The sequence below is a fragment of the Panicum hallii genome, chromosome 9 (genome assembly GCF_002211085.1).
Source record: "Panicum hallii strain FIL2 chromosome 9, PHallii_v3.1, whole genome shotgun sequence".
Lineage (NCBI taxonomy): Eukaryota > Viridiplantae > Streptophyta > Magnoliopsida > Poales > Poaceae > Panicum > Panicum hallii.
The window spans coordinates 73,719,967-73,833,952 of NC_038050.1; the positions used below are offsets into that span (position 1 = coordinate 73,719,967).

General features: G+C 45.7%; 23 protein-coding genes and 2 long non-coding RNA genes across 47 annotated transcripts; 10 read left to right on the forward strand and 15 right to left on the reverse strand.

Annotated features, from left to right (window-relative positions):
• Positions 1 to 2,290: 2,290 nt before the first annotated feature.
• Positions 2,291 to 4,880, forward strand: LOC112874938. Its single transcript, XM_025938550.1, has 3 exons — positions 2,291 to 2,795; positions 3,745 to 4,142; positions 4,230 to 4,880. Exons 1-3 carry the CDS (start codon positions 2,585 to 2,587, stop codon positions 4,299 to 4,301), a joined length of 681 nt encoding a protein of 226 aa, XP_025794335.1. The 5' UTR covers positions 2,291 to 2,584; the 3' UTR covers positions 4,302 to 4,880.
• Positions 4,881 to 5,738: 858 nt separating this feature from the next.
• LOC112874941 (putative glycine-rich cell wall structural protein 1) lies at positions 5,739 to 6,713 on the reverse strand. Its single transcript, XM_025938553.1, has one exon. It carries the CDS (start codon positions 6,679 to 6,681, stop codon positions 6,136 to 6,138), a length of 546 nt encoding a protein of 181 aa, XP_025794338.1. The 5' UTR covers positions 6,682 to 6,713; the 3' UTR covers positions 5,739 to 6,135.
• A 4,643-nt stretch (positions 6,714 to 11,356) lies between these two features.
• LOC112874923 (protein NRT1/ PTR FAMILY 6.3-like) lies at positions 11,357 to 15,975 on the reverse strand. The gene is made up of 3 exons (XM_025938523.1): positions 15,518 to 15,975; positions 14,888 to 15,441; positions 11,357 to 12,372 (listed from the first exon to the last, which is right to left on the reverse strand). The coding sequence occupies exons 1-3, from the start codon at positions 15,917 to 15,919 to the stop codon at positions 11,514 to 11,516; spliced, it is 1,815 nt and encodes a 604-aa protein (XP_025794308.1). The 5' UTR covers positions 15,920 to 15,975; the 3' UTR covers positions 11,357 to 11,513.
• Positions 15,976 to 20,241: 4,266 nt separating this feature from the next.
• LOC112874934 (expansin-B7-like) lies at positions 20,242 to 22,093 on the reverse strand. Its single transcript, XM_025938544.1, has 2 exons — positions 21,429 to 22,093; positions 20,242 to 20,899 (listed from the first exon to the last, which is right to left on the reverse strand). Exons 1-2 carry the CDS (start codon positions 21,989 to 21,991, stop codon positions 20,557 to 20,559), a joined length of 906 nt encoding a protein of 301 aa, XP_025794329.1. The 5' UTR covers positions 21,992 to 22,093; the 3' UTR covers positions 20,242 to 20,556.
• Positions 22,094 to 24,292: 2,199 nt separating this feature from the next.
• LOC112874935 (expansin-B8-like) lies at positions 24,293 to 25,597 on the forward strand. Its single transcript, XM_025938546.1, has 2 exons — positions 24,293 to 24,646; positions 24,797 to 25,597. Exons 1-2 carry the CDS (start codon positions 24,448 to 24,450, stop codon positions 25,417 to 25,419), a joined length of 822 nt encoding a protein of 273 aa, XP_025794331.1. The 5' UTR covers positions 24,293 to 24,447; the 3' UTR covers positions 25,420 to 25,597.
• A 614-nt stretch (positions 25,598 to 26,211) lies between these two features.
• Positions 26,212 to 31,415, forward strand: LOC112874928. Of its 2 annotated transcripts, none has more exons than XM_025938531.1 (14): positions 26,212 to 26,580; positions 26,703 to 26,776; positions 26,965 to 26,998; positions 27,090 to 27,148; positions 27,346 to 27,460; positions 27,560 to 27,597; positions 27,741 to 27,838; positions 27,986 to 28,041; positions 28,864 to 29,173; positions 29,467 to 29,582; positions 29,875 to 29,931; positions 30,406 to 30,471; positions 30,594 to 30,668; positions 31,051 to 31,415. In XM_025938531.1, exons 1-14 carry the CDS (start codon positions 26,341 to 26,343, stop codon positions 31,108 to 31,110), a joined length of 1,398 nt encoding a protein of 465 aa, XP_025794316.1. In that variant the 5' UTR covers positions 26,212 to 26,340; the 3' UTR covers positions 31,111 to 31,415. The 2 variants fall into 2 exon arrangements, with proteins under 2 accessions (XP_025794316.1, XP_025794317.1); XM_025938532.1 differs by having other exon boundaries at positions 26,257 to 26,580; positions 28,864 to 29,080; positions 31,051 to 31,340.
• On the reverse strand, positions 31,328 to 32,975 carry LOC112874930 (S-norcoclaurine synthase 1-like). 3 transcript variants are annotated; one of them, XM_025938536.1, is made up of 5 exons: positions 32,834 to 32,975; positions 32,488 to 32,746; positions 32,022 to 32,405; positions 31,821 to 31,916; positions 31,328 to 31,721 (listed from the first exon to the last, which is right to left on the reverse strand). In XM_025938536.1, exons 1-5 carry the CDS (start codon positions 32,920 to 32,922, stop codon positions 31,458 to 31,460), a joined length of 1,092 nt encoding a protein of 363 aa, XP_025794321.1. In that variant the 5' UTR covers positions 32,923 to 32,975; the 3' UTR covers positions 31,328 to 31,457. The 3 variants fall into 3 exon arrangements, with proteins under 3 accessions (XP_025794321.1, XP_025794320.1, XP_025794322.1); XM_025938535.1 differs by having other exon boundaries at positions 31,821 to 32,405; XM_025938537.1 differs by lacking the exon at positions 32,834 to 32,975 and having other exon boundaries at positions 31,821 to 32,405; positions 32,488 to 32,760.
• Positions 32,892 to 36,457, reverse strand: LOC112874927 (formyltetrahydrofolate deformylase 2, mitochondrial-like). Of its 4 annotated transcripts, XM_025938526.1 has the most exons (10): positions 36,053 to 36,207; positions 35,862 to 35,974; positions 35,631 to 35,789; positions 35,414 to 35,487; positions 35,157 to 35,316; positions 34,777 to 34,875; positions 34,608 to 34,694; positions 34,196 to 34,292; positions 33,477 to 33,579; positions 32,892 to 33,028 (listed from the first exon to the last, which is right to left on the reverse strand). In XM_025938526.1, exons 1-10 carry the CDS (start codon positions 36,186 to 36,188, stop codon positions 32,968 to 32,970), a joined length of 1,089 nt encoding a protein of 362 aa, XP_025794311.1. In that variant the 5' UTR covers positions 36,189 to 36,207; the 3' UTR covers positions 32,892 to 32,967. The 4 variants fall into 4 exon arrangements, with proteins under 4 accessions (XP_025794311.1, XP_025794313.1, XP_025794315.1 ...); XM_025938528.1 differs by lacking the exons at positions 32,892 to 33,028; positions 33,477 to 33,579 and having other exon boundaries at positions 34,033 to 34,292; positions 36,053 to 36,451; XM_025938530.1 differs by lacking the exons at positions 32,892 to 33,028; positions 33,477 to 33,579 and having other exon boundaries at positions 34,033 to 34,292; positions 35,631 to 35,781; positions 36,053 to 36,448.
• A 129-nt stretch (positions 36,458 to 36,586) lies between these two features.
• LOC112874926 (phosphatidylserine decarboxylase proenzyme 1, mitochondrial) lies at positions 36,587 to 40,111 on the reverse strand. The gene is made up of 12 exons (XM_025938525.1): positions 39,812 to 40,111; positions 39,553 to 39,647; positions 39,251 to 39,304; positions 39,098 to 39,163; positions 38,962 to 39,022; positions 38,609 to 38,718; positions 38,263 to 38,513; positions 37,594 to 37,700; positions 37,457 to 37,524; positions 37,266 to 37,343; positions 37,065 to 37,187; positions 36,587 to 36,989 (listed from the first exon to the last, which is right to left on the reverse strand). Exons 1-12 carry the CDS (start codon positions 39,999 to 40,001, stop codon positions 36,810 to 36,812), a joined length of 1,383 nt encoding a protein of 460 aa, XP_025794310.1. The 5' UTR covers positions 40,002 to 40,111; the 3' UTR covers positions 36,587 to 36,809.
• A 113-nt stretch (positions 40,112 to 40,224) lies between these two features.
• LOC112874937 (cell number regulator 6) lies at positions 40,225 to 42,221 on the reverse strand. 2 transcript variants are annotated; one of them, XM_025938548.1, is made up of 4 exons: positions 42,052 to 42,221; positions 41,866 to 41,980; positions 40,824 to 41,089; positions 40,225 to 40,683 (listed from the first exon to the last, which is right to left on the reverse strand). In XM_025938548.1, the coding sequence occupies exons 1-4, from the start codon at positions 42,169 to 42,171 to the stop codon at positions 40,432 to 40,434; spliced, it is 753 nt and encodes a 250-aa protein (XP_025794333.1). In that variant the 5' UTR covers positions 42,172 to 42,221; the 3' UTR covers positions 40,225 to 40,431. The 2 variants fall into 2 exon arrangements, with proteins under 2 accessions (XP_025794333.1, XP_025794334.1); XM_025938549.1 differs by lacking the exon at positions 42,052 to 42,221 and adding an exon at positions 41,595 to 41,770 and having other exon boundaries at positions 41,866 to 41,903.
• A 278-nt stretch (positions 42,222 to 42,499) lies between these two features.
• On the reverse strand, positions 42,500 to 52,450 carry LOC112874921 (probable helicase CHR10). Of its 5 annotated transcripts, none has more exons than XM_025938517.1 (20): positions 52,200 to 52,449; positions 52,115 to 52,122; positions 51,834 to 51,912; positions 51,566 to 51,732; positions 51,337 to 51,462; positions 50,313 to 50,493; positions 49,655 to 49,790; positions 49,447 to 49,564; positions 48,772 to 48,861; positions 48,118 to 48,225; positions 47,813 to 48,013; positions 47,178 to 47,303; positions 46,397 to 47,082; positions 45,828 to 45,973; positions 45,050 to 45,208; positions 44,585 to 44,699; positions 44,097 to 44,495; positions 43,948 to 43,992; positions 43,653 to 43,784; positions 42,500 to 43,563 (listed from the first exon to the last, which is right to left on the reverse strand). In XM_025938517.1, the coding sequence occupies exons 1-17, from the start codon at positions 52,378 to 52,380 to the stop codon at positions 44,450 to 44,452; spliced, it is 2,673 nt and encodes an 890-aa protein (XP_025794302.1). In that variant the 5' UTR covers positions 52,381 to 52,449; the 3' UTR covers positions 42,500 to 43,563; positions 43,653 to 43,784; positions 43,948 to 43,992; positions 44,097 to 44,449. The 5 variants fall into 5 exon arrangements, with proteins under 5 accessions (XP_025794302.1, XP_025794303.1, XP_025794304.1 ...); XM_025938518.1 differs by having other exon boundaries at positions 44,071 to 44,495; XM_025938519.1 differs by lacking the exon at positions 44,585 to 44,699 and having other exon boundaries at positions 43,948 to 44,495; positions 52,200 to 52,450.
• Positions 42,860 to 43,885, forward strand: LOC112873458 (acidic endochitinase-like). The gene has a single exon (XM_025936404.1). The coding sequence runs from the start codon at positions 42,860 to 42,862 to the stop codon at positions 43,781 to 43,783; it is 924 nt and encodes a 307-aa protein (XP_025792189.1). The 3' UTR covers positions 43,784 to 43,885.
• A 236-nt stretch (positions 52,451 to 52,686) lies between the features above and the next one.
• On the forward strand, positions 52,687 to 57,271 carry LOC112874922 (sphingomyelin phosphodiesterase 4). Its single transcript, XM_025938522.1, has 4 exons — positions 52,687 to 54,178; positions 55,020 to 55,163; positions 55,287 to 55,403; positions 56,324 to 57,271. The coding sequence occupies exons 1-4, from the start codon at positions 52,799 to 52,801 to the stop codon at positions 56,942 to 56,944; spliced, it is 2,262 nt and encodes a 753-aa protein (XP_025794307.1). The 5' UTR covers positions 52,687 to 52,798; the 3' UTR covers positions 56,945 to 57,271.
• Positions 57,272 to 57,560: 289 nt separating this feature from the next.
• Positions 57,561 to 59,136, forward strand: LOC112874929 (quinone oxidoreductase-like). Its single transcript, XM_025938534.1, has 4 exons — positions 57,561 to 58,062; positions 58,141 to 58,367; positions 58,426 to 58,683; positions 58,794 to 59,136. The coding sequence occupies exons 1-4, from the start codon at positions 57,576 to 57,578 to the stop codon at positions 59,109 to 59,111; spliced, it is 1,290 nt and encodes a 429-aa protein (XP_025794319.1). The 5' UTR covers positions 57,561 to 57,575; the 3' UTR covers positions 59,112 to 59,136.
• Positions 59,137 to 59,968: 832 nt separating this feature from the next.
• Positions 59,969 to 61,722, forward strand: LOC112874936. Its single transcript, XM_025938547.1, has 4 exons — positions 59,969 to 60,349; positions 60,592 to 60,759; positions 60,836 to 60,944; positions 61,029 to 61,722. The coding sequence occupies exons 1-4, from the start codon at positions 60,032 to 60,034 to the stop codon at positions 61,241 to 61,243; spliced, it is 810 nt and encodes a 269-aa protein (XP_025794332.1). The 5' UTR covers positions 59,969 to 60,031; the 3' UTR covers positions 61,244 to 61,722.
• Positions 61,723 to 62,455: 733 nt separating this feature from the next.
• On the forward strand, positions 62,456 to 65,721 carry LOC112874925 (hexose carrier protein HEX6-like). Its single transcript, XM_025938524.1, has 3 exons — positions 62,456 to 62,615; positions 63,190 to 63,512; positions 64,489 to 65,721. The coding sequence occupies exons 1-3, from the start codon at positions 62,483 to 62,485 to the stop codon at positions 65,581 to 65,583; spliced, it is 1,551 nt and encodes a 516-aa protein (XP_025794309.1). The 5' UTR covers positions 62,456 to 62,482; the 3' UTR covers positions 65,584 to 65,721.
• Positions 63,338 to 64,814, reverse strand: LOC112874943. Of its 2 annotated transcripts, XR_003225072.1 has the most exons (4): positions 64,504 to 64,814; positions 64,312 to 64,413; positions 63,717 to 63,859; positions 63,338 to 63,479 (listed from the first exon to the last, which is right to left on the reverse strand). It is a non-coding gene; the product is annotated as an uncharacterized LOC112874943 (long non-coding RNA). The 2 variants fall into 2 exon arrangements; XR_003225071.1 differs by lacking the exon at positions 63,338 to 63,479 and having other exon boundaries at positions 63,611 to 63,859.
• A 1,103-nt stretch (positions 65,722 to 66,824) lies between the features above and the next one.
• On the reverse strand, positions 66,825 to 70,795 carry LOC112874932 (palmitoyl-protein thioesterase 1-like). 2 transcript variants are annotated; one of them, XM_025938541.1, is made up of 12 exons: positions 70,599 to 70,795; positions 70,386 to 70,470; positions 70,230 to 70,281; positions 70,083 to 70,103; positions 69,942 to 69,995; positions 69,465 to 69,515; positions 69,211 to 69,273; positions 68,885 to 68,950; positions 68,746 to 68,784; positions 67,736 to 67,858; positions 67,430 to 67,522; positions 66,825 to 67,360 (listed from the first exon to the last, which is right to left on the reverse strand). In XM_025938541.1, the coding sequence occupies exons 1-12, from the start codon at positions 70,696 to 70,698 to the stop codon at positions 67,094 to 67,096; spliced, it is 1,014 nt and encodes a 337-aa protein (XP_025794326.1). In that variant the 5' UTR covers positions 70,699 to 70,795; the 3' UTR covers positions 66,825 to 67,093. The 2 variants fall into 2 exon arrangements, with proteins under 2 accessions (XP_025794326.1, XP_025794327.1); XM_025938542.1 differs by lacking the exon at positions 70,599 to 70,795 and having other exon boundaries at positions 70,083 to 70,138; positions 70,386 to 70,450.
• An 844-nt stretch (positions 70,796 to 71,639) lies between these two features.
• LOC112874931 (deSI-like protein At4g17486) lies at positions 71,640 to 73,958 on the reverse strand. 2 transcript variants are annotated; one of them, XM_025938539.1, is made up of 4 exons: positions 73,410 to 73,854; positions 72,854 to 73,141; positions 72,692 to 72,772; positions 71,640 to 72,255 (listed from the first exon to the last, which is right to left on the reverse strand). In XM_025938539.1, exons 1-4 carry the CDS (start codon positions 73,600 to 73,602, stop codon positions 72,119 to 72,121), a joined length of 699 nt encoding a protein of 232 aa, XP_025794324.1. In that variant the 5' UTR covers positions 73,603 to 73,854; the 3' UTR covers positions 71,640 to 72,118. The 2 variants fall into 2 exon arrangements, with proteins under 2 accessions (XP_025794324.1, XP_025794325.1); XM_025938540.1 differs by lacking the exons at positions 72,692 to 72,772; positions 72,854 to 73,141 and having other exon boundaries at positions 73,410 to 73,958.
• A 35-nt stretch (positions 73,959 to 73,993) lies between these two features.
• LOC112874920 (plasma membrane ATPase 1-like) lies at positions 73,994 to 79,933 on the reverse strand. The gene is made up of 18 exons (XM_025938516.1): positions 79,798 to 79,933; positions 79,605 to 79,724; positions 79,383 to 79,499; positions 79,167 to 79,304; positions 78,928 to 79,062; positions 78,606 to 78,785; positions 78,171 to 78,377; positions 77,967 to 78,086; positions 77,322 to 77,441; positions 76,690 to 76,812; positions 76,340 to 76,444; positions 76,126 to 76,270; positions 75,739 to 75,900; positions 75,439 to 75,677; positions 75,333 to 75,365; positions 75,163 to 75,244; positions 74,889 to 75,049; positions 73,994 to 74,771 (listed from the first exon to the last, which is right to left on the reverse strand). The coding sequence occupies exons 1-18, from the start codon at positions 79,843 to 79,845 to the stop codon at positions 74,082 to 74,084; spliced, it is 2,925 nt and encodes a 974-aa protein (XP_025794301.1). The 5' UTR covers positions 79,846 to 79,933; the 3' UTR covers positions 73,994 to 74,081.
• LOC112874944 lies at positions 74,800 to 79,280 on the forward strand. Of its 4 annotated transcripts, XR_003225074.1 has the most exons (6): positions 74,800 to 74,945; positions 75,510 to 75,596; positions 76,098 to 76,263; positions 76,734 to 76,840; positions 78,718 to 78,774; positions 78,872 to 79,280. It is a non-coding gene; the product is annotated as an uncharacterized LOC112874944 (long non-coding RNA). The 4 variants fall into 4 exon arrangements; XR_003225076.1 differs by lacking the exon at positions 76,734 to 76,840 and having other exon boundaries at positions 78,869 to 79,280; XR_003225073.1 differs by lacking the exon at positions 76,734 to 76,840.
• A 217-nt stretch (positions 79,934 to 80,150) lies between the features above and the next one.
• Positions 80,151 to 81,650, forward strand: LOC112874942 (oleosin 16 kDa-like). Its single transcript, XM_025938554.1, has 2 exons — positions 80,151 to 80,283; positions 80,958 to 81,650. Exon 2 carries the CDS (start codon positions 81,237 to 81,239, stop codon positions 81,612 to 81,614), a length of 378 nt encoding a protein of 125 aa, XP_025794339.1. The 5' UTR covers positions 80,151 to 80,283; positions 80,958 to 81,236; the 3' UTR covers positions 81,615 to 81,650.
• Positions 81,651 to 81,712: 62 nt separating this feature from the next.
• LOC112874917 lies at positions 81,713 to 94,181 on the reverse strand. Its single transcript, XM_025938508.1, has 34 exons — positions 94,002 to 94,181; positions 93,815 to 93,911; positions 93,634 to 93,728; positions 93,072 to 93,550; positions 92,780 to 92,987; positions 92,336 to 92,662; positions 92,035 to 92,185; positions 91,813 to 91,950; positions 91,136 to 91,217; positions 90,422 to 90,690; positions 90,228 to 90,341; positions 89,865 to 90,106; positions 89,472 to 89,705; positions 89,248 to 89,400; positions 87,731 to 87,868; positions 87,383 to 87,613; positions 87,155 to 87,282; positions 86,579 to 86,699; positions 86,217 to 86,381; positions 85,434 to 85,581; positions 85,187 to 85,287; positions 84,841 to 84,990; positions 84,487 to 84,534; positions 84,287 to 84,394; positions 84,091 to 84,165; positions 83,937 to 83,987; positions 83,727 to 83,873; positions 83,523 to 83,653; positions 83,290 to 83,377; positions 83,093 to 83,152; positions 82,795 to 83,026; positions 82,553 to 82,704; positions 82,388 to 82,458; positions 81,713 to 82,297 (listed from the first exon to the last, which is right to left on the reverse strand). Exons 1-34 carry the CDS (start codon positions 94,164 to 94,166, stop codon positions 81,970 to 81,972), a joined length of 5,427 nt encoding a protein of 1,808 aa, XP_025794293.1. The 5' UTR covers positions 94,167 to 94,181; the 3' UTR covers positions 81,713 to 81,969.
• Positions 94,182 to 94,478: 297 nt separating this feature from the next.
• LOC112874918 (DNA repair endonuclease UVH1) lies at positions 94,479 to 99,156 on the reverse strand. Of its 6 annotated transcripts, none has more exons than XM_025938509.1 (9): positions 98,252 to 99,143; positions 97,909 to 98,150; positions 97,701 to 97,810; positions 97,159 to 97,308; positions 96,183 to 96,989; positions 95,816 to 95,926; positions 95,465 to 95,725; positions 95,163 to 95,386; positions 94,479 to 95,047 (listed from the first exon to the last, which is right to left on the reverse strand). In XM_025938509.1, exons 1-9 carry the CDS (start codon positions 99,121 to 99,123, stop codon positions 94,837 to 94,839), a joined length of 2,988 nt encoding a protein of 995 aa, XP_025794294.1. In that variant the 5' UTR covers positions 99,124 to 99,143; the 3' UTR covers positions 94,479 to 94,836. The 6 variants fall into 6 exon arrangements, with proteins under 6 accessions (XP_025794294.1, XP_025794295.1, XP_025794296.1 ...); XM_025938510.1 differs by having other exon boundaries at positions 97,909 to 98,138; positions 98,252 to 99,142; XM_025938511.1 differs by having other exon boundaries at positions 97,927 to 98,150; positions 98,252 to 99,142.
• A 242-nt stretch (positions 99,157 to 99,398) lies between these two features.
• Positions 99,399 to 112,087, reverse strand: LOC112874933. The gene is made up of 5 exons (XM_025938543.1): positions 111,565 to 112,087; positions 111,192 to 111,290; positions 110,739 to 110,783; positions 100,016 to 100,153; positions 99,399 to 99,942 (listed from the first exon to the last, which is right to left on the reverse strand). The coding sequence occupies exons 1-5, from the start codon at positions 111,946 to 111,948 to the stop codon at positions 99,604 to 99,606; spliced, it is 1,005 nt and encodes a 334-aa protein (XP_025794328.1). The 5' UTR covers positions 111,949 to 112,087; the 3' UTR covers positions 99,399 to 99,603.
• Positions 112,088 to 113,986: the final 1,899 nt, after the last annotated feature.

The window sequence follows — 113,986 nt, forward strand, 5'->3', positions numbered from 1 at the left end:
CTACAACAAAAACTTTATACTAAAGAATATCATAGTATAGATCTACTCATGTGGAGTCCAACAAAATTAGATTTTTAATTTTATAATTTTTCAAAATTTCAACGGAAATAAATAAAAAAGAAAGCCGCGCCACTGTAGCAAAACCACCGTCCAAAACCACTTAGGGGGTTATTGATCAGTTTTAAAAAATTTAAGAGGTAGAATATCTGGTTTTAGATTTTATAATTTGGGAGGTAAACTAGTCCACCATGAATAGTTGGGAGAGGTAAAGTAGTCCGATAGTTGGAGCTTTGTGCAGACTTTTTCCTTCAAACAAATTAAATGCTTGTGGAGGCCCATATAATACTGTCCTACCGGCCCACCCGATCGGTTGGGCTGTCTCACCGTGAAGGAATGAATGGGTGGGCCGGGGCTGTGATTTTTCATATTATGAGTCGGCTGTTATAGTAATAATAATTGTTGTGTGTGTTTGTATATACATGCATATTCAGATCCGTAAACTTACTAATTGTGTCACGTAAATAATTGTATCACGTAAAGTTTAAATTATGTAAGTTACGAAGCGTAAGTATTTATGCTGATGTGGAACTTATACGTGGGTTAAATTCTATTTTTGAATTTTACGCTCAACTCTTATTTTTTAAAAAATTGCTTCAAAATTTAGTGTCCGAGTATTTTTTTTTCCAAATGTTTCTCCAAAATTTATTATTTTTATTTTATATTTATTTTTACAAATTTGTCATATGAGTTTTATTTTTCTACAAACATTTTGTATTTGAATATATTTGTACAAGTAAATTTTATTTTAATTTTTTGCATGTATATATTTTGTATATAATTTAATATTTAAATAAATAATGTAACTTTCGATTTAGGTTAACCAACTGTGATTGATACTATTAGCAAGTTGAAAAATCTAAATAGGCATTTTGAAAGTTCGAGCATCTAAACAACACCTTGAGTCAAGCCAAATTTAAGGTCCCACGCCACGCATGCACAGTACTATATGCTGTCTCATCTGTCACATCACAGGCAATTGCAAGTACCTACCTGATGATGACCTTTCCTTACCAGCTGAACTGAGAGTGAGAGCTCATCATCAGATATACAGATATAAAGCTGTGCGCCATGGCCATATACGCAAAACGCATGACCATGCCCTTGAGATTATTACAGATAGATAGTTCGAGGACGCACAACGTACACAATTAGTCGTCGTATATATAGTAGTGCCCGCAGCATGCAGCAGGTCGATCAGATAGTACGTACACGTACTGTAGATATTTTTATGCATGAGATATCTTTAGAGGCACCGAGTCACGTGTAGAAATTAGCTAGGTTACAATTCATCTATCCCAACAATCAACGCGGCGCTGCCATGCCCAACCCAGCCGCTGTACATAGACAAGACCATCATGCATCATCGGCAAGCTAAGGTGGGTGCCCACGGACTGGTGCTAGCTGCTACTAGCTGGAAGGCCTCGCGAACAGAAATTCAGAATGTTTTGTTTGTTACAGAAACACGGCCGGGGAGCTAGCGAGCGACAAGAAATACAGCCTGGAGCAGTAGTCCATAGAGATCGATCGATCATGCACAGCAGGAGCAGTAAGCTAGCTAGTAGCAGGTGCAGCATCCATCGCTATCGTCTCTCCCTGCTGCATGCCAGCCAGCGGCATTGAGATTTTATTTGGCACGGCGTACGGCTGCCTGCTGCTTCAGCCTCGGCGTCGGCGTCGTCATGTGCGTGGCCGGCCGGGGATCGGAAGCCAACAAAAGCTAGCCTATCTATCTAGCTAGCTAGGGTTCACGGGCGGCCTTCGATCGCGTACCTCCAAACAAAATAAGCGTCTCGATAGACCGTCTCCTTTCGATCGATCCATAGCATGATCATGGATCCAGGGCAGCAGGTAGCTAGCTATGGCCTATAGCAGCACAGTACACGGGCACGGCAATCCATCCATCCATCAGCTCCTCGATCGCTAGGCGGCTTTATGCATCGTCACACAGAGAATCGATGAAGTTAGTACCTAGCCGGCCTTATTATTAGCTAGCCGCCATAGCTCCAAAGGCTAGCTAAAATAGATTTACTCGGTAAAATTAGAAAAGTGTCGATAAAATGGGCTTCTAACAGTAACAGTATTTACTCGGTAGAATTAGAAAAGTATCGGTAAAATGGGCTTCTAACAGTAACAGTATCGCTTTTTACCTCGCTTCTTCATCCTGATCGCTATTCCCCATCGGCTAGCCAAGTTTCCCGAATGGATTCGCCTCGCCATCTACCCGTCCCGCGCGCTCCTTTCCGATTTGGCGCGATTCGCCGCTCCCGCGCGCTCTCCCGCCCTCGCACCCTCTTCTTCTCCCGCGCGGAGCCGCCGTGTGTCGCTGCCCCAATCCTATGCGTAGCCACCGTGGCTCACTACCCCAATCCTGCGTGCAGCCGCCGTCGCGCCCTGGTCCGCACGCACTCCCTACTGTCATCGCGCCCTTGCTCCGTTCGCCCTCTGCCGCTCCTGCGCCGAGCCGCCATCACCTCGCCATGTTTAGGCCGCCGCGTCCCCGTTGTTGGGGAAGGCGGCGTGTGGGATGGATCCGAGAGGAGTGTTCCCCTATCCCAGTTTGTGGCAGGAAGGGGGGATCCGGAGGGAGATGGCGCACAGCGTTGGATCGGTGCGCCGTCGTGTGGTACCACCCGCAGGCTTCCATGGCCGGCTGCCAGAGGACCTCCTGGATGCTCACCAATTCCACTTGGAGGAGGCGTGCACTGGTGACAGCTTCCAAACTCACACGAGCTATGGTAAATTCAGAATGTTTTGCACGACCTCATCTGGCATGTACAGCTGCATTAATGGGTTTAATTCAGAATGTTGTACTGAAACTGGATGTTGAGATAGTGATCTTTACTCATGTTTTGCATATGTTGAAACTGGTGGTCATGGGGCAATTTAGTGTTTAACAATTATCTGCTTCAGTTAGGGCATTTAGTTTTTTGCAATTTCATATTTGGTCATGTGTCTTATTTACTTCAGTTAGGGCAAAATGCTTGATTAATCTTTGGGAAAATCTGTTGATTAATCAATAGGCCAAGAGCTTTTTATTATGTACTTCAGCTCTGCTTGTTGGATTCTTGTGCATATGTTGTTTAGGTGATCTATCTTGACTGCTGTCATACCCAACACTAACCACAAACTACTCTGGTTAGCTGTACTGCTAGTGCTAGCTGTTTTCTTTTTAGAGTTTTTGGGCTTCTTGTCTCTTGCTTGCATTCTACCAATCCAATTGCCTGCCTTATTTAGGAGTAGGTGTAGTTTTTAGCCTGCAAAGAGGACATATTGTGGTAGTACAGTTTGGGTTGTCAAGGGCTTTCTGACTGTTCTTTTTTAGGAGTGGAAGGTGCCCAGTAGCAGGTGTCGTATCGTGGTCATGTGTCTTATTTACTTCAGTTAGGGCAAAATGTGTTTGTGTGTATGATCCAGATACCCACTGATGTTGTTGTAGTGGAACTCTCTTTACTCATGTTTTGCATATGGTCATGCTGATTAGCAGTCTCTGGTGTAGCTGATAGGTCTCTGTTGGCAAAATAAATCTGAACTCAATATTTGTTTACACAGATTCTATTTTTCATGGTCATAAACTGAATAGCAGTCTCTGTTATAGCAAATCTGATTACACAGATTTTATGTTTGATGGTTACAAACTGATATATAAATTGCAAAACTGATATATAATTTTTTCTGTTACTGGAGATACAGATACAGGGTATTTCACTGACCTCCTAGTGAATGATGTTGAAGAATCTCAGCATCCAACACCTCCTACTGGTCCAACCATCCATCATGCTCCTGCATCAGCCAAGAGTTCTCAGGGAAGAAGCAAAAATTTTAGAGATGAGGAGGCCATACTTCCTGTGTTAGCTTGGCTAAATGTGGGCATGGATCCTATTCTAGGAGTTGATCAATCACAGGGCACATATTGGAGAAGGATACATGAAAATTTCCATGGAAACAAGAAGTTTGAGTCAAATCGCACAGAAGGTTCTTTAATGAACCATTGGTCCGGTATACAACATGATGTGAATGTGTTTTGTGGATGTGTGTCCAAGATCGAAACTAGGAACCGCAGTGGATGGTCTGTTGATGACAAGGTACTTAATTTACTGCAAACATATTATTTGTTAGATGTGCTCATTTGTCAGTTCTCCATTGTCATTTTTTTTGTTTCAAATGTGCAGACTGCAAATGCATGTACACTATTCAAGGCTGAAGACAAGAAGCAGAGGAAGTTTGCGTACTTGCATTGCTAGAAAATCCTAAAGGATAAGCCTAAGTGGTTGGATAGGAGGAAAGAAATTAGAAGTGCAAATAAAACAAGCAATAAGAAACAAAAGATAGTGGCAAATTTATCTCCTGTATCAGTTGCACCTGCTGCTCCTGGTGCTGGTGGTGATGATGCTGAACCGTCAGGAAGACCTGACGGAAAGAAGGAAAGAAGGAGAAGGAGAAGCTACGGCAAGTTCGACCAACAAAGCAGTGGACTATCTAATGGCAAAGAAAAAAGCTCACATTGAAAGAGACTTGAAGAAACATGAGAGGTGCAACAAAGCCTTTGCACTGCAGGATCCAAGCATACCAGAAAATCCTCTGCTTGCTCCAATTGCAAGGAACCTAGCGGTATCCTGTTCATTAGGCAATCTCATGTACTCCGGTCCAAAATCCTCCACAACAGCCACTACAAACTTTCTCAAGGCTTCTAGAGCAGTACTCTCACCAATACGAATGTACTCATCCAAAGCATCAGCTGGTACTCCATGAGCTAACATATGGAAAGTTGCGAGAACCTTCTGCAGACAAGATAGTCCTAGCACACCGCCTGCATTCCTCTTTTGCACAAAATAGTCATCATGTTCCTCAACGATGTTTATTATGCGAAGAAATACAAGTCGTCTCATCCAAAACCTATGTTACGATGCAATTAAAAAATTAGCAATACTATAATAGATGTCACAAAAATTTTGATAAAAATATTGCAAATATGCTAACCTGCGTCCAAAAGTCTTTTCTCGGAACGTAGGATTATCTAACAACTAGTCTTTGTAAAGAAGACCATGCCAGAATAGTCTTTCACCATCGACTACATGATGACTCTCGACAGAACCAACTCGATTCGGATGATTAACCGAATCCTCAATGATAATGTGCGCGGCACCAAAAAATAGATCATTATCGTCATCCGAAGAGCAGGAATCAATCAATTTATTCGTTACAAACTGAAATCATCACTCTGACTCCATACGTCGAGGCCGAGGGTTAGCAGCGTCCTCGCGCCCTCGCGTCCAGGCGCGACGTCCTCGCGGAGTCGTCCAGGTCACGGGCACACGGCGGCGTCAGCAAGGTCACGGCCTCGCGGCGGCGTCAGCCAGGGCACGGTCACACCTGTGCGGCGGCAGCCAGGACCCTGTGCGGCAGCGTCGAGCAAAAGGACGGGAAAAAAATTGATTGCAAGGTGGTCCGACGTGGACGTTTATTTGAACACGGAGAGTCTGATTCGAAGAGCCCGTTGATTTCTCCACCGTTTAAATAGTTTTGTATCTTTTTAAAGTTCTCCTAAAACTCTAAATTTAGCTAGGATTATATTTAGACTCTCGAACCTTCCAACCGTGACTAGCTAGTCTGCTATATCTCGTATCAGAATTATATCGACCAACTAGCATGGACGCAGCAGGCATGCAGCCAAGATCGAGTAGGAGTGGCTGTGGCCACCAAAATAATCTATTATTTTATTATTATTATTATTATTATTTCATCGCTAGCCAGCCAGCTAACTAGCATGGATAGATAATAATAATAATATTGCATTGGTGATCACACACAAAGCAAAGACGACGTACTGCATACATACATGTGATGATATGGTTGTCATGCAAGCAAGCATGCATGATGCATGGATAAATAAAGTAAACACTCACTCGCAAATTACATTAGCTATATATATATATATATATATATATATATGTTGGATTATTGAACACACACACACACACATGCATGCATGGTAGTATATATGTAGGAGTTTCAGCTAATAGGCTTGGGATCTGCAGGCAGGCAGGCAGGCAGGCAGGGATCGATAGATGAGCTAGGCTAGGCGCACTGGAATCCCGATGGGACGCGCCTGCCGCAGTAGTTGACGAGGAGGCTGAGGTTGACAGGCAGGTTGAGGGTGATGCCCAGCACGTTGGCCCGCAGCGCCGTGCACAGGCACACCGCCGCCTCCAGGTCCGCCAGCCCCTGGATCAGCGTGCAGCACGGCGTCCGCGGCGGCGTCCCCAGGGTCACGTTGATCAGACCGCTCAGCACGTTCGCGCACACGCCAAGCTTCAGAGCGTCGATGGGGCAACGACCGCGTCCGCCGGTGCCTCCGCCGCCGCCGCCTCCTCCTCCGCCGCCGCCGCCGCTGCCTCCCCCTCCGCCTCCGCCGCCGCTTCCACCCCCGCCGCTGCCGCCTCCACTGCTGCCTCCGCCGCCGCCGCTGCCGCCAGATCCACCACCCCCCCCACTGCCTCCTCCCCCGCCACCGCCTGGACTAGGGCAGGCGCCGCACTTGCAGCCGCAGGCGTCGGCGAAGGCGAAGAAGAGGAGGTTGAGGGCCAGGAGCGTAGCGACCACGGCGGCTTTCTTCTTCGCCATGGCTAGCTAATAAGCTAGTAGTGCGCACTGCTGCTGCGGCTGTGCTGCTGGATGTGGAGCTAGCAGCTATTTATAGGCCGGCCGGGTCGGGGAGCAAGGCCGGCTGCAAGGGCAACGCAAATTGTATAATTTACTAGTTGAAAGCAAGGCCGGGCACGAATGAATGAGGATTAATTAATTATTAGGTTAGGTGGATGAGTGGATCCAATAATCCATGTAGGCTCGGCTCGATGGGGACGAGTCATCTGGCGGGGGGGGGGGGGGGGTGGCGGGGCGATCGATCAAGACACGGCGGATAACTAGCCAGCTAGGGTAGCTGATAGGACTGTCGTTAGTTGAAAAGAAAGAAAGAAAGCAAGCAAGCTACTACTGTAGGATCGGAGGGATTGTCGTCGCCTCGTCGGGTTGGGCATCGATAGGTCATCCATGGCGTGACTCACTTGACCTCTACTACCAAGCAAGCGACGCAAGCAGGCAAAAGTAATAATAAAGGGTAGTTGCATGCGGTGCTGGCGAGAGGAAGGAGACAATGGGTAGTGAATAGTGATTTCGAAAGGCATGCGTACTGCATGCATGCTAGCATCATTATTCTTTATTTCGTGCCCTCCGATAGATGTAGATCCCATCCCATTCGATCTTCAATCTTCACCACACCACCAATAGACACCTTTCTTCGATTCAACAAATTAACAGTAGACAAACCAGCATTGTTTTGCATTCTATCTCCAGGTAGATAGAATATGGGTGCAAAATCCATCACAATATGATATGATATTCCCTAAATGATCTTATAATTTAGAACATTTAGTACAGATGGAGAAGCTAGGTAGGGAAATCGCGAAGCACGACGCTGCACGTAACGCAGGCAGCTAGCCTAGCTAGGTGTCTGCATATACTGCTGCTGCGGCCGCCCCTCGCTCCTCGAGCAGAGCAGCCTGCATGCTGGTATGGGCTCGCCTTGCATGATGCAGAGCGAATTGCAGAGGGAGATGCATGCATGCATCTGCACTACTGTACTGTTCCTAGGGAAACAGCAACGCTAGTTTACATGCACGCACGTACCTGCAAATTCAAATATTATTCTCGCACGCACAACTACACAAGATCTCATCTCTTCGTTCCGTCCCAAATACCAATACAGTTAGATGTAGTATAGTAGTAGTATCTTTGTAATCTTCTTTTGTTTGGACTATATATGCAATCCCTTATTGTTTCTACAAAACACAGGAATAGGAATATAAACATTTCCCTAGCTAGTTGGTGGCCAAAGGCCCACATCCACTAAGGCTCTTGAGCAACAACAAAAACTTCTGACCCGACTCCCGAGATAACTTGGGTAAAATAAGATCAGTGGAGGACAAAACTTGCTTATATTTTGTAATGAACCTGAATCTCTTAACCATATCTTCTTTGAGTGCTGTGTGGCAAAGGAGGCCTGGACCTGTTTTGCTGATAGTCTGAACATTCAAATATATAGAATCCGAATTTGTGTCCATTGCTAAGTGGTAGATGAGTAGGAAAAAAACATGCTTTGCGCAATATGTGTACCTCGGCTATTCTTTGGAGTATATGGAAAATAAGAAACAATATGTGCTTTCAGGGTCAGGTGTGGATGGACGTCAGGACGGTGATTCGCAATGCGACAGGGATGCTGAGGAGGTGGAAAAATGCTTATGCAAGGACCAGAAGGACTGCAGCTAGAAGAGTGCGTGCGAAAACTGGAAAGAAAGGCAAGCCACGCCCTGCAGATCGGCTGGATCACGCCGGCTTCGCTGGGTGCGCTGGACCGAAGCTGGGAGGCGATGAAGCTTTGGCGTGCAGTAGCTTCTGAGCTGCCTGTTAATCAGGCGTTTACAGACTCCTGTGCACTCTATTGATAGCGGGCACGCTTATAATACGCATATCGCTTAAACTGATGTAGAAGTCTGCAACATTTGCTTCCTCTGGAAGTAAACGGGGGACCCCCTTTTCTCTAAAGGTCCATTTAGATGTTAATATTGCAGAGCTTGGTATTGAATTGGGTTCAATACCAGATCAGACTAGCTTTGGAAATAGGTTCAGTACCAAAACTATTGTTTTAGATGTAGATGAAATTGCCGGATAGAATTTGTTTGGGAAGCCAATACCGATTCGCGTTTGGATGGTCAAACCGTTAAAATTAGAATTGGCGACCCATATTCATCTCCTCCCCACCGCTTTCCTGCAGGCGCATGAGGCCTCCGGGGCGGCGCTGCCGCGCTATCCTCTCCTCACGCAGAGGGGAGGGCGGCGCGGCGTCCAGCGCAATAGTGTAGGGGCTAGCGCTGCGGCGAAGCGGTGCATGGGGCGGCGCTGCGGAGGAAGGGAGGGGGAAGGAGCGTCCGGCATGGGAGAACAAGAGGTGGCGCAGCACATGAGGACCGCGGCCAGCATGGAAGGAAGAGGAGGGGGTGTGGCCGCGGCCGGCAAGGAAGAGGAGGAGCGGGCCGCAGCCGTGAGGAAGAGCGGGACTGGGCGCCGGCCACGAGCCGCGCCGGCAAGGAAGGAGGAGGAGCGGCACAAGTCCAAGGGTGCGGTGGAGCGAGGGATGCGGTAGAGCAGAGTGGAGGAGGGAGGGGTGCGACGGAGCCAGCAGCGCGGGTAGCAGAGCGGTGGAGGAGGGAGGGGCGCGGCGGAGCAAGTGACGCGAGAGAGTAGAGGGGCGGCACAGGTGTCCATGAAGAAGAAGAAGGGGCGTTGGTGGTTCCGAGGAAGGAGAAGAGAGGTATGGGCTTTTTTTTCGAGGGGAAGGTGAATACAACGCAAAATAGAGGGGGGGGGGCGCTCGGCATTGAAGGCGAGGGAGCGTGGGAGGGATGAATACCGGTTGGTATTGAGGTTCATTTCTAATTCCGAATTCTAGAATATTCAAACAGCCGATATTCGGAACTACCGGCCAATTTCAAATTCCTGGCCTCAGTAACTGCATCCAAACGCAGTATAAAGAAAAAGGTCCAAACCCACGCCACCACTTTTTTTACACATAGGCGGCTGGCCCAGAGTTCTTTTTGTTGAAAATGCAGGCCCATGAGCTGAGTACAAACAAGAAAAGAGGAGGCAGTCACGGGCCGCCCACCATGGTTCAACAATGGATTGATTTATAGCCATCCAACATGTTACATAGGTGTTTTTAACTTTCTGATATATTGAATTACTCCACTAGCTCTCGCTACAATTTCTGCCCCTCATATGATCATTTTCAGGTAAGTGAATGAGGTAACAATATTGGGAAGTAACGCACAGTATCAAATTTTAGCGAAAATACATACTTTTACAAGTTGATTCCTAATTAATAATTGTCTTGAGGTTGTTCCCTGGCTGGCTACCTCCAAGGTGGCGCGACAACGTCGCGCCCAGGAATTTCTAGTAAGCACTAGTTCCAGACTCTCGACAATAACTATTGCTGTCCTGGTATCCCACGCAAAATAATAATAATAATAATAATAAAGAAATAAAAAGGGAGAGGTTCCTCCCTCGGGCTTAGCTGAGAAATATGATTGCTATGACCCAAGATACTTACAGTCTGCTAGGAAGTGATCTGAGAGTCCTAGTACAAATCCAATGTACGATGTGCGTATAGCGAGAAATGAGAATGCCTCAACAATAGGGTGCATGCAAGCCAGAAGGCATGTTGAAATTAGTTTTAGTTTTCTAGAGAACTGTAAGGACAAGTTAAAAAATACTTACCCCTACTATTCCATTACTTGATCTAAGTAGTTGTAATGGATCAGAAACATTGCAATGGCTGGAAGTGTTGTTCGGGGTATGGCAGTACCCCCGCTATGATAGCTGTTCTGCGAAACCCCAAAAGGACATATATGCTTATCTGACCATATGATATAGTACAGTCAATTTAGCAGATATTCAAGATGTTTAATTGGTTGAAAAATTGTTGTGCTGTATGCATAGCTCTGTTGTTGCAAGGCTGACAGTATTGGTAACGCCTTTAACTGGCACAAATAACATATTTTTTACTTAAGTATTATCGTTTATGTACAAAGTTGTCCACATCAGAAGTCTTACCGTACTTTTGACAGGTCTCCCTCCAAATTTGTACAGAGAACAGGAACTACATTATTCTGTTAGGACAAATTCTGTTCGGACGTTGAATACTACGTAATAATGAGTCGCTCCTCCTAATCTGGTATTGATTACTGTAATCATCGGCTCGTCACGCTCGGCTCCCTCGCAGGGTGGAAGGTAACGTGTGGATCCTGCTGGTGGCCAATCCTGGTGTATTCTATAGCCGGCCATAGAGTATACTCCCCACACACACACACACACACACACACATAGTTTTGTTATAATGCATCCGGGTGTATTTTTATAGAGAATGTACCCACCCTTTTAGTTGCAACTGTGACAGTTCTAGTTGTAACTGGATTGTGTCCAGTTGCAACCGGTTTGCGTTCAGTTGCAACCGGGTCGGTCTGGGCTGCAACCACTTCGCATCCAGTTGCAACCGGGTCGGTCTGAGTTGCAACTGGATCGTGTAGTGTACAGTTGCAATTGGTTCGCACCCAGTTACAATTAATTCCGTCCAGTTGCAATTGGTCTACTCTTGCAGTTGCAATCGGTGTTGTCTCTTGGTTGCAACTGCAGGGTGGATGCATTTTGTATGGAAAATGCAACTTGTTGCATTTTAGCCTTATGTGTGTATGTGTATGTATGTATATGCGCTAGTATATATGGATCGTTCCCCATCTTCATTTTATTTTAATTTTAATTCGGAGTGTGCCTAGCTACATACTGCTAGCTACTGCAAGTCTGAGGCAACTGCCATGCATGCTTATGTATGCAAGGAATGGCATCTATCATGCATGGACAGCGACGTCATCGTCACCGACGAGCTGCTGCTGCTGCTGCTGCTGGATGCCGGCGTCCGCAAGCTGGCGCTTCTCCTTGTAGACGTAGCCCCTGGCCACCGCCACAAACGCCACCAGGTTGGCTGCGCTGATCGCGGCCAGCAGCCAGTAGAAGCTATGGAGGCTGCCCTGGTCACGATCGTCGGCGAGCCACGGCCGCCGGCCGCCGGAGGTGGTGACCGCGTGCACCACGCTGACGATGGCGGTGCTGAAGAAGCAGCCGAGCGAGAGCGTGCTGAGGAAGAGCCCCGTGCTCATGGTCTTCATGCCCCTGGGGCACTCGCGCAGGAAGAAGTCGAGCTGGCCGATGTAGGTGAAGGCCTCGCCGGCGCCGACGAGGAAGAACTGCGGCACGAGCAGGAAGACGGATGGCGTGGCGCCGGCGAGGGAGGCGTCCTGGCGGTGGCTTTCGGTGAGCGCGGCGGCGACCATGGCGAGGGTGGAGAGGAGGAGGCCGACGGAGATGCGCTGGAGCGGGGAGAGGCCCTGCGGGTTGGCGGTGAAGCGGCGGGCGAGGGGCACGACGAGGCGGTCGTAGACGGGGACGGAGACGAGGATGGAGCCAACGAGGAAGACGGTGAGGGAGCCGGCGGGGATCTGGAAGGAGGCCGAGGCGCCGAGGCGGCGGTCCATGGCCTGGGCCTGGGAGACGGAGAAGGTGGTCATCTGCGCGTACACCATCCAGAAGGGGATGGTGGTGGCCCAGGTGGGAAGCATGCGCAGCACCTGCTTCACCTCCTCCACGTCCGTCAGCGTGCACGGCGCCGGCGACGGCCACGGCTCCACGATCGCCGCCCGCTCAAGGAACCTGCATGCGGCATTATATTATATTGATTGCATGCATGCCCCATCGATCATATCATCAGCGGGAATATATGTAGATATATAATAATAGTTCTCATTGCTGTCATGAAGTTCTGGGAACCAAATAGGAAATTTTAGTACCTAATTTTTAGACATCTAAAGTTTAGTACTTTAGTTCTAGGTGACCTAAATAGGGTCCGACTTGGTCAGATATATATGGCTCTGCATTGCAGAAATGATCAATAAAATCTCTGAAACGCGAGTGCTGCAAATTGGTCTCAACAAGAGTTAGTAGAGTCTCTATTTCAAAAAAAAAAGCGTTAATAGAGTCCACCACGCATGACGACATTTCGCAACTCGCAGAACGTACAGGCAGTCCAAACATGCATGATGGGCATGCATATGCAGAGCAGGCCAGGTCTGAATTTTTCCCCTTTTTTTTAAAAAAAAAGCAGCAGGTCTGAACATCTATCGGTATAGAGTATAGATGGCTAAACAGACACCGTTAAATGGGCCGCACGGGGCACGACACAAAAACACAGCTCGACAAGGCCTATATCGTGCTCTTGCCAGCCCAGCATGGCTACTGTATCATGCATGGGCTGAAACACCGGCCCATACTGCCGGCACGGGCATGACACAGCTAACAGACCGGTATGGGCCTGGCACAATCCCGGCCTGCTAACGGCCCACCCCGGGGAGCCGGCTTATATAAGTCTTGCCCGTCGCCGGCGCCCTTCCAAACCCTAACCCTAATCCACTCCTCTCCCCCGCCTGGCCGACACCCCGGACCGTTGCCTCCCTACCTCTCACCTCTACCGACTCCGGTCGCCAGATCTCCGCCGCCAGCCGCCGATGGTCATCATCCTGTGCTCCACCCTTGCCCAGGCACCTCTCCTCTTTGACTCCCCTGTCTCCTCTAGTCCTCTTCCTCGGGTGACCGATCTAGATCGGCTCCGCGGTCCGGTCGGCGAACCTGCGCCGCGCCGCCACCATCGGCCTGCACCCCGGCACGGCACTACCATATGACTTCTTCCTCTCCTAGTCTCATCCACCTTTCCCATCTCCGGCCTCCTCGAATCCGTCCTAAACCCTAACCCTAACCCTAGCCTGGTGCGTTGTCGTCTACCTCGCCAGCGAATCTGGTGTGTCGTCGTCTACCTCGCCAGATCTTAGGGTAAGCGTCATCGTCTACCTCACCGGTGTTACTCGTTCTTCTTTTCTTCTTTCTTTCTTTCTTTCTGTCTTATTGATCTAATCTTTTTCCTCTATTTCTCATGTCCGTGAGGAACCGGAGGCTGGTGATGGAGGATGAGGACAACGTCGGGCACTCCATCAACGAGGAGATTCGGATGGGGGGGTGTCGGGGATGACGAAGAGGACTTGCTTGTGGGGCAGGAAGATTTCTTTAGCCGCTCTGCACCAGCTCAAATTTGGGAAATTTGTGTCTATCTATTTTCGCTTGTGCTGATGTATTGTATCTATTCTATTTATCATTCTGTTGTGAAAAAATTATGTTTGAATGAAAAATTTGAAGTATTCTTTCTATTCTGGGATATTTGAGCCTATTTTTACTTGTAGTGCTTGGGCCAGCACTATCACGACGTGCTGCACGTGCTGCCAGGCTGGCACGGCACGACTAAATGCATATAGTGTTGTGCCTGGGCCAGATGACCGGCACGAAATGCCAGTACGGCATGGTACGACTAAGTCTTAATGCCTAGTGGTGTAGTGCTAGATAGTGCGTTGCCTGGGCCGTGCCCGTGCCGTGTGACATCTATAGTACAGAGCACACGTGAAGCTCTTGACTTTCCCAGGTAGAACTTAACGAAGCCCTTAACAAACAGACGGTAGCAGGACAAGTAGAACTAGATTCCGAGGCAGCAAATGGTTGAGGAATCGAGTCCGTAACATGCCCATGCCCGGCCTGCATATTATTGTACGGCATGCAACAATCAAAGTTATGGCCTGGCCACATCACGTACGGCGTATGTATCTGGGATAAACTCCAAACAACTTTTTGCTGCACACCGCTGGGGCTGCCTGCAGTACCTACCAGTGCATGCACGCTAAAGCTGATCAAAGCTGACATGCATGCATGTGATTGGGCATGCAATGCATTTCACCGACTCTGGTACCCCAAAGCTAGCGAAGCAAATGTCGCATGCAGTATATAAAATTATCGTTATTTTTTAAATATATTATAATTAGATCTTAGTACTAAGTATGATCATATACATAATATATATATTATCATAAATATTCTAGTATGATCATATAGTTTACTTTTTGTTAGAGATACGGAAGTAAAATAGATTTTTATATATACTGACTCCTCGGTGTATACGTATGTAGCGCTGCCTGGCTGCTAGCGGGTGCGCGGCCGGAGAGCACGATGATCGATATATATAAAAATATCTATATATATATATATATGCGAAGTACATATAGGCAAGATATATATCCGCATCCAGGTATGTATATGCATCTATCTAGGAGTATATATTAATAATAATTACCTGCATTGCTTTGTGTGCGGCATCTTGTCCTCTCCGGCGTCGTAGAGCTCGGCGGGGTCAGCCGGCAGCGGCAGCGCGCGCTTCCTCCACGCCGCCGCCGTGACTGCGGCGATCTGCGTCAGCGGGCTCCCCACCAGCTTCTTGAAGCGGTAGCTCCTGGTGCCGGCGAGGAACACCAGCAGGCCCACCAGGATTGCGGCGACGCAGGCGCCGTAGCCCCAGCGCCGCCCCAGGTGGTCCTGCACGTACACCAGCACGGTCACGGCCAACAGCGAGCCGATGCTGATGAAGAAGAAGAACCAGCTGAAGAAGCGCGCCATGCGGGTGCGCTCGGCGGGGTCGGACTCGTCGAACTGGTCGGAGCCGAAGCCGGAGACGCTGGACTTGAGGCCGCCGGTGCCCAGCGCCGTGAGGTAGAGGCCCAGGTACAGGACGCCCAGCTGCGTGCCGTTGGGGGGCACGCAGCTGGCGCTGGCCCTGGCGCCCGTGGGGTCGGAGCACGGCGGCGGGCGCAGACCCGGAGCCGCCGTGGAGATGGTCAGGATGCCCATGCCCTTTATTTGTAGAATACAAATAATTAATCAAATATATATATATATATACACTGTATATGATTACTAGCTAGCTTACTGCTGCTTGGACGGCTGTGAAGATGGCAATGGTGAGGTATCTTCCGAGGTATGTGTCCGCGACGAATCCTCCGAGGAGGCAGAGCATGAAGGATGCGCCGAGGAAGTTGGTGACGGCGTTGGCGGAGGCGGCGCTGCCGAGGTGCATGGTGGCGGTGAGGTAGGTGACGAGGTTGACGGCGATGCCGAGCGTGGTGAGGCGCTCGTTGAGCTCGACGATGAGGATCCTGGCGGCGGAGAACCAGCCACCGGAGGAGGCACGGACGGCGGGGCGGCCCTTGTAGTCCCAGCAGGCGTCCACCATGGTCATGGTCACCGTCTTGGTGGGCTGCTGATGCGGAAGCTCCGCCATTGGATTATATATAATATTATTCGACATCGATAGATGATCTGCGTCGCGCATGCAGCTCCATCTCTCAGTATGTATAATGAAATGAAACCTCCTCAGATCATCTCCTGATCGATGATGGTGAGCGAGCTGAGCTTTTTTATAGAGCCGCCTGCCCTGCCCAGTAGCTAGCTGGCCATATATATAACTCCGTGCGTCGCTACTGAGGTCCCGTTTAGATCGCTTCCAAATGTTATAATTTTTACGCTCTCTCTCCATCACATTAATTTTAGGACACATGCATGGAGCAGTAAATGTATGTAAAAAAATAACTAATTGCACAGTTTAATTGTACATCACGAGACGAATCTTTTAAGCCTAGTTAGACCATGATTAGATAAAATTTGTCAAATACAAACGAAAACGCTACAGTAGCAAAAAGTTCCAAATGTTATACAAATTTGCAATCTAAACGTGGCCTGATAATAAAAATATTCGCAACAATGCATATATAATAGGCAAAAAAATTATCAAATCTATTGATATCAACATGTAAGCAAATTAATCAACAACGCCAAAATACGTACAATTAAGTGTATATCCTCATTCTGGAAGAAGATCGGTAGCCTGACCTTGCTGGACCTTAATTATTCATCAGCTGCCCCTTAGCTATCTATGTGACAGCGTAAAAGTTCAGAATACATGCCTTTATCCGTACAGATCAGATTCCAATCAAATGCCAAAATGAAGACAACTAAGTGTATGTTTATTTTTTTTCCTGAATTAAAGTCGCAAACTTAATTTGGATCCACACCCACATTATGCACAAATTTGTTTAGACTACACTAATCTCTAGAAATTAGTAATTTTCATTATGTTTCTGTATTATTGGGACAGGACATTGGTTTTCAAAAGTAAGATAATTATTGTTTTCTAGATAGTAGGAATTGTGAGAATCTGAATTGCAGCTTCATATATCTTAAGAAATAATTCATGTGAAAATCCTCATCAAGATCAATCGAGCAAATTAAAAAAAATATCCTCATCCAGTACTCGTACTTGGGAAGATGATTGATTGAAATGGTATCTTATAAAAAGATAAGCTTCTAATGTGCATGGATGGGACTCCCACATGAGACAGGACCAGCCAGCTCTACAATTCATTGCTCGATCATACACACTGCATTGGTGTCACAAGAATGGTGAACACATGGATACATGTCAGTTGTCAGACAAATACTGCAGGCATAAATGTTTATATCAGTTTTCACCATAGAGCAAGTTCACAATAAGAAAAACAAAGGACGAGTTAAAATAAAACCTTATATTTGTACCATATGCATACATGCCACTCTTGCTGAAAGAACTTCAAGTTATGCTAGTACTACTAACAGCTTCAAATTATGCTATTACTACTCCGATCCCAACGCTATGCAAAGACATGTTATAGGTGACCATGGCTCTAGTTAATCAAAATGAATCATTTCTCGCTATTAGGAACTGCCGCAATTATTACGAGTGCAGCATGTCTAAAACATAATCGAAAGCAACCTTAAACTAAATTAGAGAAGGGAAAGGGAATTACATGGGAGTTCAATTCTCCTCTGTTCTTATTTCCACCAAGCAGCACCAACCTGTACTCCAGTAGCTCTTCCTTCTTGTGGCACCAAAGGGATGGGAACAATGCACCTGCAACTTTTGTCACAAAAGAATTTATCCTTAGCATTCAAAATCACTGTCGAGCAGAAGTTCCTAAAGACAGCTGATTATTGAACTATTCTGCTCAATGTCCAGGCTTAGGTCAAAATAACCTGTCATCTTTATCACTCACAGTTACAGATCTCAGACAACTTGCTTCATTAGCTAATATTCCCTGCAGAAAAAATAAAGAATAATAGGTTTATCTCCAAAAGGCTGTGAGAAAAGCAGAACTGTTCATGCATATACCCTTGTCACGCACGCAAAAGCTCGTTGGCAGTTGGCACAAAGAAATTAAATCTCACCTGGAAGCATTTATTGGCCCATATAGCAGCTATTTTTTTTTTGTGAATTCTTTTCAATCGAAAGATTCTGCTGATACTCTATTGCAGCATTATGTCCCTTCTCTAGACTGTCAACGAGCTCATTCAGTAAAAAATCCAGAAACTTGTGAGCATCCTGTATAGCACAGTAGTGTTGAGTTCAGTATATACAAAAAGGTTACACAAACATTATTAAAAAAGCATATAAATGGCATGACTTTGGAAGTGAACTAAATCATTTACATTTGAAATAATGAAACTACATATATATTCCACATGTTTTTTTTAGAAAAAGAAGAGGGCATATTTTTATAGATAAGTGTCGGTGTTTAACCGGCTGCCCACCGAGGAATATGCCCAAGGTGGTAAGTTTTGGGTGAGGGAACGCCGAGATCAAGAACTCGAAGGTGCAAGGAACACAAAACTTAGACAGGTTCGGACCGCAAGATGCGTAATACCCTACGTTCTGTATGGTGATTTGTATTGCCTTTGGTGTAGAATGATCTGGAGATCGTGTTTTGAGAGGGTCCCTGCCCTCCCTTATATATCCGGGAGGTCAGGGTTACATGAATCCTAACCGATATCAGCCAAGGAATCGTACCAGAATATATCTCGGATAGATTCCTTCCGTATCGGTTAGTTTTATCTCTTATCTAAACCGGATAAATAAAAGATAAACAAGGTGAATAAAAGATAAGACGGACTTATTCTCTTAAATCTCTTTAAACTACGTTATGTACACAGCTCCGTGGCCCCGGGTCTGACAGAAGTGATCTACAATTTGTTTTGACAGCTAGCAAAAGTAGAGATAGCCTTTATCAATGCGGAACCGCTTCTAAAGTATATAAGATCTGCCATACATAAAACCTAGTGAGAATTATCTCTACATTCTATCAAGCAATCCATATGGAGCAAAAGGTGGCCAGGAAGGGTAAGATACAGATAGGTTGGATCATTGAAGTGCTCCCATTTATTGATATTGCAAGGAGTTGAATATAGAAACCTTGAACTCAGTGTGGCATAATTTCACATGGAAACTTCTGGAAAAAAGACACCTTGAGAAAACTACAACAACAATTCATGCAAAAACCGCATGTATGTTTAATAGCCTGTATCAGGGCCAGTGCACCATCATTCAAAAGATGATTAGCACAACATAATTTGACAGTGTTCTTCCTTAAAGCTATGGGATACATATTGAAAGATGCCACTGGGTAAATGTCAGGTTTCTTCTTATGATTACTGATCTGTAAGAACAAGGGAAAGAATAACTATGCTGTTGCAATAGATCATCGATTCCTTCTTCAGTTCATTCCAACAGTCACTTGTATCAAATCATAGTAGCTCATACTAATAACAAAGTTTCCATATAAAAGGAATTGCCCAAAATAGTATAGAGATATCAGAGTTGCGGATAGTGGAAAATAACAATACAATTGAGGAGCATTATGTTCCTTCTCTAAAAGGAGTAGGAAAACATGATATCCCTGAAATCATCATTAGCATACGCCCTTCAACGCAACTGCAATCTATTTTGCACGGATGACATGAGAGAGAAACACATAGCATGGTTGTAATGGCTATGCATATTCAGGCACTGAAAAAAAATGTTGAGATCATGGTCTAAAGCTGGTAAACTAATCAATTATAGGGACGGAGTAGCTATCGTAAAGTCAGTCAGCGATACCATATGGATTCCAGAGGCTGTCGCTGACGGAAATATCGTCTAAAAGTACAACACCATTAAATTCTAGAAAATTCAGGACTGTATCTCGTAACCACCAGGGTACAGCACGCTTTCGCTGCTATAATGCTAGCTAGCTATTACCGGAAGAGAGAGAGAGAGAGATCTAAAGCGAGATCCAGCAGGCCTAATGCAATGGCGACCCAGCCAGCAGCCCGTGTACGTAGTAGGTAGCTAGGAAGCAGGCCGAGGCCTTCCAACCAGGCCCACCGCGGCAACTGCTTGTTGTGCTGGGCCTCGCCAAGGCCGACGTCGGGCTGTCCAAGCAGGCAACGGTTCGTACATATATACTATATACGTGCAGTTTCTTTCAAAAGCAAACGAACGAACAAACAAATACTGTAGTAAGGAGGAAAGGCTGCTGGCCTGCTGGAGTGGTAAGTAGGAGTGGGCAACGGCCCGGCCGGGCGGGCAAAACGGAACAAAAGCCCGTGAGCACTGTACGTACTGGTGCAAGCGAGCGAGCGAGCGATCGAATTGAATGTACCCATCGATCAGCCGTCCAACGCATGCAAAAGACCAAATTGATCGAATGGAGCAAGGCACGGGCTGCCTCTGCCTCAAGGCAAAAGAAAAAAAGAGCTAGCTACCCATCACGCACGCAGATAAAGGCTTGTGTAGTGTACTGTATGTACGTAGAAAATAATAACTAACATATACATAGAAGCTAGCACACACGTGACAAATTAAAGTCGCAAAGCAGCAATTAACATTATATTCATCGCAATGCACGCGCTAGGACATGCATGCATGGTCGACCACCATCAGCGAATGGTCGATCGGACGGACGGACGTCACAGGCGACGTCTCACGCACGCACCTGCACAGTATGTATGTATGTATATGTGTATGTATATATATATAATCAGCATGCATACTACGTTGCGATGACGATGAAGATGATGACGATGATAAATCTCTAGCTAATCGATCGATCGATCCATCCATCAATCAAACTGGACGATGGAGCTGTAGACACTGTCCGGCTGCCAGTCTGCTGGGATGACCTGGTCCGCCACCAGCGTCTTGCCGGACTCGTTGGTGACGCGCAGCGAGAAGGGCCCCTGCAGCGGCCGCCGGGTGTCCATCCGCCAGATGGAACCCCAGGACTCGCGCATCGGCTCCCACACCCCCGTCGGCTCGCCGTCCTCCGCCCGCGACTCCATCAGATCCACCTGCACCACGTCGCCGTCGCCGTTGGAGTACTCCACCAGCACCGCCAGGTAGTTGGGGTTGGAGCCGCGCTCGATGTGGAAGGTCACAGTCAGACCAGGGTACTGGCAAGCAACCCTGCATTATTATATTCTTGCTCATGTTATTACGTCCATGCATCATGCTACTTAGGAGCTAGTTACTCGCTCCGTTTCAAATTATTACACACACGCATATGTGGCAAAATCTACGTCCGTAGAAAACGCCAAAAACAACTAATAATTAGATTTTCTTGCATTGGGCCCGTTCATTAGTCAGTTAGTTGTAGACTGGAGTATGTTATACGTATATGGCTGTATGCCCTGGACCCACCCCATGGCATGCCTAGCTAGCTAGCTACTTTTAGTAGGAGTACTTGGCTTATTGCGCGCGGCCGTTACAAGATTATTAAAATGGTTGAATGCTAAAGCGGATAGCTCATGAAAGAAAAGGTAGCTAGTATAGTCCAACAATCGAATGGCATGTTGCGATGCAAAAGGAAAGGATCGAGCATGCGCGCGCAAAGAAAGTAAGCGCGCGCCCCACTGCACTGCACTGCACTGCCACAACTAACTGATGCCTAGCTGCAGACTGCACATGCAGATGCAGAGGAATATAATGTACCAACCTCTTGAACTGGATGTCGATGATGCCGGCGTGCCTGAGCTCGTCGTTGCGGCCGTCCTTGGCCATGGCGCCGAAGGCTGTTCCGCTGAGGTCCAAGTGGTAGGGCGCCACCGGGTAGTAATTCATGTCTGTGATGATGACCGTCTCCGGGATGCCGGAGCAAGCAGGGTGGGCAAGGCAGCGGATCTGGTAGCAGGAGCCACATCCTTTGCCGTCCTTGAAGAGTGGCTCGTTCCCGCAGGACGTCATGGCGGAGAAGGGCGGCAGGTTGACACCCTTGAAGCCGCAGGCGCCACCGTTGTCGTCCGGGCCGGCGCCGTTGGGGGCGCCGTACCACGTCGCCCGGGCGTTGAGCCAGCCATCGCCGGCGTTGGAACTGGAACTGGAATTCGATGTGGACGATGGTGGCGGAGGAGTCGTAGCAGCAGGAGGTGTGCCCGGCGGCGGCGTCGTCGGTGCGGCGTGGGCCTTGTGTCCGGTCTTGTGCTGCTTGGAGCAGCTGGTGCCATGAGCCACGAGCAGGCAGAGCAGCGCAGCGGCGACGGCGCGGGAGGACAGGGACATGATGCGTGTCGTGGCCTGGCCCTGGCCCTGGCCCTTGTTGGCTGCCGTGTGTTTGGATGATGGATGGATGGAGATTACTTGCAAGCTACTGGTGTGGTCGCGGGGTATGTCGTCGATCGATGATGCTAGCTAGCCATGTGTTTATATATATAGCAAAGGCCGGGATCAAATAATTATATTGCTTGGTGGGAAGGAATGACGAGCGACGGGTGGAAAGAAGCTAAGGGAGATCGGCCCGGGCACGGGAGGCGTCTCATGCGGCTGGGTTGGTTCACATGCGCCTGGCTGCTTCTGCTTCAGCTTTGGTTGCTTGCCTCGCATTCTCGGGGGGCTTGGGTTCACGAGCGAGCCCGCTGCTGTACTTGCTAGTTACCAGCCAGCACTCGTGATGCTAGCTAGCTGCTAGCTTCACCATCATCCGCCTGCCCTCTCCCTCCCTCGCTGCTGGCTGACACCTTCCTTCTCATCGACCAATCTATATCTTAATAATTTAATCTCCCATCCATGCTGTATACGTACGTATCTCACGGCTGCCGGCCGGCCGGCCCGCCCGTGAAGATCCGCCGCCCGTCGTCGTTTGCGCTCGATCTAGACGAGCAAAACCAAGCAAGCAGGTGGTGGTTACTACCTGCCTGTCCTGCCCGTGAACAATCATGCAAATCACATAAATCCTGCCTGGCCTCTTACTTTTGTTTTTGGGTACGTTAGCCTAGCTAGCATAGCTACTTGTGAGTTTTGGGCCACCGCAGCCTATTACTGAAACAGGCCCATGAAGGATGGTTGCCCCACCTCTCTCTCTCTCTCTCTTCCTGGGCTGCTGACTTCTTGTTGCGGCCGACGGCCCAGCTGCTTCGTCCTCTACTTGTAGTAGATAGTATTGTTATTTTACAGCACTACCATGCACAAGACAGGTTACTCTTATTGATCCGCTCAGCGCACATAGCCACGTAGATAAAAGGTGGTGCCAAATTTAGGTCGAGTGGTACGTAAGGATCCGGATGACAACTACTGGCCGCTTCCATTCGATCAGAGAGAGTGAAGGTGTTTGCTGTTTGCATTGGGAGGTCGTCCGATCCAGCAAGCAAAGGCGATGCAGCCCCGGCATGAGCACAGCACCCGATCCGTTTATTTGTTCTTCCATCTTCTTAATTAACCTAACTGGATGCGATTATTTCTGCGGGATCGGTGATGCACTTAACTTAATTAGGTACCTAATTAGCACATGGCGCCCTACTCCATCCACATGTATATATATATATATAGCTAAGCAGCAAAACCCATGTCGTCCAAACATCGAATCCAGAAGACCAGAACTCAACGCACACACATCTCGACCGATGCGATCCCATGCATCATGTGCCTCGATTACTCTGAACTCACTCCATTCTGAAATACAAGACTTTGAAACGTTTAAAATTTATACTCTAGTATAAAATATTTAATATAAGACACCTTAGCTCTTAGCTGCATACGTGTCTTTTCTATCATGCCTCCCCTACTTAATTTTAGAAACAACTTTAATTATAGCTGGTAAATAAATACTTAGTTTTTAGAAACAACTTTAATTATGGCCGGTAAATAAAGAGATCTTAGAGGTTACGTACGTCTTTTGTTATCTCTCTTAACCTGTCTTGGAATTCCAACTCAGCTACGTTACCATGCAAGCAAAAGGCCTGAGGTGGCGAGAGAGAAGAAGAAACATGGAAAAACCGAAAACCATGCATGTCTACGCGAAAGAAGAAGGGACAGGGTGGAGAAAAGAAAGAGAAGAAATATGATTGGATAGCAATTTATTTCGAAGAAACAATGCGTTAGGGATGTAGTTTCTATGTGCGTGCGTGTGCGTGCTTATGCACCTCCAATTTTAATATAATGAATTTCCTGCGGCAGGATCGGAGCTGAGCTGAGCTGCTACATGCTCGTGGATCCCCTTTAATTTGTTTGTTAAGCAGGAAAAGACGGATCGGTCGGACTCGATCGGAGAGAGAGCATGCTGCTGCATGCATGCTTTTCCGGTACGGAGAAAAGCCGGTACATTTTTATCATTACTAATAGAATAATGCAAAGCAAGTTAAGCCCATGCTAGCTCATGCATGCAACCGATGGATGGATGGATCGATGCATGCTAGGCTAGGCTAGCCATGTGCGCCCCAGGCCACTGCACTGCCTACTGATCAGCCAAACTCTTACTTCTCGATCTTGCTGCTGCTGCTGCTGCTGCTATCTGCTTTTTTTATTGTATATGATTATATATATGCAAATAAATAGCCCTCCGATCCATCCATCCATCCATCCATCACCGGCTCCAACACACAGGTCGGTAGACTCCGATCGATCCTCTCCTCCCTCCCTCTCCTATCCGGCCGGCCGGCCGCTAGATCCATCCATCCATCCGTCGTCTCTGCGCGCGGCCTAGCTAGCTGCTGGAAACGATCGAATTGAAGCAGATCATCACAATGAGCTCTGGCGGCGGCGGTGTGCCGCTGACGACGACGACGATGGCGGTGGCCGTCTCTTCCCTGCTGCTGCTCCTGGGCGCCGGCTCCGCGGCCGTGAGCTACAACGACTCATCCTTGATGCGGATGCCGATGCAGTGGGGAAGCGCCAGGGCCACCTGGTACGGCCAGCCCAACGGCGCAGGCCCATACGACAACGGTACGTGTGTATATACAAAAGTAGAGATTGCATTCTTCTTCTTCTTCCTTGATTGCATTGGATGCATGATCCATGAATTGATTCTACTAGCTAGCTACCTAATAATATAAGTAGCTAGATAATTTCTAAGCTAGTATGCTTAAAATGCAGGCGGCGCTTGCGGCTTCAAGAATGTGAACCAGTACCCCTTCCTGTCCATGACCTCCTGCGGCAACCAGCCGCTGTTCCGCGACGGCAAGGGCTGCGGCTCCTGCTACAAGATCAGGTGCTCCAAGCACCCCGCCTGCTCCGGCCGCACCCAGACGGTCGTCATCACCGACATGAACTACTACCCCGTCGCGCCCTACCACTTCGACCTCAGCGGCACCGCCTTCGGCAAGCTCGCCAAGCCCGGCCGCAACGACGACCTCCGCCGCGCCGGCATCATCGACGTCCAGTTCGCCAGGGTGCCCTGCGAGTTCCCCGGCCTCAAGGTCGGCTTCCACGTCGAGGACGGCTCCAGCCAGGTCTACTTCGCCGTGCTCGTCGAGTACGAGAACGGCGACGGCGACGTGGCGCAGGTGGACCTCAGGGAGGCCCGGAGCCGCCGCTGGACGCCCATGCGCCAGTCCTGGGGATCCGTCTGGCGCCTCGACTCCAACCACCGCCTGCAGCCGCCCTTCTCCATCCGCCTGCGCAGCGACTCCGGCAAGACGCTGGTGGCACCAGACGTCATCCCCGTCAACTGGAGGCCCAACACATTCTACAGATCATTCGTCCAGTACTCCTCCTAGCTAGCTAGCTCTAGTGGTTGTTGATTCAATTCGAGAGCATCGTCGACCTATCTGTCGTCCGATCGACGATCCTCATTCAATTCATCAGATCAATATATATGTACTGCCGCATGTATCTACAATACTACTGCGCATGCCTAATGGAGGTCAAACTGGGCCCCGGCCCCTGCTTGCTTTAGAAAATTTCTAAAAAGATAATGCTAGCATTTGGCCACCAATACTAAAACTTTAATTTAACTTAACTATTGCCTCTCAATTAGTTTTGCCTTGTGTACTACGAACAAGCATAAGAACACTGTCCACTGCATACGTATATATACTGTATCAATCGATCGATCTGCATGACGATCGATGAGGAATCAATCCATCTATCATGTCATGTCGTCTTTTTCTCAAAGTAAAAGTAAAATACGATTTATTTTTTTGAAACAATAATAAGTTTGATCATCAATTCAAGAAGGCACCTCGATCCTGCACGAGTCTCTGTCGGGGTCGTGGATGCCATGTGCCCTCTGCAACTCTCTGTCTGTCTTGGAACCTAGCAGACTAGCAACAGCAATGCAAGCAGGGAAGAATCTTCTTTCCTTTTTGCATTTCTGAATTCTGATCTGCGTCGCTGGAAAATTTTATCTGAAACGTAGAAAGGTTTATTATTTTTTGACAATAAAAACTGTAAGGATTATTATCATAAATCCCTCCTTACAAATTGATTAGGCCCAGCCCACTACGCGCACAAGAGGTCGGGGCCCAGCCCATCTGCTGGGGCCCGCCCACTGCGCCAGGTGGTTCGGTTCCAGCGGGCGGCAAAGAAAGAACGGCGGCAGAGCAAAGGGCACACACAGACAGATTCTTCCTCCCTCTTCTTCTCCGATCCACCACATCGCATCGATCCACCCCATTCTCCGATCCCAACCCCGCGCCATGCTGCAGCAGCAGCTGGAGCTGGGCCAAACACCATCACCATCACCCGCACTCGCCGATCCCGACCCGCCGCCCGACCGCGGTGATGCCGCCACTTCCTCCGCCACGCAGGCGCCCCCCTCCCGCAACGCCTCCTCCAAGTACGACTTCGTCAAGGTCAAGGTCTGGCTCGGGGAGAACGCCGACCACTACTACGTCCTCTCCAGGTTCCTCCTAAGCAGGATGCTCACCGTCACAAAGGTCCAATCTTTCCTCCCCCCACCCCCCCCCCCCCCCCCCCCCCCAGCTCTTTCTATCAATCAATCCATCGCCCCCCTTTGTTTGTTTGTTTTAACATAACATAGTACTTGTTACACATGTAGATTCCTAATCATGTCGCCATCAAGATCGCCCTTGAGCTCAAGAAGCTGCTTGTCGACAACAGCCTGCTTGATGTGTATGGACTACCACTATATCTTGTTTTTCATCACCTTTATGCCCTTCTCATTCTGCTGCGCTCTCAAGGCTATGCTATGCATGTTGCCTCTCCCCACCATCTATCCTGTTTTCATGCTACCCTTCGAATAATCTTGTCGAATGATCTCTATACTACCCTTTCAACTGCTGGATTTCATCATTTTGCAGTTCCCAGAGTGATCTAGAGGCTAATCTATTCAAGGTTAGGCCCCTTCCTGCTTCCGGGGGATGAATACCTGCTGCATGCTAGTTTCTCAACTGATAACCCCAACTTCTCTTCCCTTCTTCCACAGCTTATGGAGAAACGTGGATACGGGGAGGACTATATAAATCGCTATAAAATGATGACAAGGTATTCTGCTTGGAAAAGACACACACACCTTCTGTTTCTCTATAGCAGAGTAGCAATTGATAATTAACATAATGCTTATGCTTATGGTATATTCGTGCTATGCCTAGTACTTTAAGCAAACTCTTCTTCTCTCTTACTTCAGCGGCATTCAAATAACATGTTTCTGCTGCGCTTATCCCTGACCTGACTGCATGCAGGTTCCATCATCAAAGAGTACCACTAGTAATATTGGTGTGTGGAACTGCCTGTACTGGAAAATCAACAATCGCTACGCAACTTGCTCAGAGGCTCAATTTGCCTAATGTTTTACAGGTTTAGTTATCTTCGCCACTTCATCACTCATGTCTCATATGCTTTGCTTCGCTACCCTCGTTCATCTTGACTACCATTTTTACTGACCATAACATGCAGACAGACATGGTGTATGAGCTGCTGCGGACATCAACGGAGTAAGTTGCATCTTCTTTTTTCGGTCGTTTCAGAAAAAAAAATACCATTATCTAATTTCTGCACTGCCCTTGGTTCCTCCTCTTTCCAAAGATTTGTGGATCACTCGTGATTTGAATTTTGACATATAAATTAACACATGCAGTGCACCACTTACTTCGGTTCCTGTTTGGGCTCGTGATTTTAATTCTCCCGAAGAGCTTATCACTGAATTCTGCAGAGAATGCAGAGTTGTACGCAAAGGTATGCAGTGTTTTATGACAGAAAAGGTACTCTGTTCTGCAAATGTCATCGACATTTTATCTGGACAAAACTAGCGATAATCACTCCATTGATTTCTCTTGGTTACCTTATAACTTTGGCCCCGTACTTCGTACTACCTTTTGCTAGGTTTGGCTGGCGATTTGAAGAAGGCCATGAAAGATGGGAAGCCAATTATTATTGAGGTTCGTGGCCTTGTGTCAGGATAAATTTCAATATTGCACTCATGTGTTTCTCCAAGCCCTACCACGCAAAATACCACCCTACCATACTATGATCTCCCGTACCTTTCTCCTTGATCTTTGTTGTCGTCAGCATTTCATGGATGCAAGCATGGATGGATAGAGGACGCAAGACACACACAGACTATCTTGCCTTTTTTTTTTCCTGAAAAGAAATTTTCTTTTGACATGGTTATGCGTTAAAAAATATGTGTACATGAGAGCATGATTACCCAGAAATAATATCTAGAAAAGGGAATTATGTATGTCTATATCAGTATGGAGGCTTAGATACATGGTTGTGCTAGGTAGATTAAAGCATAGTCCTCCATATGTCTTGTTCTATGAGGGAATTCTCCTGTGCATATGATTATTTGTACAACATGGCAGTCACATTTAATTCCTTGTAGCGATGGCAGGACCATGTTGCCACCTAAATTTGTTTCTTTTGGATGGAGCCATGGAGGTAAATCCATTAAACCAGACACCTCCAAGCACTTGATGTGCTTAATGCATTTACAAAGTCTGGTGGGATGTTTGTGCTGCATAGGTCCTTTGTACATACTAATATTTTGTCTTTTACGACCTAGTGTTTCTATTTGTTTGGCAGCAGGTATTGCCTGTCTAGTAAATTGTAAATTTAATTTCTAAAAAGCATTTCCTTTTTTTAATTCATGTTTTGGGGTTCAAAGGTAGCGATATGATTGATTTACAATATACACCTGTTAATACGGTGCCATATGTATAGATAAATCATATCTTATGTTAGATTATATCTCACTGCAGGGAATACATTTGGATCCAAGCATTTATCTTATGGATGAGGAAAAGAGAGATGATAATTCCAGGACGGGGAAAACGATACCGGATTCTGAAAATTCAGGCATCTCTGTAGAAAGGAAGACAGAACATCAATCCAAAAATGGACTGGCCGAGAACAGAATAAGTCCCACAAAGGAAAATGAAAATTTTGTCAAAAGCAAGGAATGCACACTGGAGGAAGGTAGAATCAGTGAAGGGCTATCTTATGCTGAGAGCCACGAAACTGTTACTCATGATTCTGCACATTCTCAAGAAAAATATCCCAAAAATGAAAGTAAGTGAAAAGGAAACTTGTATTAATTTGTTATTAGTATGTGGTCAATATGTCTTTACTTGCAACAAGTTTGAAGCACACTTGAGTGCTCAAGTATCCATATTTACCAGACTAGCATAAGGCGAGCATAATCTTTCTTTGAAGTTTGGGCGCATGCCCAATAGGACAATTGAAATAAGGAAGCAAAGAACAAAATCTTCAGTACCTCCCAAGTTTTTAGAGTACTGTACTAGGTGACTTTGTGAATTTTGCTGTTGCACTCAGAAGAAAACACTGTTATCTATGCCCTGTAGGTGATGGGCACAAAGATTTGGGCCAACCGAAGAATAACACCGCCAAGAAAGACAAACCTGCCGCTGAACCGATAGTTGTTCCAATTGTGCTGAGGATGTCTGATTTTGATCACAAGGTCTGTTCTCTCACTGGTTTAACATGCTTTTAGTTTTTACTGTCTTTGAAATACCAGTTGTATTGAATACATAAGAGGATTAAGAACCACCCATGTAAATGATTAAAGTTTATTGTTACTGACCTCCTTTGGAAACCACCAATGCAAAAGCTCACTGGCTAGACACACCTTTTGAGTGAGAGCTGCTGATTTGTTGGCCACATTTGCCATGGATCACTTCTACACTCTCGTTACATGGATTATTGATTCATGTTTTATCTCCCGTTCTAATTTGCTTTGTTGCTGTGTTCAGGCATTGTTAGAGGAATGGATAGCCACTAGAGCTTTCAGAGATAATTGCCTTCCTCAGGTATCTATGCCTCTGTGGAAGCTTTGGTATACATACAATTGACAGACTGTTATTTCTTTGAATTTTTTGTGCAGCCTGTATGCTGAAAAGAAATTGTACTTGACATAAAATGATAGTTGTTTTTCATGGGAGGAAATGTTGCATGGTGAATGGTGATACCTGCCTGACAGCTAATATCATACAGCTATGCTGACACTGGTTATTTATTTGCAATGCTTGTATGAAGTCTCAGTCACCTAGCTTAGTCATAGAGGGGTACTCCATGGAACATACTCCACTATGGGTGTCCACCTGTCTCACAAGGTTGCACCTTGAAGTTGTATGGGTCCTCCTATGGGGATAACTGTATACGGCAATAGGTTGATGCGTGATACAATTATTCCTAATAAGTGGTGAATTTGTTGACCTACCTTCAAGTTTGTTACCCCATGCTAGTAGTATCTGACTGTTATGCTCTTTTCTGATGTTACTCAGGATCATCGAAAACTTATAAACAACCTTAAGCTTATTCAGGACTACCTTTGTTCTTTTGAGTCACAGGTAAGTTTTCCTTGATCAACAGGGTAGTATATTTTCGATTGTTGTGTTATCATCCGATGTATTTTGTCCGATGTCAGAGTGTGTATTTCTGAGCTTTTTTATATAAAAAAAATCTTGCTCAGGGATTGACCATTGTTGACATCTCAGCAAATTCTTTTCCTCAAACGTTGGATTGGCTTCACAGTTACCTTCTTCAGGTACCTAAATGTTTCTGGGTGAAAGTCCAGCTCCTTCATATTTGTGTAATGCAGCATACTCCCCCCAGTCACAACTTTGAGTCTTTGACTACTATTATGAAATCATTTTCCGATACAAATCCACTCATGCCATTTTTAAATATCAGAACTCAAACACACAGGAAGTCTTTATAATTTAAGTTTAGAATTGTTGACTTCGGATAACCAAAGAACATCACTTATCTGTGAGACTGGACTGGATGGGTATCTTGCTAGAAATATTCCGTTCTTATCAAGTTGTCAAATGAAAAATGATGTATCTTAGGATTTGCATATACAAAATAAGTTGATGTATAGTGGTGAGTCATTATTTTTCTTTTTGGCACCTGATTTCCATTGGCAGTGTATCGAGCGAGGTCTTTTGGCTGCATGTTCAGAAAGCTGCAATCAAGGGGGAAAATGATCGACATGGGAGTGCCTGAGATATAGGCGCCTGTTTCCTGAGGCATTTTATTCAAACTTAATCTATTGTGCTGCCAAGGACGAATCATTGCAGTGGCAATGCGTGATGCACTGGTATCCAATCCACATTTGTGTTCATATTAGACAATATATAAAATTCGAAACTTGGTGACTGTTATTCATGCTCCCGCCCTGCAAGGGGTATACATAATTACGAGTTGAGATGTCTTAGCTTGTTGTGCACAGCATGTAAATTGTAATGTTGACGACAGAGACAGACCCAATGCAATGACGGCATGTGTTTAATTTGTAGCAAGCAATGCAACAGAGAAGAAAATGCGGCAGTACTCAGTTGGTGGTGGTGGTGCTAGCTGTGTCTAGATTGAGCTTCATCCGTTGCAAAAAGCTCTTGCCCTCCAGCTTGGCGGAGAAGAAGAGCCTCATGAAGCTCTGGTGGTCCACCGTCTTGTACATGGGCTCCTGGTCTGTCAGAAGAGGGCCAATCGTGGCATGGATGCTGGGCGAGTGGAATGCTGCAACGGACAGGCGGGCTCTCTCCGCGTTGATCACGGCACGGTGCTCTACGCTCCGGTACCTTCCGTTGGTGAAGATCTGCTTGCATTGCATACATTCGCATCAGTAAATCCAGCATCATCGATCCATCAACATTCAGCAGATTGAGATACCTGAAGGGAGAATGCAGTGCAATACCTGAAGAATGTCTCCAACGTTGACAACAAAAGCGCCCTCCAGAGGCCGCACGGGAACCCAGCTGCCATCTTGGCGCTTTACCTGCAGACCTTGGACCTGGTTCACTTGCAGGACGAGGGTGAGGAGATCAGCGTCCGAGTGTGGCGAGAAGCCCAGAACCTTGCCCGCCTCGGCGCAGGGAGGATAGTAGTTCATCCTCACCGACTGTATTCCGCCGCCGCCGCCGCCGCATTTGCTAGCAATCACCTCCGGTGGCAGCCCAAGGCTGATGGACATGATACCCAGAAGGCGATCCGCTACAGTCTTCACGGCAGCCGAATACGCGTCCAGTGCCGACCTCAAGGTATCGGGCTTGTCAGGCCAGAATCTCATGTTCCGGTGCTCCGGCGGCTGCGTATTCAGGTAGAGGATGTCAGCCCAGTCCAGCTTCTGATCCTCCGACACCACGAACAGCTGACCGTAACCCTCCAGCTGGCCTCGTTCCTGAGCAAACTGCTGCTTCGTCTCTGCAGGCAACCCAAAGAATGCTTCAATGTTCGCCTTCATCCCCTCGATTACGTCATCCGGAACTCCGTGGTTTATGAGCTGCATCCATCTTGCTGCTCAGGTCTTGAGGAAAGAAAAGAGATGCAACTAGCAGTACCCGCAGCAGGCAGAGCGATCAGACCTGGAAGAAGCCCCACTCCTGGCAGGCCGCATGGAGGCGTGCAGATTCACCGCGACAAGCCTCCTCCTCCTCCGGGTGATGAAGCAGCAGCCTCTCAAAGTCAATGATGGGTATCGCGGCCTCGCCGTCGCTAGCCACAGCATCTGCGGCCACCTCTGGCCGGAGATACCTTGGCGGCACATGGGCTCCACCGGTGGCCGCCACCATTGCCTGAACGCTCGGCACAGGGAGAGACTCCATGCGTCCCTCACTAGCCGCCCTGAGAAGCCAACTCGTGATCTCGATCCTTGGCTTAAAGGCAGCTTACTTGGTGTATATAGAATAGAAAACACTGTACTGTATGTACCTAGCCGTATGGAGCTCCGAGCGAGTACCATATATCTTATGAGTGGAGTGCCACTTGTTTCCATCATCGAGTGCAGAGCGGCTATCCATAGAAAAATTTAAGCATGGTTGGGCGGGCTGATCATTCTCACATTTTCAACAGGAAACTACTCCAGCATCAAGACTTGGAAATATATGCAAGATGTATGGCCACAGCCTGCAGCACACGAAGAAGAGCCCGCAATGGATTCAGAACCATCATCGATGAAAACTAATCTAGCTAGGTTGTGGATGCCACATATATCATAACTCAAGACAGAGCGAAAAATTGTTGCTGCAAACAGGACAAACGTAGCAGTATCAATCACGATCGATATGAGCCTGCCTTCTTTTTTGATTATTCAGAAGAGGACAAGTGCGGGGCAGCTACAACAGATTAAACTGCTGGTGTGCAGTGACTAATTAATAGAGAGCAAGCATAACGACTGCTTTGATGCCTCTTCCTTTTAATAATTCTTTGCTAACATCTGCTTGGCTAGTGCCCCCCCTCCAAACCCTAGAATTTTGAGGAAGGGCAACTGGTATCTCTAACAGCAGTGCCAGTAATCAAGAGGTTGGGGTACCAAAGAAGGGAGAAACAAACAAATTTAATGAACAAGACTTACCAGGTGGTCGCAGTCGCAGTTGTGGCATGCAAAGAGGATAGTGCCTGTCCCTCTCCTCCTTGGCATGGTGTCCATCCATGGCCTGAATGACTTGCTGCCGTCTCTGCATCCACAGCCACAATAGCTTTACCTTGAGATGCAGGGAATTTACATAAGAAATGAGTGTCGCCATACATTAACAAGATGTCAGTGAATCCACATACAGGATACGCTCTGCTTACTACATGTACACTGTCATATATTTAGATATATTAACATCAGCTCTAGGTAATTCCAGGTCATACTGAATCAATGTAGCCGATCATCTACGGTACAACCTCCTCCAACAAGTTGATGTAGCTGATCAGCTAGGTGCCTAGGGCCAATCATTTAAACTCACTTGATGAAGTTAGTATGTCAACAAAAGATTTGCAGGAGAGAAGCTGTTGCCTTGCCTTATAGGTGTATGCAGTAACTATAAACTGTTTTCTTGTCATGCACTTTTATAATACCTGGAATTAATAGTATGTTGATATTGCTCAAGTATGCTCATCGTATCAAACCAGAATAATACATGCACAACCACAAAGCGATAGGGAGAGATTGTGGAAATATATAAAAATGAATCATTTATTGCTTGTTTTGGGAAAATTAATACACATCACACCAATACATAAGAAAATTTTTAGATCAGAATACAACAGTCTTCTTCAGTTCATATGGTAGGACACGAAGCTCACTGTATGACTTAATAGCCTCTGCTAGGCACTGCTTCTCAAGGTTCTCAGACTTCACAATAAAACTCTGTAGCGTATCTCTGTGAGAAACTCGCTCAACCTGCATAAGAGCGAAAACAAGAAAGAGAGAGACTTAATTTCCAACCGCCCGCTGGAAATTGTCAAGATTAAAAGCACATTGGTTAGTATAATATCACGTGTGTGGATCTTCACTACACAACAAATGGTGCACAGTTCTGATGTGAAAGTGGTCAAGCATGATATTCAATGAAGGCCAGTGCAAATTAATCGTCCGTTTGCACACTAACATAGACAAAGGCTGCTGGCATGTATCACGTAGTTTGCCACCAATTTCAATTGCTGTAATCCATCAACTCGGTACTTGTGGTTTATTGTTATGTGAAGAGTAGAATACCATCTGTTCAATGATTGGCCCAGCATCAAGTTCGGGAGTGACGAAATGGCTAGTTGCTCCAATCAACTTCACCCCAGCATTGAAGGCCTGAAAGACGATACTTATCCGTATTTTTTTAAAAGAGAGAGTTCAGATTAGGCTCACAAATCAAATCTGATAACTTTGGCACCTGTCTGGAAGGATGCCCTCCCTTAAATGAGGGAAGAAGGCCATGATGAATATTAATAATATCTTTACCATATGCTTTTAAAAAGCTTTCCGACAGTATCTGCGAGGAATAATGGCATGTCACAGATATATAGATGACAGAAGTCCGTATTAAATGTTAATGCTAACGTTATAGACCATTTTCAGTGATATAGATGACAGATATATAGATCATCACACAGCCGATAGAGATGAAAAGAACAGTGATACTTTCTTAGAATATGCATAGCTTATTATCAGTGATACAATCTAACACCTGCATTCCTTTTCCACATTTTCAGCATCATATTCTTGAGAAGAGAAAAAGAAAAAGAAGATGGTGAGAATAAACCATAATTTTACCTGCATATATCTTGCCAGCACAACAAAATCTGTGCTTTGAATCAATTCTAGTATCCCTTGCTCGCTTTTGTCCCCAGAAGTGGTGGGTAAGTAGTGATATGGAATTCCATGCCTCTGAAGAAAGCGTCTTACATGATTATCTTGTGGTCTGTCATGGTTGCTGCAGGGGGGGAATAGAAGCATGCATATAGTATATGTGACTGAGAGGAGCGGCGTTTTTCTGATAGGAACAAATTAACAAAATGCACTGCCTTCACCTTATAACACAATCAATATCAACTGGAAGCCTGCCTTCTTGCCATCTATACAGCAAATCAAACAAGCAGTGGTCCTAGAATAGAAGAAGAAGAAGAAGTATGGTATCGAAGCCTGATGATTTTGTTTCTCACTACTTGTGAGCAGAAGCTACTAGTGTATATGTACAGTGCCAAAGGCAATATATATAGGAGTAACAGTGATGTGAAATTGGCAAACCTGCTTTGAAGCGAGGATTGAGATCTTGTATTTGGGGTCAAGATCAGGTACCCGTACGGTGGACCTTTGTGCACTGAAGCAGTGTGCCACATTGAGGAAATCCTTGTGCAGCTCATCACGCGGCCAGAGCCTCGGGTTGTAGGTGAATTCACTGGAAAGCTACATGTACATGCTGCAGGCACTTTGGCATGGTGTGCAGAATCTGACTGATGAAAAGAGAGGAGAGGAGACCTGCGGGAGTAGAAGACGGGCCTGTCGTCGGGGACGAAGACGTCGACGCTGTGGATGTTGCCGCCGCGGGAGGCGATGCACTCGGACAGCTTGGCGACGATGCCGACGGCGTCCTGCAGGACGTAGAGTTCATTGGTTGGAGGAACGAGAGGCCATGACCAAATGGAAATCAAGGAGAAGAGACGTCGTACGGGGCACTGGAAGAGATGAATGCCGAGGAGGTTGCCCGCGGCCACGGCGGCGGAGAGCGGCCGGCGCGCCAAAGGCGACAGCATCTGCCTGTCTTTCTATCCGCCGGTGATGGGACAATCCCAATCCCAATCCCATCGGCTGATGAGATGAGATGAGATGCGGCTGGTGGAATCGGCCGTGGACCGCACCTCGCCGCCTCCTTGCTTTCTTTTTGGCTCCTTCCTTCCTTCCTTCCTTCTTCCTTCCTTCATCACTTCCAAGTAGATTTTTTTTTTTGAAACACGTCCAGACGCAGACTTCCAAGTAGATTTTTGGCAGCCTGCCTATGTTTGTGTTCACTTTAAGTATCTTTTTTTTTGAGCAAGCATGGCAGGTGCTCTGCCTTTCAATAATAGTAGAAAGCAAATGTTTATGTGTACAAGAAACCTGCAGGTACAAATTTGGCATTTCTTCATCCTATGTAATCAAAACTTGTAGTCGTAGCCAGTTGCTCATGGGGCAGTACCTTAACCTGTTGCAGTCAGCACTGAATCTTTAATGAAAACGGCTAGATTGCCTGCCTCAATGTCTGATGATCAATCAAAAGTTGCATTGCATTTCTGCAGAGACAGTTTACAACAGGACACGAAGCTCCTTTGGTAACGAGCATGATTTTACCTCCTTGTACTAAAATAAAAAGCTCTGCACCCATTTGCCACTAAGAAGAAGACAGCATGTGCCCCTCCCAAAAAACAGAGCGCCAAATGCTTTCCACTGCTACGACTCATCACTCCACCGCCCAATGGTTTCTCCCGCCCTGACCTTGTCGCCAGCCCTGACACAGAAGCCAAAGTCTCCTGAAGCTGATGAGAACGTGCCATCCTCCCTTGCCTTCCACTTCCACGCTGGGGCTTCAAACACCACCACAACGGTTGACCCCATCTTAAATCCTGCTATCTGCGACACAAACAAGTATCACCATCGCTCTTCCATTTACCATAAGCATGTGCAGCCGCAGCTTAAACAAGGTACCTCCTCTCCCTTCTTAACCAGCATGCCAGTGCCTTCAGGTTCATAGACACGCTCCTCAGGAGGCAGGGAATGGACCATCCTTGACACCGCCCTGTTTGTCCTCAGCTCTGGTTCAAGATTCACCTGCACAAAACATCATTCCTCAAACCCTAACAAATTCATTTGCCAACCATCATTCATTTTGATACCATGACAAGTTACCCTGATAGATCCGATATTAGTGGCACCAATTGCTGCGATTGCTACAAAGCCTTCTTTCCATCGCCCTTCAAGTACCACCTGCCATTCACATCAACAGATTCACAAAGGCAGTGCCACGGCCAAATTCTATTTTAGGCTCACCAACTAGCCTACATTTCTCAAATGAAGCTAAAACAATTAAGAGTAATTACCCTTTCATTCTCAACATACAGGTTCCTGACGGTCCGTATAGCACGTTCATTCTGGGGGAAAAGATGGCCTGCGAATACACGACATTTGTATAACTCATGTATTGAGTTAACACATAGCTCAGTAGGTATGGACAAACCTGAGAAATGCCGACGTTTTAAAATATTCCAATCAACAGGAGAATGGACTCGATGATAGTCACCAGGGTGCAAATAGATGACACAATAAAAGATACCTTTCTTTGGGCTGCCAAGGAGAAATAAAATTAATACCACCAGATTGTCCAACCATAGGTTTTTTTATGAATATGCTGAGAGGCATTATACAGTCATTGCAACTTGAAAAGGAATAGAGCCACGCAAAACAAGTGCAAAATGTCCATGATAGAAAGAAAAACTCAAATCTGCGGAGAAAGATAGTTTTCATGATAGAATCTAAGCAGTGATAGAAAAGTTTCTCTAGGTTGTAGTCACTTCCAAGGGAAGGAAAAGAAAATTGCTGGTCTCAAATCAAATATCTCAACTCATGGTATTGTACAAAGTGAACTTTTATAATATGAATGCAGAAAACAAATTGCTCATTAATGTCACAGTTTAGAGCAGCATACTGTAAATATGCGCAATTGCTGTTCCAAACGTTCAGATGAGAGGCCAATTCAACAAGCACAAAACCGTTGCATGAAAAAAGGTTAATTGCAAGTGGAAATGTGTTATTTGAGTGCAGTTGCATGATATGAGATCATAAATTAATCGATGTGAACTTGGCAACTAACTTATGTAGTTGTCTCAGATTTCGTAATTCTAAATACCTCAACACCGTTTGATCCCGTAGTTTAGGTGAAGCAACTGATACTCGCCACCATGATTTTGCATTTGAATTCTCAGGCATACTTTGCTCTATGTGCTCCCTAGAAAGTTCTTCCTCTGCAGCATCGTGAAGGGATGAACTCGTACCAAGAAGAGAAGAAACAGAATAAGAAAAGCCTTTCACTTCTTCAATCATGGTTCCTGGACCTCTTAGCTTTCCAAGCCTCAAAACTTTACCATCCACAGGACTCACCTAATGGTACAATTGAACACACATACAGATAAGTCTTCACCCATCACCATCACAGACTAATGGCTACACAGAATCATTATCCTGTTACCAGTTACCAGACAGTTTGGATCTGGGTCGATGGGCCTTGCTCCTTCTTTGAGACTGCGTACGAAGAATGCCTGTAAAGAAGGATATTCTTCTAGAGGTAGAGCAACTTCTTGCAAATCTACAATAATCAGGAATCAACATTTCAATTCAAATCATGACCAAAGTTCTTGAAAGAAGTGATAACAACTATATATCAAGTTTTCACGAGTACAGAAAAGATGAAAATATGTATAAGTAAGCAATGGTTTGTTTCAACAACAGACCTCTAAGAACCAGTAAATTATCACAGAGACCATTGGAGCAGTAAGCATTTACATGGCTATATGTTGTACACTGTGATGCACGAAAGGCGTAGACATACCAGAGTGGAATGCTCTAGCCCATGCTTTGTAGATGGTGGGGCGCATGAAAACTGGGATATCCTACAAGGAATGAAACTATGGAAGAGTAAACAGGAAAAAGGACATGGCAGATTGTTTGGATTGAAGAATACGAACCACTTCCATCAAGGATCCCCAGAAACGTGACATGGAACGCAATGGTAGAAGCCTAATAAGCGAAGCCTGTATTGAAAATGACACCATTGTGCAGTCAGAAGGCAATGTATGTACATGGATGACAGGTCGTTGTGCTAACTAGGGTAGGGCTACCTTGAAATCGGGCGAAAATTCTGGTTCAATTCCTTTCTCCTTCCTTTGGACAACCTTGCGTGAACACAAATCGCAGATATGAGAACAAGGTGCCAGTATAACAGTAGTGAATTTCTTATTCTAGGTGCTAGAAGACATGAAAACCCAAGAAACAATGTAAAATGGAAATGCTTACAGAGTAGCCATATGCTGGTAGTTTTTGTTTACGAATTGTAGCGCAGCAGTTAATTTAGATATTGCCAGAGCATTGTGATTAGCAGTAATAATTGTAGGAAAAGTGAAACCTGCGATGCATGACTTACTTTCTTGTCATCGTACATGCGCCTAGCATGTAGAGCGCCCAGCATGACAAGAACTGCCGCGGTTGCACCAGGCAGAAGGAATTTGCCTTTGCCAGCTGGAAAACAAAACATTGCTGAGTTGAGATACTTGTCGGATGAGTGGCGAGGAACAAACAGGGAGCTAGGTAGTGGCACGGAAGCGAGGAAAGCGCATGAATCGGCAAGAGCTACTAGCATGCGTTCCAGGTCCAGCTGCGATGCGAGGGCAGCAAATAGAAACCTTGGGAGTCGCCGGAGTTGGCGGCGTGGATGCGGCGGGAGGGAGGGCGGTGGCCGTGGCGGGCTGAGGCGAGGAGATGGAGCGGCGGCGGTGGCGGCCATGGAGATGGAGGGCGAACCCTAAACCTCATGTCGCTCTTCCCCCAACCCAAATGAAATCGATCCTCTTTCTCGAGCGCGGGGGTTGCCATTTGCCGAGGTGAATCAGTCAGTGAATGGATGTGATCGAGGAGCCGCACGGCCGCACCGCAGCAGGCAGCAGGAAGCCAAGGGCCAGCCCAGCTACAACCTGATATTACAAGTTGCATAACAGACAGGCAGACAGAGAGATGGTAAACTGAGAGACACCCACAGAGACGATCGAGGCAATCAAAGGAAACACATGCTTTTCCTGTTAAATAAAATGTTAGGACGTTCCAAGTAAAACTTACGCACGAGCAGCACAGGTAGCTAGCTCTTCGATTAACCTATGCACGAGCAGGTCCTCAAAGTGTAAAACTAGCCCGTCCAGTATACATCAAAGAGAATACAACACCGACAGCTGGATCGACTCCTCTGTCGTCATCAACATCCTTCGGTCCTCACATTCATAAGAAATTAACGCTACCCGTCCTAGCATTTCTATAGAGGAATGACCTCAACGTCATCGTGCTCGCCCTTTGCTGCTTCATGCTCGGTATTGGCTGCTCCATTCTCCGGGGCCACAGGACCACGGTTCTCTGACATGCTCATCTCTTGCACTGGAGGTGGGTTCACAACTGTCATGGGCACCGCGCTGTTCTCTGCAAGCCGACCCCTCCTCTCGCGATGCTCCTGGCAGTTTGCACACCAGTGCAAGCAGCAGTGGACCATGCATGGGTCACACGGAGAGTTCTGGAACAAACACAACAACAATCGTCAGCCAAGTACTACTACTACTACTACTACTACTTCGCACATCTTATACAAGTGCACGACCAGGTACAACATGTGATGTGCACATCTTAACAAAGGAAGCAGTGAACAAATTGCACCTTAAGATGGTATTTCCTCTGAAGTTCTTGACGGAAAATGCCAGTATAGGTAGCACATAACCACCAACTAAACACCAAACCTTCTCCGATCAGAAACGATGTCCTTGGATCCACACCATGAAATATTGCTGTCAGAATTGCCAGCGTGATCCCTCCTTCAACAAACACAGCATGGCAGACGCAAGGAGTTGTCCAGGGGATGTCCTCTCTAAGTGCCTCGACGTTGCGTCCAAACAGCACGCAAGGACAAAACAGTCCAGTTCGGCCTAGTGTCACAATAAAGCAGACAATTTAACAGTTAAATACTGCTTCACCACCTACCTTCCCTTCAAACAGGCATTCCAGACATAGCACCCATATACATGGGCGTAGAGAGAAATGAAGGGCAAAGCCACAAATCATATGTTGACCTTTGACTGCTCAGTTATCCAAATCCGAGCACTCAATTGATGGTGTATTTCACACGGACTGACAGACAGAGAAAATATCCACTGAAGAATAAGTAGAGTGGCAAAGGAAGAGAAGTTTAACCTAGGTAAAGCTTCCTGAAAGAAAATATATAAAGGAATTAAAAAGAAGCACGGGAGCTAGATAATGCTTCTCTAGTCATAAACTCTATGAGATTGCATCCATCAAAAGCAACATGCATGAGCCGAGAAGGTCAACACCAACAAGTCAATCAAGCAAGTTATAAACATGAATGTAGGAACCAGACATTTCGGACTGGCAGTTGTGAGTATTTTGCAAACAGGAATGTCCAATGACGCGTGCCTGGTGCTACTCCATGAGTAGAATTTCCCACATGTAACGAAATGGAGCGCAAGGAAGCAAGGCAGGAAAGTGGTTCCTCCCCTTGAGCTTGAAGTAACAATTCATCGAATGCCGCCAAGTATCGACACGACAGACAGCACATGATGATAGCTGTGCAACGGTGCTGGGACTGGAATCTGGCAGATGAGCCCGATGTGATGCACCCCTTGTGAAGAAGAACTTAGGACGCAATGCAACAGATGAGATAGACATAGAGAAACTAATAAATTACAGGTTTCGGGGTCGTCGGTGCATCCGAAGATTCCGGTAGTCCAGGGCTCGTCGGCGGGCGGCTCGTAGCTCTCGGGCAGGACCTGGCCGCACTCGCTGCACCTCCGGCCTTCGAGCTGGTCGAGGGATGGAGAGGGGGATCAGATTCAGATCGGAGGAAGAAGAAATCGTGAACGGGCGGACGGACCTGCGGGACGTGGACTGGTTGGTTGAGCTCGCCGGGGAGGATGTCCTCTGCGGGGGCGTCCTGGTCCTTGGTGAGCTTGACGTAGCGAGACGGGTGGCTGCTGGTGGCGTCCTCCGCCATGGCCACCGCCCGAGGACGAGATCGAGGCGGAGGCGGCGACGACGACGCGAACGCAGGCCACAGTCAGATCAGATGGAATGGAATGGGATCTGCCTTCCTTCCCGAGAGGAGGAAGAGGAAGGAAGGCCTCTGGGCCTCCTCCTTTCCTATGGGCCTCTGCTGGGCCTGCGGATCTCCTCCTTTCCTATGGGCCTCTGCTGGGCCTGCGGGTCTCCTCCTTTCCTCTGGGCCACAGGCATTTTCTTAAGCTATAGATGATCGCATAATTGTATTGTAGTATGCACTCAAAATTTTTTTTAATTGTATTGTATTGCAGTATCAGTGTAGATTAGTTTATGCAACATTTTTCCGCCTGATAGATTATCCATGTACAGTAACATATTAGAAAACATGATGAGAGAGGGAACGGAAACCAAGCAGCGACGTACCGTGGTAGCAAGAAGCAAAGGAAACAGACGAGATGGCCAAACTGCGTAGGCGTAGAGTCGAGGGTGTGTTCATGTTATTACTACTACTACTTATAATAAAATAATAAAGGTTTATTACCGGCCCCCAAGGCACGTTTCCATCCATGTCTGCACCACTCTCTCTGGTCTCTGCTGTCTGTCTCTATATAACCAACCATACCAGATCCCAATCCCATATTCGTCTCGCCTCCAACAAGCTAATAAGAAAGAGCTAGCGAGCCATGGCAACTTACGGTTGTTATTCCTCCAGCTCCAAAGTAAAACTTGCCTGCCTCCTGATGGTCGTCTTGCTCGTATCATCCCACAGCAAGAGCCATGGCGGCGGCAGCATTGCCGTCTACTGGGGCCAGAACGGCAACGAGGGCACCCTGGCCCAGACCTGCGCCACCGGCAACTACGCCTTTGTCAACATCGCCTTCCTCTGCAGCTTCGGCTCGGGGCAGACGACCCCGCAGCTCAACCTCGCAGGCCACTGCGACCCCTACTCCAACGCCTGCACCAACCTCACCGCCGACATCACATTCTGCCAGTCCAAGGGTGTCAAGGTCTTGCTCTCCATCGGCGGCGGCGCAGGAGGCTACTCCCTCGACTCCCAGCAAGACGCCTTCCAGCTCGCCCAGTACATCTGGAACAACTTCCTCGGCGGCCACTCCGACAAGAGGCCCCTTGGCGACGCCGTGCTCGACGGCGTCGACTTCGACATTGAGGGAGGAAACCCAGACCACTACGGAGAACTTGCCGCGTACCTCAAGTCCTACGGCGCCAGCAAGCAGGTGTACCTGTCGGCAGCGCCCCAGTGTCCATTCCCGGACCAGTGGGTAGGCAAGGCCCTTCAGACAGGGCTCTTCGACCACGTCTGGGTCCAGTTCTACAACAACCCGCCTTGCCAGTACACGCCGGGGAGCACCGCCAACCTCATCAACTCCTGGAACCAGTGGACAACAGCGATCAATGCCACATACATCTTCCTCGGCCTGCCGGCTGCACCGGATGCTGCAGGAAGCGGATTCATACCAGTGGAGAGCCTCAAGTCGCAGGTGCTTCCGGCGCTCAAGAACTCCACCAAGTACGGTGGAGTCATGCTGTGGTCCAAGTTCTACGATGACCAGGACGGTTACAGCTCCGCCATCAAGAACTCCGTCTGATCTGCACGGTTTCATTCTGGATGTGAGAATTCATACATGCATGTGTGCGCATCGACTTGTCACGAAAATATTCTACTGAAATAAAGACCGATATTTCTACCACCCATTGGGCCATCATCCTATGTTCTGCTGAGTTTCAGTCAAGCTGAATGAGAACCAAGTACCTCCTTATCTTGTGCTCGGGGTCCATTGAGATGATCTTGTCGCGCCTAAAACAGATGGCCCACTGATCAGATTTGCAGAAAAGAAAAGAAAAGAAAAGAAAAAGGTACGCAGAGAGGGTTTACTTGAATATTGAGTTCACAGAGATCACCTTTCAAAATTCTTCATCAATTAAAGAAACAAACTCACATGTTGCAGCTTGATTGCACACCTAATCTGGTAACATTTCACAAGGAATAAAAATGCCAAAGAAACAAAAGGGGCAGTACATGCAAACTGTTTTCCTTATATCATAGTACAGATACCTCTTAGCTAAAGGAGGCAAACACCCTAAAACATAATTCATTTGGCTTATCTATTCATAAGTTACTAAACTATTAAAAAGGGGCAAAGAAAAGATTTGCAGCTAGCTAATATTCCCTGATTCTTCTAGTGGGTTACAGAAACATCCCTAGTTTCCCTACACCTAGCTTGGGTTTCTTCCAGCAGAAGCGTCGGCATGAGCTAGATAGAATATGTCTGTTGCCTGGATGAACGCTGAAAGTAGTACCTGTTAAAGGAAAACGGTAGCAGTTATTCATTAGCAGCAAGTACATCAACAGATAACTCAAAAAAAAAAAATGAAGTGGCATCGCATACACGAAAATGTCAATTCCATGGAGAGATGAGTATTTCCTGAGCAGGCGTTCTATGGTATACCATTCTGATCGTTGGGAGCCACCTTGGTAACCAATTCGGGGCATGTGGATAATCGCTTCAGACAAAAGAAATGGAAACGAACAACTGAGCCTGATAGTAGCTAAAGGGATAAATCATATTGGGTTCAATGCAAAAGAAAAAAAAGGGGGAAATAGCTTCAAAGGAGTGGAAGTGATTATAGCAGTTATACAAACATGTTTTGATGATTTAAAATTTAAAGAAACTACCTATGGTTACGGACATTTAGGTCAAACTGGATGTTTAGCATGTAGATATTACTTGAACTAATAAGCGTATTGACAACTGGCATAAATTGGGAAGAGTTGGGATGGTGTTTGGATAGTTCAAAAATATGCTCTAGATTTCTCAACAATTTGATACCGAGGAACCAAAAGGGAACACTACCAGAATGCTGAGCAGCTGAGAAGGCTGCTTTTGATAAACAGAGCTCCAAATCAGGCATGGAGATTTCACTTCTTGGAAATTTACGGCTCGGATTGTAAGACTGAACGATAGCTAGTGCCACCCATAAAGGTGCATCCAAACTCCGGGTGCAGTTGGCTTCTGCAGTAGGGATACAAATGAAATGAAGACATAGGCCTGATCATACTGAAAAATAAATCTACAAAATAATAGAGGGCGGATGTTTAGTAGATTTAGTAAATATAAGCTGGAGAATTTGATGCAGCCATAGTGTTTGATGGGCCTTTTGACACAACACACCGACATGGAAAAAGCTTCTATTGCATATGAATGGATAGGGAGTAACAGTAACACCCTGCAGCCAAAATCCACACTATACTACTCAGCCTGATGTAGGGCTGGACAAATCATGCACAGTTTCCGTCCCCTTTATGTAGAAGGGTTAATTGGAGGTGCTATGTTCGGAATGCATGTGTTTATATGCTCCATCAGCCTGTCTCAATTCTCAACTCTACATGTGGGACTGATCCTCCCACCATGCTACTTCTCCTGGGCCACATGGGCATAGCTACTGAAGTGCTTTGAGCAACGTCAGCATAGTGCCGATGATAGTTTCAGCCTTATATTTAACAGTTAAGTATGGTAAGAGAATTTCATGCATGTAAATATATGACACTTAATTCATCAGAGTGGTACTGAAATGATATGCAGTGCACAAAAAGTAATCAAAATTAGTCGAGCTAGTGCTAAAAAAACTAACCATCAAGCTGAATAAAGTGAAGATCCCCCATGTGGAGGTCATCAAACTCAGAAGCACGGTGATAAGCATCTGGAATGCATGTTGAGAGACTAGTCAAAGCATCAAACACTCCTCCATGCCCCCATGTCCCTGAATTATCTATGCAACTGCGACAGCATTGCAAGTTATTTAGATTTGGTTCACAAGAAAATTGGCAAATGTTGAAGGATATAAAAGATACTGAACATCTCTCATTTTCCTATTGCTTATGGTAAAATACTGAACTACTTAAAATAAGTAGTTGAAAACTTGATATAGGAGAGGCTTAGTCTTTTCAACAAATAGTACTATACTAGCAGTAACTTCTATTCAGAGCTCACTGCCTGGAATAACAAATATACAGAAGAACTATTTTCTAAAAGAACGGGGAAAAAGAAAACATCCTAATCCCTGCATCCAATGGTGCACACAGCCATACAGAGAAATTATGGTACATCATATAGTAATTATTAATTAGTTAAAGATTTCTAGGAAGAAGTAGTAGCCTCCCATAAATAATGTAATCATGTTATCTTCCTGGAAATTAGCACCTGAATATGATTGCAGGCTTTGCAGGGCAAAGTTTTGAAGGATTGGTACAATCTCCATACACAAGTTGGACGGACCCTGAGTCTGAAATATTCTGGCTTGCTGTGATATCAGGTTCCTTAACCGCTAGTGTCTTGTAACCCAAAGTTTCCCATTTGGCCAACCTCTTTTCTTCTACTTTTTTCTTGTTAACTTCACGTTTCAGGAACTTTTCTTCTGGCGCTGCTCTGTGCCTTCCAAGTTCAGCTGTGGCATCTTCAATTGAATGCGAAGCCTCTTTGAACTTCTTGACCCAGGATAGGTATGCAGCTTCATTAAGCCCAGGATCAACACTAATAGAATCAGAAGCCCTTCTAATTACAGTTCCATTGCCACCAGCAAAATTTGGGTTGATTTCAAATGCCCGTTCATCCTTTTCTGAAGGTTCATGGCTACGCATCATTACAACCTTTTCAGACATTGTTTTCAACTTTGCCAGTTTCTCCACATTAATTGTCTCAGAAGTTGTGTCCTCATTGATTGTCTCTGTGGTTGTATCAGCAGGATCGAACAGGTGCAAGCCAAAGATAATTGATCTCATGTCACTAGCTTCATTTCCCAGATCTCCACCCTTCACATCAGTTCTATCATCTTCTCCAATAATATTGTGGCTAAGCTTAAGTTTTCTCTCGGCTCTTCGCATTATGACCTGATGTCAATTAAAAAAGGATAAGAAACTCAGAACTTCAGAAGCAAATTAATCAATAAAGCATTAGGCTTCCACTAGTAAGCCACACTCTTTACCTCTTCAATTGTACGCTGTGACACCAAATTTATTGACAGCACATGATTTAACTGTCCAATGCGGTGAGCGCGCTGTAGGGCCTGTTTGTCAGCTTGAGGATTCCAATCTTGTTCATAAAAGATAACCTACAACCAATCATCTCAATGACCATGGATAACATAATCAGAAAGGTTGTATGGTCATCATTAGCGGTGGCATGCTCCCCCTCCTCCTCCTCCACCGCCGCACCACCACCGAACGCCGCCCGCTCGCCGTCGGGGCCGCTGCCCAGGCTGGCCATGGCGCAGGAGAGAGAGATGGAGAGGGAGAGAGAGGGGGTGGAAAATACAGGGAAGAGCAAATGGGAGAAGATGAGACTAAGGGTATTTTTGCATATGTTCGCCAACGAGGCGTGACATGGCATGCCACATCGGCGCCAGGAGCTCGCATGGCGCGTTTGGGATCTGAGATGGACCCTTTAAACAGTTTGGGGACCCAAATATGCATTTTGAGAGTTTGGGGACTTAATTGATACAGCGGGACAAGTTTAGGGACCTGGGGTGCATTTTACTCTTATTCATAATAAATAAATGCTACTATATTTAGTTGGTAAAACCATAAGATTAGCTATGTAATCAAGTTCAATTAGACTCACAGTATCGGCACCAATGAGATTAAGCCCCACACCCCCTGCTCTAGTTGATATCATGAAAACAAAAGCTCCATTCTGATTATCATCTCTCATAAGGCCTTTGGTAGATTGAGAGCTGAAATTTCTTATTGCTGCGAACCGCTCCTCAGCACGTACTGAACCATCCAGGCGCTCATAAGTGTAATTGCGCAGCTCCAGGAAATCCTATTGAAGTCATAATACAAAATATAAGTTACAATGAAATGTGTGCACGAGTATTAAGAAAAATAAGTTACTAATCGTATTAGCATGATTGGGAAAAAGAAAACCTGAAGAATGTCCAGTGTTTGGGTCATCTGAGCAAATAGCAAAACACGATGTCCTAACTCATGGAGCATCTTCAGAATAAGATCCAGCACAATGAGCTTCCCACTAGCCTGAAAAAGGTGTCCATATAAAATAATTCAATAACTATGTCTTCAGTTTCCCCAAAGTCTGTTTACCTCCCTTGAGCCTGCTGGCTTAAGTGGCCCTACTTAGTTATGTGTTCTCATGCTGTCACCTGAGACTCTTGTACACCTACTATTTCTATGTTAATTGATGGCAGTGTTGCTGCCATTCTTAAAAACAAAAATTTCGAAAGACTTCTGGACCACAGTTTATTATCCACTGCCCACAGAAGCACTATACAACCGATTGACCATGAGGGGGACGAATAAAGAGCTGCATAAGCAACTTAGAATTTCCTAGTTTTTGATAATACAGACAAATGTGGAAATATACAAGACATGGTGACACCACACCATGTCTATTGTTTTAACCAGGTTTCACCAGCTCCCGCTCAATTTTCTTAATAATAAGAAAAGGAAGAAAAAAAGGGTTTCCTATTTACCCAATTCTCCAATTGCATTTTCAGTTAAACCACTGTACGACAAAATGGAAATAGGCTCTTAGCATTTAATTTCATAATGAAACAGACTAACCTGAACTAAATGCTCCCCTTCCACATAAGGCTCAGGTTCAATGCCACTGAACAGATATGGGTGACTGCAAGCTTTCCTCAGCTGTATAACCTGAGAGTTTAGAAAAAAAAAGAAGACACGAACCATAAATTTGCTAGGAACTTCTAACAAATAATCTCTAAAAAGTGAGACAGAGTTAAAATGGTATAACTTTAAAAGCTTAAGTTAACAAATTAAAGGGTTGTTGTGCTGGAGGGAGCTGGTAGTTAGTTGTGCCTCTTCTCAATCTTTTCTAAAAATATCCTGTACTTTATTGTTTCTCATTTAATCAAGTCGTTTCAGCTGCTGCTCTTTACCACCTCCCTGGAACACTGATATGAACTAAAGAAATACCAATCTTGCTTTGGAAAATAAAAACTCTTATCTGTTTTGCTACGTTAAGAAACTTCAGAGAGTAGTAGGAACAATGACGTGTCAAATGACTCACAACTCAATTAAATACTTTCCTTTTTGCTACATGCACACTAGTAAATAATCAAGTGGCAAACCACCAATGAGGTAACGAAAATGAACTCGCGTAGCACAGGTGATATTGAGGAAATAAAAAATGAAATCTACTTAATTTAAATTATTGCAAAGCAGAAGATATAAAATGCTTGTTCACAAGACGATGTAATAACATGGGAAAACAATTACAATGTTCTGCAAAGACTGGTGGCGAGACGATCCTCCAGTAAATGAAAGAAGTGTTTGCAGCTCTTTCCGCAACACTGACATGTAAAGCTTCTTTTGTAACTGTGTCAGTGGCACCATCCTGTAAAAACAATACAAAACAGATTAAAAATAAAAGAGGACAAGGGTGCAACAAAAGGGGAAAATGTTCTCTTGAAGCAAAGAACCAGACACAGTTAGCTCAGTTAGTGGAGGCAGCGCCAGAACTCCACTCTCGATTAGTAAAGCTTTTGTCCTGCGTAGCATAAATGCTTTGAGTATGTGTTTAATAATCTTGAATTGTCTGTTTGCTTTATTAACTTCAGCACCTGTTTCAGAAACAAGATATCAATGATTCTGAAATCCAAAAAGAAGCACTTTCAAAGCAGAGCCCAAAAAAGAAAAGGCTCAGATTGAAGCGCACACACACAACCAACATGAAAGAAAGAAAGAATGATTGAAAAAATGGTGAAGATAATCGACTGATGTAGGAAAAATCATCCCAGAACAGACTAAAACATTTGTAAAAGCACAGTTTTGATTGCCATGGACAGGGTTGTCAATCGACCAACTAAATGAAAAGGGACGCTCTGGTTTTATGCGTTCTATTAAGAGAATGACTAGACCAAAGGGTAAAAACATTAAACATCTAACAGAAATTCACCTACGCACATATGATACAACAAGCATGAATAGAACTCTGCAAATGTAAGCAATAGAACAGACTGCATAACAAAAACAAACCAGCATATAGTGATCATAGCAAGAATGCACAAATGTACTGTTGTTCAGAACAAAAGATACCTGGCAATCAATGTAGGCTATATCCCTCTAGAATTTGAAAGTAATACCTGTTAACCAGTCCCCTGCTTCCTTGAAAGTGGAAAGAAACTCATCTAGCTTTCCAAATATTGAAGGCAAACAAAAATGCATCAAAGCCCATAGTTCAGAAAGGTTGTTCTGGATAGGAGTGCCTGTTAGTAGTAGACGCCTTGGCATGATGAAACGTTGCTCAAGGACATTGTATAGTACCTGGCAAAGAACTTTCTGAGTTGAACTTGGAAGTTTGTTCCAAAATATACATATACTGTAATTGATCGTAACTGAAAGGAAAAGGAAACGGTATAACATTTGACACATGCACACTTATATTTATGCCTCGGCAGGTGCATGTATTAACAATAATCCAGAGGCACATAATAAATATAGAGTTAACTATTGGATTACAAGCTCAACTAACCTATAAAATTCAGAAAAATGCTGACGAACGGATAATTGGCAAAGAACTGAGGCCCCGTTTGGGAGCGCTCTGCGCGAAGGCGGAGCTGGAGCCGGAGCAGGCAGAGCTACGTTTTGTGGCTCCGCTGGCTCCGCCTGTGCGCCGTGCAAAAGGGCTCCGGCTCTCCCAACCGGGGCGGCAGGAGGGCTCCACCGATATGGGCGTTTGGTGCGGCTCCAGCTGGAGCTGGAGCCGCACCAAACGGGCTCTGAATGCCAAACAGTTTATTTTTGAGCAATTTTATGGTTGTAGCCCTTAGAAGCTCAACACAGGTTGTACCTAGACAGCTGAACCTGAAGTCCAGAAATTGCTAGTGAAACATGAATATTTCCCCTTGGCACCATCAAGTCATAGCTATTCTTTAGCTGTTTCTTAGTCACAGTGCCAAGTTTACCTCGGTCATTATGGATGCTCTGGCAATATACCACTCGAAAGTAAAGATGTTTTTTTCCCTAACAGTACTGAAAGTCTGAGGTTCCTTGCTATTGAATCAAACTGAAAACTTCCCATAATGCACAGAAAAGCAGCACTACCAGGAAATAACCAGTCAAACCCTGAATTACAAGAAGAACTACATAAATAAAATGGCTGCTTACACTGGATGGATTTTTTAGACGTTGAGCCTCATCAATAATTGCATAGTGCCAGGGAATTTGTGAAAGAAAGTCTTGATCCATCAAGGCTATGTCATATGTTGTCATGAGCACATCAAATGATAATTCCTGTTACATGGAAAAAAAAAGACGTCACAAATATTGATGGGATACACATACACCTATTGATGATTAAACCCAAAATAAAATATTCTGTAACAGAATAGCATACGTTAGAATGAGATGATGTGGAAGCCTTGTGCACATGATCGTACAAGGTTCTCCGAAGGTCACGACGGTGCACCTTATCGCCAACATAGTGCAGGGGCCTCAAGGAAGGACAGAATTTACTGAACTCTGAGAGCCAGCCATCTGTTACACTTAGAGGACATAGCACAACTGCAGGGGTTGACCTTACCGAATCAGAAATGCATGTATCATGCGCGGTAAGCTCTTAAGGAGATCAATGAAAAAGAAAATGAAGGGAGATGTGTACGCACGGAATGGTCCAGGTGCAATACGCTGGATTTTGAGGTGGCTCAGTAGAGAAATTGCTTGTAGGGTTTTGCCAAGCCCCATCTGCCCATGGTCGAAGACCCGTAAAATTCAGTCACATGAGCTAATATGGTTGGAAAAAGAAACACATTATCCAAATGTAGGAAGATCATCTAGGCCGAGTAGGAGGTCCAACATTTGGCACATGAACAATGTCTAATTATAAGCAGATTAAAGTATACACTGAGCACGTGACCGGACACCTCGTCGGCAGACGAAAGCTCACCTCATCACCTGCGAGGATACGGTGCAGGGAACGAATGAGAGATTGGCGCTGGGAAGGAGATTGAGGGGGATTCTAGAGGACGTACCAAGGACGACGTTGACGCCGAGGCGGTAGCGGCGGATGAGCCAGGCAACGCCATCGAGCTGGTGCGGCTTGAGGTCCGCCGTGACGCCAAGGTCGGGGAGGCAGATTCCTTGGCCCTGCGCGTCGGCTGAGAGGACCAGGTCGGCGGCCGCTAGTAGGCGGCGCTCGTAGGAGGTCGCCATGGGGAAGAGGGGGGAGAGTTGGGATTCTTGGGACAGGGGCGAGGGGCGGGAAAGGGGGGGGGGGGGGGGGGGAATGGCGAGACAAGGGAGGATTCCAGATCTCCACCAGAGGAGAGGAGCACGACGACGGCTGCTGCTGCTGCTGGGTTGGGCCAGATCCAGCTTCGGCCTGCTTAGGCGAATCAGCCATGGGCCGTGCCCGTACCCGCCCAAAAGAAGTCTCTCTGACCCCACCGGGCAGAGAGCCAGTCCCCTGCCCTCTCCTCTTGTCTCGTCTCGTCTCCTCTCCTCCTCACCCACGGTCGGCGATGAATTCGAAGAAGGGGAGCGCCATTTCCGCCGGAAATCTCATCGCAAGAAAGAAAGAAGTTCAAAAATCGCTCCCCGGAATCCCAAAACCCTAGACCTCCCCGCCACCATGCCGCCCGGGCCTGACGCGTCCTCCCTCGCCGCCGCCGTCCTCGACGCCGCCACTCCCCCGGCCGCCGCCGCCGCCACATCCCGAGTGCTCGACTACCTCACCCGCCACGCCGCCGACCAGCCGCGCGCCTTCTTCGCTGACGCCTTCCCCTCCCTGCTCTACCGCCTCTTCGTCTCCTCCCCCTCCTCCGCCTCCTTCATCGACCTCGCCGCCGCCGACCCCGCGCTGCCCGACCTCCTCCTCACCCTCCTCGCCCCCTCCGGCCCGCTCCTCGCCGCCGCCGCCGCAGCGGACCGCCTCGCCCTCATACGCTTCGTCTTCCCCAACGAGCGCCTCCCCGACTGGCTCCGCCACGCGCTCGCTTCCCCCGCCTCCACCCACCCCGCCTCGCCTCTTCTCTCGCCCCGCGTCGGCTCCGACCTCCACCTCTCCGTCTTCGAGTACTACCTCTTCTGGTTCGCCTACTACCCCGTCTCGTCCGCATCCCCGGCCGCCCCCGCCGCATCTGCGTCCACCTCCAATCCAGGCCTCAGGTCGCGCTCCCGCCTCGAGAGCTGGGTCTCTACCCTCGCCACCACCGCCATCCGCAGGCCTGGCCAGAAGCCCGAGAGCTCGCTATACCTCAAGCTGCTCTATGCCTACCTCTGCGAGTTCGTGCCCACACGCACACCGCCTGGTCGGGTGGGCGGGGGCAGCAGGCTGCTCCACCGGACAACCAACGATGGCATCGGTGCGGTCTCGTCATTTGCACGGGCCGAGTTCTTGCTTCACACCCTTGTCCAGTTCTGGCTTGTCGGGGATGACTTCTCGCCGCTGCCCATGCAGACTTGCAATGCCCTGGGCCTGCGGTTACCTTCTCGTGCTCGTGCCGAGTTGAGTGAGCGGCCACCGTCACCAGGCTTGGGTGATGCAGTGAAGCTGCTTGTGATGTACCTCGACTGCTGCAATGGCCGCGCATTAGAGGACGTGGATGCACCCACGCCGTCTCAAGGAATACCAGTGTGGAATGGGCTCTTGGATACCCAGGCTGGCTTTTGGAATCCGTTGATACAGAGGCCTCTGTATCGTTTTGTACTAAGAACATTCTTATTCTGCCCCATTGGTGCTGCGATAAAAAATGCAACACAAGTCTTCTCTGTGTGGTTGGCATATATGGAGCCATGGAAGGTTACCCAACAGGAGCTGGATGGGTATGGCAAGCAGCAAGCAGGGGAGGACCAGGAGCTGCAAAAGTGCAACATGGTATACAACCCATTGTGGAAGACATATGTTCTTTCAAATTACTTGTTCTACAGCTCCATGGTTGTGCACTTCCTGGGGTTTGCCCATAAGTTTATCCATTCCGATGTTGCCTCAGTGCTCCTAATGGTATACAAGGTTAGTCTTGGGCTTTACTTTTGTTACTTGTATTATATCTATGGCAACCTTAGTGTCTGATGCCTCCTATGTGCCTTGCTCACTCATGGTTGTTAAGTTGAATACTAACAGACACTGAAACAATAGAAATAGTTCATGATTAAGAAGTATGATGAGCTCATTGTAATGTACTATGTGTGTACACTTGTGGAGTGTTGGATGTCTCCAGCAAAGTATATAAGGCAGAAGGTGAGTACATGGGAGGTAGACACATGCACCTCTGACAGATGCATGATTCCTTTACTGTCCCTAAAGGCCGAAACTGTAAGTGTAGATCATATATTTTGGTGGCTTTTTACTAATAGCTTTAATCTTCTGGATGCCTGAAGATATATTTTGTTGTATGAGGACAAACTGGAATTGAAAAAATTATCAATTTGCAGCACCTAGGGTGGTTAGTCCTTGTGTTAGCTGGTGCTCCAGAATAATTTATGTGTGATCTATGGACTTTCTAATTTGCTAGTTTCTGATATGCCCATTTCTATTTGAAGCCAATGTAACCTGTGAAATGCATCACTCAAGTTTCCATTTAACTCTATGCATAAATTCATAAAACAAAGATGTCTTGCTGTGCCTAACATGTCTTAAACTCTTGAATTTATTGGGTCTTTGGTGGGATGTAATTCATCACTGTATGCTTAGTCTAACTATGTACCATACGTCTTTTGATATAAATAAAATGCTTGCCAGATGCATTTGTCAATTAAACCAATGGGTGGATAGTTATATAAATGATGTCATCTATTTCCAATGATCTTTATAATTACTGTGTGTGCATTACATGATTGCTTGGGTTATCCAGGTATTAGAAGTCTTGAGTTCCACTCCAGAGCTGTTAGACCTTCTGCACAAAGTGGATGCTGCTTATCATACTAAACTAGTTGGGTCATCCCCGCCATATGATGACGTTTTGAAGTATGTGCCATCAATTCGTGAACAGCTAAAGGTAGGGCATGCATTATTATTTAGTCAATTGCCATTTGAATGGTGCTAAAAAGTTGACAATTAGAATGACTCTTCCATGGAATTGCCACCCTAATTGTCCGTATGACATGTACATCTCCATCAGGACTGGGAGGATGGTTTGTCAGAAACTGATGCAGATGGGTCATTCTTGCATGAGCATTGGAACTCTGATCTAAGGCTTTTCAGTTATGATGAGAACGGTGCTTATAATCTTCTTCAGGTACGCCATATAATTAGCATGTTTCATCTGTTTGACAAGCTTGCTTCCAATTTTTGGCTTAGTACATCATATAATTGGTACAGCTGGAACTTCTGTTCAAATATGCAAATTTCATTACTTGGAATGTACTCGTGAAAGCTTGAGTGATCAAACCATCATGGTCTACCTTAGCAAGTGTGGTGTTGGACGAGTTACTGAGCTGTGGTTCGCCTAATATACCTTGAGGAACCTGAAGCTCAATCGTCTGTTAGTTTATTTAACATTACAATTAACATCACTTGTGTATGTCAAAAGGGGGGCTGTTTGGTTGTGTAACCTAGCAAGCATGAACAAAATTTGCCCGTGGCCAAATCGAGGGTAGTGCCAAAAATGGGCCTCAGAAGTAACGTTTGGTTCATGACCAAGCCAAAATTATGAGTGTGACATGTGGTCCCTATATGGGTCTTAAATCGTAGATTTAATGGCAATGAATTTAATGGTTCAACAAGTTCTCAAATATGATACTTGATTTGGGAGATGTATTCATTTCAAAGGCATGAGAAAAAGGGAACATGTATTAATCACAACCAATCTTCTACTGCCACATCACTTGAGTTAGGCCCAAGCAGCAAAGTCAATTCCTGGGCTCAATTTTGCCACGCCAAGCAGATGAACTGTGATGCTTGGGTCACAGCCAATTTGTTTGGCAGGCCAAAGTTTGGAGCAGTACCAAACAGTGGCTAAATCATTGGGGGGCATGGCCAATATTTGGTTGGGTAGGCAAGGGCACTAAACAAAACAGACCCCCAAAAAACTCCAAACGTTAGCCCTCCTTAATTTTGCTTGCTTGTGTGAATACGGAATCTTATATGCATAATGTATATGTGTTTATTTTACAATTTTGTGGAGCTGAATGCTGATGCAATTTCATTTTTATGAAGCTGCTTCTGATCCGAGCAGAGTCAGAGATACTACGTCTGTCAGGTGATGCACAGCAAGCTCTCCAGACATTGGATTCTATCAAGTCCAAGATGAAAAAGGTCTTTCAGGGCCAGATTGGAGGAATTCATGGGAGTACCTCCTCACTGGAGGAATTACATTATCAACACCAACAGGCGCGTGGGGAAGTATTCACACCTAAGCATCCCAGTTTGGGGAAGAGTTCATGGGATGATGTTAAGTACAGAGGCGAGTGGATGAAGAGGCCCATCTCAGAGACTGAAGTGGCCTGGCTTGCAAGGATTCTGATCCGCCTTTCTGATTGGCTGAATGATGCCCTTGGGCTTGACCGTGGTGATGCTGATGATAGCCCTGCTGCTAGCGCTACCTACGTTCGGTTTGATCGCAATGATCTGAACACGGTGGGCGGGCCGAAGGATGCTGCCAGAATTGCTCTTGTTGCTTTATGTTCAGTGATAGTGCTAGTGGGGCAAGCTTTGCTGAAGTTCATGAGATCACACAGGGTGAAGATCAATCTGAGAGTTTTTGCTTCAAAAAAGCTGCTGTCAGCTGCCGTTGTGCTGTATGCCATGGTGGTTGTAACAAGGAATGCTTCAGGTTGAGATATGTCTAGACTTGTTGTTTCTGGGAGGAGCACATGCGAGGTTGAGATGACCATCCACTGAAACTCGAAAGTTTTGGTACCAAGAGGTTATGCTGCATAAGCTGTACAGGAGCAATTAGGAAGAAGGGAAAAAAAAAGGTGGTGGTAACAAAGTGTACCTGTTTTATAGCGTGTTGTTGGCGCTGTACAGGCCTTTGCTGTTCCGTTACCGCAAGTGTGAAAGAGAAATGTTGAGGCTGCTTGTATGACCCTAAGCAGCATTGTACTGTACTGTACTGTATGACACTAGAAGGTTTGCAAAAGATGCGAGAGGTCAGTTGCTGGTGGTTCTGGTTCATGCAGCATTGTGTTGGCTAGGTGGTGATGTGCAATGTGGAATTGGCTTATTACGGTTGGTGGTATGGCTGTCCGTGGTGGAAGCATGCATGCATGTACGGTTTCCACCTGCAGCTAAGCAATATGAATGAAAGGGTTTCATTTTCTTTAAACATCATCTCATCATCTGTGAGTGCGGCGTGTTTATTAATTCTTTTGTATTTTCTTCAGGAAAGCCAGCCAGCCAGCCAGATCGCTCGCTCCTCCCTCCCTCCCTCCGTTGCACCAAACCGAGGCAAAGCCCATACATACATATGTGTATTGCAAAGTGGCCCAGCAGCAGATGTCTATGGGCCTGGCCCGTGAAGAAGAAGAGTCTAGTCAGGAGGGCTGCTGGCTGTGTGGTGGCAGGCAGACGTCGGCCGGCGATGACAACCCGCACCGCCACCTGTTGGGTTTCCTCCTCCCCCCGGCGGCGGCCACGCATCCTCCTCTTCCACCTGCTGCTGCCTTCCTTCGCTGTGACCACTCCCTCCCGTTCCCGTCCATCCCCCTCCTCCTCCTCCTCTTCTCGCCTCCGCCTCCGCCTCCGCTGCTCCGGCGACCGCATCATGGTGAAGGCCAAGGCCATCAGGGTCCATGAGCTCGGCGGCCCCGAGGTGATGAGGTGGGAGGAGGTGGAGCTCGGGGACCCCAAGGAAGGGGAGATCCGCATCAAGACCACCGCCATCGGCGTCAACTTCATCGATGTCTATTTCCGCAAGGGGGTCTACGCCGCGCCCGCGCTGCCCTTCACCCCAGGTTCCCCGATCAATTTATTCTCTTCTGATTGCGTAAAATTCCTCTTGACAAAATCTAATTCATCAACCAACAACGTAGGTAGGGAAGCTGTTGGCGTTGTCACTGCAGTTGGGCCTGGCCTCACTGGCAGAAAAGTTGGGGATGTTGTTGCATATGCTGGCAACCCCATGGGATCCTATGCCCAGGAGCAGATCCTTCCAGCCAGCGTCGCTGTTCCCGTGCCGCCTTCAGTTGATCACAAGCAAGCAGCTTCGGTCATGCTCAAGGGCATGACTGCCCATGTCTTGCTTCGCCGTGTATTCAAGGTACGCCCTGCACATCTATCGACACAGCAACAGCCACCTGATTGCCATGCATGTGCAGGTTGAGAGTGGCCACACTGTCCTGGTGCACGCTGCTGCTGGCGGAGTTGGCTCGCTCCTTTGTCAGTGGGCAAATGCACTTGGTGCCACTGTCATTGGGACTGTTTCCAATGAGGAGAAAGCGGCTCAGGCGACCCAGGATGGATGCCACCATGTGATAATTTACACAAAGGAAGATGTTATGGCAAGAGTCAAGGAGATTACTTCTGGAAAAGGTGTGAACGTGGCCTATGATTCTGTTGGAAAGGATACATACAAGGTGATTACAGTGCTCTTTCTTCCAATCACTGTTACTAGAGTGTTGATCTCATCAACAACGTGCTACGAAGCACTGGTTCTCCGATTTTAACTTTTAATACCCAACTCTAGGCTTCCGTGGAGTGCTTGGCGTCCCGCGGCTTCCTGGTGTCATTTGGGCAGTCCTCAGGCAAACCTGACCCGATTCCGATGAGCGACCTGGCTTCCAAGTCGCTGTTCCTGACACGGCCTAGCCTGATGCACTACACTGCTACCCGCGATGAGCTGCTCGAGTCTGCTGGCGAGGTGTTTGCCAATGTTGCTAACGGGGTGCTGCGCGTTCGCGTGAACCACACCTATCCGTTGTCGGAAGCTGCACGGGCCCATGCAGATCTGGAGGGCAGGAAGACCTCCGGGTCCATAGTACTTATCCCGGATACGGATAGCTAGGCTAGGCATCGGCATCAACTCGAATGAAGCATATGATATGCATGCTGGTTTGATCTGTTTATTATGCATATGTTCAAGTCTGTTTCTCTCAAGGAATAAATTTGTCGTCTTTGTGTTATTGGATGCTGAGAAGAGTAGTTACTTTGTTGATGGTGCTCACTAGTAAGAAGGTGATGCAGTTACTGTTTCTGCTATTGTTGCCCCCATTGCTGGTACAAATTTTGTGAGCAGAAGAGTTGACATGCATCCGTTCAATCCATGGAAAGACCTGACCAGACCAAAACCACGGGCAGAGGCACCCCCGTTTCATATTATATGAGTTTTAAATTCTGTCTATTAGGCATAAAATCGCTCTAACAAGCAAATATCTATAAAAAATATTATCTTAGATATAAAGGGGTTACACGCTAAAAAACTTAACGAATACTGTATTTATCAATCTTGTGTTGTCAGTCTATAGTATTATAGTCAAAATGACTTAAAACAAATCTAGGTAGACTTATAATTATTCCTTCCGTTCCAAACTGGAGTTCGTTTTGGTAAATCAAAATATATAAGTTTTGCTACATACATATATAGACATAATGTGTGTGTATATATATAGATGCATTGCGAAACGTATGTATTAGATTTGCTAAAGCGACATACAATTTGTAACGGAGGGAGTAGTATTTAATTAATCACAAAATTACCTACTCCAGTATTATTTATTTATTTATAATTATTAATTAATTGTTCGTAATTGGGTTGCTGATGATGAGTTGTTGCGTAATTAATGAGCTGTTTCCTCTGTTGCTGCCGCGCGTGCGCGTGCGCGTCCCCATCTGCCCCCACCCCCCCCCCCCCCCCCCCCTGACGACTCCCCGACCCCATCCGCGGCGGCGGCCGCCGCCGCAATCCGAATCCCGCAGGGCGAGGAAATGCAGCGCGTCGTCGTCATGCGCCACGGCGATCGCCTCGACCAGGCCGAGCCCATCTGGCCCGCCAACAAGCCCCGCCCCTGGGACCCGCCGCTCACCGACGCCGGCCTCCTCCGCGCCTGGACCGTCGGCAAGCGCATCAGGGCCGCGGCCGCCGCCGACGGGTGGGCCGTCCACCGGGTCCTCGTCTCCCCGTTCCTGCGATGCCGGCAGACCGCCGCGCGGGCAGTCGCCGCGCTATGCGCCGTCCCCAACGACGCCGCGCTGCTCGCCATCGAGGACGCGGCCAATGTGCCCCTCGACACCTCACGCCTCAAGGTAGGAGTAGGTCTGTTTGCTCTCCGTACCCTCCGCTGATTCCTTCCGGTACATTGTGCAGTGCAACCGATTCCCTTCCCACGAACGAAAGCAAATCTCAGCTTTCTATTCAAAGAAATTTCATGCCGATGTTTCGGCTATGAATTTGTTGCTTCTTCAACCTGCTCACAGCAATGAAATGCCATCAGGAAACTAGTGCCCTTGTACATACATATCTTGAAGCTGCGTTTGCCATCTTTCAGGTGTCTATTGAGTATGGATTGTCTGAGATGATGAACACTCAAGCAATGGGCGGTATTGTTGGCAAGGTGGCTCCCGGCGTCCGTAAGTGGTTTCCCGACGTGCCAGAGCTTGAGGCCATCTTTCCGGCCGGAACAATTGACCATTCTGCAGAGTCAATCTACCCGGGGGTAACTGATTTTGCAGTGCGATCCATCCATATTGTTCAATGGCAGCACCCTTCAAAAGCAATTTTTGGGCCTGTAGGTACCAAAATGGGAGGAGTCCATCTTGGAGGCAAGAAGCAGATATGCAAGTGTCATCAAGGCTCTTGCTGACAAGTATCCTCATGAAAACCTACTCTTAGTGACACACGGTGAGTATCCAAGATGTGTGTGCTATATCCAGTTTTGATCATGCTGTTGTTGTGGCCATGTTACAACGGAACCTGTCGTTGCAGGTGAGGGTGTCGGGGCATCTGTGTCCTACTTTGAGATGGGGTTGGAGATCTACGATGTGGAGTACTGTGCGTACTCTATCCTGGAGAGGCAGGTGTCTACGAAGCCTGGTGATGAGCAAGGGGGCTTCACCGCGGACAGCTTCAGGGTCCTGACCAAGAGTGGCACCACAGGCATACAGTATGCCCCGGTGTCAGAGAGCTGGTTTGTTGGTTGAGCAGGATTGGAGCTGACATTCCGTTCCGGCTTTGTATGCGGATCGATAATCCCTGGTGTTTCTACATCTTCATGCCTGTTGATTCTGGCCTAGGCTTGTTTGTTCTTGTTCCGTCCAGCAGCAATTCAGGGAATAATACACAAACTGGTAGGTTTTTGTTAAGTAATAAGTGGAGTGCATTCAACTGTGGATACATATACCATTGCCTATGTATGGCGATGACGGCTGGGAGGGCATAAAGGAAAAAGGAGACCAGAATGAATGATCCATGGCGTGGTGTGGAATCTATGGTAGTTCAAAGTGTCCCCCTCCTCTCTTCTAGATGGAGAGGGAGAGGGAGAGGGAAAGGGCTAGTGGTGCCATATCCGATTGCCCATGCATGGCAACCGCTTTTCTTCTTCATCTTTAGTTTTTTGTGATGTGATTGCTCCCTCTATGGCACCCAAGAAAACGAAATCCTCTGAATATTTACTGGAAAAGGCCATTCTGATAATGCTGTGCTTTGTGTCTGCGTCGTCTCCGAAATGTGCTTGGATCTGCACGCATGATGCATCCCAGATACTACTAGTGCATGATCGATGCATATAGATGTCCAGCGGCAAGCTAAAGCAAGGTTAGCACGCACACATCTGGCTTGACCTTGATGGATCCATCTGATCCTTGGTGGCTTCCTTTCTTTGCTGAATTTGCCTGCCTGTCTGCCTTTACTCTGTTGCTTTGCTTGCTTTCTGAAAGAGATTTTTTTCTTTTCTTTTTAACAAAAAAAAGTCGTGGCGATTTCGACGCTTGGCCTTTCTCTGTGTGGCTTGCTTTTTATTCAGCTGCATGCTCTGTCCAGCTCACAAATACTTTTTACTTTGCATCAATGGAGTGGTGAAAATGAGCATGGACATATGCACAATCATGCAAGCAGTGATTGGTTTCATGCCATTGCTTGTTGGGCTTGCAGTGAGGAAGAGGAAGGACTATGGAGGTGTGGTGTGGTCCCTTACCAATAGCTAGGCAGCTGCTCTGGCCTCTGGCCATCGTCTCACACCATCGGCATTGCCCACTTCCCATCAGACGGCAGCATCGCCAATAAATAGACAGCCCAGATCCCTTGCTTGCTTCAGAAAAACCATATCCATCCATCTATCCATCCCTCCAGCTTCCAGCTTCCATCCATCCTCTTGATACACACACACACTGACGGTCTGACACAGAGGTGCAGTGAGACCGGCTGCCGCCGACGCCGACGGCATGGCCATAGGCGCCTTCGTGGAAGGCCCCGCCGGCGCCGGCTACAGCGGCCGGGTCACGTCCTTCGTGGTGCTCTCCTGCATCGTGGCCGGCAGCGGCGGCATCCTCTTCGGCTATGACCTCGGAATCTCAGGTTGCTTGCTTCTTCCATCCCTCTTGCATTGCCCTGCCCTTCATTCCCCCTCTTCATTCTCCTCCATCCCTTCGTTGCAAGCTAAGCAAGCACGAGCCTGTCAGTCTGCTGTTCAGGGGAGGGAGAGGAGATGCAAAGGGATAATGCAGGGCATGGTTTCCGGTTCACTAGCTTCAGACATGGATAGATCCAGTCCAGCAGCAATGCATCCCTCCCTCTCTCTCTCTAGCTCCCCCTAATCAGTTAGTATTAATTGTGATTGTCGTACCAACAGCGCACAACAACCAAAATCATAGATGGATGACGAATGGATGGATTCATCCATGGAAATGATGAACTGAACCCAATTCAAGCAGGAAATAAAACCCAGCCGACACTAGCAGTTCACTGAATTCAGTTCAATGCATGCTTTATGCTTAGCAGTAGATGATTCATGCAGCATGCATGCATGGCTCTCTCTCTCTCTCTCTCTCTCAGATGAATAGATGATGCAACGCAGTTCTAGATTTTCGTTTCCATTTTGGTTTTTATTTATTTATATTGCTCAAGTCAAGTCAAAGTGTCAAACTGCCAGGTGGGGTTACCTCCATGGAGTCCTTCCTCAGCAAGTTCTTCCCGGACGTGTATCACCAGATGAAAGGGGACAAGAACGTCAGCAACTACTGCCGCTTCGACAGCGAGCTCCTCACCGTCTTCACTTCCTCCCTCTACGTCGCCGGCCTCGTCGCAACGCTCTTCGCCTCCTCCGTCACAAGGAGGTTCGGCCGCCGCGCCTCCATTCTCATCGGCGGCACTGTCTTCGTCGTCGGCTCCGTCTTCGGCGGGGCAGCCGTCAACGTCTACATGCTCCTCCTCAACAGGATCCTGCTCGGCATAGGACTAGGCTTCACCAACCAGGTAACGCGCGTACACAATCTTTCGCTTGCGCCATTAAATTCTCTCTCGCTCATTACACACACACACACACACACACACACATACATACATTAGCACTATTAATACACCAAATTAATAAACTTTGACACTACTTAGATGAGTTAAGATCGAGGTCACATACACACTCGAAATTCATTCCTTATTTCTCAACTAGCAGCAGTGTACCTCATCGCTACTTCACGCCAGCCAGCCAGCCAGCAGCCACAACCAATATAATGCGAATTGCTCATCCTCTCTTCTGTCCTTGTCAACATCGGCAAGTGGCACAGACTACCCATATTCATGTGGTTCCTTTAATTTATTACCTGCTGAAGGAGGAGAAAAGAATAAAACAGAAAGAAAATGCTTCAAAATCTCAAGCCAAAGTCAAGTGAACAGTCTTTTTCATGGGCATCACTAGCTAGCTAGAATTGAAAACACAGCCCACCAAGTCAAGGTTCAACTCTTCCATCCTGTGGCCTGATCAGTGAATTAGTGATTTCGATCGATCGATCGATCGATCGATCGATAGATAGAATTTAATTTATAGAAAAAGCAAGGAAGAATTGAAGTGGACAAAATATCTCCACTCCTGTTTTATAGCAAAGGTAGATCAGATACATACACCGGACAGCAATAAAGTAACAAACTAGACAAGGATCCCAACCTGCTACGTACAGTTGCATATGCCCACAGCTAAAGTGGAGAATATCCACAGCAGAAAGGGGGGAAAAAGGAAGAATTAATACAGGATTCACCAAAATAGCTAGATTGCTCATACCTGCTTTTGCAAAAAGAAACAAAACATGCAGGTTGCCCCAGGCACTTGATATTATCATCAGACCTTTCCAGATTCTTAATCTACAAGGGACATTCATGCTCCCTGAAAGCATATTATATTTGTTCAGGATCGGAGTATATAATAACTTGACACAGCAATATATGTATCCTTTTGCAGTCTATTCCACTGTACCTATCAGAAATGGCGCCACCCCAGTACCGTGGGGCCATCAACAATGGCTTTGAGCTCTGCATAAGCATCGGCATCCTCATCGCAAACCTCATCAACTTTGGAGTCGAGAAAATTGCAGATGGATGGGGCTGGAGAATCTCTCTCTCCCTGGCAGCTGTGCCAGCTGCATTCCTAACACTGGGCGCAGTATTCCTGCCTGAGACACCCAGCTTCATAATCCAACGTGATGGCAACATTGATGAGGCAAAGATCCTGCTCCAGAGGCTACGTGGCACAACTAGAATCCAGAAAGAGCTTGACGATTTGGTCTCTGCTAGCAACGTCTCGAGGACAATACAGCATCCACTCCGGAACATATTCAAGAGGAAGTACAGGCCACAGCTTGTCATAGCACTCTTGGTCCCATTCTTCAACCAGGTCACAGGAATCAACGTCATCAACTTCTATGCGCCAGTCATGTTCCGGACCATCGGGCTCAAGGAGAGTGCATCCCTCATGTCAGCGGTTGTCACACGCATCTGTGCAACAGTTGCTAACATTGTAGCGATGGTTGTCGTTGACAGGTTTGGGCGTCGGAAGCTCTTCCTAGTAGGTGGCATTCAGATGATCTTGTCACAGATCATGGTAGGGGCAGTCCTAGCTGCAAAGTTCAAGGACCATGGAGGAATGGAAAAGGAGTATGCATACCTAGTCTTGATCATCATGTGCGTGTTCGTTGCAGGCTTTGCATGGTCTTGGGGACCTCTGACCTACTTGGTCCCGACCGAGATTTGCCCACTGGAGATCAGGTCAGCCGGGCAGAGCATTGTCATTGCTGTGATCTTCTTGGTGACATTTGTGATTGGCCAGACCTTCCTTGCAATGTTATGCCATCTCAAGTTTGGAACATTCTTCCTCTTTGGTGGATGGGTGTGTGTGATGACACTCTTCATATACTTCTTCTTGCCAGAGACGAAGCAACTGCCAATGGAGCAAATGGAGCAGGTCTGGAGGAGGCACTGGTTTTGGAAAAGGATTGTAGGGGAGGAAGAGGAAGAGGAAGAGAGAGAGGCAAGAAGCATAGCTTTGTCCACCACATAGTGATTTTCTTTATTTATTTGGTGAAACCTGCAGAAATGGTACACCATTTTGATTAGTAGTAAATATGCATGCATCAAGCAGGTATATTGTATAGCTGCACAAATTTTATCCTAACTAGTAACTGCATTAGTCTCCTAATTTGACTCTTCTGGCATTGTGTAACCCAGGGTTCACAATTTCGGTAAATAAAATTTATCGGATCCTACCGATAAATACGAAATATCGGGAATATTGGACAAAAAAAATTCCCAGAAAAATTTTTGTATGATTTTTCTAGAAACAATCTCTAAAACACCATACATCCCAATTCTGTGTATAAGAATAAAGAAGTATGTCAATTATCACAAGTTTAGCACATTAGATGATTCATTATACGAAATTTCGGTGAAAACAATTTATTCCTCTCCAGTGATAAACACGATATATCAGAAATTTCACTGAAATTTCAGCGAAAATGTTTTCCCTGGTGTAACCTATAAAGGGGCTTCCAGAATTATAGCATGTGCTTCGCAAATAGCACAGCAGGTATCTTTGAGAATGGCACCATCTAATCAGCTTACGACTGCTCTTCCTTTTTGCAGAACGAGCATATGGTTGCTTTTGAAAATATAAAGCAACATATCTATATTCTAGCAACATATCTATAATCTATATTATGAAAAGTATCTTATTGCGGATACTAGAACTGCAAAGAAAAAAAAATATAGTTGAACAACACTCACGATGGACCTGCCCCGAGGTGCCGGCTGCTCAGGAAGGATTGGGGAGGTTTATTCCTAGCATATGTGTGTGACTGCGAGCTCGCACCTCGCAGAAAAAGAGGAGGCGGGCCTGCCGCTCCTCCGCCCTCCACCGGCGGCTCCCGGCTCCGGTGCCGCTAATCCCAGTGGAGTTTTCAATTCCAGCCTGAGTTCTCCTGCCTTCCAGTACCTTCCAGTTCAAAGGCACATGCTTCCCAATCACAGGGTACAAGTACAACCATGGGTGGAATCTAAAATCTTGCAAGTTGTGATACCCAGTAGGTGCTTATTTTTGCCCAGTAGATGCTTTGCTTGTTCATGCAACCAACCAACCTAACCTGCTATATATCTACATGGAAACAGAATCAGGTGCTGCAAATCCAAAGGGTGATGAGGTGCTGGGCTAGATTTTTTTTCTTTTTTTTTGAAAGGTGGTGCTGGGACTGGGATAGATCATAAATGGATGGCTATTCCTCCACTCCTCCAGCAACACAAGAAGAATGGAATGAAATGCTGTATATCATGGCCAGAATGGAAGCATGACAAGGCCTCTTGCAGGGTGGCCCACCCAACCCAAAGTCCCCCTGCTTGCAGTGCTGCATCCTAAGTACACTTGTTTATTTCACGTATACAAGGCATGGCACTAGTGATCATGCCACCATGCCATGAATCCACTACTGGACTTGAAATGGAATGCACCCGAGTGCAAATCCACAATATACACCACCTGCAAGAGCAGGGAGGGACTACCACAATATGATTATGATCCATCACAACGCCGGCGAGTAAAGCACGGCACTGTCACCCTCCATCAGCCCCAGCGCTTCCCTGGCGCTGTGCCAAGTCACACCTAGCAAACCAGAAATGCTCCACTGGAGGGTCTTATCCGATGACTTGTCTGCCAGGTAAGGCACGATGTACTTCTTCATGTCACCTTTGGAGATACCCAGGTGACCCCCCGCCACAGAGATGAATTTTACTCGCCCTGCTTCATCCAACGTCTTCAAACCAATCCAGTCTTCCTCGTACAGCTTTGTCTGTACACACAGTTTGCCATCGTAAGCGACTTAAAAGTCACCAAATCACACCATCAGATTCCATTCTACCTTCTGAGGGGGTAAAACTGGATCAAAGGCTCCATCAGGATAGTAACCAAACCACGCGGTTTCCCGAGGTATCAAAACTGCATCATCCTGAAACTGCAAAAGAAAAAAAAGATATATTGGTCACATTTGAGATTGTTCAAGGAATTATGCTATAGTACTATGGCATAAAATAGTATTTCATGCTGCACTATGTTGCATTGTACTTTGAACTATGGTTTCTACCTACTTCCTGCCACCATAAGCGCAGAACACTGCTACTATCCTGGAACTTTGGTCAGAATCAATTTTGGACAATGCCAAGCTTACCATGATCAGTACCAAATTCTCTAGGCTGCTGAACCTTTCCTTGTAGGTAGCATTTCTTTTATCTGGAATTTCATTGTTAAGTTTTGGAAGAAACCTGCAACTCTTCAAATAATCTGCCATGTCCTGGAAAATAGTTTTAGTAACATTCACCAGAAACATTCCCATCAGAGACACATTCTTACCACTAACAGTAAGAGATAACCACACAAAAAAATTTACCATCCAGGGAAAAAATAGAACCTCAGGCTTACCACATGGTTATAAACTCTCAAGTTAATCAATTATAAAAGAAAATGACCAAACTAGTTATTCAGCATTACATAGCTAGCTATCCTGTAGCCTTCATAAGCATCTTCACTGGTGCACGCAACTGATTAGTCAAACACTAGGGGGGTGATTGGTTCCCTGCATTTCTGGGAACCAGGCCCGCTGGATGCACGTAAACGTTGATTGGTTGCCTGGAGGAGGTACTCGGCCTGGCTCCGCTGGTGCAAAAGCGGCACCGCAGCCTGGCTCGCGGGGTACAGAAAGTTTGCTCGTTTCTCCCAAGCCTGGCTGGCGCGATGCAAGGTGAGTTCTCAGCAAACACGCAGACAACCAAAAGTCAGCTGCATGAGCTAACTGTGCAGGTAACCAAACAATTTCACTAGCTAGCCTGGCTGCGTGAAAACGGAAACCAAACAAAGGCCCCCTGCACCTCGAAAGCCTGGCCGGCAGGAACCTGCATTGCTGGTACGAGCCAGGCTGCAGTGGGAAGGAAACCAATCAGACCCTAGTTTATCCTCGAGAGTTGAGTCACCTCTACCTCTAAGAGCAACATATACAGTGAGTGGCTTATAAATGTGATTACTTTCAGCCCTATATGGTGTGCAGTACCAGTAGACTGACCAGTACAACAAGCAAGTCAAAATAAATCCTTAAGTCCAACAATAAAGTACATGTCAACCAAACAACATAAAAAGTGCATTCCTCATTATCAGAAATATGCTCAAAAGGTACATAATACTCACAGTTGGGATTTTGAGGTAACCACTAGGTGCAAGGTGTTCCTGTAATTCACCATGTCTCAAGTTATCCCCCAAAAAATAAATATTTAAAAGCGTTCACCATGACAAAAAACCATTTTGACTGAAGCCAAGATATACAAACCTGCACATAGTCTGAGTAGATCTCCAATTTAATCAGCGCATCGACAATAATGCAAAAAATACCAGACTGCAAATATACAGATGTTAACTGAATTATACGAGCTGCCATAGAATATTTAAATGTCAAAAACATAAGTACATTTAAACATTAATGGCATTAGTCTCAGCCAGTATATTTTATTTATTTTTTTATGAACTGTATAAGTCATCACAACAAAGGCACGCAAGTGTATTCAATGACACGAGTTTATCACTATATCATCGATTATTGGTTAAAACTTGGCACAACAAACTGCATATAAATTTGAGATAATTAGATTAACTTACACCACAAAGCGGTACTGAAGCAGTACCAGCATGAGGACCTCCGAGAGAGATGAAATTCTTGACCTGTTGGCAGTTGGATCAGGAACCATACCATATTGCATATGAAATTGGTAGAAACTATAAGTGCATACAAGACAGATTAACCATCCACCTGGCCAATTCCCTACATTAGTTTGATGGAGGCTAAATAAAATAGAATTTGAACTGCATTCATTTTGTTTATACTTTTATGTTCCTATTTTAGGAAAACTCACAGGTGGTCCATCATCACAATACTCAACCACTGCTCGACCAATCAAGTTCCCCTGCAAGGACACAAAGAGAGAAAGGGTTTTAGTATATCAGTTACACCAAGTCACCAACTAGAGCAAGAATTAAATAAAAAAGTAATGAAAATAAGCTAATAAGTTAATCCCTCATTCCCAGATTCCCTCCCTCTCTTCCTCTCATAGGCGAGGCGGTAACAAAGGAAATGTTTATTCACAACCGGTATATGTTCCTTTTAATACTATGTAAAACAAAATGAACTACAGCACAATTAAAGTGTTTGTCGGTGAAAACCAAAGCTAAAATGTTTACAAGCATGTAAAGTAGCTGGTATGTCCTGTGCATTTTTAAGATGATGCAGTAACTAACATCATGTAAGAGTGGCAGAAATATGAGATGGATTGGGAATTTAAAAGTAAGGAACGTCCTAAGACTGGAAACAAGACAGCAGCACATGAGCATACCTGAGACAGACCAACTATGTTGTAGCCGCTTCTCAGCTGCTCCATTTCCTTGACCTTGAAAAATAGAGGTGCCAGTGGTGACTAACAGTTTTTAGCAACTCATCAAACTGTGCAAGATGGAATTATATAGTGAGAAAACACCTTGTTGCATATGATGTCAGCCTGCGGACAGGAAACAGGCGCATGTGTTAGTGAACCTAGAAACGTTTAACAAGAAGAAAGAAAATGAAGAAAGTGAACGTGTGCCTTCCTAGTAAAAAGAAAAGAAAAGAAAGAAAAAAAGAGAACCTGTTGTTGAAGAGGCATGACCCAAGAGTCCCATGTTCCGCTCCCGATTTCTCTGGGGGAAAGAAAGGATGCGGTCAGTCGTATCTCGTATAGACCCATTAGAGCAGGCAGTGGGATGAGGAGAAAGAAAGAGTTAGCGGGCAAATAGCAGAGTACAGGCAGTGGCCGTCGGAGCCGGACCATTCGGCGAGAAGTTTTGTGAACTGGGCGACGCCATGGTTGGCGCACTGGTCCCCAATCCCTGCGATTCCAGTGGCAATCCGTCAGCAGGATGGATGGGTAGATGTGTGTGGGCATCGAATCAATCATCATATCTAAGCCTGTTGCAGAGGAGAGGAGAGCCCAATTTTCTCTTAAGCAAGGGCCTACCGTGCAGGACGATGAAGGGCAGGGCGGAGGTCCGCGCCGCCGCCACGAGCAGGGGGAGGAGGACGACGACGACGGCCGCGGCGGCTCTCTGCATCGCCATTCTTCCTCTTCCGTCGGCGGGGTCCGTCCGATTCCGATTCCACCAAAGCTAGCTGCCCGCTGGCGGACCTGGCCAAGAACTTCCCCTCTTTGACAAGCAACTGCAAGGGACGTGGGTCCACAAGGCAGTGACCCATCGTAGATTGTCAAGGGCACACTCCGGAAGATGACAAAAATTTGGTCGTAGCAAGAGTTGTACGGCGCCGCTATAGCACCGTGATTTAAAAGATAGAATTTGTATATAAGATCACATTTAAAATCGAGACAGAGTTCTGAATTCGAGTAAAGTACATTGCCGGTCTTCAAACTTAGTTAGGGTGCCATTTCGGTCCCTAAATTTTTAAAATGCATATTTAGATCCTCAAACTTACTAATTGTATCACGTGTGAAGCCGAATCATTATTTTTTAAGTTATAAAGTGAAAGTATTTAACTTATATGGAGCTTACATGTGGGGTCCAAAATTTACTTCTGAAATTTTCTGCTGAACTCTTATATTTTCAAAAAATTCAAAAAGATATCAAAATTTTGTTTCAAAACTCTATGCCGAATATTTTCTTTGCCAATATTTCCTCCAAATTTTTTTTTAATTTTCTACCTTTTACACATTTGATTATATAAGTTTCTTGTTTTGCAATTTTTCTATACAAATCTATTGTATTTGAATATATCCGTACAAGTAAATTGGTATGAATTATTTTTGTGAGTATAATTTTATATTTGGGTAAATTATATAACTTTTGATTTAGTTTAAACAACTGTGATTTGGACCTTACGTGATATAATTAGTAAATTTAGGATCTAAATGTCCATTTTATTTTGAAAATTTGGAAACCAGGATGACATCCCGAGCCAAGTTCGAGGGCTGGCGGTGCATTTTACTCTCTAAATTCTGATGAATCCAGGCACTCAACGGACAGACACAGCAGCAAGTTGATGTTGATACTATACACACATCTGGAAAACCATTTCAATCTCCATCAATTAATTTTTGTACAGAAGAAATCACTCACACACACCATCACCGATTCACCGTACAAAGTCAAACAAAAAGAAAACAGGTCAGATGAGATGACCTCACTACTCAGACAGTATGTCACACCATTCTCACTACAGCATATTACCCACACGTGCGTGCGTGCGCGCACAGCCATGATATGCAGGCTAACCTGGCCTTTGCCACATGATACCACAAATACAATTATCATCACATTATACCCTTCTACACGAACTGATAACAGCAACATCAATCAATCAATCATTCATCACCACCGAACGACTAGCGAGCCACCTTGGAGGTCTGAAGTTTTGACAGCAGGTACCATCACCAGATCATCAGCGCTACCAAAGAACCTGCCTCTGATCCTCAGCAGACAACCCAAAAGGCAATGCTTACAATCGATGGAGAATAGAGGCAGTCAATTAGAAGCTATCCCTGCCAGGAGTAAATGTCTTGTCTCTTGAAGATACAACGTCGCTGTTTGGCGTTCTTAGAAGTTGGTCTAAGTCATCTTCATCACTTCCCTCAACAATCGACGCGTTGGACCCCAAGCCATCATCTGCAGCGATGGCAACAAACAAAGACATATCCAGTTTCAGGATGGATTTCAGCAAGTGTCATGTGATTCAGAGTAGCCAAGTAATGAGCAAAGCTCATATGGGTCTTTAGTATTTAATTTTGAAATGAAAGAAGATACAATTAAAACAACTTCCTAGCAGTTCTATGTTGGTAACTTGGTTCATCATCTTCCACCAGATACGGAAAGAAAGTAAGACAACTTGTTCACAATTCCAGGTTGTTCCGATATCTTCATTGAAATGACCAGATAAATTAGAGATAATTCATGTTATCCTCATTTAACTGAACACAGCCACTTATGCAATGCAATTCACAGCAGCAGCAAATTGGGGGACGACACAAACTTTGATCAAATGGCATAGGTTCTGTAAGGTCGAATTCCAACCATCAGTTAAACAGGGATGCAGGCACAGTACCAGAAAAATCAGGATGCGCGTTTACATCTCTGACTGCTGAAACCTTGATGCTCTCTGGCAATACGCAGTTGAAGAATGAGCCTGCGGTTCCAACACAGCAAAGAATCAGCATGATGAAGGAGCAAGAGATTATGAGTGTGTCTGTTGTGGAAGAATCGTAACCTAATCTGGCGAGTCGATTGACCCACCCGGGCACTGGCTTGCGGGTCAAACGCTGGCAGACATCAGCTGTAAAATGATTGCAGTTCTTGACAATGAGATGATAAGTGTCGCCATGGTAATCCTCAGCGAGATCCTCTATGCAGGTGCGGACTTGCGAAGGGGACATATCGGTTGTACCGACGCAGACTGAGCGTCTGAAGATAAAGCCCGGACAGCTTTTGGGTTCTACTTGGAAGACTCCGCTGGTTGGGTATTCATGAGCTCCAAAACCATACTCCATGCCGTGCACTGCCAAATATAAGGGCCGTTGGTGCGGAGAGTTGCCGAATATAAGAGCAGTAGTAGTAGTAACAGAAGTGGTAGGTGCAATCAAGGGAGATTAAAACATGCTATATAGGTGGCTTGGGTGAGTACTGAGTACAGTACAGCAAGAGGTCCCGTAAAGAAGGTGGTTGTCCTTCGACACGTACTACTGTCTGTAGGCATAATCCGTCCGTGCTGCAGCCAGCAGTTCTCAATTAGCAGAGCGGTGGAAGAAGGACAAGGAGTGGTTTACCTTCGATCCCCGAGTGGAAGATGCCGAGCCCGAACCAGTAGAGGTAGTGGTTGAGAGGGGAGATGTCGTAGATGTTGAGGTACACCGCGGCCGCCGTGGGAGGCGGAGGAGGAGGAGGCTCCTCGATGCTGCTGCTGCTGGTGGGCTTGGCGGATGAGGAGGCGGAGGACCAGGACGCCGGCAGCACCCGCATGGCGCAGGCCGCGGGAGACGAAGGCAGATCTGGCGCGGCCTCGGCCGGGAATTGAGGAAGCAAGACCAAGCGAAGCAGCAGCAAATTGGGGACCCGAGCAGGTAGCGGCGCTGCTCCTCCTTCTCGATCGCAAGCAAGAGAAGTCGCCGGCGGCCGCCCCGTCTCTCGCGCTCGTCTCCGCTGGCAGAGGCAGCAGGCAGGGAGGAAGAAGGGGGGGGAGGCTGAATTGGGCTGTCTGTCCCTCTCGGCTCGGGGAGGAAGGATGATGGGTGGCCCGGCCCACCTCCTCGCCGTGCCGTCGCGGCCAGGCCACGCTCGTTCATGCATCGATTGGCTCCTGCGCTGACTTGCTGACCCTACCATCCGAACATTACGGTACCATACTCTCGTGTAATCAGTAATAATACGATAGATTTTTCTCCTTTTCTTCATCTTATACTGAGGTACTATTATGACAAGACAAATCATAACTGAATGAATCAGACGGTGTAGTGCTGGTTGTGGTTGTTGATGTCGTCCAGGTCGAGGCCTTTCAGCTTCACCACCGACTCCACCTTGCCCTTGAGGGTGTGCAGCTCCCGGAGCCGGGCGATCTCGGCGCGCCGCCGGGCCTCCTCCGCCATCAGGCCCAGCTGCTCCCCGGATGACGACGCGGCTGCTCCGGCAGGGGGCCCGAGCCCGTGCAGGGTCCGCTGCTCGTGGGCCCAGGCCGCCTCGCGGGCCTCCTTGCCGAAGTCCTTGCGGCTCGTGAAGGCCACCTTGTGGTCGATCACCAGGCTCCAGGCCCGGCCGCTCAGCCCATAGCGCACGCCGAACTTGATGGGGTCCAGCAGCAGGTACACCGCGATGTTGTACACCCAGATGGCGCCCGTCCAGCGCCACCCGATGCCCTTGATGCCGGCGAGCTCCCAGCTCACCATGGCGGCCAGCACCGAGGCCACCAGCTGCGCCACCACGAAGGCGCCCATCAGAAGCAGGCCCGGCCTCTCCAGGAAGGACCAGCCCCTCGACCGGGTCACGAATATCAGCGCCTGGCTGATGGTGCTCACTTGGAGGTAGACGGCGGAGGCCAGCCTCTCCATGTTGTCGGCGATCGCATCCCTGTCCTGCTTGTCTCCCATCTCCCTCCTCAGCTTGTCGATGTTCAGGCTCCGAACGTCGAAAACCCTCTGCAACAATTCCATTCCATCACTGCACGTTTGCCTGTCTGCCTGCCTGTCGAAAACCCTAAACCCTAACAATTATATATATCTTTCTATATCTGCAATTAGATAGTAACCACCTACCACGAAGAACTCCGTCTTATAGGCTGCCCAGAAGAAGAGCACCGTCGTCACAGCCAGGTAAGCCCCGATGATCACTCCCGTTGCAAATATCTCCGCTAGCTTCCAGCTGTCCGGGTGGGGAGATGGCTTCACCTTGTCTTTGGAGATGGTCATAATGGTTCCTGAACAAGGCCGGCAGGCATATAACTCAGCACCTAACAACAATCTCTCTTAACTATGCATGTAGTAGTAGGAATTATCAAATCAATCAAGGAACCAGCAGCCGTCTTATTACCATCGTTAAGAATTGCTATCACGAGAACCAGCATCGGAGGGAAGTCAAACTTCCAAAAGCACGCCAAGAGCAAAAACCCAAGCTGCGCGGACAAGAACATGCATAAATGATACTAGCTACTTTGCCAATCACAACATCTACTTTGTCTATTGTAGGCCAGATGAACTTACCACAATACGTATGGTTATAGACACAGCATATATCTGCACCAAAAATAAATAAAGATCAGGCAGCAGCAAATAACAATATTCAAAATTATTTCTATGGTGGACTTACAGTATAGTTTTTCATTCTTTGGAAAATTGCCCGACTAGTCAGCACTGCACTGATGATCACACTCAATCCAGGTTCTGTCAGAACTATGTCGGAGGCACCTCGAGCAGCATCAGTAGCATCGGCCACAGCAATTCCAATATCTGCTATCTTCAGAGCAGGTGCATCATTGACTCCATCTCCAGTCATCCCACATATGTGCTTTCTGGCTTGCAGCCTCTGCACAATCTCGTATTTATGCTCTGTCAAAGGAAACTAATTAGATGAAGGAACACCATGATGCAATAGATAGTTAACGCTCACCTGGAAAAACTCCAGCAAACCCATCCGCTTGCTCAATCAACTCGTCCACTGGTAGGACTGCTATGTCACCTTTTTTGTCACCCAGCAATGATGAAGAAGGATACATGTTTGTTCCCATTCCTAGCCTCCGGCCAGTCTCCTTAGCTATAGCCAACTGATCACCTGAAAATGTTTAGGTGGAAATGCAGGGAAAACATCACAATCTCTAGATGATAGCCAAATATGCTTTTTAGAATTTAAGGTAAATTTGTGCAATGTCCACATACAGTAAAGCATTCTAATTGACTGCTCCCATCATCAACTAGACGTGTGCACATATTCTAACTCCATAAATTAAGTAATTCCTTGCTGTTCAGCAGATACTAAATGGTGCATAAAAAGAGGCACCTGTAATCATTTTCACACTGACTCCAAGGTCAAGAGCTCTGCGTATGGTTTCAGCACTATCATGACGGGGAGGATCAAAGAGCGGGAGAAGACCAACAAATTGCCAAGGCCCTCCAGGACTTTCCTTGGTCCCTTCAGGTACTTCCTATATGACGAAAGAATTTAATTAGGTTTTGTTCTGTACATGGACAAGCATGCTGTAGCATACTAGCACCTGATAGGCAACAGCAAGCGACCGCAGCCCTCTCTCGGCGTAATTGCCAATAGCATGATGGACCTTTCTTTCAATCTCAGACTTGTTCGAGGCTAGATTCAGAATCTGCAAGACATATATCTTAAGCAAGCAAAATATGATGCAGGAGTCTACATTCCTCCATTTGCCTTTTTTTCTGTAGCAGTAGTAAGTTTCATGCACAAGTCATCTAACCATAAATTCAAGTAGCAAAGTATAGATTACCATAATTGGCTACCATGCACTTCAAACTGTCCACACACTACGGTTTCTACACTTTGTTCAGGTATTATTTTGGTATTAAAAAGAATTAAATTATTTAATATATATACCTGTTCAGGAGCACCTTTGCTAACCCTATGCATTTTGCCCCCAGCATCTAAGTATGTGAGTGCTGTCCTCTTGTCAGTTGGATTAAATGGGAGGAAATGAACTTCTTGAATGCCGGCACGTGCCTAGAAGTAGGCAGAAGAGAATAATAAGGTAAATGAAATTAAGAAGAAACAAGTGATGCCAACAACATTGCTCGTTAGATGGCTTTTTTCTGTTACACATGGAAACTTATGAATGCAAGTGCTATGAGCTGTCAAACTCAGAAATGCTTGTTCAAAATTGATGCTACCTCCAGCTATGTGTTACCAGAAGTTGTTAGATCCTACCAAGGCAAGAAATTGAACATACAGCTCATATGATGAACGGATACCTCTTATCCAAATTAGATTTTGTCCTAGAATGTGTGCAGCCAAACTTCTAAAACTTAATTGTACTAATGTGATGTCCTAAACAAGTAAATCAGACCAGAAGTAGACTATACACTTGAAATTATATGCAACCATTTTGTGAATCGTAAATATGTCAGCACTTTGAGTGTTTAGCTCCTTCCCTACTTGAGTGATGAAAACAGCCAACAATCATCTGAACAGGCATAAATTATAAAAATGTATGAGAGAGGAGAGTTTTCTACCTCTTTTGGATCTGGCAACATTGAAATAATAGCAAAATCAATAGCATCTTGATTCTCTAGTCTAGAAGCCCTTGCAGCCATTAAGACAATGTCATCCTTTTCCATACCTCTAGCAAAAACCTACAGAAACTTTCAATGTTTTAGCAATCAGTGTCATCACTATTGGCATGGAAAAAAGTGCAGAACTGCCAATATGCTCATAGTCATGGTACGACAGCAAATAAGACCGGATTGATTTGCCCACACAGCTTAAGAGGAACCATTTCAGTAGGTGGCAGGTGTGGATCCCAGGTTTGAGTCCTTTCGGGAGGCTATTTCTTCTTGATAACAATGACTCCTACTTCCTCCTATGTTGGTCGACTGTTTTTAGAGGAACCATTTAAGAGTTGAAACTGTGTGAAGATGTTTCATTTCTTTAACCTTCTTCGCAAATGGGAGGAAAACAAAGAGGGAATGCATGAAGAAAGCATAACGAGCTTGAATCTGCTTTATGTTTGAAATTTAGTACATATAGCAAAGAACAGAAAAAATTATTAGCGAAGTTGGCTAGTTGCAAATCCTTGTTTTTTCTCCTTGGTGTGTCACCATTAAATTAAGAGAATAACTAGAGTTATCTTAAGTAGTACAACATTCAGATGATATAACCTCAATTAGATTCTTGTCAACACTTAGTTTGTTGAGTGTCAGTGTTCCTGTCTTGTCACTACAAAGGACATCCATTCCAGCCATTTCTTCTATGGCAGTCATCCTCTTGGTAATAGCACCCTGCAAACAACCAAAGGGGAGAAAAAGTCACTTTAAAGAACCCAGTTGCCCAGCTAATTTTCCACCAGAGAACTCTGATCAAACCTGCTGCGCTAGTTTGTGTGATCCAATAGCCATAGTGACAGAAAGAACTGTAGGCATGGCAATGGGAATTCCTCCAATAAGAAGCACAAGAAGGTTATCAACGATCTGACGGTACCTTCTTGCGTGAATAGCGTACATCACGATTAACTCGATAGTCATTCCAGCAGCAATTGAGCAAATACAGAAGTTTCCTATTGATGTCAGAACCTAAAAGGCATCCATGAAATGCAGCCAAGATCACGTATCCGGCAATCAAAATATATTAAACAATTGGCTGTAGTGAAGTAACCCAATGATACAGGGAAAAAAAATAATGGAATAAGATGCAAAAATAGAACTGAAACCGGACAGATTAGGTGAAATTATAAATTTTCACCATGGTCGATAAAAGATAAGATAGGCTAAGCATAAAGACACTGGTTGCTGAAGTCTGACCTTCTGAAAGTGGCCAACATGACTAGTTGACTCAACTAGATGGGCTGCTTTTCCAAAGAAAGTATGGATTCCAGTGGCAATAACAACTGCTTCTATTTCACCTTGCTTACAGGTTGAACCAGAGTAGATTCCATCACCAGGGTGCTTGGTTACAGGTAGCGACTCTCCCGTAAGTGCAGACTGCAAAGTAACCCTTTATGGTTTCATTGATCGTGTTTTTATACCAGAATGATGCTCACTATATGAGAATAATTCGGCTTTAGCAGAAAAGCCGTAGGGAAATGCAGCATGCAGAGAGGAAGAGATTGAGCACGAGAAAGACCTGATCAATTTTTAGCGGATCTCCCTCGAGAAGACGCGCATCTGCTGGAATGATGTCTCCAAGTTTAATGCTGATTATGTCACCAGGAACCAGCAAAGACGCGTCCAGTTCACTCCAGGTTCCATCACGTAGAACCTAGAAAGGACGAAATGGTATTTGGAAGAAGGGGTGAAAGAAAGAAGAGAGCAGTATTTGGAAGAAGGGGTGAAAGAAAGAAGAGAGCAGTAGGTATGTTTTACCTTAGCTTTTGGGGCTAGGCGGGCCATGAGCGCAGCAGCAGCATTGCCAGCGTTGTTTTCCTCTATGAAGCTAATGGTGGAATTGATAATGAGCAGTAGCATGATTCCGACAAAGTCATTGTAGTCTATGCCCATTTTCTGCGTGAAGATAGATAAGGATGTAGAGTGGGGCGGCAAGAGTGAATAGTGAATAGTGTGGCGATGATTGATGATTACCTTTCCCCTAATATTTTCTCCTCCATGAGCAAGGGCGATGGCCATTATGGCTGCCGCCTCCATGACCCAGGAAAGGGGGTTCCACATGAAGCCCAGGAACTTGAGCACTTTGCTCTCCTGCAACATTACATTATATTGTTAAGGTGTTAGCTAGCGCTTGTCGTCTTGTTTGTCACTAGCTAGTAGCTACTAGACAGAAGCGGATGAAACGAAATGGATTACCTGCTTCTCTTCCAGCTTGTTGTAGCCAAAGACGTTGATCCTCTCCTGGGCGGCGTCGGCGGTGAGGCCCTCGCGAGTGCATTTGAGGTGCTCGAAGACCTCCTCCACTGGGATGTGCTCCTGCAATGCAATGGCGTTGTTAGCTACTCGTAATCTGATGGGGGCTAGGCAAATCTGAAAGGCTGAAACGCACCAGGTCGACGGTTTCGTTGCTGATGGCGTCCATGCCGAGGGCCTCCATGGAGGGGAATCAGCTGTGGCTGGCTCGATTCGATGGAATGGAGTTAGGCGGGCGGAGGGGAAGGGGAATATAAGGAGGCGGGAGGTGGATGGCGACGATCGAGAGGAGCGGGGCATGCGCAGCTCCGCCATTGGCCATCGGGCCTGGCTCCACTCCATCGAGGTGGATTTGGCTTTGCCGCCTGCCTCCGTCTAGGTCCCGCCGTCGCCGGGGCCTTCCCTTCCCACTCTGGCCCCTGGTCGATTCATTCCTTCCTTGGTCTCGCCGGAGAGATTGGAAAAGAAATTGGGGGAGTGGATTGGACTTGGAGAGGGAGGTACGGACGGAGTGGAGTGGAGTGCGACCGTACCGTCTCCTTCCCTTCCCACGACAAGCAAACCAAGCGAATTGAAATCGCGAGGAAGACGACGACGATGACGACATCAGGCGGCCGGTCAGGTCAACAAATTATTCCTCTCCTCTCCATCATCGTAATCTACTGATGACTGCTATTAAGTAGAGTGTCAGCTATCAAGCCGAGCCAAAACCACACTTAGCTGCTGACTGCTAATTTGATGCCAGCGCCAGAGATCTCCGTCCGTCAACAATACAACTAACTTGTATATTATCAAAAAAGAAAACAATACAACTAACTTGGAGCATGCAAGTCCTGCTCCAGTCTTGCTGCATTGTTTATGCTCAAGCTATCGCGCCAAGTCATTCAAATTCTGCACTTTTTTATTATTATTTTTTTCCCGAAAGAGACACTCACTGAAGTAGTGAAGTGCCTTAAATCTGATATACTACCCTGGTTTATTTATTTAAGGAAAACGAGGACAAGAAAATGTAGACCAATTAAGTTAATGGGCCGCTCCGGTGGGCATTTGCGCTAAACCATGCAAGCCCAACTCCTTCTGGGCCCTAGGAATTAACTCCCTCGTTTACATATATCGTACTAGGTTTTACTCTAATTTAAAACTAGCTAACTTCAACCAAATCTATATAAAAAAAATAATGATAATTATACTATCCAACATATGTACTTCAGAGTGAATTTAATAAAACAAATTTAATATTGTATATATTATTATTTTTTCTATAAATTTAATTAAAGTTGATCAAATTTAATTCAGAACGGTACGTATTATTAATGGGTGAGTAGCGAGCGGCGGTGGCCGCTGAAAAAGAGAGACAGCAAGAAGCTACGTGGCAGGAGTTGAGGCATCGGCGCTACCACGCGGAGGAGAGTCGTCGCCACGTCCCCCCCACTTGTCAGCGCGGCCTCCTTCCATGCATATATATGCCCACCGCTCGCTTGCTCATTTGGTCAATCGAGCAGCCATCCTGCTAACTAGTAACACAACAAACTTTATAAAGGACAAGAGTACGGCCGCCTTGTCGGAGAGCACTACATGAGGGGCCTCTACGGCGACGACGACTACCCCGGCCATCACGGCCAGCAGCAGCACCAGTCGGCGGCCGCGGCAGTAGCCAAGGTGCTGGCCGCCTTCTCCATGCTGCTGCTGTCGGGGCTGGCGCTGACGGCCACGGTGCTGGCGCTCATCGTGGCGACGCCGTTGCTGGTGATCTTCAGCCCAGTGCTGGTGCCGGCAGCCATCACGGTGGCGCTGCTCACGGCGGGCTTCGTGTCATCGGGAGGGTTCGGCACGGCGGCGGTGGGCGTGCTGGCGTGGATGTACCGGTACCTGAAGACGCCGGAGCAGCAGCAGCAGCAGCTTTCCAGCAAGGACTGGGCGCACCAACGCCTCGAGCAGGCACGCGCGCCCTGATCTCCTGTAATAGAAAGTTGCACGCAACGCATGTAGACTACTACTACCAGTCCCCAGTTCGGGTTGCGGCTGTCAGCAATAACTAATACTAGAATAAGTGTGCTTGCAACTTCAGCAATTATTCCTGCACTCTGGTAGCACGTCTGATTGATTCCCATCCAAATTTGCAAATCTCAAAAGAGCTAGCTAGTGTTTCCTTTCCTCCACTGATGTAACCTCTCAACTCGACTTCACTGAAGATGCATTCTTGTGTCAAATATTTCCCCCTCTTGCAATAAGCTCATGACTTCTGTGATGAGGTCTGAACTGGATTGGATACACCCTCCCAACTCAAACTGCAACCAGGGTAGCCAAGTCAAGTGCAAGGCTGATTGTGTTGGCGCGTGTACTCCCAGACGGCGATGGCGCCGCTGACATGGACGTTGAGGGACCTCACCACGCCCAGCTGCGGGATCTCCACGCACCCGTCCAGGGCGTGGATGATGTCCACGGGGATGCCTTCCTTCTCCCGGCCCAGCACCAGCACCGTCCGCCTCGGGAACGAGAACTGGTCCAGGGGCCTGCTGTGGGCCGTCTGCTCCAGCCCGATCACCGAGTACCCCTGCGCCCGCTTCCTCTCCAGGTAGGCCTTCACGCTGTCCACCGGGACCTCCGAGATGGGCAGCCATTTCTCAGCGGTCACACTACAATTTGCAACAGCCAGCACAGGGAGGTAAAAGGTAAGGAGGCTGATGGGGATTAGGGCAACAAACAATCAAGCTGACCAAACGGACCTGATCAGTCGGAACTGCTTGTCCTGAAGAATGCTCTTGTCGGCAACAACCAAGCCAGCTGCTCTGAATACCTGCCAGCCAAGCAAGCACACCAGAATTAACCAACCAGCCCACAGAACGGAGGAGGAATAAGCAACCACACAATGGCAATTGGCAAGGCAATACCTCGCACGTCCTTGTCAGACCCGCAAGATTAGGTATGCGGTCTACCAATGATGCCACTACAATCAGTTCTTGCTGGCTTTGCTTGATCGTTTCCACAGCATGCAATCTTGCTTCTAGTGCTAGGTTGAAAAGCTGGTCATCTTCCTCAATCTCTGCAAACATAACACAACACAAGCCATAGACATGTGAGTATGTATGTAAGAGAAAGGAATAAGCAACGCAGCACAGTTTGCATACCATACCAGAAATTAATCTTGAGGGACCCCTCGCGTTCAAGCTCAATGCTTGCTCAGAGTCCCTGCGGGGCGTTATTTTCTTCTGGAAGTCCAGTGCATCTTGACAACCAGGTTGTGACAATTCAGACACACTCTCGCCACTATTGTCCTCATTGCCGTGCTCTTCCACTGTGAGACCCTCATTCTTGATTGTTACTGTATCTTTTGCTATAGCATGTCTCAAGTCCTCCCTCACATCCTGAAATTGCAAAGTTTTAGCTTGCTCTTCGATGGTAGCAAAGATAGGCCAGGTTCAAGTGCTCACGTTCAGGAAGTCAATCACACGTTCCATCACTGACATAGGAACACACTCAAACTCAGACACCTACACAAGCAACAGGATACTCAAAATTTTATAAGGCTCAATCATTCAGTGCCCTTAAAAAATCATAATGGTCCTAAAATTTTTCTTAAAATTATACACCTAACATGTGCTAATAATGAGCAGAGAATATCATGAACCTCAGAGCGAGCGCTAAATATCCCGGAAGGAGTCCCAGATGTATTGGGATCAAAAACATCAAGGAAACCTTCGATTGAAACTCTGAGCCTGAAATCAGGAGAAAGGATTTATAGATTTTGAGGGAACAATTGGAGAATTTAGCATATAAATTGAGATCATTAGTTATAAGAAACAAGACACAGCGTTGCTAAGTACAAATCAGACAAGAAAAACGTAGTATGTCTAGATGTACCTCACGCAGTCAGAATTTTCTGCCAGATAATCTTTCAATTCCTGAAAGCACCTCCTCTCAAAGATTACGTCTTCTGAAGTTTCGAGATGTAGAGTAGGCCACAACCTTGATAGCACTGAATGGACAAGTAGCTGCAAATAGATCTTCAGGTGATTAAACCAACATGACACTCCAGAAAAACACATTTCAATGAATTTTCATTACCTGAGTAAAACTACGTAAACTGTGGTGATGGGATGTTAAGAATGGCAGTATTGGAGGAAGCAGTTGATTTAGGTGGTTTATCTGGACGGACAGCTGCCTTGAATGAAGAATAATGTTTGCTGCTATAAAAACATAAGACGACAGTGCCTGCAGAGAAGAGAGAGATAAATAAACCAATCAAATACCTGAGGATCAGGCTAAAATGTTCACCTGTTGTCGCATCCCTTTGTCATGAAAAATAGGAATAAGTTGTTCCTCTGCCTGCAAATGATGGTTCATCAGAAACACCAACAGTTATGGACAAACAGACATTTTTAAAAGTGTGCATTAGTTTCTACAACAATAGCATGATGGGAGTTCTCACCATTGTTGGAAATTTTAAGTATAAGAGTATAGCAAATGTCTCCAAGTACTGCCGGACAGCAGGCAGATTATTTCTCTGCACAAGCATACAAATTGAACTTCCACCAATGCAAAGTAATGCAAGACATAACATTGCATCACAAGTAAATTAAGAATCCACAGATACAAGCACGCAAAAACATTGAGAATATTCTTACATAAAGACAGGTGTGAGTGCTTGATATCACTTCTCTAACTGTATCATCTTCTACGTAGTGCGATAAAACACATATCATCTGCCACACACGAACTTTACGCCTATGTACCTGGTAAATGTGAAGTTATAGAAACATGATACAAGATTTCAAAGATCTCAACAGTAAAACCACCTGAATTTCACATAGACTAAAAGACTCACACTGCTATATTTCTTGTAGAGTTCTTTTGAAAGATCCTTGTCGTTCACCTGTCAGAGAAAAGTGCAGACGGCAAGAGCATAAGCTTCCTTAATTTGTGCAGTGCTTTGGAAGTGAAGTAAACAAGGCAAGTAGAATTTGCAGCATCAGGCAACTCTAAGGATTTTAGTCTTATAAGGTGTTAAACCAGTATCAGGCCCATGAAAGATTAAAGTTTATCAAGGTCAACAAGATGATACCACACTAACTGTCAAATACAAGATGGTGACCAGATAATATCAACTTCAGGCAGCAGTGTCCAAGGTAGTAAGCTATGGTTAAGCACAAAAACGTTAATGAAAACATTCAAACAGTACCGCTGAGTCCAGAAGTTTTAGAAGAAATAGTTTGCCAGATTGAAGAGCTTCTTCAGTTTCTGATATATTATTTTCTTTGATTTGCTTCCAAAGCTGATGAAAGAGAACAGCAACTGAAACGCGAGCATATAATTCTGTATTAATGAACACCTGCAATAGCATTGCCAAACATATTATATGAAATGATAAAACAGCTCATTCATCAGTGATGTTTAAAAGAAAAAAAAATAAACAGAAGGCTCAGCAGGTTCCATTGTGCCCTACTCAATTACACAGGAATGTTTATTTCAAAGGTAACCAAATCAGGAAAGCCAATACCTAGCATGATAATTTCAAATGAACTTACCTCTGTGAATTCACGATCGGGACTTTGTGCTAGCATGGAGACCTCAAATCTTGCTTCATGGTTTTCAGAGAGTTCAGCTTCAAAATCTTCGTCAAATGCCACTGTTCAATACGCACCAATTATTGACTGGAATGAATACTATAATAGAAAACAGGCATATTGCCTTGCTTTGATTAGAAGGAAGTTACTAACAGAAGGAAAGGAGAAAATACTCATAAAGGGATAGGAAAGAATTGAAATAGTATACCAGATCCATATAATGAAAGTAGCTTCAGTTCCTCCATATAAAATCTAAGAGTTTTTGGGTACATCAACCAAAGACCACTCAAATGCAAAGCTGCTAAGCGAATAGTTCGAGGACTTTTTGAACCTTCATTAAGAAGATTCTCAATAAACTGAAAAGAAGTAAATGAGTTAATTGAATTTGTATCACAAGGAAAGCTTGATGCTGCAGAAGAATGCCTTCATAAATCCAACTTTCTAAGTGAAGCACACTAAGATGCCACTTAGTGTACATACATATTCTGGAAAGGTAAGAAAATGAACATCTGGAAACGACACAGAAATAAAAAAAAGAAAGTATTTTCCTTATTTAGATGGCCAAAATAACAAGTTTTAGTGCATTGTTATGTCATATATTTTCACATCAGCTGTCCAACACTCCACGACATAAAATAGCGGTAACAATATTCACGATATTATCTGAATTTATTTTATTATTATATCACCATTTCATATGAACGATCTCTATTTCTCTCTTTGCTATTCAGCACACAATAGTGATATTAGTTCATTCTACTTATGCATAAATCTAAGAATCATAAGAAGAGAATGCTTGCCATCAGATAAGTAACACTGTATGCATGCACCTAAAGTCTAAAATGCAGACTTAGCTGAACTGGGAAACAAAAGCACACAAAGCAGCAGTATCAGCAGATGGCATTTATGCTGACAACTCAGCTAAAGAACAAGAAGAGTATATTGCACCCAAAGTAGTAAAAGGTGGTAAGGACAATATGTTGCAACTGACCCATTTTAAAGGGCCTGGCCCTTTTTCATTTGCCTGGTGCATTTCCAAATTACAAAACATTGCTGGGTGCAATATTGCAGATAGCAGTGCAGCAATTGGTGCCACTCGTCGTTTGTTGCAACTAAGGTGCAAGATCCAGGAGGACTTTGCTAATTGCATCATCGTCTGGGCAAACAAAGATAAAAAAGATTTATGCCCACTGCATAACCACTACAATATTAAAAAAGCCAAACGTAAATTTCTAAAGCAGAAAACTAACACCAAGTATAAAGTTTTCAAGCTAGCCTCTAATGTTAGACTGTGAGAAGCTGTACGTTGGGGAATAAACAACAAAGAAAAGAAAAGCTACCAACAGATAGTACCTCATAACTGATGCCTACAGAGGTAAAATTTCTATTGCCCATATTCAAGTGTAACAGTCCCAAAACAGATCTCACACATCTCAGGATGAATAAGACAGAATTTTCACCAGCATTCTCAAGGCTGCAAAGATTAAGAAAAGAGAACAAAGTTGAGAGGAAAACAATGTGTCACATCAGAGTCTAAGTTGAAGCTAGAAAAACAAAAAGTAGGAATAATAAGCTTATAACCATGTTCAAGCACAGCACCGATTTGCATTAGAAAATTCAATTCAGTCATTTGTATTAGCAATTTTAGTAGCTCCTTTAAATAACCTGGTATTGACTTCATATGTTCTAGGATGAACAAAATGGTATCCAGTCAACATAGGAAAGGCGCAAAGATTTAAATCAAGCTAAGAAAACAACTTGTAAAAAAAGTTCAAACTTTGATTAATGGAAGCCGCACCCCCCCCCCCAACCAAACACACACAAAAAGAAAAAGGAATGACGTAGCAAAATGTGATCAGCCTGCTTATCTTTACGAATGTAAATAAGAAACTACAGAACGAAATTTTAACAAAGTCATACTCTGCTCACCTTTCGATAACATCATGAAAGATGCATCGGAGGGTTGAATCTGAAAATAAAGGATCCAACCTCTTCAGCTGGGATTCATTTTCACTAAGGCACCACGAAATGGATAGCAGGGAGTCTACACAAAACCACTAAATGAAAATAAACAATTAGGAGCCATACAAGTTGGCTTATTTTTGAACAGAAGTTGGGTGATGCACACTGGTGAAACTATCAAAAGGTTATTCTAACCTTCCAAGTCATTAGAACAGCTCGTCTGCTACGTGTCAAAATTCCATTAGTAAGGAGATGGTTGATGTTGTTAAGGAAAGTGGTCATAGAAATATCCAATGAAAAATTTCTGGCTTGATTTGTTTGCTTTGTTTCCACCAAATCCAGATATTGAGAATTGCGAGCTGCAGATAGAGCTGCTAGAACATAGGCTAGAGTTTCATAAGCTGCCAAGTGAAGTTCGGCTCCCGTCTTGTACCCGAAAAAAACGAAACAGAGTTTTGGCATAAGAACTTACATAAAGAAAGTTAACATGAAAGCATTAAAAAGAATGATTAACTAAACCATTTATTAACAATAGCAACATACCTCAGTGGCATAAGTGGAGTGTTCGATAACTTTCCAATAGAAGTCCCAGAGAAAGGAAAATGTGGAAGAAAAAGAATCACCAGAGCTGTAGTGGTTACACCATGAGGCAACAGAACTAATACACCTCATTGACCAAATCTGTGAATATGATATGGAGATTTGTCAAACGTAGGGCAATTAAATGGTGAGATGCACTTCAAAACGGGTAAAGTATGCAATCACCATTGACCTACAACTGATTTTGGTTGGTGCACTAAAACTTCAAACAGGTAAAGTACCACCCTATTATATGGAAGATATTAAATGCAATCACCATTTAGGGTGCGACCTGCAACAGATTTTGGTTTGTGGACTAAACCAACAAAAGAATTGCCAATGCCAGCTTGTGGCTAGTTCAACAGAATGTCACCATAGATTGTGTCTAAAAGCCACAGTTGGAACCTCACAATCTAGATGTCCAGTAGATTTGTTGCTGATTTCCCAAGATTTGATCCTGCGAACTTTCAATGCTGGACCTTAAGGCCTGCGATCTCTCAGTGCTGGACCTTAAGGATGGATATGATTGCCAAGTTAACCCTCAGCGAGAATTAAACAAGACAATGACCAAAAGAAAAGGTCTGGAACAGTTGATACTATGAAATACAAAGTGCGAACAGGCCTCTAGCTGAATTGGTTAGGTGGCTCTAGTAGCACGCCTCAGGTCCTGGGTTCGACTCCACGTGGGAGTGAATTTCAGGCTGGGGTTAAAAAAAATCCCCTCGGCTGTCCCACACCAAAGCACAGGTCTAAGGCCTGGCCCAGGTCGTTGGTCATCTCACACGAGCTATGGCGCCGCTGTGTAAGGGTGGGACAAGGGTTCGGGGGTTTTCTCAACCGGCATGAGAAGGTCTTCTCTATGCAAAATGATCAGGGGCTGTCTTACCCCCCGCAAGTCGAGTTTTTATATTTATTTCAAGAGTTAAAAAAGGAATTGGAAAAGGAAATAACAACAATTACTATTGAGACCAGAAATTGATTGCATCATTACAACCTATGAGAAAAGGAAAAGACAAACGTTTCCGTTCTTAGCATGCTTATCTTTTCTGCTCCCACATTATAAGGGATCCATGTACACTATCTACCAGAACAAGCCACAGATCATATTTCTTATCATAGAAAGGATGGCGATGAAAAAACTAGCTTTTAACAGTCAAGAGTCCAGATTATTTTCTCCAGAATAAGGAGACCGGATAAATCAAAATTCTGATAAATCGCAGAGCATACATCACAATTGCTACTGCTTTAACTTTAACCAACATTACACTGGCCCAAAATTGAAGAAAGGTCGGTAGACAAGAAATCATTGTTAGACTGAACATGTCACCGTTCATACATGCCAAAAGTAGGGAACCCTTTTCTTATTTTACTTGTCACTTAATCAAGATAGCAGTAGTGAAGTATAACTGAAAGGAAATATGAAATACGCCAAATGGAACCTTTTACACACAGTAAACACAAAGAATGAGGAAAGAACATACACCCTGCAATACTGAAGAGGTTATAGAGGTAGCCAAACGACGCTGACTTGGGCCTCCAAGCTTTCCTTTAACAGAATACGGCAAATCCATGTTCTCTATATTCCTCAACCAGAAAACTGAGCAAGATAGCTTGCTGAAGACCACCATGGTTTCCTAAGCATGGTAACTATTAGAAGCCTATCACAAAAAACCATCGGTGACAGTTTGAAGAAAAAGAGGATTACCAAAACTAGAGACAATGATTCTGCAAGCTTTTCGTTGAGATCATGGAGTTCTAATCCATTTGCTCTATCTGAACCTCCTTTCAAGATGGTTTTATCCTGGCAAACAAGTTTTCTCTGCCCCACCTCAAGTTCCTCAATGAAGCTTAAAACGATGATAAAAAACTTTACAGGAACGCATTCTCCAACAGGGCATTGCTCTGACTCTGAGAGCTTGTAGCCATGTGCCTCTATAAACTGCAACAACAATTACCTTTTGAACCAAAGATAAACTGAAACATACAATAAGGCAACAGAAAAATATGTTGCATTTGCATATAACTTGAAGTTTCAAATCTGAGCACAATAGCTCCTATAATTTTACAACTTTAGAAGCAAGTGATAAGATAAACAAACCCCAAGAATTCGCTTCAAATGTTGCTCGTCTGAGGTTACAAGAAAAAGAGTTCTGGCCCACCTCCTTGCCTCAGCTTCCCATGCATTCACATCCTCATCATCAAACAAATTTGAACCTTGATCCTGTTTGTTGTGCTTCATGAATGTGGTAGGGAAATCAATAAGCTTACTCAACAAAGTGCTACCAGGAGAACATTCTTTCTTCTGAACAAACCATTCCTGAACTATCACTCTCAATGGTCCTACGAGGATATAGAGCAGCAGTAAGACCGAAGGATAACACAGCACTATATTATAATATGATGGTAATATTAAAAAAGATATGTATACAAAAGGAATCCTCCATTTCTCTCATTTACATACCAAAATAATCAGTGAACTCTCGAGGTATTGTAGAAATGAAATGCAGAAGTTGGTTAAGAGGAACTTCAGTGGCATTTATCAGCGATGTTGCAACTTTGATAACCTGCTCACAAACTGCAGGACTTCAAGTTAACAAGTTGTTTATTTACTGCCATCATTTATCAAAATTTCTCAATGAGACAGAGATGTAGAACCTTTCAGACGATACTTTGGATTGAAGTGCTGTTTACTCCTCTCACTAAGAATCCACAAGGCATCTAATAAATCTGCAGACCTAACTTCGGCAGGTACATCCCCATCACTTTTTGACGCTTCTTTCCCAGGGGTAGCACATGGCACATCATTTATATCTGACTGACATGTGCAAGAAGCAACACATGATGCAAGAGTCATTAACCCTGCTCGGCCAAATGAATCATGCTTAGCCGCAGATGCCAGGCTCCAAACAAGATGCATACGGTCACTGTAAAGAATATATGCATGCAACAGAAGTCAGTTCAGCAGAAAACTACAAGAACTCAGCTATTGAAAACAAACCAGACTAAGGCTGAGAAACATGTATGTGGTCAAACAACATAAATAGTCTTTTGGGACACAATATAAAGTCCTTGCAGCCCTAGTGCAAATACGTTAAACCATTCAGTGTGTACACAACATCTTTCACTGCCATAGTGCTGAAAAAGCAATAGATAGATGCACTGGCAGAGAGATCTTCAATAAGACGCAAAAGCAAAGAGATCCATCAGTTTATTTTCTTTTGTAGTACACCATATGCATAATCACCTTTCAACAGATGTGAAGACTCTAAATGGTAACAGAAAATGCATTGCTTTCGTCTTTCTAACAAAGAAAATCAGTTCCAGTCAAAAGGATCAAAATACTGAACAGGATAAAAAGGCACAAGTTACCGTCTTGTCAAGTTCTGGGCATAAGTGCTGAAAAAGCTCTCTGCACCTTTTATGGTTTTCGAATTATAGACACCACCGAAGCCTGAAAATATTTTAGGAAGATAGCTCAGTATTAAAAAGAATATACTAATGAACAGTATGCCATAAACAACAAGGATGAATAAGCATGGACCGCATAAAAGAATTGGACGAATAGGAAAGCAGGCTAAAAGACTAGAAAGTAAGCTTACACAACTTCTCTAAGATATATTCACTGAGACAAATGAAAATAAATCTGTCGGTTTAATTTTCTTTTCTAGTACACCATATGCATAAACAACATAACCCTATATATGAATTGAAGTTTTAGTCTTCCACCAGGTCCAACGTTTGAAATGTGGACACAACTCCAATTCATATTTGCTGCAAAGGGTTAACAACTTAATATCAATGAAGCAATGCAAGCTTGTTGGGTAATTTTATCTATTTGATATGCAGTTGGCACATTGTTTGAAATTTGCTACATCCATCCCATGTTTACAAAGGGGTATAATGTTTTCAAAAACAGATACTAAAAGGTAAGTTAATACAATAGCTGTTCAAAAACATATCTGACAATAAAATAAAATAGCTTTGTTTCTTTCAGAGCAGAATCAAGCATGTTATATTGAATTAGTATTAAAATGAATAACACTAACCGAAATCCTTGTGGTGAACTACATCGTTCAAACCACGTATCAGAGAACCAAGCACAAAACCCCTTGGAATTATCTGAGTGCAAACCTTGTAGCGTTCCCATGCAATATCCAAAAAGGATTGCATAACTAGGCATCTCACTGCAAAAGGCATTCATGCAGGCAGATTATGGGATAGCATTCTAAATATACATGCTTTATACACAATTATACATCAGCACTCACCTTGAGGATTATCATGAGTGAACCCACGCTCCCACAAAACTGTCATCCACTGCAAAATTCCCTCCCAAGATTCCATCTGAGCATGAAAGATTCCATGGGAGGTGTGATTTAAATAGTCAGTCTGTGGTATAGACTCAAACAGCAGCATCACCTGAACATGGTTTTTGAACATATTAGCCCCATAGTAAGCCAAAAGAACCTTTATTACCAATTACTATATCTCACTTTAGGAGTACTGTAATCAAAACATACCATAATGTTGACAGCTTTTGATAAGAGAAACGTAAGGAAACCAACTAACCTGGAGTGTCCAGGCTGCTTCAACTAAATGTGTCCCATACTCTTGGAGCATCTCATAGAGTAACAAGAAGATCTTCCACCGATCTAGACCATTTGAACAGCGTTCATCTGATTGTTCCATCTCTCTAACACCTAGGGACTTGGCTTCTTTGTTGGCCCACCTTTCTCTTTTTGTTGTCGCAGTATTTGATTTGGTTTGAGCAGGCAAAGCAGCTGAGCTCTTGCTGGAGCAATGTTGGCTTCCATCGTTTCCAGAAGAGGTAAAGATGCTCAGTGATATGGTCAAGACGTAAAAGGCCTGTTTCCTTACGAAAGAATCCTTGTCAACCTGGTGTGTGGAAAGTACAGATGTCACTGCAACATGAAATTGGATAACAATTTTCTAGTAGGCATTCAAATTTGAGTTTGTGTAACTAAGAAAAATGGCATGCCACAGAAGTCTCACCAGTCCCTTGCGCAGTTGGTTCCAAAATTCACGGACATTCCTAAGGTCGAATTCCTGGAGCTTGTCAGCTCCCAAGACGGCGACTTCATGACCCAATTTGAGTGTTGAGAAGTACAAAGATAGTATTTTGTACGCATCCAACCGCTCGCCACACCCCAACGAAAATAGAGAAATACAGGAATCCCATATGCATTCTAGAAAACCAAACCTGCAGGCCAGAAATAAATTGAGAAGAGACAATTTAGATTAACGTCTGGTCACATATAGCTGCCTGACGCAGAGAATTAGCAACCTAGATAGCTTATGCTGGACTGCACCAAGCATTACAGTGACACAGGGATTATCAGCAAGTGAGATCAGCAGAGGTTGAAGAAGGGTCCGAGTGGCACAAGATCGATACTCTTGACCATGTGCAAACATCTTGAGTACCAATGCGGAGAGGTCCCATGTCAAATTCTGCACAAATGCATCTAGATCAATAGCACCTTCCTGAGAATCAAGGCGGTCCACGCTGAGGATGGTCCTTCGTCTCACCAATATGTCCCCCAGCAACGATGCTAACACACTGCTCGCCTTGGAGAGCGTTAACATTGGGGGCAGATTGTCCCCAGCAAAATCTGCTTCCATCATACTGTGATAAAGCATGGAGTCATGGCGCGTGGACAAGCCCATGGCAACAGCAGATGACCGTATGCAGAATGGTGCTATGGTAGCTCCTAGCAGGTCCCAGGATCCAGTGTCGGAGACTGCATCGCACATCAAGGCAATCACCTGAGGCACCACAGCATACATAAGCTAGTGAGGACTAGACATGATAAATGTATTCAAGTGGAGAATAGATGAGGAGTACACACCTGGTGAAGGTTGGGTTCGATGGTATCCCTGAGCAGTGGCAGGAATACCCTCCACAGCAGCAAGCGCAGAGCATCTTTAGCCTTTGGAGGGTTGTCTGAAAGCCGAAATGTAGCGAGAAATTAGACTGACTCTCCTTGTCATGACTCAAGAGGAGGAGGCAAGCAAGGGAGGGGTGGTGACCGAATCGTGCGAGCAAATGGCGGAGCGAAGCGGCGTGGGAGATGGAGGCATGAAAGTCGGACTGGGCTTGGAGACCCTGCTCCTGCTCCTGCTCCTGCTGGGAGGAAAGAAAACCGATTGCCTTTTGAATCTCGCTTGAGGTGGGAGTGAAAGAGAGGGCAGCAGCAACCAACCAAAACCAACCGACCTCGGGGCAAGTCGGGGAACGGAGGAGCGCGTGGAAGAGTTGGGCGGGGGAGGTCGAGGCGGAGGAGGCGAGGACGCAGTCGACTACGGCGGGGACGGCGTCGGCCGGGAGGGCGCGGAAGCAGCTCTCGAGGGCGGCGACCGCACGCTCGGGAGGAGACGCCATGGCGGAGCCGGAGGCGGAGGCGGATGGCCGGAGCCCGGCCGGAGACAAAGAAAGAGGGAGGGAAGGGGACAACCAAAACCCTACTCTATTACAAAGGGAAAAGGAAGGGGGAGTTTCTGGGCCCTGATTAACCCAGTTTTCTGGGCCCGTAACCTGCGGCCTTTTTCCTTGGGCTTTGGCCCACGAGATCTCAGTTCACACGAATCTCTGACCTGCTGCTGTGTTCCGCATAATTACTATGCGCATTTCGCCGTCAAAATAGAAAAAACAGCTTATGAATTTGTAGTGTACAACAACTGATCCAAAAAAAAAGAAAGAAAAAGAAAACAAACAGCATCGGCACTTGAGCATGACAACTAAATCATCAAAGAATTGTCCAACACCACATGACGTATGCAGGGAAATATGCGTAGTTGCCTCTCAGCCAGCATCTGATTTCCTATTCTCAATGCCCTTTTGCTCCTAGCGCCCATCCTTCTCCCGGCCATCGACGCTTCTCTGCGGGTACTGGTCTTGTATGAAAGTCATCACTTGCCAGCCCACAGCCAAACAATTGTGCACCCCACCGGCTTCCACTTCCATAGCGGCCCCCAGGAGATCGCAACAGATCATAGCTTCTAATCTTTTTCTGGCCAGTCACATGCCATTGCTCATGCAATCAACAGCCATGCTACAGCATAGTTGGGCACTTCGCATCGAGAAACTCCTTGAGCGTCCGTGCTCCTTTCTGACTGCCCACTAGCCCCGCCAGCTCTTCTACTGGAAGCAGGGCCAGCTCGGCCAAGCTATTGCATCCATCCATGATTGCTCTATAATTCGAATCCGTCACCCCAGGAAGCCTTCTTAAGAACTCAATGGCCGATGTGTTGTAATTTTCAGCCCTGGTGACCAGAAAAACAAACATATCTTTGTTTAGCCATATTTTGCTGTTGATGTGCTTTAGCAACGTTTGGGCTACTATTCCCCCTTACTGGTTGCATACAAGTTGCAACTTACCTCACATCGTCCTCCACAATCCCATCCTCAGATGGCACGCCAACTCTAATGGCCTTTTTCTCATCAGGTTCATCCTGATTTGTTTTAAGTGATACAAATATTTCCGCGGTAGCATGCAAGCTGCGTGACCAGACTATGCGAAGCCGAGGAAAATGCAGGACTAGCAATGAAAGCTTCGAGATTATGTTTGTTGGAGAGACATCATCCCCAATCTCACTTGCAGACTGTAAACAGAATGAGCAGGCCAGTTAGCACATGAAGCTATATCATCATTTTTTTCACTGGTAGGAGGGTTGGGATACCTGAAAGGAAAAGCTCTTATCTTGCGAGAACTCTATGAGAAGAACTGGGATCTTGTAGTAACGTGCCATGATCTCTACCTGATTGTAAAGACGACCAGAAGCAAAGCTTTGGAACAAGTCCGCGATACTTTTTCGTTCAACACAGATCAGAGGAGAAAGAACATAGTCACCAACTTCAAGGGTTACCGGTACTATACGAATACCTTTCTGGTGTAGTACATTGGGAAGACTGCTCATGAACTCTCTCATGTCTACAATAACCTAGAAGAATGCAGCAATACAAATATTAGCAATAGCAATTAAAAACACAGCATACCGTCTCCCCATGAACAAAGTGATCATAAGTATCACCTGCATCTCTTTCTCTGGTGCCTTTTTACCACCTGCCTTTCTTGTGATTGAGTTCTGACACAAAAGAGGATCCGGTTCATTTGCAAGAGTTGGTCCAATGCAACGGCCATCCTGAAAAGAAGTAAGATGGATGTGTTTTGTGTCAGAAAAATATGGAATCATCTCCAGGCTAAGGCAGCAATTTTGCCCATGCCTAGCTGATTGAGCTAAAACAAGTACAGGATTTCAGAGCATATGAACCCACATGTACGTTAATCAATAAGAGCAAAAGAAATTTGATTAAGCAGTGTGCAGTATCGTTCATAAAGTACCCACGTTGCTAAGGTCAGACTGAAATTAAAAGTGTAGTGACAGAGTGAAACACCACCTGATCAACGGGTATCATCATTAGGGACTTCTGTCTTATCAAAGATTCAAATGCTTCATTTTCTCGGCGAATGCTAGATTCAAATTTTTGCACCTCGGTAGAATCTTCATAAAAAAGAAAGTAAACTTTTAACTTCCTTGATGGGTTTTCTGCCTTGTATACTTCAATTTCTCTAACAAAAGTTATATCTGGATGGTAAACAATGATAATAGATGGCTTCCATACATCAAGTATGTGCAGGTCACTGTCTAGGGCATGAAATTGCACAGGAGGTAGTGGCTTGCCATTTGCCAAACCTCTAAAATCAGATGAATAATTACAGGCACCACCAGAAGTAGAGGCCAACATGAAATCATCATCTGTGGACACCTTAGAAGCATCGATATCGGCATGTTCATCGGTTTTGCCTAATTGGCCTTCCGCCTCCACAGCAGTACCTTGGTCGTTGTCATTTCCCTCGTTATTTCTATTTTTTCTATTGCTGCCTCGTCTCTTTTCAGTGGTTTTCTTTGATTTGCCCTTTGCTTTTCCCTTTACCAACTCCCTTTTAGTGCAGCTGACATTTGAACCATCCTTGACATCAGCTTCCTTAGTTATATTTCTTAATTCAGAGGCAGCTGCAAGTAAGGCATTAGTTTCAAGCTTGCTAATGCTAACGGGGCCTGCACTCTCATTAGGCCCCATTTGAACTTCCCCATCCAGGACACCAAACCCTTTTGGTTGCTCAGATTTTTTCTTGTTCTTTTTCTGTAATCCATGCAGCTCAGCTTTCCCAAGCAAATACTTCTCCCACTCTTCTCGCATAACCTTATTGAAAACAAGTCAACAGTACAAAGAATTTATTGTTTTTCATAAACTCAGAAAGAAACTTGCATTTAGAATGGAAGAAAGACATGTGTGCACAGCTAAAATGGAAATAGAGATAGGGTAGTGATTTATAGATTGATGCTGCCTTCATTCAAGACTGAACTGCTACCTTATGGGGGTCTTTTGATATGCATTCTTGCAGCTGAAAGCATGTGAGCTCATCTTTACATGTTACTAAAACTATGCCACTTTCATCTTCATCTTGTGCATTCTCACGATCTCCCTTCATCTGTTCTTCTGCTATCTCTTGCAACAATTCCTACAAAAACCTATCAGCTAAAGCAATTGAACAGAACCAAAAATAAACATCTCGCTGATGAATAGTTGTACTATCCCATAGCTAGGGTTGAAGCTGCTAGAAGAATAAAACAAGTAAAGTAGAGCATAGTTAATATTTACATTTAGCACAACAAACAATAGCTGGAAACAAAAGCAATACATGGTACATATCCCAAGTTTAGAAAGTACAAAGGTTTTTAGCAGCTAGGCTGTAAATAACAGTTCTTGTGTAATGTAGATGTGCCAAGTTAAAATTGCAATGTCCCTTGCCAAAAAGATTGGAACAGACAGTTCCTATGTAATATATGAGCGAGTAATTAGTGCTGGAGGTTGCCTGAAAGAAAACTGATAAATAAAAACTGAGTCGCTGACCCGTAACACTTTCCATTTTGGCGCCTCCTCCAAAACCTCATCCAACACAATGCCCACATCAGCAATAACCTTCTGAGTGTTGTGCTTGTCTGCAGTGGAGCCCTCGTTTTCTGCAGTAAACAGACCATATGTTAACACTAAAGTTCTTCCCAAAAAAACATCTATCGACCCTCGTTTTCATGCAAATGAAGGGACTAAGAGACACTACCATTTTCTTTTCCCTTACCGGTACTATTGTGTACCAATTTCATCTTCTTTGTTGGTGTGCCCTTGTTATCAGTGCTAACCCTCATACCATCTGCTCTCACAACCTGGTAAACACGCCTTTTTGCAAGCTCAAATATCTTGTGGCTTGAGTCAGCAAGTATCCAAACTGATCTAACACCTTCAGATACTCTCAGCGTGTCAAGGTACTTCAAGTATGTAACTGCATCATACCTACACGTTGGCCAAAGAACATCAAGAGGGAGCCTGATTTCCTTTGGAACTAGAACTTTGTAATTCTTATCAGAGCACGTAAGAGTACTAAGAACAAACATTAAATAAGCTACCTGACAAGGTAATCGAGCAGCTTGCGTAGCGTCCTGAGGTCCGCCACAAGCTGCTTTGTCTTCTTGCCGAGAGTGTGCCAGATGGGGTCGAGCTGCCTCCTGACGATCTCATCGAAGGACTTGAAAAGGCCCTTGTCAACGGTGAGGTCCTCGACGTCCACCTTGTTGGTGCGCCTGAGCTCCTTGAGGCAGGCGTCCATGGCAGCGAGGACGGCGGCTTGGATGCCCCTCATGGCAGGCGTCATGGGGACGCGGACGTCGACCACGTCAGGCGGGGCGCGCTCCAGGTCTGCGGCGGCGAGGACGTGGAAGCGGGGCCAGAGATGGAGACGCCGGATGTAGAGGCTCTTCATGGCACGCTCGGCCTTGGAGAAGCCGGCGACCATGGCGTGGGGGCGGTCAGAGAAGGCGTAGACGGGGAGAAGACGGCGTTGGCGGAGGAGGCGGGCGATGAAGGCGTCAGAGGAGGTATCGGAGGAGCGGTGGGCGGAGAGGAGGAGGAGGGCCCGGACGTGGGAGGGGTGGAGGCGGGAGGTGAGGAGGTCGGCGGCGAGAGCGCGGGGGGAGAGGAAGAGGGCGGCGCCAGAGGCATAAAGGGAGGCGCGCTGCTGGGCGGGGAGGTCGGGGGGTACATCGTGGACCTGCAGCCTGTCTTGGAGGCGGCGGCGGATCCGGGCCTTGAGGGGGTCCGGGGCAGAGAGGACGAGGAGGCATCCTCCGCCTGTCGCGTCGCCGGGGGGCGGGTGCAGGTGTAGCTGGAGAAGGAGGGCGGCGGCGAGGGAGGCGAGCGGGAAGCCCGAGGAGAGGACCACCAGCCCGCCGTTGGGGTCCTCTACCAGGTCCGACACCACCTGCTCCTCGAACGCAAGCATCGCCGCCGCCGCCCTGCGAAACCGCGCGATATGCCTTCTCCCTCCCTCCGCGGACCACGGCGATGAGCCAGCCGATCACGATGGTGATGCTGGACTTGTCCTCAAATGGGCCGTGGGCCGTCTCGACTCGTCAACGAACGGAGAGCCCACGATCATCGTCGCAGCAGCTAGTACTCCAAAAGTCCATTCGCCCATTCTAGCCAGGCTAGACCTAGTCGAACCACAACAACCAAACACACCCATACATTCAGACATCATCATCAAGACTTAGCAAGTACAGTAGTATGCTCACTGCTTTGTTTTTTCTTTTTAAAAAAACGGATTCCTTCTACAGTACTAATGTATAGTCTGCTTTCTCTTCCTTGTGTAGAATCATTTCTTTCTTTCTTCGCATGCACAGTAATAAAGTGATCATCTGCTTTAGCTTTTGGCAACACATCTATCTACCCCAACACCTGATGGAGGAAATATGCCTCTCACCTAGACAGAACTAGCATGGCTGCTCCTCTTCACCTTGAGGTAGACAGGATCTCTCAGCACCTTCACCGTTACATTGCTCCACACGTCCGTGCTCGCTGGCAGCAGTGCCATCTCCTCGGCAATCGCCATGTCCTCGGGCAGCACGTGGCCAAACACAGTGTAGGCGTCCTTCCACTCCTCGTGGTTTGCTAAGCTGATCAGGAACTCCGGCCCTGATCCAACCCAGGCCATGGACCCTCTTTTCACCGCCGGGCATGCTTCTCTTGCTATGTCCTTGAAAGGCAGACCATCAACCTCCAGTGTCCCTTGAAGCAATGCATACGGGGGACCAAATGCAGCCTATGATTGTACAGAAAAGATCAATCATCAGGATCAATAGTTAGCAGCGGGCCAAATGTCATACAAGGCATACATTTTTTTTATGATTGCCTTCTGCATCCCAGACATTCTCTCGGCCTTCCGCGCGATAAAATCTGCACCCAGCACAACTGTGCAAGCCCAAGAGCTCGATGAAGTAGTCCACAGAACGCGGTGCGCAACCAGGCAGCAACTGTATGCGCAACAAGTATAGAAGGAAGAGTACAGTTTACATCAGCAGTTTGCACTGAAAAACACACTTGTGGAATATTTGTTTCTGGTAAAGCACAAAACAATATAAGCTTTAATTCAAATCCAATGGGAATCGTGAAGGTAGAAATAGCGCAATACTATCCCATCCCAGAACACACCAATGACAGATATTTATTTGCAACCGCCTTAGTATGAAATTGTTTCCAAAATAAGAAAATAGAGCGATAAATGTCACAACCCAAAGTTTAAAACCATGTTTAACATGTAACTAGTAGCATCATGAGCATCATTTAATCATAATGGAGCATCATTTATGCATGAATTTGAATCATTCTATTTATTTTCTTGCTTTGTTTGTGTGAATGTTGTAAAGCAAGTTTAATTTTTGTTAAGTAACTGTGCCCTCAAAAACTTGATTCAAATACTAGATTTAAAATGATGAATTTAAAACATTTTTGCTCAATTTCTTGATAATTAACCCGAGCCATAAAATCCTTGGAAGTTTTGAAAACTGCTGTCGTGTTTGAATTTCTGTGAGCAATCTATAATAGCTTTTTGAGTTCTTGTTGTTGCAGTGTGATCTTGGTGATTTGATCTTGCTCCAAAAATTTTGGTGATTTTTGGAGCCCGGGAAGTCCTAGTTTTTGAATTTTGAAGTTGAACCACTGTTTTTCTTTTTTTCCATCCACCCCGGGCCCACCCGTCAGCCACGGCCCCCACCTTCTCCGCGCCTCATGGCTCGCCCTTTGGCCAGTCCGGGCGGCGGCGCCGCACCGTCGGCCGCTAGCTGGGCTAGCGTGGCCGCGGGAATGCAAGTCCTCCGCCCGGCCGCACGCCTTACTTCCATTAATCCCTACGCCGGCTCCTCTCCCCTAAAACCCTGGCCCTCCTCCATTGCCGCTGCCATCTCCTTCTTCCCCTCTGTCGGCCGCCGCGATTCGCCGCCTCCGATGAGCCTCCCTACGATTCCTCGCACGCACAGCACCACCTCCCCCTCCACGTCCGATTTTGGCCTTCACCGGCCGCCTTCCTCCCCTGCAGATCCCCCTCGAAGCCGGCCTCCGCCTGCCGCCGCCGCTCGCCGCGTCGTTCCGCCCATTAGTGCTGCGGGTGAGCTTTTCCATCACGCCCAAGTCCCCGTGCGCGCGCCATCCCTATCCAGCTCACCTCCCTAGACGCGTTCCCCCGCCGGCTGCCGCGTCATGCCACCGCGATATCGCGCTGCGCGCGTGCGCGCGGGCCGTGCCCCTACCACAGGTCAAGGCCCGCGGCCGGCCTTGACTTGGCCCGGGTCCGCCTGGCCTCCTGAGCCCACCTGTCGGCGCCTGGGAGCGCCGGATCCGGGTGCTCTTAGCGTTTCTCTCATGTTTTTGTTTTTCATAAAGCTGTCAACTTGTAAAATCCATAGAAAATTGTGTAGGTCAGCAAAAATTATGACACTTGTTTTGTTGGATTCATGTGTTGTAGATCTACTCAGCAAAAATGTTGCTTTGCATGTTAATGTTCTGTAAAAATTAGTTATGCTTTGTCCTTGTGAAAGTAAGTTAATTACTTAAGAAATGATCTGATGCTCTAAAAATGCCAAACTAAATTTTGTTAGACTCCTTGTGAAATGTGGTATCAAATGGTGCAGCTTGTTCTAAGCAAGATCTTGTCGCTAGCGTTCGCGTTGCTTTTCTTGTTTATGTATGCCATCCATTCCTCATTTCATGTCATATCATATTAACATCACGGCATCATGCTAATGCATGCATCTCATTCATACATTGTAGTGACCGAAACGCCAGAGAACGAGCCCGCTAAGCCCACCGAGACCGTTGAACCCGAGCCCAGAGTTGAGTTCGTTGTTTAGCTGGAAGAAAACCAAGACAAGTAGCTAAGCATGTTCCTTGACCCGCTTAATTTGATTTAATTTAGTTATCTCACTTGGGTATATATGGTTATGCTATATGTTCATCTATTGTATCGTTGATCCTACTTTCTTGCATTAACCTTCCTTGTTTTATATATCCATGTCCTTGCCACTTGTAGTTAGTAACTAATTAATTGATTAGATGTTTAGCCATGCTTAGAGTTAGTCTATATCTTGTAAGGAAATTTTGGCAATAGGATCACACTACACTCACTACATGACTTGGTTACCTTGATCGCACTTGTCCGGTTTTGGAAATGTTGGATGGATCGGAGCGGTCTAGTTGGAAAAGTGTTTCGTGGTTTGGGCGGAATGTAGGGCCTAGAGAAAGGAGTCTCGGGAGCATAGTCCGCTTGAATCATTTAAGGACCATCGGTGGATGACCTCGGTTTTGAGCAACTTAACGTACTACCACGTATCCAATCATGGTATGGATAAGCCGAGTACCTTCTATGTTTTAACCATTAAGGCTCAATCCTAGATGTGTGGCCATAGAACTTTGTAGACAGGCTTAGGGGTGTCCCCGCAAGTTAGGCGTGATTTTTCAATGGCGAAGACTTGTTGGAAAAGGTTGACGCGAGTATCCTCTTACCCAACGTGATCGGTTGGATGAGCCGCATGGTGCTTGTGTCGTGTGGGTAAAAAAGTACACCCTTGCAAGATTAAATAATCAATTTGAATTGCCGCGCTCTCGGTTATGAGCAAGCTCAATATCCAATAAATTCTTCGTAGAAGTATCGTTTATGCTTGGTTATAGCTCATGTCACCTTTTGTTACTTTAATTGTTTAGTAATTTGAGCAACTAAAATTGTTGTGTGGGTTGGGCAAGTTAATTAAATTGCTAGGGAGCTAGATATTGGGTTAGATGTTGGATTAAAGAGCTCATGCTTGTGCAAACTTACTTAACTCTAAAGGCCTTTATCTTGTTGAGCCCTTATTTGCGTACTCCTTGGTTATTAAATTGTGTAAGTGTTGCGAGTACCTTTGTTAAACTAAGTTGCAGGTGAGCCGGAAGTTGTGTTTGGCCACTTCTACCCCGCCAATCCCGGTGTGGGGGAGTAGGTCGTTGTGGCCTCGTTGTTGTCCTTGAGCAAGACTCCATTAGTTAATCGCGTTTCATCAAGTTTATCCGCTGTGCAACTGTTTCTTTTAGGATAGCATGTTAAACACTAAACTTTAAGATTCATGTTCCTTTTAATGCTATTTGTGCCAAGTTGTTGTTGAACCTCTAATTTCAGATTTGATCCCTCCTATGTTGAACTTGTAATGTTTAATTGTTGAATCTTTGAAATGCTTAAAATTGCTCTTTGTGGTTCATCGGCAAAGTATGTTATTGTAATCGATATGTGTGTATGCATGATCTTGGGCATATGGTGGAGCACATACCGGGACTACCGGATTTAATATTATTTTTGGCGAACGACGTGTCGGTTGTTCATGCCTTTAGATGAGGGTTAACACGTGGCACGCTCTCGGACGGGCACGTGTTAGCTCTCATCTTATTGATAATGATCGGCGGTTCGCTTAAAATGGTGTCAAATTGGGCGGTTCTTACAACGGGTATCAGAGCCGTGGTTTCATGAAGTGAACCTAAAATTTTGCTTAGTGGGTTGAAAGCGAAATAAAAATTGAGTACTTGCACTAATATTTATTTCTTGCTAAAAGTTGAATCTAAGGATTAATTGCTAACCTTCTTCCTTTGTCTTAGAGCTATTTTCTATTGCTTCATTTGTTTAATAAAATGTGCATAACCCCTCTTGTCTTCACAAATAGATGGCTTTGATTATGGCGACCCACGCTCCGGAGACAGTTGGATTCCCGACGCTCCTCAATGAGATGTTGAGGCAGGCGCACTACACCTTCCAGCCCGAGTATGCGGTCTATGCTCGTGGCTATGGAGTTGGCATGGTCGACTACGTGGCGACGCTTCACCTTGAAGCAAGGATGGTGGTTGGATCGGAGACCTACGACTTCCAAGCAAGAGGTACCTCGCCGGAGATGGCCATCCAAGAGGTGGCATTGGAGGCCATCACTCGACTCCGCTATGAGCACCAGGAGCTTTGGGAGGATCCCTTCACCTACCTTCCGGAGAAAGGGCCCGAGGAGTCCTTTGGATGTTGCGTCTCACCACCGGTGGGGCTATTGACTTTGGAGAGGTGCATGGCGGAAACCACTTCCGCTCATGAGTGGGCGCATCAGAGCTTGCTTTGGGAGTTGGAGGAGACAAGAAGGCGCCTTTACAATCTTCAAGTCCGAGTGGAGCTATACACAAGGATGAGGAAGGTGCCAAAGAAGGTGATTGATGAGTTGCCTCAATACACCCCCCAAGAGGAAGCGCCTCCTCATCGTTTTCGGCACATGGTGGGTGCATGGGCCGAGGCAAGGCAAACGTACAATCCCATTTCGATGGGGTTGCACATGCGCCGGTTCCATGTTATGCCCGCCACCCGCGAGTCTCTTTTGGGAGCCCCGGAGCTTTTCGACCCTTGAGTTATCTACAGTTTTGTAAAAGGGGGAGTTGCCCATTATCAGGAGGGTCGTAGCACTTCGGGAAATGTGGTTGTATCAGGAGAAAGTAAGCGTGAAGACGTTAAGACGTGCTCATTGTGTGTTGGTTAAACTTGCTGAATGCTTGTGGGTTAATTTAAATCGGTCTCGTCGTTATTGTTATGCTTAATGTTCTAAGTTGTAGTTTTATTTGTGCAAGTTAATCTCGTTTTATTTTTATTTTTTTGCATGCTTGCTGAATTTTCTTTATTGTGAAGCTTATATTGTTGTGTGAAACGATGTGAGGAGACGACATATTGCACTCATACCTCGCATGCATGCACTCATACACATATAATACTTGTTGGAGTATATTTGTGACAATTTTCTAACTCTTCTGGTCTCCAAATCTGCAACTAATAAACATGATATGTTGCTGTCCCAATTTTGCACTTTTCAACCTTGTGTCTGTAGTGGACCGGATATGTCTTTTCTTCTATAGAACGTTGGTCAAATATCAATCGTGTATATCTTGACCTATGTGTTATCCTCCCGCCGTTTCTCTTGAATATCATTCCTTTCTCACCCTCGATCGCTAACCTATTTTAATTCCTGCTAGGATGAATTTGAGTTCGGGAACCGGAACAAACCGTGCGAATAGCTCGGGTGGGAACAATAATAACAATAACAACGACATTCCCAACCCTCCCATCCACCCCACTCTCGCGGACGTGCTTGCCCAACAAACTCAACTCCTTGGGCAACATGGGCAATGCCGGTAATCAAGCTTCTAGGGAAGAGCCTCAAGTTAACAAGTTTGGGGAATTCTTCTGCACCAAGCCACCCATCTTTCGTGACTCCAAGGATCCTCTTGATGCAGATTTTTGGCTTAATGCAATTGAAGAGAAGCTTGGTCTTATTCAATGTGAGCAACATGAGAAGGTTCTCTTTGCCGCTCATCAACTTCATGATGCCCCTAGGGCTTGGTGGCAGAATTTGAGGGTTTCACGGCCCGAAAATTACCGCTTCACGTGGCAGGAGTTTCGGACGGCATTTCGCTCCTTCCACATCCCCAAGGGCATTATGGACATCAAGAAGAAGGAGTTCTCAATCTCACTCAAGGTCATCGTGATGTAATGACATATGTCAATGTCTTCAATACTCTCTCCCAATATGCAACAGAAGAAGTGGCCACCGATGCCAAGAAGCGAGAGCGGTTTTATGATGGTCTCTCGAAGGAATTGCAAGACAAGCTCTCTACCACCAAGTTTAATGACTTCAATGACTCGGTGAATATTGCTATCCAAGCCGAGCATAAGATGAAGAAGCTTGAAGCCAAAAACAAGCGCCCCGCTCCTACTTCGGCGGGTGGTAGCTCCTCACGCCCACGTGTGGGGCCACCTCCACCTCCACCTCGTGCGCCGGGTGCTCAACCTCCACGCCCTATGTGGGTCGTACGCCACCTTCAACCTCCTCAAGGACAAGCTCCAAGGCCGGCCAATGCCTACTGGAACAACCCAAGTGGTGCCGCAAGAGGTCCATGCTACAATTGCAACATATCCAAGAATTGCGCCTCTCCAAGACAAGGTGATGCCTCCAATGCACCTAGGCCCAACAACCCTCCACCTCAAGCACCACATCAAGGAGCCAAGCCACAAAAAGCTCCTAAGCGTGGCCGCATCAACTACACCACCACGGAAGAAATTCCGGAGGATGCCGAAGTGCTCATGGGTACGCTTCTCATAAATTCCATCCCGCCATTGTTCTTTTTGATTCCGGAGCAACTCTTTCATTCATCAACAAGAAGTTCATGTTGCATAGTAAACTTCAAATGCAAACCCTACAACTACCATACAATATAGATTCACCGGGTGGGGAAATCATCTCTAAACATTCTATAGATAAGGTTCCAATTCTCATTGAGGGAGCTACCTTTCAAGCTAACCTTCTCATCCTAGATAAGTTAGGTTTAGATGTAACCTTGGAATGAATTGGTTAGGTAAACATGATGGGGTTATCAAATGTGGGCCACGCACCATCGATCTCTTGCACCCCTCCGGGAATAGGATTCTACTCTCTCTCGTCAAGAAGGAAGTTTGTCTCTATGCTTTGACGAGTACCGAAGCCACGGCATTGGAAAATATTCCCGTGGTTTGCGAGTTTCCGGATGTCTTTCCGAAAGAATTACCGGGCATGCCTCCCCGATCGTGAGGTGGAGTTTGTCATTGAGCTCATGCCCGAGACGGCTCCTATCTCCAAACGTCCTTATCGTATGCCCCCTAATGAGTTGAAGGAATTGAAGGAACAAATCAAGATTCTATTGGATAAAGGTTTGATTCGCCCGAGCTCCTCTCCTTGGGGATGCCAGGCTCTCTTTGTGAAGAAGAAAGATGATAGTTTGCGGATGTGTGTTGATTACCGTCCGTTGAATGAGGTCACCATCAAGAACAAATATCCTCTTCCTCGTATTGATATCTTGTTTGATCAAATTTCGGGAGCTCGTTATCTCTCCAAGATTGATCTAAGGTTAGGTTATCATCAAATCAAGATTCGCAAAAAAGATATTCCAAAAATGGCCTTCTCTACTCGATATGGTCTCTATGAATTCACCGTCATGTCCTTCGGCCTCACCAATGCACCGGCTTACTTCATGTATTTGATGAATAGTATCTTCATGGAGGAGCTTGATGTCTTTGTGGTTATCTTCATTGATGATATTCTTATCTATTCGAAGACTCAAGAAGATCATGCTCGTCATATCCATATTGTCCTACAAAAGCTTAGAGAGCATCGCCTTGATGCCAAGTTTAGCAAGTGTGAGTTTTGGCTTGAAAAGTATCTTTTCTTGGTCATATTCTCTCTAAGGATGGTGTTGCCGTAGATCCTAGCAAAGTGCAAGATGTTCTCGAATGGAAGCAACCTTTAAGTGTCACCGAAATCTAGAGTTTTCTTGGACTTGCGGGATACTACCGCCGGTTCATAGAGAATTTTTCTAAAATTGCCAAGCCTATGACCGAGTTGTTGAAGAATGGGGTCAAACGAATGGTCCCAAGCTTGTGAGGAAGTCTTCCAAACTCTGAAAGATCGTCTCACTACCGCTCCCGTTCTCGCTCAACTGAATATTCACAAGAGCTTTGATGTTTATTGCGATGCCTCTCGCATCGGTCTCGGTTGTGTTCTTATGCAAGAAGGCCAAGTGGTGGCCTATGCCTCTCGTCAACTCAAGCGGCATGAAGAAAATTATCCTACCCATGATTTGGAGCTTGCAGCCGTTGTCCATGCTCTAAAGATATGGCGCCACTATCTTCTTGGTAATCATTGCAACATCTACACTGTCAACCCTAAACCCTAAATATATTTTCACTCAATCCGATCTCAACATGAGGCAACGTAGGTGGCTTGAACTAATCAAAGACTATGACCTTGAGGTTCACTGTCATCCCGGAAAAGCAAATGTCGTTGCCGACGCCCTAAGCCGAAAGGCCCAATGCAATTGTTTGACTATGGGACCTCCTCTTCATACTCTTTGTGATGAACTCCGGAAACTTGGAATTGGAATGGGCAAAAAAGGCTATCTTGGTACTCTCACGGTTAAGTCCGATCTCCACAATCAAATTAAGGAAGCTCAAAAGAATAATAAGGGTATGGCCCAAATTCGTGCTTTGATGAAGGAGGGCAAAGCTCAATGTTTCTCTATTGATGATCAAGGGGTTCTATTCTTTGGGAAGCGTATTGTGGTGCCCAAGGATCACAACCTAAGGCGCCTCATTCTCGATGAAGCCCGTAGTTCTCAATTCTCTATTCATCCGAGTAGTACCAAAATGTTTCAAGATCTCAAGCAAAGGTTTTGGTGGACTCGCATGAAGCGGGAAATCGCTCGGTATGTCGCCGAGTGTGATGTTTGCCAAAGGGTTAAGGCCGAACATCTCAATCCAGCTGGTACTCTTCAACCTTTACCTATTCCATCATGGAAGTGGGAAAATATTGGAATGGATTTTATCACCGGTTTGCCAAGGTCTTCTCAAGGGTATGATTCCATTTGGGTAATCGTTGACCGTTTAACCAAATCAGCTCACTTTCTTCCGGTCAAGACTACTTACCGAACCAAGCAATATGTGGAGTTGTATCTTACTCGCATTGTATGCCTTCATGGTGTTCCTAAAACTATTGTCTCTGATCGTGGTCCTCAATTCGTTGCCCATTTTTGGAAAAGCTTTCATGAAGCCATGGGAACCGACCTCACCTGTAGCACCGCTTATCATCCTCAAACCGACGGTCAAACCGAGACGGTCAAACCGAGAGGGTCAATCAAATCCTAGAAGATATGCTACGAGCTTGTGTTCTTACCTATAAGAAGAAATGGGTCACTTGCTTGCCATTCGTGGAGTTCTCCTACAATAATAGTTATCAAGCAGGTATCAAAATGTCTCCCTTTGAAGGCCTCTATGGACGACGGTGTAGGACTCCTATCAATTGGTCCGAATCCGGAGAAAGATCTTTCTTTGGCCTGGATTTGGTGAAAGATGCCGAGGACCAAGTCAAGATTATTCGTGAAAATCTTCGCATTGCTCAATCTCATCAAAAGACCTGTGCCGATCATCGCCGCCGTGAACTCCATTTCAAGGTGGGCGATCATGTCTATCTCAAGGTCTCTCCTTTCAAGGGAACTCGTCATTTCCAAGTAAGGGGAAAGTTAGCACCTCGTTATGAGGGACCCTTTCGAATTACCAAGAGAGTTGGAGTAGTGGCTTATCAATTGGATCTTCCTCAATCACTCTCCGCCATTCACAATGTTTTTCATATATCTCAATTAAAGAAGTGTCTTTGTGTTCCAACCGACGCCGCCAACTTAGAGACACTTGATCTTCAACCGGGCCTTACCTACAAGGAGCATCTCAAAGCCATTCTTGATCACGACGAAAGGAAAGTGAAACGTAGTATGGTGAAGTTTGTAAAAGTCCAATGGAGTAATCACTCCGAGGATGAAGCCACATGGGAACGTGAAGATCGTTTGCGCCAAGAATACCCCGATCTCCTTCTCCAATAAGTAAGCTCTTTCTCTACCGCACCCCGCTTTCTTAATGAAATTTATTTCATTAACCTTTCTAGATATCTTATATGTGTACATAATCACCATCAAAGAAACACTAGGAATGTCCTACCACTCCACACCCCCACCCCCATGCCTTGGGACATCATCCCTTAGATGTTTATCTTGTCTAGGTGAATATGGCCTCAGTACACTCGGAGCTTTATCACTTCATATCTACCAAATCTCGGGACAAGATTTTCTTAAGGGGGAAGACTTGTCACAACCCAAAGTTTAAAACCATGTTTAACATGTAACTAGTAGCATCATGAGCATAATGGAGCATCATTTATGCATGAATTTGAATGATTTTATTTATTTTCTTGCTTTCTTCGTGTGAATGTTGTGAAGCAAGTTTAATTTTTGTTAAGCAACTGTGCCCTCAAAAATTTGATTCAAATACTAGATTTAAAATGATGAATTTAAACACTAAACTTTAAGATTCATGTTCCTTTTAATGCTATTTGTGAGCCCAAGGCTTGTAAGTTGTTGTTGAACCTCTAATTTCAGATTTGAACCCTCCTATGTTGAACTTGTAATATTTAATTGTCGAACCTTTGAAATGCTTAAAATTGCTTAAAATTGCTCTTTGTGGTTCAGCAGCAAAGTATGTAATTGTAAACGGGGTATGCATGATTTTGGACATATGGTGGAGCACATACCGAAACTACCTGACTTGATATTAATTTTGGCGAACGATGTGTCGGTTGTTTTGCCTTTAGATGTGGGTTAACACGTGGCACGCTCTCGAGCGGGCGCGTGTTAGCTCTCATTTTATTGATAATGACCGGCGGTTCGCTTAAAATGGTAATAAATTGGACGGTTCTTACAATAAACATGTGCTCAGCCTTCACCTCAGCAAGTTAAATTCACAAATCTACTACTTTTAGCTAGCTGGCCAGCCCAGCCATGCCACCCTCTAGACAATTGATATAGTTCATGGAACTGTAGTTTTTTACTTTCTCAATAACCCCATCTTATGTCTTCTAAAGAAAAACTGAGAAGGTCAAATAACAAACAAAAAACACTCTGATAAGTTTTACCACGCTTTGGCATATAGAGACAAAGGACGCTTACTTGAATATGAAGTGTCCCAAAATTTGTTTCAAGCCCCACAATTCCCTGCAGTAAAATAAATCCTTCCGTTAATCCCGAGACTCATGCCAGCTAATATCATAACAAAATGGCTAGACTGAAATATTTATTTCCTTAGTGAACAAAGAACTCCCTTTTCTCTTTTTCTTTTGAAGCATATGCCAACAAGCATACAGCTGCAGCAAGAATAGCTTATAACACATTCTGTATCTACAGTAGATACACCGCACGAGGAGCCAAGAAAATCTCAAGACATATTATGGGCAGACTGATCAATGGTTTCTATGTTAAAATGGAACAACTGAACTGAAGAAGTTAGCCTATGTAACTGGGAAATTAAACATGTCCAGGTAGCTCAAAGAACATTCCTCAAAATCCTCAAAAATTGAATTACCAACTAGTTAACTGAACTGAACGAGATTGCACGAAACCAACCTCTCCTTTTCCAAAGACGAGACCAGAAGTCCACATGACGTCCTCCCCCCTTGCAATAACAGCAGGAGCCATCACGTCCTTTTGTTTCTTCAGCCAGCACTGCATTTCAAGTGCGCGGTAAAGATGCTAATGAATCCAATTATATAGATAGATATAAAGGTGGAATTCCCATATTTTTGGTATACAGAAGGAAAGAAATGAAAGGCTTTTGAAGGATCGGTGGTGGAACTGAAAGCAAACAAATATACTGTAAGTACTAGATCGATAATCTTGGAAAAAACAATGCACCTTGCACAACTGGGAAGACGAATAAATCTAGGACAGATGGGTAGATGAAGAAGGGGGACTGAGAGTTTGAGACGGATGGACTGACCTCCCCGAGCCTGTCCTTGCATCTGCGTTCGTCCCCGCAGAAGACCCACGAGTTGCAGCGGCAGGCGCCGTCCTCGGCGTGGGGGCACATCGCCTTGCAGGAGGCGCAGCAGGCGGCGGCGGAGGGCAGGCGGTGGTTAGAGCCCCACTTGACCGCCGGACCCCAGAGCTCGAGGCCCTGGATACCCCTGCAGCAATCAGCATCGGCCCGCACAGTGGAAGACGCTGCCGGGGGCGGTGTCGGCGCGGCGGAGGGGAAGGAGAGGTAGGCGAGGGCTGCGGCGGCGGAGACGGCGACAAGGACGATGAGGAAAAGGTACAGGCGGCCGCGCCGTCGGGCGTCGGATAGGCGGCGGGGGAAGGGGAGAGTGGGAAGAGCTGGCATCAGCGCGCTTGCTTCAGGAGTCGGGAGGGATCACAATCCGGCAAGGCAGCCGCCGCCGCCGCCCCGGAGGGTCGCTTCGTATGCGTCCAGCCGGGTTTTTTTTTCAGATTTTTTTTGAAGGGTGTTTTTTTCCCCAGATGGAAAAAACTTCCACTAGGCGTTTGGATGCAGGGTGGAAAGGGATAGGGCTATAACATTATGTTATGATTATGTGGGTTATAGAATTGGAAAATACTACTGAAAATTTATCACATTCCCATGTTTAGATGTTAGGGATTGGATTTGGGAAATGACTAAAGTGCCCTTTTCTAATGTGCATGAGTTCATTTGATACGAGGTTAATTTTAGAATTTTAGACACTATAACCCAAACACCCCATCATATCCCACCCCTCTCTACCTGAGATATGGATGGTGCGATATGAGTCCATCGTATTCCTATCCAGAGCCCCTTCTTTTCCCAAACCTAAAATCCAAATGTTGGAAAAGATTTATCCAGACCATCAACAACTCCCTGGACACTAGTACAGATACATAAGATAAGATACATATTCAGGTATAAATTCTTGCCACAACCAAGGTTCAGACTCGCAACTTAAACCTATGGCAGCTAAAGTATTGCTACAGAATTACAAACCCATGAGCAGTGGGAGACAGAGCTGACAGAAAAAACCATACAAAAATCTCGTTCTAATATCCCATCACGGTTGCAGCATCAGTCTCCACGGTGATCCTGTGTGTACCCAAACCTGTTGCATGCTCAATTCCTGTCAAGCGTGCTAATATAAAAATTCTGCTGAACCAGCCACCTGACCTGCATTCCTCCTTAGGCCCCGTTCGGTTACCTCCATCCCGGGCCGGTCGTGGTGCGGAATTAATCCAGCTGATGATCATTTGCTACTATAAAATAAACTTGCCATTCCAGCTGGAACCGTTCCAGGCACCCGCTCCCAAGTAAACGAACGGGCCCTTACAAGTTTCTGGGATGAAAGCCCCATCACAATTTGTTTTATGAAAACATCCTGGTGGCTCTCTCTCCATCTTAATTGCTAGTAGATTCGCCAACAGCAGCCTTATTTGAATGAGTAAGATTTCAAACATTTATGTGGTAGAGGACATCATTGACCACATTTTGGGCACTTCTCCTTCTTCCCCCCAGCATTCACCTTATTGCGCATAGATCACCAGCACCTAGTAGTAAAATGATCTTCTGTTGTAATTCACTCTTAATTTCCCATATTTTCTCAAGCATTCCTTTAGCAGAATTCTCTGATAGTAAGCTCACTCTTAATCCCTCCATATCCAGCAGCAACTAGCATCGGCGCATGTCTTTGCATTTAAAAGGAAGATGCCCATGTCCTCACCAAACCTGTTGCGCATTGGACATAAGAGTGTCCAAGCTTGATTCCGCGCATCGCAATGTTTGTTTTGACCTGCAAGGAATTATGAGCAAATTGATAAACCAAAACTTTCACTTTATTGGCAAACATTTAGCTTCCTGATCCTCTTCCAGATAAATGTACTAGCAGCAGTAGAGGAGGTTGAACCATCGGACCCATTTTCATTATCACGTAACTTAACTCCCAGGGCATAGGCTGATTTCACTGAAAACGAGCCCTTTGGATGATGATGACATGCTGGAAAATCCTACATATCAAACAAAGGTATTGATAAAATATATTTTTCATCTTCCTCCCAAAAGACATCCCTAACCTATTGCTCATCCTAGCTGCTAGTTATAGGATTTACAAGATCAGGAGGATTGATCCTTGTCTTGGTGTTAACACTGTCAGCACCTGACAAGTATTATTCCTCGGGGTCCACAGATCACTTCTAAATATTAACTAACTTGCCATCTCCAATTCTCAAGATGATCCATTCTTTTAGCAATTTTACTCTTTAAGAATGCTGCGCCAAGTATACGAAATATCATCTCTCGTTTTTGCCTCTAGGATAGTCTTACAAGGAAAATACTTAACCCTCCGCACCTGTGCGCAAAGTGTGTCAAGGAACAAGAGAACCTGGCATGCTTGACTGGC

Bases quoted from the DNA above. Each gene is read 5' to 3' on its own strand.
- LOC112874938 (XM_025938550.1), top strand. From the start codon at position 2,585: ATGGATCCGAGAGGAGTGTTCCCCTATCCCAGTTTGTGGCAGGAAGGG. The intron at 2,796-3,744 runs GTAAATTCAGAA...CTGTTACTGGAG, and splicing joins CCAAACTCACACGAGCTATG to ATACAGATACAGGGTATTTC. The intron at 4,143-4,229 runs GTACTTAATTTA...TCAAATGTGCAG, and splicing joins GATGGTCTGTTGATGACAAG to ACTGCAAATGCATGTACACT.
- LOC112874941 (XM_025938553.1), bottom strand. From the start codon at position 6,681: ATGGCGAAGAAGAAAGCCGCCGTGGTCGCTACGCTCCTGGCCCTCAAC.
- LOC112874923 (XM_025938523.1), bottom strand. From the start codon at position 15,919: ATGCGCGACGCAGATCATCTATCGATGTCGAATAATATTATATATAAT. The intron at 15,442-15,517 runs GTAAGCTAGCTA...CTACAAATAAAG, and splicing joins TCACAGCCGTCCAAGCAGCA to GGCATGGGCATCCTGACCAT. The intron at 12,373-14,887 runs GTAATTATTATT...TGCCGCATGCAG, and splicing joins CCGCACACAAAGCAATGCAG to GTTCCTTGAGCGGGCGGCGA.
- LOC112874934 (XM_025938544.1), bottom strand. From the start codon at position 21,991: ATGTCCCTGTCCTCCCGCGCCGTCGCCGCTGCGCTGCTCTGCCTGCTC. The intron at 20,900-21,428 runs GTTGGTACATTA...ATAATAATGCAG, and splicing joins ATCGACATCCAGTTCAAGAG to GGTTGCTTGCCAGTACCCTG.
- LOC112874935 (XM_025938546.1), top strand. From the start codon at position 24,448: ATGAGCTCTGGCGGCGGCGGTGTGCCGCTGACGACGACGACGATGGCG. The intron at 24,647-24,796 runs GTACGTGTGTAT...CTTAAAATGCAG, and splicing joins CGCAGGCCCATACGACAACG to GCGGCGCTTGCGGCTTCAAG.
- LOC112874928 (XM_025938531.1), top strand. From the start codon at position 26,341: ATGCTGCAGCAGCAGCTGGAGCTGGGCCAAACACCATCACCATCACCC. The intron at 27,149-27,345 runs GTATTCTGCTTG...GACTGCATGCAG, and splicing joins CGCTATAAAATGATGACAAG to GTTCCATCATCAAAGAGTAC. The intron at 30,669-31,050 runs GTACCTAAATGT...TTCCATTGGCAG, and splicing joins TTCACAGTTACCTTCTTCAG to TGTATCGAGCGAGGTCTTTT.
- LOC112874930 (XM_025938535.1), bottom strand. From the start codon at position 32,922: ATGGATAGCCGCTCTGCACTCGATGATGGAAACAAGTGGCACTCCACT. The intron at 32,406-32,487 runs GTCTGATCGCTC...AGATGGATGCAG, and splicing joins AGGAGTGGGGCTTCTTCCAG to CTCATAAACCACGGAGTTCC. The intron at 31,722-31,820 runs GTATTGCACTGC...CAATGCAAGCAG, and splicing joins ACGTTGGAGACATTCTTCAG to ATCTTCACCAACGGAAGGTA.
- LOC112874927 (XM_025938526.1), bottom strand. From the start codon at position 36,188: ATGGGATTGGGATTGGGATTGTCCCATCACCGGCGGATAGAAAGACAG. The intron at 34,293-34,607 runs GTATTCTACTCT...GCTCTTATGCAG, and splicing joins GGCCAATCATTGAACAGATG to GTTGAGCGAGTTTCTCACAG. The intron at 33,029-33,476 runs GTAAGTCTTGTT...CGTGTGCTGCAG, and splicing joins ACTGCGACTGCGACCACCTG to GCTGTGGCCATACATCTTGC.
- LOC112874926 (XM_025938525.1), bottom strand. From the start codon at position 40,001: ATGGCAACCCCCGCGCTCGAGAAAGAGGATCGATTTCATTTGGGTTGG. The intron at 37,525-37,593 runs GTTTGTCCATAC...GTGTATTCGCAG, and splicing joins AAAACGTCGGCATTTCTCAG to GCCATCTTTTCCCCCAGAAT. The intron at 37,344-37,456 runs GTAATTACTCTT...TGTGAATGGCAG, and splicing joins TGTATGTTGAGAATGAAAGG to GTGGTACTTGAAGGGCGATG.
- LOC112874937 (XM_025938548.1), bottom strand. From the start codon at position 42,171: ATGGCGGAGGACGCCACCAGCAGCCACCCGTCTCGCTACGTCAAGCTC. The intron at 41,090-41,865 runs GTAATTTATTAG...TTGTGACACTAG, and splicing joins CACCGACGACCCCGAAACCT to GCCGAACTGGACTGTTTTGT. The intron at 40,684-40,823 runs GTGCAATTTGTT...TGTTTGTTCCAG, and splicing joins AGAGGAAATACCATCTTAAG to AACTCTCCGTGTGACCCATG.
- LOC112873458 (XM_025936404.1), top strand. From the start codon at position 42,860: ATGGCAACTTACGGTTGTTATTCCTCCAGCTCCAAAGTAAAACTTGCC.
- LOC112874921 (XM_025938517.1), bottom strand. From the start codon at position 52,380: ATGGCGACCTCCTACGAGCGCCGCCTACTAGCGGCCGCCGACCTGGTC. The intron at 49,565-49,654 runs GTCTGGTTCTTT...TTGTTTTTACAG, and splicing joins CCACTAACTGAGCTAACTGT to GATGGTGCCACTGACACAGT. The intron at 48,014-48,117 runs GTTTTCTTTTTC...TGACTTCAATAG, and splicing joins AAACACTGGACATTCTTCAG to GATTTCCTGGAGCTGCGCAA.
- LOC112874922 (XM_025938522.1), top strand. From the start codon at position 52,799: ATGCCGCCCGGGCCTGACGCGTCCTCCCTCGCCGCCGCCGTCCTCGAC. The intron at 55,164-55,286 runs GTAGGGCATGCA...CATCTCCATCAG, and splicing joins CAATTCGTGAACAGCTAAAG to GACTGGGAGGATGGTTTGTC. The intron at 55,404-56,323 runs GTACGCCATATA...ATTTTTATGAAG, and splicing joins GTGCTTATAATCTTCTTCAG to CTGCTTCTGATCCGAGCAGA.
- LOC112874929 (XM_025938534.1), top strand. From the start codon at position 57,576: ATGTGTATTGCAAAGTGGCCCAGCAGCAGATGTCTATGGGCCTGGCCC. The intron at 58,063-58,140 runs GTTCCCCGATCA...CCAACAACGTAG, and splicing joins CGCGCTGCCCTTCACCCCAG to GTAGGGAAGCTGTTGGCGTT. The intron at 58,368-58,425 runs GTACGCCCTGCA...ATGCATGTGCAG, and splicing joins TGCTTCGCCGTGTATTCAAG to GTTGAGAGTGGCCACACTGT.
- LOC112874936 (XM_025938547.1), top strand. From the start codon at position 60,032: ATGCAGCGCGTCGTCGTCATGCGCCACGGCGATCGCCTCGACCAGGCC. The intron at 60,350-60,591 runs GTAGGAGTAGGT...GCCATCTTTCAG, and splicing joins TCGACACCTCACGCCTCAAG to GTGTCTATTGAGTATGGATT. The intron at 60,760-60,835 runs GTAACTGATTTT...TTGGGCCTGTAG, and splicing joins CAGAGTCAATCTACCCGGGG to GTACCAAAATGGGAGGAGTC.
- LOC112874925 (XM_025938524.1), top strand. From the start codon at position 62,483: ATGGCCATAGGCGCCTTCGTGGAAGGCCCCGCCGGCGCCGGCTACAGC. The intron at 62,616-63,189 runs GTTGCTTGCTTC...TCAAACTGCCAG, and splicing joins CTATGACCTCGGAATCTCAG to GTGGGGTTACCTCCATGGAG. The intron at 63,513-64,488 runs GTAACGCGCGTA...ATCCTTTTGCAG, and splicing joins GACTAGGCTTCACCAACCAG to TCTATTCCACTGTACCTATC.
- LOC112874932 (XM_025938541.1), bottom strand. From the start codon at position 70,698: ATGGCGATGCAGAGAGCCGCCGCGGCCGTCGTCGTCGTCCTCCTCCCC. The intron at 70,104-70,229 runs GTTCTCTTTTTT...TCCTGTCCGCAG, and splicing joins TCATGCCTCTTCAACAACAG to GCTGACATCATATGCAACAA. The intron at 68,951-69,210 runs GTAAGTTAATCT...GTATATTTGCAG, and splicing joins CTTCAGTACCGCTTTGTGGT to TCTGGTATTTTTTGCATTAT.
- LOC112874931 (XM_025938539.1), bottom strand. From the start codon at position 73,602: ATGCGGGTGCTGCCGGCGTCCTGGTCCTCCGCCTCCTCATCCGCCAAG. The intron at 73,142-73,409 runs GTAAACCACTCC...TATATTTGGCAG, and splicing joins CTTCCACTCGGGGATCGAAG to TGCACGGCATGGAGTATGGT. The intron at 72,256-72,691 runs GTACTGTGCCTG...CCATCGCTGCAG, and splicing joins CGCGCATCCTGATTTTTCTG to ATGATGGCTTGGGGTCCAAC.
- LOC112874920 (XM_025938516.1), bottom strand. From the start codon at position 79,845: ATGGAGGCCCTCGGCATGGACGCCATCAGCAACGAAACCGTCGACCTG. The intron at 79,500-79,604 runs GTAATCCATTTC...GTAATGTTGCAG, and splicing joins ACAAGCTGGAAGAGAAGCAG to GAGAGCAAAGTGCTCAAGTT. The intron at 77,442-77,966 runs GTTATATCATCT...AAGTTTCTGTAG, and splicing joins TTGACAAGAATCTAATTGAG to GTTTTTGCTAGAGGTATGGA.
- LOC112874942 (XM_025938554.1), top strand. From the start codon at position 81,237: ATGAGGGGCCTCTACGGCGACGACGACTACCCCGGCCATCACGGCCAG.
- LOC112874917 (XM_025938508.1), bottom strand. From the start codon at position 94,166: ATGGCGTCTCCTCCCGAGCGTGCGGTCGCCGCCCTCGAGAGCTGCTTC. The intron at 89,401-89,471 runs GTAATCCTCTTT...TACCATGCTTAG, and splicing joins AATCATTGTCTCTAGTTTTG to GAAACCATGGTGGTCTTCAG. The intron at 82,298-82,387 runs GTCCGTTTGGTC...TGCAAATTGTAG, and splicing joins AAGCAGTTCCGACTGATCAG to TGTGACCGCTGAGAAATGGC.
- LOC112874918 (XM_025938509.1), bottom strand. From the start codon at position 99,123: ATGCTTGCGTTCGAGGAGCAGGTGGTGTCGGACCTGGTAGAGGACCCC. The intron at 95,726-95,815 runs GTGATACTTATG...GCATTCTTCTAG, and splicing joins CACCAGAGAAAGAGATGCAG to GTTATTGTAGACATGAGAGA. The intron at 95,387-95,464 runs GTATCCCAACCC...TTCTGTTTACAG, and splicing joins ATAAGAGCTTTTCCTTTCAG to TCTGCAAGTGAGATTGGGGA.
- LOC112874933 (XM_025938543.1), bottom strand. From the start codon at position 111,948: ATGCCAGCTCTTCCCACTCTCCCCTTCCCCCGCCGCCTATCCGACGCC. The intron at 111,291-111,564 runs GTCAGTCCATCC...CTTGAAATGCAG, and splicing joins GCAAGGACAGGCTCGGGGAG to TGCTGGCTGAAGAAACAAAA. The intron at 99,943-100,015 runs GTATGCCTTGTA...GTACAATCATAG, and splicing joins AAGGCAATCATAAAAAAAAT to GCTGCATTTGGTCCCCCGTA.